This window comes from Delphinus delphis, chromosome 3, assembly GCF_949987515.2.
Source record: "Delphinus delphis chromosome 3, mDelDel1.2, whole genome shotgun sequence".
Lineage (NCBI taxonomy): Eukaryota > Metazoa > Chordata > Mammalia > Artiodactyla > Delphinidae > Delphinus > Delphinus delphis.
The window spans coordinates 141,370,291-141,492,186 of NC_082685.1; the positions used below are offsets into that span (position 1 = coordinate 141,370,291).

A 121,896-nucleotide genomic window follows, 5' to 3' on the forward strand; every position below is an offset into this window, starting at 1 on the left:
ATTAGCATGACATTTAAAGAAGGCAGTATTCCAAAGAACGTAATTGTAAAACATGACAACAGTATCATAGATCTCCTCAATGCAAAAGCACAATTAATATTAAGAAATATATGCATAATCTGATCCATTTAATTCTGATAGGTAGAGTATATAAAAACATTGCTAACCTGTAGTAAATGGTTGAGATGATGGGGTAGATGATCTGAAAAACAAAGTGAAAAGCTCAGAGCATTTTATAAAGCTTGCCAAGGCAAACCTAGTTCTAAAGAAAAACATTCAGGCAAATTCCCAAGTTCAGGTCTTAGTATACCTTTTATCCTATTAGAAGCCATTCCTTTGCTGAGCATTGAAAAGACAAGATCTGAGAGGTGCTTGATTAATCCACAGGGATCTAAGGCCTTTTTAAAAAGGTACTCAAAGACCTAAGCAAATATTACCTCTGAATTTTGTAAATATTTTATGCCTTACTTATTTGTCTGAGCAAAATCGTATGTCCTACTAACAACCCTAACTAGATACAACTTTTAACCTAAAGAAAAAAAAAATTGGAAAGTAAAAATGTGCTTTGGGATTTAGTTAGAATTGAAAATCCATTTCCTTTCCATGTAGTAATGACTTTTATGGGGCTTTATAACAATAGGGTTGGTTAAAAATATTTAAAGCCATGGAGAATAATTGGACAGTCTCATACCACACTTTATACAATATTCTTTGTGTTAAAATAATTTCCCTTAAGCCCCTTCCTCTTCCCATTGTCTCCCTACCTCCTTTGTCAGGAGTGAACTAATCAGAGAGAAACTGCTTGACTGTGTAGCCCTGAGAGTTTGATTCCGAGAGGACAGATGCTGGTCTCCCAGTTCTGGAACTTTCTACCTGTGTGACCTTGGGCTAGTGACTTAACCTTCTGAACCCCAGTCTACTCATCTGCAGCAGGGTACCCACTTCCCAAGGTTGTTGTCAGCATTCAATCAGATGGTGGGTATTTTGCTAGCAGGAGAATGCTTTCCTTCACTGCCCCCAGCTGCAGTTAACTTTCACTCTGACATAATGTTGCTATCGGTCAAAAATAAAATGGGCCTTGGTCGCAGCATGAGGACTTCTTAGTCGCAGCATGCGAAGACACGGCGCAGCCAAAATTTAAAAAAAAAAATTGGTGCATATTAGTGTACATAAATTTTTAAAAAATAAAATGAGGGACCTCCCTGGTGGCGCAGTGGTTAAGAATCCACCTGCCAATGTAGGGGACACGGGTTCGAGCCCTGGTCTGGGAAGATCCCACGTGTCACGGAGCAACTAAGCCTGTGCACCACAACTACTGAGCCCACGTGCCACAACTAATGCAGCCCACGCACCTAGAGCCCGTGCTCCGTAACAAAAGCCGCCACAATGGGAAGCCAGTGCACTGCAACAAAGAGTAGCCCCTGTTCGCCGCAACTAGAGAAAGCCCACGCACAGCAATGAAGACCCAACATAGCCAAAAATTAATTAATTTTAAAAAAATTTAAAAAATGAGCCTTGGGACATGGATAAATGGATGGGGTCAGAATACAGATTCCAAATTCCACTGTCACCACGGAGAAGGAACAGAAGGCAGGGCCTTTGAATCCCTACACCTTATATACATAGTAAGCACTAGATGCGGGTATTTTTGAATGGTCTTCTGGTAGATTCGATAGAAATAAGGTACCCTGACTAGCATGAAGCTGGTAAAGTTAAAAGATGGTAAAGAATGATGGGTTAAGAGCAAAGGATGGGAATCAAGCACGCTGGGATCAGATCCTAGCTTTGGAGTAACTTTGGACAAAGATGCTAATTTCTCTGAATCTGCATTTAAATCTATTTAAATCTGATCATTCTTCTCCCTCTCCATCCCCCGCCCCACTCACATTCCCAGTCACACAAAACAGTGACAGCTACCCCTCTAGATAGCTTCACCTTGCCGTTAGGATAAAGTGCCAAGCACGGCCCACGAGATCTGGTCCCTCTCACCCTTCTATCCCTGCTTCTCTTAGCTCCAGCAATAGTGCTCTTTTTCAGTCCCCTCGAAAGTGCTGTCTGGCCCTGTCTTGCCCCTGTGTGATCCAACAACATCTTGTCTCATCTGCCTGGAAGGATTTCATCCCCAGCACCAGTACCTCCTCCCCCATTAAGTGAATAACCCTGAATGTCTAGGCTTAAACATCATTTTCTGAGTGAGATTTAACCTCCCACCCCACCCTAGGTTAGGGCGCCTCCTGTGCTCTTTGTTTCCCTCTTTCTTCAGTCTTGCTGCACTGTGATATCTCTTCCCACCGCATTAGACTCCATGAGATATCCGTGTACAGGTAGAGGGTGGATCCAGCGTAGAGCAGGGAGCATTGGGTTTACCTTGTTCTCTACTGCAGTCCCAGAGTCCAGCCCAGTGGCTGCTTGTAACACACACTGACTGGATGCGTGAAGGACTGAGTATCAGGAGACTGAGATCTCCTCCCAGACTTGTGAGGGCTAAAGGAGATGATGTCTGTATCAAGTTCAGAACCACTCTTGGCACCTGGTAAATATCTCAGCCATTGTTGGCTATTATCATTAATAGAAATGTTTAAGTGATGAATTTGTTTCATTTCTGAATTCTTTGGTGGGCACTTCCCCAGATGGGAGAGTTAAAGGAAGATAAGCAAGCTGCCCATTGGTACCCATTCTTCTAAATACAGTTGGAGAGTTTTAGAGCAGAACAAGATGAAACAATGTGCCAAACCAAAACTGGAGCCAGGACAGAAAATGGCTTTGATGTGATGGATCGAGTGTAATTGTATGTTTGCCTGCACCTCGGGTCTGGCTATGCTCCAGGTGCAAACATCCATAACCCAGTCCATCAACCAGATGTTACCAGTTTGGAGAGTTTTTTTAAAAACAGAAATAGGATCTATGCCTATAGAAACCTACATGTTAGCACATGGAAAATGACTGTAGTCAATATCATATAAAAATACAATTTGCAAAAGATAATTATGGAATCCACATGAAAGTCTTATACCTGAGTCTTAAACTTGAGTAATAAAAGGTGAATACTGTACCTCTAGCTGGAATTTAAAGATAGGATTTTCATAATGGAGACCAGATTATATAAAATTTGATGTAATAAAGTTGTATCTTCTTTTATTAAAAATTATAAATAAGTGTAAGACTTCTTTTATTTTCAACTGACCAGGCCTCCTAAGTTACAAACTTTGCTGAAGTCTAACATGGGTAGGATAGATGCTGATGATTCTTAGTATTGGAAGAAACTTCATGATTCAAAAAAATGAAGTCATAATGTTGGTATGTCATGTATCAGGACTGATGTTTTAAAGGGGAACTTTTAATTCCATCTTCTATGACTGGTCCAAAATTTCATGAGTATGTTGCAGGGGAAATGAAGGAACATTTGGAAAGGGGGAGAAAAATCTATCTGCTACCTCTTCTAAACTATTAGCTCTCTACTACTAGTAGCCTGAGACTGGCTTTTCTCTGAGCATCCCTAATTGAGCTTCTGTTAATAGACTTGGAATATAAGTTAGGGATATGTTTGGCTGCAAGTAATAGAAAACCCAAACAATAGTAACGTCAACAAATAGGGGATTCTTTTTCACACATTACAAAAATCCAGAGTTAGGTGATTGCTGGCACTGTTTGCAGCTCACAATGCCATGAGGGACCCAAGTCATTCTATGTTTCTGCTCTGCTATCCTTATAGCCTCATGTTTCAAGACGTTCCAAGATGTTTGCCATAGTTCAGACGTCACATGTGCTTTGAAAGCAGGAAGAGAGTGTTATCTCTGTCTCCTTTTAACAGGAAATCAGAGGCTTTATCAGAACTCCCAGGCAAATATCTACTTGTGTTTTATGGGCTGGGAAAGAGAATATTTAGCTGGACAAGTGTTTAGTGAGGAAAAAGAGGGAAGTGGATATTGGATAAGAAACTGACAGTGGTGCTACACTTGGCTTGGTCTTCACACTATCCTGGTTGCCGATGGGAGGTGGGGAAGGGCACTGACACTCCTGTGTGATCTGTCATGCTCTCTTAGTAGGGCTGGGTGAATAAGTGAAGATTGGACAGGCCATTTGGAAGCAGGGAGCTTCCAAATCTGAGCTCAGCTAGCAAAGGAACTCACTAATAATATTTTGCTTGTCTAATATTTTAGACTTTCAAATTCATGATGTTGGGCTTCCCCGGTGGCACAGTCGTTAAGAATCCTGCCAATGCAGGGGACATGGCCCTGATCCGGGAAGATCCCACATGCCACAGAGCAACTAAGCCCGTGTGCCACAACTACTGAGCCTTTGCTCTAGAGCCCACGAGCCACAACTACTGAAGCCCCCGTGCCTAGAGCCCATGCTCCGCAACAAAGAGGAGCCACCACAAGGAGAAGCCCGCGCACCGCAAGGAAGAGTAGCCCCTGCTCGCCGCAACCAGAGAAAACATGTGCGCGGCAACAAAGACCCAGCGCAGCCAAAAATAAATAAAAATAAATAAATTTAAATAAAAATGATGATGTTATTTAGATTAAGGTAGATAGCCATTCTGAGCTGAGCTAGATGCTTTACTACACAGAAGACGAGTGACTAAGTAACCATTCACGATGGTTCCTAGGTGACTCTGTGTGACTGTGTGTCCCTGTACTCTAGAAAATAGCTGGATCTTCCTGATGTCCAGCGTGGCATCTCTTGCCAAGTCGGAAAGAGATCTGAAAATTCCCATTCCATTCCATTTGCGGAAGATACCACAGCATTTCTTCTTCCGACCCTAATGGGAAGCACATGGAGATCACTGAACATTGGGAGCTCTTTTTTGCTCAAATTATGTTTTTTAAGCAAGGGCTATGATAAAGTAACCTCTAAACATGACCCTGGCAAAAGTCAGTAGCCTTGCTTATTCTGGCCACGTTCCTGGTGCAATCCAGGGTTCTGGGAAGATTTACTTTAATTACAACCTCTTTCACCCTTTTTCTCTCCCTCTTACACTCATGATCTCTTACATAAAATGTGTTAGAGTTACCAAAACTGAAAATTTCATTCTTGAGCTAAATTAGGTAAATGTAATTTGCACTTGGCTTCCTTTCTCTCAGAAGATCTGGTCAAATTAGCATGTTGTACTGTTTTTCTAAGACACACATAGCTTAAATTCTCTTTCTGTAGTTTTTACGTCTCAGTAAAATTTTTGTTTTTGGTGGCAAGGATAATAAAGAGACATTGTACCTTCTAAATTTCTGTAGCCATACAGTGTCCTATGAAGAATATTTTTTAAAGACTTTTTTCTTAGGATACTAATAAATTCTCATAAGAATTCGTTCATTTCCAAAATGTTTTCCACAGAGCTTATATATAAAAGTTAAAATTCATATTAATTAAATCAAAACATAAGAAACACTACATTCTTCATGAATCATGAAAATATTATCACACATTAAAACACCAGATCGAAAAAGGGTTTTCAATTGTACTGTATTACTTAGCACAAAATGTGTAAGCCATAATTTTTGCCTTCAGTTCAACAGCAACTCAGTGTAACAAACATTAATTGAGCACCTTATGTATGTGCAAAGGCACTCTGCTCTGATTAAGAACTGGACACCACAATACCTGCTGTCAAAAGACTCATTCCATTAAGAGGAAACAGATGCATAAACAAATAATTACAATGCGATGTGATAAAACACAATGATAAAAAGATATACAGGGACAGGATTTAGCCCCGTTGGTGGATGCTAAAGAGAGGGCATTGGAGAGAGTTCAGAAGGAAGGTGATGCCTGATGCAAAGGCATCTTTCATCAATCAAGGCATTCTTGATTGCAGGAGAGTATTCTGGGCAGAGGGAAGCCAAGTAGGACTCTGTAGTAAAAGTGCAGGTAAGGAGAACCCAAACTGAGACAGTGCTGGAGGAGAGAGATGATGGGAGATGAGTTTGCAATACTTAGGAGGTTAAACTGAATATCTTAGCAATTTGATTTAGTATCTTCCCAGAAGGTTACCAAAGATGATACTTATTGATGGTTCATCAAGATGGTTTTTACTGGTATAGTCTTTTCAATAGATAACTGGATTTGAAACAAAGTTTTGACAAATACTATATAGGCATAATCTGTTTTCATTTGAATATTACATGTATATAAATTTCTAAGACTATATGCAGAAATAGTATCTTTCCAAGGCATTTTTTCTTGGTACATAGCAATGGACTAAGAGCAAAATAAGAAAATGACATAATATTTGGTGGGCATGGAGGAGAAAAAACACACTGGCTTCTCACTGGTCAAGTCTTGTTTCTGCCTGCATGAAGGAGTTCCTTAGTTACTTGGTCATTTACCACTGCATATTAGCAGAAAAGCTTAACCAACCTTGCCTATAAATGGCCAAGCAACAAACTGCCTCATTCATTCATTCTGTTGACATGTTCTGAGTCCTCGGAGGCTTAGAGCCAGGGATAGGGAAATCAAGAAGTTGTAGCCTTTGCCCATGAGAGAAAGGGGGATGTAAACAGATACTCTTAGTATGGTCTGACAAGCACTTTATTAAAAGTGGGAGTGGAGTCCTGTGAGGATGCTGGGAAATGAACTGACTTCCTGGTGCAGGGACATGTGATGGCATTTCAAATATAGGGAACGACGGGAGACTATATTATTGTTTCTAATTATTTGTTTCATGTCCCTAGTATAGGGAGAGATATACAGGGACAGGAGAGGTTTATACTTCCCCGCCCCAATTAAGGTCACACTTGGCCACGTGACTTACTTTGGCCAATAAAATTTGAGTAGAAGTGTTTTGTGCCACTTCTGAGCAAACCCTTAAAATCCATCATGACATTCCAAAGACACTCCTTTCTCTTTGCCACACGATAAAACCATTTCCAGAAAGGGACTGCTCATTTAGTGTGGATCTCAGAGTAAAGAAGACTCCTGGAGTAGAGCTGAAGCTACCCTGAAGACAATATGTAATGTAAGTAAGAAATAAACCTGTGTCGTTGAAAAACCTCTGAGACCTGGGGATGGTTGTTATAGCATCATAACTTAGGAGAGCTGACTAACACAGAAGCAGAACATGCAAAGGTGCAGAATTATCCCTGGGTATGGAGTGTTTGAGGAATGGTGAGAAGTTTAGTGTAGACTCAGCGTTTAAAGCCTAGGTGGCCAGAAATAAACCCAAAATGGTAGTTAGGAAGAGATTTTTGAAGGGTCTTAGAGGTCCTGCTAAGAAAGTTGAATGCTATTCTTTAAATGGTGGAAAGCCAGTAGAAGTTAAGGAGTGACGTGATAAGATTTGCTTCTTAGGAAGATGAGTCTAACGAGAGTGGAAAAATACTGTTACCAGTGAAATTAGCTAAAAAGTTATTATGATACTAGAAACTAACATTTATTGCGTATTTACTCTGTGCCAGGCATTTTGTATGTATTTACCAAAGCAATCTTCACAACAACCCCACTTGGTAGGTACTGCAATGATCCTTCCCTGTAGAAGAGGAAATTGAAGCACGGAGAGGTTAAATAACTTGGCTTGGTCAGTCTACAAGAAGCAGTTAGAGTCAGAGTTCCATCCCAAGCTGTCCGGGTGCCAGAATCCATACTCTTCACCGTGACACCACACACTCAGAATCCAGGCAGATGGGGGCCAGCATCTGAGCCAAGGCTGTACTTGGAGACAGAGAGGAAGTCTCAAGTCTCATACTTCTGAGATTGCACAGAATGTGGGCATGAGTTGGAGCTCTGGGTAGAAGAAATGGGGAGGTCAGAGATAACGTCCCATTTTATACTCAGGAGACTAAATAGGTAGTGAAACAATGAATGGAAACAGGGAATACAAGAACAAGTTTGGGAGGAAAATGAAGAGTTTTTTTGGGATACATTCATTGTGAGGCCAATATGCAGCAACAGGTGAAGATGATTCGTCAGCACTTAGAATATGGTACCAAAGCAGAGGAGCAAGGTGGAGACAGATCCAGGTGGGGCAGAAGGCCAAGAGAGTGGACTCATCCATCTTGGCAGGTGTAGAGTGAGTTGAGAGAAGGGCAAGGGAAGAATCAGAAGAACCCAATAATTTAAGGAGTAGATCAGGAGGAAGAGCCAGGGGAAGACTGAGAGGCAGTGATACAGGAGAGAAAAGCATCAGAGAACAGAGGATGCGTTTTCATAAAGGTGTTCACCAACAGTGAACACCATAAAAGTGTTAACACTGGAAAAATTGGGAGATGGCCACAACCACCTCTGCTTGTGGCATATGCTCCAGCCAGGCAATGACTGAGAAACAAGAACCTCCACTTACACAGCAGCAAAAACCTCATACATCACCAGCATCCCAGTGGAGGTGCAAGGATGCATTGGGTGGAGGTAGAGAGAAAGCAGGAAATGATCTCCCCCATCATGACACTCATAGAATTGAGTACTTTTATGCTTATTAATAACTGCAGAAATGCTTATGATCTTTTAAAATGACAGGTTCCCGCAAATGGAAAAAAAAGTGCATTGCTTCAATTTACAGGAATTGCCTAATTCCAAACATGGTAATGAGAAAGATTTAAAAGTAAAATCTTTTCTGGAACACTCTCATCATACCTGGAAGAACCGGCTTATTAGAGTCACTCCTTAAGTGCTCTCCAGTAACGCTACTAAATTTCAACAGCCTGTAACTAGTTGGAATAACATGAAGGATATTTGCATAGACTTAGTAAAATACTAAGGTTTTTTGATGACTTAGTAAAATACCAGAATTTTTTAAACGCATGAATAGCTTGAAGCTACACAGAAGTTATTACACAATATTTGGCTGGGAACATCCCACATGCATGCTTTGTAGTAGAGGACGAAGAAAATGTTATTTTTTCTACCACACAAATGACGTCTTTGTCCAGTGAACTTCAGATTGTTGAGGTGTGTTGAGATGGTGTTCAAAAAGGCATCCATGGAAACAAAGCTTGGAAACATGGGGTTAAATGATCTTAACTTTTTTTTCCATTGCAGGACTTCTGAGAGTCCTTAGCAGCTCCAGGGAGGGCTCGAGTAAGCAGCAGTCCCCAGACTTACCTGACCATAGATCCCCCCATTATTTTTTTCAAGAACACATGAAATTCTTTATCAAATGTCCTATGTGGTGGATTATATTTCTGTTCAAAATGTTTGCTGTTCCTCCCTTTAGTATCCTCTTCTATAGGATTATCCTTCCCTACTCCACTGAACACAGGAATGGTGATGTGACCTGCTTTGGTCAATGGAATATGGCTGCAAGTAACGTGTGTCACTTCCAAGCAGAGACTTTAAGAGCCAGTCTGCAGTCACCCTCTTCTCTTTACCTTCCGTTACAAGACCGACTCAACTATGTCCTAGAGAAAGGTTGTTCCCATAGCCCTGAGTTCTGGAATGTCCTGTGTTGGAAATGGAAATGCATAAGAAATAAACCCTTCAAGTTGTAAGCCATTAATATTTTAGGTTATTTGTTACCACAGTGATGTTAGCCTGAGCTGACTACATCTGGCCTCTAAGCATTTATAAATTACCTGAAACTTACTGCTTTTTATAGGTGCGCCCATTCAGTTTCAGTCTTATCAATGATGAGATGTTCTTTGAATTATTCTTTAGGTTCAGACAGTAACACTTGAAGTTTTATTAAATATTATATATATATATATATATATATATGCAATAAGACTTAAAGCAAATGGTGCTCAAACTCTTGTATGCCTAGAAAATTACCTGGAATTTCATCCAAAATGAACATTTTGAGACCTAATTCCCAGAGATTGTGATTCAGTGGCCCTGGAATGTGTCCAGGGAATCTGAATTTTAAACCAGTCTCCCAAGATATTACCAGTGCAGGTGGTCTGTCAGCCACAATTGAGTGTGTTGCTCTAAAGCCACTCATTTAATTACCAGTTGTATGATAACATGTATTTAAAGAAATGCCATTTCAATTTAAAGAGGCACCATAGAGACTCCTCTTTTGTATTACTAGTTGCAGGTATAATTAGTTTCATCACATTTTAGTTTATATGCATTATATTTCATTATATTTTACTGGAAAATATTTTGTGCACAAAATGCTACTCTGTGCTTGAATGCCTGTAATATTCAAAAAGCCTGACTCTAGGTAACCCTTGACTCTTCCAAAGAAATCAATCTGCTTGAAAAAATTAAGTTCTGTTACCTATGAAGATCAAGCACTTTCAAGTTGCAAGTGACAGAAACCGAATTCAAACCGCCTGAAGCAAACCAAATTTATTGGTTACAGAACTAAAATGTTCATGGTGTTGAGGGAATGAAGTTTAGTTGCTGGTTGAGCATGGTGGACATGTTGGAACTGGAGACCAGACCTGCCTTTGGGAAGGTGTTGGGAGTGGGAGATGTTGCAGGTAAGAGGGCAAAATGAGGGTAGTGTGTAGGTCCTCATGGGAGGAAGACCCACCAGGCAGGGCACTACCTGGAGGGTCTGGGGACGGGGGCAGGGGGGAGTCTAGGCAGGTGATTTGCACCAGAGAAGTTTGGCAGGATGTGATCAGGTAGAAGTCCTGGAAGTTGGACAGGGAATGACCAGCAGGTAGGGAATAGGGAGGTAGACAGAGTAAAGAATGTCAGCCAGAATCAGGGTTTCACTTATAGTTGGATCTAGATGCTCAAAAGATAGCTTCAAGTACCTGGGGGTTTTTTTATTTTTGTTTTTGTTTTTTTTCCATCTCTCAGCTCTGCTTTCCTCTGTGTTAGCTTCACTCTCAGGCAGATTCTCCCATGAGGAACAAGATGGTGGCCACCAATTTAGTAATCTCCAAACTGGGTCTCATTGGTCTGGCTTGGGTCAAGGCCAATCTTTGACCCAGTCATTGTGGCCAGAAGTGCCCTATTGGGCCATGTGTTCATCTCTGGAGACAGGAATGGGTTACAGCTATTGAATCACAAATGTTCCCCCAAAGAAAAAAGTTCCTGCTATTCCCAGCAGGAAGGGGATAATGAAAACCGGGCAGGGAAAATTCAATCTGTCTACCATAGACTTGATGATACTTCTCCTGCTCTGGATCAGCAGTCTGACAGGGAAGGGAACTCACACACTGGATTTTCCTTTCCCCCAAAGGGGATTTTTTTTTTCTAAAATGAATAAAGCAAGCAATTTTATTCCAAAGTGTTTGATTTAAGCAACCTGTGCCTATTCCTTCTTGGGAAAATATCAGAAAGGAACCCAATGTTACAGACTGCAGTTAGGTCTAAGTGCAGTCATAGGAACCTGTGTTTTCTACTTCAAGGTTGCGTGTTAATGAATTTTTTCCACTAGATATGTTGAGCCGACATACCTAATTAATTTTGCTTGAAATTCACAATTATTTAGTTTGATGGAGGCCAGATTTTCTGTAGATGCATAAAGTTTAAGGGGAAAAAATGCTGGCAACCTCTTCTCCCTTTAAGTCAATTACCAAAGGCTGAGATCAGAGCTGTTTGCTACAGAGTTCTCAAAATATCACAGAGAAAAGCAGTTCAGTCTTTATTATGACCTTTACTGACTCACTTATGAGTATTAACCAAGATGCTCTGCATCAAGTCTCTTGACAAAAACAGGTTTTGGATTTTGCTGTGTCTTTCTATTTATAGCTTGTATTTTCACTTATTCATTATCAGGGAACAACGTTAAGGTAAGGAAGTTTATAAGTAAAGTTGTTTCTCCATTACCCTTTTCCTTTTACCTAAAGAAAGCTTCCTCTGCTTGTCCCCCTGGTATAATTAGGCTCCCTTTCTCTTATTTTTGTTTGTATACTGTGTTAGTATGTTGCCTTGTATACAACGAGTGTTCAATAAATGTCACTAATTAATGACTCAACACAGGATCAACATGTTTTGCATTATGCCACCATTCACTGAAGCACTGTGGAGACGTTTCTGAGGCAATTTGGAACTCTGCCAAGATCTAGATATTTGGGCATTTTACCAGAGACTTGGGAAATTCCAAACATGAGATTTTTTAAAAAAAATATCGCTTCCTTTTTTTAAAAAATGAAAACATAACACTTTTATTTGTTAATGCTCAAAACATAAAGGGAGCACAATTAATAAAATGACATGTATTTAGGAAGACTATTAAACTCTATCTAGATGTTGACAACCTTAGCACTCAAGATTTCAACATCTGACTGCAGAGAAGTAGCTGCAACGTGTATAATCCATACATAACTTGTGTGATCACAGAGATTGAGCCGTTTCTGCCCTTCCTCACATCACATTTCCTCCTCTGCAGGCCTGATACAGTAACAAGGGTATTTATCATTTTCAGATCAGTGTAGAAAACAGAGAACCAGCCAGAAAAGCAGACTCTTGTCCTGCCCCTGCAGCCTCCTGGCCATTGTGAGGGGGATAGATGGCTGTCCTCCCGCATAGCGCTCAAGCACTGAAAAGTTCAAGGGCATGGAGGGCTTATGTCTGTCAGCTCCTTCCTTTGGTAGCTTGTAGGAAAACTGTTAGAAGTCATCATGGGAAGAGAGAGGAGGGAGGAGGGAGAGTGGGTTGGCGGGATCTCATGGCCAGATGTCCAGAAACCAAATCATAATCATCTTTTCAACTAGTGTCCTTGAATTCCTTGAGCTATTCATGATTCTTATAACCTCGAGTATCTGTTTATGTCATCAGTGTCAGTTCAAATCATGGATTCCATGGACAGGTTGATAAATGATCTTCAATTTTATCACAGGCAAACGCATTATGGTTCCAGCAATGGTTTTGTTTGTGTGAGCACTTAGGGAATGTGTCCACAGATCTATTTCTAGGTAAAAATTTAGTTTTAAGAGTGCTGCCTTGCCAAGTTTTACAGGTTTCTACTTTGGGTATATCTGGATTTTTGCCCCAAATGCCTCCCCCCAACAGGCATGCAAGCGAACCAGAGGTAGAAATATTATGTGTCTGGTTACTTGATTCTTGCTTATCACAGGCAACTAACTACTAACTACTAACACCAATGCCTAACTAGCACCCAGATCAAGAAACAGAACGTCATCGGTGTCATGAAAACCATCACCATTTCCTACAATCTCCAATCATTACTCTTCCAAGAGTAGCCACCATCCTGACTTGTAATACTATAAATTAGTTTGCCAGTTTTTGAACTTTTTATAAATAGAATCATATAATACGTACTTGACTTTTTTCCCTCAACATTATGTTTGTAAGATTCACCCATACTGTCATGTAAAGTTGAAGTCCACGCTAACGTTATTGTGATGTCTGCCAAGGAAACTGTCTGTTGTCATGTTAACGCAACAAAAAACGATGACCAACCTTGACTCCAAGTTCTCCTTCACTTGAGGCATCTTGACTCTTGGCATTTACAGTTGTTCGATTACTGAACGGTATCAGATTTCTATGGCTCTGAGTGCTGGCTCGCATTACAGTTAAGTGGAAGCAAGAAAACTCCGGCAGCCTTTCATGGAAAGAAAGGCCTGCCACAATTTCAGGTTTTGTGGTAAACAAACAGAGAAACGAGAGATGTCATCTCTTGAGTTTTCCAAGATTTTGACAGAAGGAAGTTGTGGAGTTGGGGACATCGGTAGGTCATGTCAGAACGGGGGATCAGACCCATCTCTACCTCTGGGAAGGTGGTAGGTGAGGGTGTTGCTGGGAGAAGAGAAGGGATGAGGACAGTGTGCAGGTTCAGGGCAGGGAAGGAGAGGCAACAGAGGGTCCCAACACCCAGAGAATCTAGGGACAGGAAGGTGGTGATCCAGACAAGTAGCCTGCACTAGGAAGGTGGATGTGAGGGATGAGGAGGTGAATATCCTGGCAGGTGGGCTAAGCATGACCAGAGGTGGTGGGAAGGAAGGAAGTAGTCACAATCAAGAGTGCTAGTCAACCAAAGTCATGGTGCCATCTGGAGTTAAGGGGTAGACCCTAATCTTGGGGGATGGGGGTTACAAGAAGAACAGTAAGACAGAGGAAGCACAGTGATTAAATCCTAAAGCATTCTGGATGTCATTTGAATGTCAGACACTGAACTGGGCTCTAGATTGTATTCATTTATTCATTCATTTATTCAACAAGTTTTAATTGAGCATCTACTATGTGTCAGGCACTGTTCGAGGCATGGGATAGAGCAGTGAAGAAAACAAAATTCTTGCCCCTTTGGATCTTATATTTTCATAAGGGAGACAGGCATCAAGCAAAATAAATAAACTTTTTGCCAGGTTATCAGGCAATAAGTGCTCTGGAGAAAGATAAACCCAGGTGGAGAGACAGGGAGTATGGAGGATTCAAATTTTAAATAAAGAGGCCACGGAAAGCCTCACTGAGAAGGTGACCTTTGGGCATATCCTTGAAGGAGGTGAGGGGGTGAGCCCACAGATACCTGGAGGGGACCATTACAGGCAGAGGAAACAGCTGGTGCAGAAGTGAGAGCGTGTCTGGTGTATTCAGAGGACAGCAAGGAGGCCAGATGACTGGATTTGTACAAGTGAGGGACAGAAAGGAAGTTGAGAGAGAAAGCCGGTGAGGGATGTAGGTGAGGAAATCATCTAAGCCAATTTAAGCCGGTCGTTCTCAACTGGGGTCAATTTGTTTCCCAGGGGACATTTGGGACTGTCTGGAGACATTTTCGGTTGACACCACTGGGGGCTTTTTTTTTTTTTTCCAAGTGAGACTTTAAACAATTCAAAGTGAGCTCTTTATATGCACAGGAAGCTCCCATCTGGGCAAATAGTGGCCAGCAGGTTGGACACTAGCATTAGATTTCAAAATAGTCTCTGTAAATTGAAGTAGTCAGAAACAAACAAATATGAAGTTGTTTCATAAAACCTGTTATTGAAGTCTATTATACATAAAGAACAGTGCACACATTATAAATGCACATACTGATGCATTTCCACAAGCAAAACACCAATACCTAACTAGCACCCAGATCAAGAAACAGAATGTCATTGGTGTCATGAAAACCTTCACCATTTCCTCCAATCTCCAATCATTACTCTTCCAAGAGTAGCCACCATCCTGACTTGTAATACTACAAATTAGTTTGCCAGTTTTTGAACGTTTTATAAATAGAATCATATAATACGTACTTGACTTTTTCCCCTCAACATTATGTTTGTAAGATTCACCCATACTGTCACGTAAAGTTGTAGATTGTTCATTCTCATTGTCATATAATATGCCATTGTGTGAAGATAAAATAGTTAGTCTATTCTACTTGGATGGGCATTTGGATAATTTCCAGTTTCAGGTTATTACGAGTAGCGCTCTATGAAAATTCCAGTACATGCCTTTTAGTGAACACATGTACACATCTCTGGTGGGTATACATCTAGGAGTGGAATTGCAGGGTTGTAGGAGAGAAAAGATGTCTTAATAAGATGAAATGTAGCATATTATAGCTAGACCAGTAAACAAGTTGTATAAATATGATAGGGAAGATTTGGATTAGTTCAAGAATGAAAGAAAAAGCCCAGAGCCCAGGATAGAAAACACTGCGACAGCAAGGATGCAAAGTAGAGTGTAGTTGAAGTTACAGAGAACAATGTGTGTAGATAGGCATGTAACTTGCAGAAATCAAGTGGCAGCCATGTGGGGTAGTAAGGGGCTTGGGTAGGAGTCAGAAAGACTTGAGTGTGAACCTCGCTCTACCAAATATGACTGTGTGACTTGGGTGCATCACTTGACAGCTCGAAGCTTTGACTTTTCCATTGCAGGAAATACAGGCTGTTGAGAAGATTAAATTCATTCATTCAATACCTATTGAGTGAATACCTACCTATGTGCAGGGTACTGGGGACTCAGCGGTGAACAAAAAAGAAGGGTCCTTGTCCTCATTGATTTTACTGGGAATAATACACTGAACGATGATCAGTTAATTACAATTATGGTAAGTTCAATGAAGGGATCCAACCTAGTCTGGGGGTCAGGGAGGCTTCTCTGAGGCCAAGCAGACATGAGCCAGGACAAGGGTTGGGGTGAGAATTGCAGGCAGATGAAACAGCACAAGGGAAATCTAAGGAGGGAAGAAGCTTGGCAGGTGTGAGGAAAAGAGCCAGTGAGTGTGCAGACAGAAGGCACACGGAGGAGCAGGGAGAGATGAGATGGGGGGCAGGCAGACTTTTTAAGTGATGAAATTTATAACAATTGATTTTTTTTTTTTTTTGCGGTACACGGGCCTCTCACTGCTGTGGCCTCTCCCGTTGCGGAGCACAGGCTCCGGACGCGCAGGCTCAGCGGCCATGGCTCACGGGCCCAGCCGCTCCGCGGCATGTGGGGTCTTCCCAGACCGGGGCACGAACCCGTGTTCCCTGCATCGGCAGGCGGACTCTCAACCGCTGCGCCACCAGGGAAGCCCAACAATTGATTTTTAAAGGTTTTAAACTGAAAGTAAGGAGAGAGCTGGGAAATTGACAAAATCGGATAAGTGCAAAGATACAGATTGATTTGTGCATTTCCATATTTATCCATGAATTCATTTACATTTATGGGATGTGGGACTATAAAGTGAATCTCATAGTGTATGAAATTATTTCAGTATCCATAACTATTAAATGGATGAATACATAAATAGTAATTTATGAAGTTTACACAACTTGAAAAAAATCTGTTTAATATTGTTTAATTCTTTTTGCGCTGATATTAACTTACTTTGAGTAGATCTCCACTCTAGTAACAGTAGCTAATATTTATTGCGTTACTGTGTACCAACTTCCATTCTAAGCAGGAAGTAACAAGTATATATTCTCATTTAATCCTCATCCCAACAGTCCAGGGAGGTATGTTTAATTACTATCCGCGTTTTACTGATGGGGAAGTAGACACTGAAAGGAACACTGACCCACTTGCCTGAAATCACCCAGTTAGTAAGCACAGAGGCAGGATTCACACTCAGGCAGTCTGATTCCAGCCCACAAGCTCTCAATGACTACTCTTTATAGCTTCCAGAAAGAGGTCACAAACATGCCAACACGAACATCTGGTCGGTTGGATTGCTCCACTTCTCATTGTAAATTAACAAATTAACATTGTGCAGTACACATTCATCTCTGGCGAGTTGATTAGCATGACTCGATTCCCTAGGGCTTCACTCCCTCATAGTGGACTAAGAAGGCTGAGCTTTCAGACTTGCCAATCCAGCTGTGGATCCATGACTGCACCTCAGGAGAATGATAGGTGTAGAGATTGGGGAGGGTCCAAATCCTGCTGGCCTTGGAGACCATGGAAGTGTTTCACATTGTTCTCTTAGTGCAGAAGGAAGCAATATGATTGGTTAGGAGGTGACTGAAATAGTCTGGGTGAGAGATGCTGGCCAGTGTGATGGCAGTCAAAATGGAGATGAAGTGAGGGATTCTAAATGAAAGGACTCACAAAATGCTTGGCACGTAGCAGGCACAGTGTAAGGGGTGGATATTGTTAACAATGAAGGCAAGATCATTTCAATCTAGCAGGCCAAATTTCACGGATTGGAAATTGTTGTCTAAAGCCTGGCATTGAGAAAGATTTCGTACCTCTTTCAGATCTGCATGGAAAGAGTTCTTTGATGGATTGGAGATGTCTGCCGTGAGAGCTGGATCAGCAGCTGGTAGCACATATGCAGAGGAGTGCTTTAATAATGATCTTCAAGTACAGATAAGATTCTTACACTGATGATTTTGAGTCATTTTTCTCTATAAAAATAATATTAAAATATAACATGAAATATTATATGATATGAAAGATAGGCTTAAACTATAAAAGGATTTCTTTTTAATTAAAAAAAAGCAGTACCTAATGGATGGTGGATTATAGAGGCTTACAGAATTGACCTTGGGTTCAGAAATATTCACGGACAATGCACTGCAAACAGAGGGTTCCAGAGGCAAATTAATTTGACTTAGGTCAAATACTTTATCCCCTCGTGGAGATCCATGATGCATGTCAGCAAGTTAAAGGTTCAGGAAATGAAGCACACTGCAAGAAACCTCTTTAATGCTCTTGCACCAGAATTTTCCAAATTGATGTGACCATGGAAATTTTTTTTCATCTAACACTTAGTAACATATCAGAGAAACATGATAACATCTGCACTGATATTGTGTTATAATAACATGATGCTGTGCTACAAAAAATTTGGAATGCCATCTCTTTTGGTCCTGGATTTTGTGGAGCTCAATCAGTGGGAGAAAGAGAGAGAGGGAGGAAGAGACCAGTCTGCAGCATTTGCTTGTTTTTAGAGAACCATGCTCACTTAATAAGAATTGGTTGTATATATGGTCGTATGTTGATTGTATATTGGTTGTATATGTATGACTTTGCGACTGACAATATTTAACCTTTGACTGATAAAGGTCAATTCCTAGCCTGAACCCATGTTCTGAAGTCCCTTGAATTTGAATGACCCAGCAGACACACAGATTCCACAGATGTGGGCCAGTCTCAGAACACTAGGGCTGATTCATTTTAAAAGTTTCCAACTTTCAGTTCACTGCTTGGTACATAAAAGGCACTCCACAAATATCTTTTGAGTAAATGAATGAATACGTAACTGAATAATAATGGACACTATTTGTTCTCACAAGAAAAGCTAAGTATGAAACTACTAGGTATTGTACCAAATCAAGGAGAAATTTTCAATTAAACAATAAGTCTGAGAAATAAACAACGTTTCTTTTTTTGTTCTATGGAGAATTAGCAAGTTAGATCTACTTTTGTTTGAGTTATACATACTGAAGAAAGTAGTGTCTTTGGGCAAAAACTGGTTAATGTTATTGAGTAACTTTGTCCTTTAATAACTGGGATATGTTTATATTATCAATTAGACAAGTCACATAATCTCCTTGTTTTCTTGTCTCCTGGACTAGGTGATCTCTAAAGATCTTTTCAGTTCAAAAGTGTCTGTGAATCTGTTCACTTAAAAATGTTATGCTTTGCGCTTGCAACATTGGAAAAGTGCATAATATTCATTATAAAACCAGGTCTGAGTCCAGATTGAAAGAGCCCCAGGAAAGCAGAGAATTCCAGAATATTTTGCAAGAATATCCTCACTCATTAAAGGAATGTTCATAAGAGGAAAACAAGAGCTCTGTTAACAGATTTCCCTGCAGAAGAGCTGTGTGAAGGCCCCTTCACTAAATATATCATGCTTAGAGAGGCCAACGGTCTCCTCTGTGGCTGTCTTGATGAGCACAGGTAAGCATGGGTCAACAAGGGCACTGGTGTGACACGGACCCTATTATGAGCCAACACTTATATGTGCTTATTAGGTAGCAGCCACTGTTCTAAATGCTCTAGTTATACTAATTCGTTTAATCCTGACAACAACCCTATGGAGTAGGTGTAATGATTATGAAAATGAGGATTTTACAGATGGGTAAACTGGGGCATAAAAGGTTAAATTTGCCCGGGATTATGGACCTAGTAAGTGACAGAGCCATATTTGAACCCAGGTAGTAGAGATCTAGAAGTCCTGCTTGACCACTCTGCTCTCCTGCCATCTCAGGATATTTTCTAGCCTTTGATGAAAGCTGAAATAGTCCAAGTGACCCCACATTTATGGAGAGCCCACTCTGCTAAATGCTGCTGGGGACTGAGGGGGGTGAAATGATGAGGACTTCATTACTGTGCTTACCCAGCTAAGAAATAAGCAACTCTGTCCCGGCAGAATGGAATGAATTACTAGAATAGAAATTCTGGGGAAAGAAGAAGGTAGAATTTGAGCGAGCCCTGAAGGATGTAATTTTGATAAAGTGGGAGGAGAACATTTCAGGTTCAAGCAACAGCATGGATTATATGGTGTGCCAAATGGGCTTGTCTGCATAGATTGTGAGATGGGCAGTAGGGAGATGATGGGTGGCTTTTAGAAGGTTCTGAACACTGTGCTAAGGAGACTAAATGTAATTCTATAGGCAACAAGGAGCAATTTGGCTTTTTTTTTTTTTTGGAGTATAATTCTGGAGATAACATGGTGGCTATAGCCTAAGCAGGAGGAATGAGAAATTAAATCAGGACAGTTTCAGTAACAAATGTAAAAAGGGATGGTGTAGTGGATATTGTGATATAGTGCCCAGACCCCTCTTCAGGAACAAAGGTCTTACTCTCTAAGTCACCGGGAATGCTGCCATCAGAGAGCCCTCAGCTGTCAAGACCCTTTATCCAAGATCATGCCCTCTTGCCGGGATGACCGACATCCAGTGACTGATTGCTGCAGGGGTATAAAGGCCCCTACCCCTCACTCCAGCTGGGGACAGCTCTGAAGGATCATCCCAGCTTCAGAACTCCTTGCATTGCAGTTGAACTTTTTTCTCTGCCCAATCCTGCCTCCTTCTTTTTCTCTTCGAAAGGCTGTTATCCCAAGAGCACTCCCTAATCAACCTCCTCCTTCCTGCCTTAAGTCTTCATCCTGGGAAACTCAACCTGCTTCCAATGGCTGCATGGTGCTTTGCAGGAACAAAACCCACAGTTGGGCATCTCTGCGGGTATGAAGCAAGTGAAAGAGAAGGCAAGTCAAAGATGCCCAAACAAGGTAGCTAGAAGAATCACGGTCTAAGCTATCATGGTGTCTCCACTGGACAACTGTAAAAGGCCCATTAATGACCTCCCTGTTTCTCTTCTTGACCATCACAGGGATGATTCACTCTTCACACATATGCCAGAGGGATCACATACAGAAGAAAACAAAAAGTCCTTATCCTCCCTACAGTGCACCCCCTAACCTGGCCCCCGATGCCTCTCCAACCTCTCCATGCTTCCCACGCTACCCACCACCTTCCAGCCACCCTGGCCTCTTTGCATTTCTGGAACATTCAGCCATGCACATATTGGTCCCCAGATATTCCCTAGGTTCCATCTCTCATTTAATTTATACCTCTTTGTTCAAAAACTCCTTCTCTGGGAAGCCTCCCCAGTTACCCCATTTAGAATAGCAACCTCTGTCATTTTCTATCCCTCAGACCCACTTTATTTTTTTTCCAAAGTACTTATTTCAAGTTGACATTGACATTGCATTATTTACCTATTTGATGGTGTGTTTTTCGCTCTAGAATGAGAGCTCCATGAGGACAAGAATTGTGTCCTTCTCTGTTATATCTCTGGCCAGGAACATAATTTGTGTATAAGTTAATGAAAACCAGGGACATAGGAGGAGTGTACTTTCAGTAGAAAGAAAAATGAGTTTCATTTTGAATATGTTGAATCTGAACAGTCTTTAGAATAGTCCCATCAGAAGTTTAGAAGACAGTTACCAATTCAGGTTTCTAGGTAAAGACAGAGAAGTGGAAGTTGCTCAGAGTGTCCAGTACCCCGTAAAGTGAATGGGGGAGAATAAGCTAGAACAGCAGTTCCCAAGTTGCTCTGGGGAATATTAGTCTCATGAGAGGCTCTTTGAAAAAAAGAATAGCATGGCCATATTCTTTCAATGGAACAGAACCCAATCCAAACAGAGGTAATAAAAGAAAAATAAATAAATAAGCAAAGAAAGAGACAGAGACAGAGAGAGAGACAGAGAAAGGAAGGAAGGGGAAGGGGACTTAATGGCTCACGGAACTGCAAAGTCCGGAGGCTCAGGCAGGTCCAGATCCAGGGACTCAAAGAGCGATACCAGAACTTGGTCTCTCTTCACCTCTCAGCTCTGTCCTTGTCTTCTCTGAGTTACTGCACTCTCAGCCAGCCTCCTTTGAAATGGACCAAATGGCAAGTAGATCACGAGAATTGGTTCCAATTCCTTCAATCAGCAAACCCAGCTAAACACACTGCCTCTTCCACAACAGTTTCCCCCCACCAAAAAAAAAATTCAAGGAATCAGACCTAAGGAGCTGGTCTGGCTTGAGTCACGCACCCAGAGGGATGTGTTCTGATTCTGAGTCTGGTATGTATCTGATATGGTGTGCTAGAGGCCCCTACAACTCAGCTCTGCACATCTCTTCCCAACTCCACATTCAGTAATTTCACTTGGTAGCTTGAAACTGGCCACGGTGGTATTTACACCATGGAAATTGGCAAATGCTATAAATCAAGGCTTTTTTTTCTGTGGAGAATTGGTTGTTAAATACTTACCAGCACATCACTCATCTTATGACCATTTCTAAAGCAAGGCAATGGGAAATGAACCCCCAGAACTGAAGGACTAAGAATGGGGTAGGGGTGGCTCTCTAATGGGAAATCAGGATATTGTTACAGAAAGATGGGAGAATGAATGTTGGGCAGTGTCCTCTACACCGTATATTATGTTATATTGTATTATCACATTGCTTCACATCACATTATATTATAATTGGAGATCTGTAATGAACTAATGGCTCTACAACGACCTATAATCTAAAAAGCTGTTTGACTTTATTTAACCCATTGTCACCCAAACTTCTCTGATTAGGGAGCCCCTTTTTTCATAAAACTCGGATTAACTTCTTAACATCTTTGGAAACTAGTGAGCCAGAGTATAGAGACAGCAGATAAGGGAACTAAGAATAAAAATAATATTAACATGTAGATCTATTGCTGTGTTAGTGGCTGGGAAAAAAAAACAATTCTTTTGTTTCCCTCTCCCTTGAATAGCAATTAGAAAATACCTAAAGTAAAGAAAGCGTTGATTTAAAGCCAGCTAAGATGTATGCATATTTTATTTTGACTTTTAGCCAATAAAAAAGGTTTAAAATCAAAGGAACAACAAATTTCCTATATATTTTAGGCTGGATAGTACATGTTAATTTCTAATACTTTTGTGAGCTGTAATTAACCTTGGGTCTTTGAGAAATCAGATGTTAAGGTTTTAAGCATTTAAGTATGAAACTTAATCTAGTGATATGATAGGAACAAAAAATGAAAAACAGAGAGCAATAGAAAACTATTTATATTTAACTAATAGGAAATTGATTACCCTCTGACTATGTTTTGAAAGGGTCTTACAACGCAAACTTCATGAGGCTAAGGGCTCTGTTTGTTTTGCTCACTGCTGTATCCTTAGTACTTGTATGTAGTAAGCGGCTCAATGAATATGTATTGAATATTGAATTTAAAAATCTAAAATTGATGACAGAGGAATGTCTTTATCCCATCTTATGTTTCCTCATAAACCTGCCCGTCACGCATCCCTTCATTTAGGATTGATCTTCCTTCCACAGATCTCCACAGCCATCTAAAAGATTTTATGTTTTTTCATGCTCTCTCCCCAACCCCTTTTTTGCCCTGCATTGCAAACTTAGTAAGGGTTGCATTTCTACCATTTGCAGGAAAGGAATCGTCATTGATAAATCTTCACTCATATTTATTATACTGAAAACTGTATTTGTGAATTATTGATATTCTTTGTTCTTTAACTGAAATTTCTTATTTCCTAAAGATGGACAAATGTACTGAAAATCCAGGGTTCAATAAATAAAATTCTTGTGTAATTCTAAGAAACTCCTAGCAAAACTGCTGTGTGTGAAGATGTTGTCGTACGGCAGAAGCAAAACCTACACGCTCTTTAAATCCGTTGGAAGTATCTGGGGATGCTCCTGGCTGTTGGGGTTTTGAATACAGAGACACTTTCATTTGGAGGGAAGCAGTAACCCCACAGAGGTAAACGGTAGTGTGAAAATCTGATCGTGTGGTCTCAGTGCAGAGGGGAGAAGCTTGGGGACAGTGGGGTGGGCCAGGCCCTGCAGACACAGTCCTGTACGAGATGGCAGAATGCAAATAATACCCAGAAGAAATAGCACATCATCTATCTCACTGAGTAATAAAATCCGAAACAGAGATGTAATGAAAGAAAGAGTTAGATTCATGCCGACAGAGGCGGAGGAGAGGAGCAAATTGCGCTAAGGAGAGACTGGAGAACATTCAGACCAGGCCTTCAGGTTGAGAAGGGCTCTGTATAGCACTCGGTCAAAGCTCAACTTTGTCAGAACCTCACCTACAGCAGCAACAAATTGTAGGTGAGATCCTAGTGAAGCTCCTGAAACTGGAAGCGGCAAAAGGGTTAGCAGTCAGACTGGCACTGATAGTGGAACACAGCGCCAAGTAATTAGGAGTGTAGGTTTTGGAGGCAGACTGCGGGGGCTTGAATGACACGGTTGTCAACGTCCCTGTGGCCTCCTTTGTAAATGGGGTGACAACCCTCCCTGCAACTCACAGGGTTGCAGAGAGGTTGGAGTGAGTTGGTACACGGTACCTGGCGCTCTGTAAGTGCTCAATAGATGTTCATTGCTGGTATCTAGCAAGTAAGTGTTCTGAACCCTACTTTTAGCCAGTGTCTTCTAAATCACTATAATGACTTTCGAATTAGACTGGAATTCAAGTCTTTGTTATTTTACTTCTTTGAGCTTCGGTCTCTTCACCTGGAAGTGGGACTAATACCTAGAACACAAAGGAAGTGCCCAGAGCTGAGACTATTCATGTTAATCACCAATCAATACTCATCTCTCAACTTGAGGGTCACAGGTACACCTGTTTCTCTTTCCTAGAGTTAAGAAAAAAATCTAGCGAGCCTAGATTAATCGATGTAGTCCAGGTTAGGCCTATCTAGGCGGGTAGAATGAGATTCTATGAGCACTCGGGTTTGAATTGGATGGTATCTTAATTTAGGTAGCGTTAAGGTTTCTGTCAGCTCTTTGAGTGTAAGATTCTGTGATTAAACAACCAGAAAACCCAGATTTCTTGGGCATGTCACAGAAAAGAATCTCAGAGCTGCAGACTTCTTTGAGAGTGGTGTCCTCAGTTACCTTAAGTTCCAGCAGGGAAATCATCAACAGCAATGTCGCTGTTGGCCGGAGCTGCCACAGGGATGGCCACTTCTGTTTTCCAATATGAGACCCAGTCGGTGTACCAGATTAGGTGCCCAAAGGAAACTCCAGGGACATTGCAGTTATTAAAATTAATTATTTAACTGACTTGTTATTTTTCAGCTACCCGATGTTAGAGACCTTCAGTTAATTCTGCTGGCAAATGTGTAACCATTGAAAATTCTCCACAGTCAGAAATCGGAAGCAAAAACGCACTCTCTTTCGGTTTTAGATTTTTTGGTCTTGTACAGTACATTGAAGGCTGTGGATTAAGTGCACTAGTTAGAATAATACATTCAAGGATTTAAGGAATCTGGGTCTGATTTCGAACCACTCCACTACCTCTGGCTTGACCGCAGCTCAATTCCTTAATCTTTTGGCTTCTTTTTCCATCTGTGCAAGATGCCTCTGGCAACACACTGAGTGCAGTAGCTGCAGGAACAAATTAAATAATGGGCCTAATATCGCCACCGAGATTGGAGTAAAAAGCTCTTTTGTGGGATCCATTAGCTCAACTGAGAATATGAGCACAGGATTCTGGGTCTATGATGGACTATAAGGAATAATAGCATCAATTTGAATGTCTTGTGTTGCCCCTCAGTGATTCTAGACAACACATAAAGAATATAGGGAAAGAAAGAGAAAAGCAAGGACAGAGGAGAGAGCTTGGTAAGTCAAAAGGAAGAGATAAAAGTTGAAGGGATGGAGGACCGAGAGATAAGACGTGTGATGTGAGTGGACACATATGCAGAAAAGAGAAGATGGGAGACGCAGGAAGAGAAACAGGAAAGTGACTGAGTGAGTGGACGGCAAGGATTTGAAATGAAGTTTCGATCAGACAGCAGTTCATTGGGACCTAAAGGGAGGGATGGAGAAGGGGGCAGAGCAGAGGGGGCAGGCAGGGTTTATTCCAGAAAGGGAGGATTTGCTAGTGGCGTCCTCTCCTGCCTTCAGTGGCTCTCTCCACACTCCTGGTACTCCCTCCCCAACCCTAGGCTCTGGCTCTGGGAGTTAGCCTTAATAGCTTAAGACTTTTAACCTCTCAGAAGTATGAGAATTTTAACAGGATTCTTGAGGTGACAGGTCTTAGGACCCAGGGAGTTAACTAAATGTTAGTCTCTCGGGGGAAAGGACTCCCCTTACTCAGTGCTTCTCAAATCCAACAATTTCTAATTCCTAACCTTTACCCATTGAGGATAACAGGATTTATAACCACCTCCCTACTACATGTAGCCCCAAACAGGCTCATCTACCTGCTTTGATAGATTTAGAAGTGGTAATAACGATACTACCTGTAGCTAATATTTACTGCTGACTTTTTGTCAGGCACATACACCATGCATTCTTCCAAGAGGGATTTGAGGTGGTATACCATGAAAGACATTATAAGAGGGGACGAAAAACTATTATGTACACCCCTTGCCTGAGGAAAACTATAGAATATTCAACGCAGCACGGTAAGAGGTTTTATAGAAATTAACTCATTTGTCCTCTCTGCCACCCTCTGATAGGTACTTTTAATTAGTCCTTTTTATGAAGAAAGAAACTGGGAAAACCAAGATTTGATATTATGTCCTTGGCTTGCCTTCATAGGGCAGAACAAAAAAAAATAATAACTCTATAGGAGTCTCACTACTTACTTTCAACAATAGCAATTTCAAAGTTATTCACCAGAAAAAATATATCAGCTCTGCCTGTCATCAAAAGATGGCCAAAACCAGTGATGCGTTGTCCAGTGTCCCTGTTAACTTAGACGTTTGAATATCCATCATATAAGGACCCTTATGACAAATTCCTCTCCAAGCTTGAGCTAGAAAAGACTTTCTTCTAAATAAATTCTGCTTTATGATTCCTTGCACTTGACAATGAGAGTTACAAAAACCTTCATTTCCCCTATTTCATTTGGCTATGGGGAAACCTGGAGCTAAGTTTTGTGCTAAGTTTTAAGGTTGGTTTGTTTTTGTTTTTTTGTTTAATATTTGTCTTTCATTGTAAACCACCTTAAGTCTCTTTGAAAGAAGGCACAGTATAAATAAGCAAAAGACAAAATGCAATCCTGTTGTGGCCATGATGGGGATATAATAATTTACCAAAATAGTTTACATAACACCCTTGAAATCTATTTGCAAGAGAATATTTTAAACAGAATCCAGGGAAGATAATATCTTTCATGGTGTCTATTGCCTTTTTCATGTCCCTCAAATAACATTCCAAACCACTTTGGGTAAAGAACATAACATCTAGAGAAAATTAGATGATTATTCTCATGTATCTTCCTGTCATATATCTAATTAAAGTTTCGTATCTTGTCCAAAACTGCGCTCTAAAATAAACCAATTTAAATCTACATTTAGTAGGCTTAAAATGAAGCACGGCTTCACTCATTTCAACTACTCGCTGGCTAATAACTATGCTTAATTTGTAGATTTTTATTTGTTTCCAAAATTTCTTCCAGGAACAAAGCCATATCTTGTCCCACTGATCGGTAAACAGTATGCATGTTAGATCACACATCCCAAGAAGCCTGCGTATGGGCCAAGATATGAGTAATTTAATAACAAAATCCCATCATCTTACATTTGCTGCTTTTGTGAGTGATTGATCCTTTCAAAGGATAAAGCCTTTCATTTCCAAAATTTTCATTACAGGTGTGATTATGATTTTTCTTTCACTTAAAGATTTTTTTTTATATTTAAGCATTTCAAATGAAATCTTATTTACAAAAAAATTTTTTTTAATGAATAAAACAGAAATGCAGGGAGAAAAGAAAAGCCAATAGCTAGAAAGAAGAGCACAAATCTTGGGCATAAAATAATTAACAAAGAAATCAGCTCTGCTTATCCAGCAAGTAGTTTAAGTTCAACATTTTTGCTGCTTCATTCCCATTCAATTTTAGCTTATTATATAATCTACCTTCTTACTTCTAATTATGTAATCATTTCCATTTCATTCTTCATTTGTTCAACAAACATTGAATGAGAACTGTCAGACTCTTCATATTATACAACATAAACTTCAAATGAAACAACTTTACGTTCTGATACTTAGTTTGCAACATCTTAGGTTTTTTTGTAAAAAAAAGTAATTATTATATAAAATAGTATTTACAACATAGACTGGTCTATGACAAGGGAAATAAAAATGGTGTCAATCCGTGGCAGGCAAAACTGAGTTGAAATTCCTTTAAGAATCCACAGTGATTAATTCACCTTTTAAACAATAGTTAAGGAAATTTTACTACTATCAACTCAGATAGCAGGACCATATCAAGTACTGCACACTGAGTTTCTGGTCATAATCCGAAAATCACTAACATATTTTTAAAGCCCCGGTTTTGTTATGGAAATATAAAATCCATTATTTCTCATGAAAAGTGTGTCTAACATCGCTTTTCAAACCAGACCTCAGACCTCAGCATGGTGCGAGAACCGAGATGCTCCTTAGAAGCTGTGGCAAGTTCCTGAGTTTCCTAACCTATGAAATGAGGGTATATGTTGGAGGCAATTAGCTAATCAAAGCATAAGCTTTAAGGCATCTTTCCAGCCCCACATCCAAGACCCTGGCAGGAGACCTAGCAATACATTCAGGTGGTCATGTTTTCGTACAGCTGGCCAAAGTAAGATATTTTAAGCACCATCAGCTGAGATTGAGGTCTCTTTCTATTTGGATGTTCCCTTTGTTACTTTCCCTTGGGTTGGGTAGTGCTGGAGCAGCTTGAGTGTGCTATATTGTTTTGTTTTTCGTTTTCCTTTGGGAGGATCACCCAAATTGTGTAAATTTCTCATAAAACCTGCATCAACCCCTAGGTGTGATAACAGTACCTATTTTACAGGTGTGTTGTGCAGATCAAATGAGGTGACAGATGGTGCCAGACCACAGTGTGTATCCAATAGATGCTAGGCATTATTATTCCCCCAAATGTTTCTATGTCTCTCTCTCTTTTTTTTTCTTTGTATCTTTTTCTCTTTATATATATATATATATATAAAACAAAGTCACAGAAGTTAGCGTTCTATGTAATATGCTTAAAATTAACTACAATTTTTTCCTATGAAAGGAATTTCTCAACTCCATGTAGGGGCTGCATCACGATTTTCTTAGACCCTAGGCACTTGTGCCTTTGTTGAACCCCTTCATCCATTAAAAAATTTAAAAATAAGATAAGTTTCCCAAACCACCAAGGACTCAAGAACCAGGGTAACGGAAAAAGCAACGTTGTACATCTTAAACAGGGGTTCCAGTACACATAGTAGAAGACTGTTTTTCAAACTAGGTCTTAGGGATAATAGGAAGCATTCAGTTTTGGCGTTCAGAATATGAACACAGATGAAGCTGGCCCTTAGAAGACTAGTGGGGACCATGTCTTACTGTGAAACACATATTTTCATTTAGGGAGCCTACTTTTCAATCAATGTACTTGCTGGTGTTTTGCGCCCATTTTAGTTACATTATCAACAGGGAAATGTTATCTCAGAAAATAAGCTTCGTTTTGCTAATTTAGAAATTGCTCTGGAATTTCATCCAAAGGTCTCTAAAAAACACGTTGGCCTTGGTGCTGGTGCATCAAATAAATCACAAATGAAACAAACAAGCTGGCTTCCTATTGAAGGTGTGTCTGCAGAGCCCTGTGACTCTGCGTGCCAGGGGCTCCATCTGGCACATTTCTGAACGTTGCAAAATTAATTGTGTCAAAGAGAACATCATCAAACGCGTCCGGCATAGAGAGTAAACATCTTCAAACCACGATTCTGCGCCATCAAACGCTCCCCAGCTAATTACATTTGGTGCATTACTCTGGAAGAAAATCGAGGCCAAGTGAAACTGCGGAAATGTTAACAATGCAAGGAGGAAAAATCTCACCCCATTAAGGGATCCGTTTTTTCTCCGCACAAATAAGCCCACCACGCCTTGGAAGCAAGACTAGATGGCTCCAGGATACTCTCAGAATGCTCCCGCGGGCCCCCTCGGGCTGAGGGAGCCCTGCATCGGGGAGGAGGAAAGTGGCCTGAGTGGCAGCGCCCCAGCCATGGGGGCATTTTAGGTAACTCATAAAATCTAAGCCATCGCTACCCCTACCCCCGCCCAGGCGTAGAGGCTGGTTTTCGTGTGCCCTTACAAAGGAAGCTAAAACACGGCCCCGCGTCGTCCTGTCCTCTATGCAATGTCTGCAAAGCGCACTGACAGCGTTTTGGGAGCTGCTCTCCGCACAGGGCCGCCGCGCGCTAGGCAGGCCTTCCCTGAGCATTTGCACCAGCTGGGCCGCTCCTCTCCCCGACTCTTCCATGACCTCCCGAGATTGGCCTCGCGACTGGACTCTCCGCGGAAGCACCTCCCTCGGTGCTCGGCCCCCGCGCGCGGCCGCTCCCCTCCTGCTCCCAGGGGCGGCCCCGCGGCGAGCGCCGGACGCGCGCGGCCCCGCCGCGGGGGGCGGTGGCGGGGGCGCGCGGAAGGCTTCCGGCGGGGGCGCGCGGGCGGCGGGGCGGGGCCGGGGCCGGGGGCGGGGCCGGGGCAGCAGTGCCCCCCGCCGAGCGGCGTGCAGGCACCGCCCCCGCGCGCCGCAGTCCCCGCTGGAGCGTCTCGCCACTGGCCGTGGCCGTTACTGTTGCCTCCGCGCGGCTCTGGCGGCGGCGGCGGCTCCCGGGGCTCGCGGAGGGCAGCGGGCCGACCCTCGCCCGTGGCCGCCTGGTGCAGCCCAGCGCTGGGACCGGGGAGGCAAGACGGCGGCGGCGGAGGCGGCGGGTTGTGCCCGGCGCCCCTCCTCTACGCCTCCAGACCCCGCGCGACTGCGGACTCCTGGCAGCCCCCGGGCGGCGGCCGAGGCGGCCAAGCTGACGGCCGGGGATGGCGAGATAGCGGCGCGGGAGCGGCTTGTGAGTACGGGGAGCGGGTGGGCGCGGCGCAAGGCGCGGGGAGTGGGAGCCGCGGAGCCTGGAGCCCAGTCCCGTGGGCGCGTCGCCGCGAGTGCCCGGCGGCCCGCGGGGGGCGGGGGGCAGCGCTCCGGCCGGCTTCGGCCCGGGTGTCGGGGAGCGTCCGAGAGGAGTGACCGGGAGCGGGGGGTGGGGCGCGCCAGGTCGCGCCGCTCTCCAAGCACCCTTGGGCCACCCTCGGCTCCCAGAGGACGCCGACTCCCCGGCTGCGAACTTCTACCCCACGTAGGGCAGCGAGTTCTGAGGCCACAGGCTACCTGGGGGATGGGAAGGAGCTTGAATTTTTATTTTTGTTAAGGGATGTAATCAACCAAGTGATTTCGTGACCCCGTGCCTCAACTTTTCATTAAACTAGTCTCTGTCCCTTCCGTATTCATGGTGTATTTGATTCACCTGTATTTTATGTGCTTGTATCCGAAGGCGCTATACTGATGAAAACCAGTTAAAGAGTTGGCGATCAAAGTTAGGCTTCGTAAAGGATGACACTTTTAATGCGTCATTTCAAAAGACAGAGCTGGAATCCTGAGTTGTGTCTGACAGAAAACTCTGTGCTTCAAATGCTGTGAATTTACGCCTTGAATAACATGATTCTGGCCTCCACCGTCCGCGTCCCCACCTTTGGCTACCAGAAATATATGAGGTGTTTTATTTGCGGTTGGGTACCTGTGTGCTCCTTTTTGTATGGGTGTGTTATTGCAGTCAAATATTGATACAGCGTATATACTGATACCGAATGGTGTTTGTATGGAAATGAATTTTTTTGCATTTTTTTAATGTGTTCTTTTAAGATACATTTTTCAACAGAAAGGTTTCAGTTTAAAGTTTGCCTTCTGATTTGTTCGTTTTCAGTTTCAGATTTGTCTTTAAAAAAAAATTTGCTTGGAGTAAAATTAAGTGACTTAAAAGTATCATTTAGTCAGGGGTCCCAAAATGATTCTTAAGTTAAATTTAAAGCAAATTCCCCTCCCCAGAAGAGAAAAATTAAAGCGTTCGTTTAGTGCAAATGATGCTTGCCCCTTCCCTTAAATGCTGATTTTGCCACAGCTCTGAACTCACATTTCACTAGTATCGGAGGGTTCCTCGTCTAAGCCTGGCAGGGGAAAGGAAACCTAAGTATAGCGTGTGTTTTTAAAAACACTGTGCTCTTATTTGTTTTTTACGTTGACTTTCTGTTTTAGAGCCAAGGGGAAACTGTTGATTTGGAGGCTTCATTAGGTAGGTACAAGCTCGATTTAGATTTCCCTTCCAAGGGTTGAACAGAGGCTTATTTGCTTTGTAATAGGTGAGATCACAAGTGCTCCTCTCTAGTTAGTGGAGACTGGGATTCTTTCCTGGGAAATAAGGATCAGGAACTTCGCTGTTGAAGAGAACAAACTTTTGTGATTTTTGAAAGCTTTTGCTTATTGATGGTCCTCACTGAACAATATGTTGGCAATAGTATAAATTATTATGACATCAAGATTTATCATATTAATTTGTGGGACAGGCAACCTGTGCACACTGTAGAAGATTCAGTATGTATAAAAAGCTATAGAGTGGAAAGTATACCTCTCTCCCCACCTCCAGGCCTCATTGCACCCTGTTCTCCCCAGGACCCAGGGTTACTAACTCCTGTGTATATCTTTCCAGATAAAGCCTATGCTAGTATAAACATTTTGTATGTGTTCTTTTTATTTGTGTTTCCACAAATGAGGATGCATTGTATACTCTGTTCTGCACCAGCTCCCTGCCCTCCGCTCCCTGCGGAGTACTAAATCTTGGCAGTCTCTACATCAGTACCTAAGAGATGTCTCATTCTCTAACAGCTGCTGAGTACTCCATTAAGGATGAAACGTAATTTATTTAACCTCTTCTTCATTGCGGTAGGTTGTTTCTACTATTTTGCTGTAGAATTATTGTAAAACGTTAGTTTTTGAGGTTTTTAAGTGGATTTCAATTATTCCCAAAGGCCCAAAGGCAGTAGTAACTTACTTCTTTGCATCATGTCCAGGAAATATATGCCCCTTCTCTCCAGTGTACACCCTTTCCTTTTATATAATTTCAAAGCAGTCCATAAGGATCTTTGGTGTCTTTGTGGTGAAGCATGAGACATCAAGGCCAGTTACTAAGGTCATACTCCTTGATTAACACCTTAGCTCTTTGTTTCAACAAAAGAAATAAAAGAATAGATGTAAGTTGTTAAGAATAATCTGTAAGAGGGCTTCCTGGTGGCGCAGTGGTTGAGAGTCCGCCTGCCGATGCAGGGGACACGGGTTCGTGCCCCGGTCCGGGAAGATCCCACGTGCCGCGGAGTGGCTGGGCCCATGCGCCACGGCTGCTGAGCCTGCGCGTCCGGAGCCTGTGCTCCGCAATGGGAGAGTCCACAACAGTGAGGGGCCCGCGTACCGCAAAAAAAAAAAAAAAAAGAATAATCTGTAAGAAAAATTCTTAAGAGTTTGAATATTTTGAACATGGAGAAAAGGCTTGTAACTTTGATTAAGTTGAAGATAAAGGCAGTTTATCAGTTGTAAAACTTGTTTGCCATTAGGCACTAACATCCCTGCCTTCTGTAGATTATCACCAGTATCTCATATTTTAATGTTGCTATAGTATGGTTATAAATTGTACACTTTGGGAGAAGGTTATTCATAACTTTTAAGAGGGACTATGCTTTTAGAAAATATTTGGCCCTTTTAAATTAAAATTTGAGGTCTCTTAAGAGTGCTTTTAAAACAGAGTAAATTGTAGAAGACTAATGCTAGCTAGCACTTGAGCCAAATACAGTATATAATTTGAATATTAGCCAATGTTAAGCTTTATATTTCCATTATGCTTATTTCTGAGAATGATTTTAGGACTAATGTAAGAAACTGTAATAATCCTTTTTTTTTTAACTGACCAAACAAACCTTTTCACATTTAAGGTGTTTTCTTTTTCCTTTGTTATTCAGTACCTGTCGTTGTGCTACAAAACTGCTAATATTGCATCTGTTATATTCCAGGCAACTTTCTAGCAACTAAGAATATAGCAGTGCACAGGACAGACAGATCCCCTTCTAATGAGTTCACATCTTAGTGAGGGAGGTGGATAAAAAGCAGAGAAGCAATAAAGGCAATAACATTAGAGAGTGATAAGTGCTGGAAAAGTGGTAAAATAGGTTTGCTGTGGCAAACAGGGGCAGGGTAGGGGCTGCTGTTTTAGACTGAGTGGCCCTGGAAGCCTCTCTGAGGTGGAGAGATTTGAACTGAGAGTTGAGTGTGTTTTTGGAGAATGGTGACTTCAGGCAGAGGGAACAGCACATGCAAAGGCCCTGCAGTGGGGCTGAGCCTTGCACGCCAGAGGAACAGAGGGCTGCCTGTGTGGCTGGAATTTATGATGAAAAAGTGGCTGGCAGGAGAGAGAAGTCACTGGGATTAGTGTCCTGGGTATTTGCATATGTCAAGGAACATTTATAGAAGTGGGAAGGAGACCTTGGGTGGTGGAGTTCCTCCACCTGCTGGAAGCTCCAGGAGGGCAGGCACTGATCTGCTTGTTCCTCATTGCTTCCCCCGTGCCAGGAACAGCCTTGGTCAGAATGGGCTGTGAATATTTATAGAATTAATGAATAATTAGAGAGTTTAAGAAATAATCTTGCCTGGTTTTGGTCAAAATACCTAGATTTGGGAGTCTTCTAGTTGAGTTTTCCATCTTGGCTCTGGCCCTTGACGTTACCAAATCTGGTCTACTGTTAACACATCCTCTCAAATTGTTGCTTTAAGTCAGTTGCATTTGATTTCTATTCCCTGAAATTAGAGTATGAAGCCTTAAAAGCATGCCTAATTTTCCAGGACATTATAGTGATTTCTGAGTAATTTAGTTAAAAGTTCCATCTTTGATTTTAGTAGATTAGCCATTTGCCTAAGGGTAAAAATTTCAGAGATACCTTTTTTGGCATAGTGAATGTTTGAATCCTTTTGGGCAGATGACAGACTAATGAGCACATAAAATGTATGTATTTTATGCAGGTACTTTTATTCTCACAGGAAGAATGTGTGTGTGTTCTATTTTAGGGAGTATCAGGAACTGTGGTATTTCCTCTTCCCAACTTCTAATCTGTTTGTCATTCTGAATATATGTTCCTTTATATTAACTGAAAGCTTGGGAAATGAGTTTTGTGCCAAGCAATTGTTGTAGATGCCTAATTAGAATCTGTTGTTTTTTTCTGAACTGTGACTTTTGAGGTCCTGTTCCATATCAGGAGTTGTGATCTTGCAGAATGAGGGGGGTTGATTTTTTATTTCCTATCCTAATTGGTTGATACCTGAACCCAATAAGTTGTTCCCATATAAGATAATTTTATCTTCCAGCATTCTCTCTTAAGCTCTGTGCACATGCTATGTAAAGGATGGATTCTGTGACTTCAAAATCTTAAATCAAGTTACCTTTGTTCTTCGTCACTCTCCTTGCAGTGAAAGGTCTTCAGGCAAATTGCGGAAGCCCACAAGCATCTGTTTTATAGGTCACTGGTACATTGAGGCTTAGATGCTTGAGTTAAAGTACTTTTACTACTACCTGTACCTTTCCTTTGTGAACCATAGAGATGCAGCAGGTCCAGATTTGTCTTACATTGCCTAAAGTTTACGACACATACACATTCCTCACCAGTCCTTGCTGCTGCTGCTGCTGCTCGTGTGAGCAAAGGTTGTGCTTATCAAATACTGTTTTATGCGTTTATGTTGGAAGTTGAAGAAAACCTTCTGGTGGGTGAATTTTTCACGTACTTTTGCAGAGAGGTGAGAAAATCTTGCCTCTACCCATTCTTCTGGTTTGTAGGGCAGGTACAGAGGAAGACTTGGAATCAGTACGTGCCGGTAGCTGAGAATCTGTATCTGTATTATTAAGTGGCAGTATCCTGGAAGACCACAAGAAGGCGCTAATACTCCCATAAAGTGTGTGGCTCTTCCCTAAGGGTGACTTGGGATACTGAGGCCCCTTGCCTTCTTCTCACTGCTTGCAGGAGCAGCCTTCTCCAAGGAAACGCTGGATCGGAGGACAGTTGAAACAGCGGTGGTGGGAGCATGGGGTGGAAAATAACAAGGGGTGGCAGAAGTAATGCTTCCCATTTCTCATATTGAAAATGCTGGTGGGGCAGTGAATTGTAGACATTCTGTAGACAGAATGTGCCTTTGACTTGGGGATGAGGGTAAGCTGGAGAGAGGTGAGACTCCACCATCACGACTTAGTGCTGCAGCTGCCAGCGTGCCACCTTAAAGCTGGGTGCCAGCCTTCCCAGTCCCAGGCTTGGAGACCTGCCGCCACACCAGTGGGTCCTGTTTCATGTTTCATGCTGTAGTATTTATAGTGCAGTTCAAAAGCGAAGGAGGCAAGAACATCTTAGGATCCTTTTCAAACACGCAGTTAAAATTGGGAGCATAAGTCTTCATCTAACACGAACCTTATCCTGTATCATTCCTTGAAGTTACCGGGATCACCAGAGTTTTACTGTAGATGTAAAATTTGGGAGGAGGGGGCTGAGAGCTTCATTCTGATTTCTAAGGAAGGACTATATATAGTCCTGTATATAACTTAAAATGCAAAGCATTTACGAGTAATAGGAGCTTAAGCATTCAGACAAAACCAGAGAAGGTATAGAATTTAAGGGGCAGAAGGGGCCTTGGATCATCTGGTCAACTTTAAGTTTGCTGATAAACCAAGCCCCACAGGTGTTCTAATTTGCCTAAGAATCCAGTAGTTCCAGACTGGTGTTTGTAACCACGATTTGCTGATTCCTAACTGCAGGGTTCTGAGCTCCCCTCTGGAACAGCAGGAAATTTGTGGGGTTCACTGCTGTGTCTCCATAGAACAGTGCCCAGCCCAGATATTTGTTGAATAAATGAATACATAAGAGAATTTTGAGTACTTAAGATTGCACATTAGCTGTAAGATAATACTTATAAAATTTGAAAGAATACATGATTTCACGAGTTTCTTTTCTTGTTAAACAATAGAGCATGTTGCTATTAAAGCCCAAACTATCAAGCCTAATATTAGCCAGATGGGCAAATGAAGATGTGTTTTACTTACCAGCTTGGCAATTTTCAGAGCCTGGTGTCACTAGATCTTGTAATATTCATTCTGTTCAGTCTGCTGGGATCCGTGTCATTTAAGTTTTATATTTTGTATTTGAAAACATATGTACTTTAAAATTTAGCATTTGTTGTCTGAATTGTTTGCTATTTTTCTAGATATGTTTTATCAATAGTTTCACTATTTTTAAAACTTAGAGCCATATAGGGATTTGGTTGGTTACAAACAAATCTAGCTAACCATTAGGTTTTTGGGGATTGTCACTTTCCAATGCTGCTGGTGGGTGTTTCAATTGTTATAACTTTCCAGGAGGGCAATTTTGTTTATTACTCACCGAAAGCCTCAAAAATGTGCCATGTCCCTTAGTCAGGCATTTCCACCACTAGGAATTTAAACTAAGGAAAAAAAAATAAAGTGTGTGCACAGAGACCAGTCTATAGCAGTGGTTCTCGCCTACGCGGTGCCTGTGGGCACCGTATTCCTGTCAGTAGCTTTCTCCCCGCACAGTGATTCTTCACTTGGCGGGAAGTCCACATAGTGGGGTGTCTCAAATTGCGAGGGGTGGGGTGCTCCCCCAAGCTTGGAAACTCATCTCCAGATTCTGGTGACCTCCACAAAAAGTACACCAAAAACCCAACCCTTAGTTTGCAAAAATGATTTTTGTAGCTTTCTTTATGATAGTTATAAGCTAGAAACAACTTAAATGCTCAATAATAGGGAGATGGATTACATAAATTGTGGTATATATCAATACTTGTAATGAAAAACCCTTTCTTCATTGACAGTGAGGTAAGAAGTATTTATTGATTTGGAAAGATACTCAAAATTTGTAAAGTGAAAAAGCAGATTGCGAAACAGCACGTGTAAGTGGATCTAAGGTTTTTTTGTTTGTTTTTGGAGAAGGAGGTAGAGAGAGCGAGCGAGTGAGCAGGAGTGTGCAGTTTTCTACCTGTTACGTAGGAAAATGCCGGGAAGACTATACACCAGATGTTAGGTGAGAATATCTCCTTGTGCTGAAATTACAGGTGACTACTATTTTTATTTTCCTGAATTTCCAACATAAGGAGCATATTATGTAGTAAAGAGAATGAGAGCAGCTTCCTTTTTTCACTTACTGGTTAGGCAACCCACAGAACTTGGACAAGTTCTGTGTCTGATTTCTTACCTGTAAAAGGGAATAATAATATCCACCTCATCGTGCCTGCGAGTAGTATGTGTTAGATAAATGTTACCTTTCCCTCACTATTCTGTTATGATTAAGGCCAATATTCCTACTAATATAGGATTTCTAAGCAGAATAACATATCAACTGTTGTAAGAAGCACTTTATGACATTCTGACAAAATATTTCATTGCTTCTGGTCACTGAGAAGTATTTTGTTGAGTTATTATTTACTTTAAAACTGAAATGCTTTCCAGTGCCAAGAAATTTTATTTTGAATCAAAAGCTTTTTTTTTTCCTTGTTTCCTTCTGTTATCGGTTTCCGTAGTTCTGTATGATAAGTTCTCAAAAGTCAGGGTCCGATCTCTTTTCCTTTTATAGAGTTGTTAAAATGAAATGTGATTCATTCATTCAGCAACTATTAAGGGCCTTTTTTTCCCCAGGCAGCAGGTAGGCATCAGATATGCAGCAGTGGGCAGGGCAGACACGCCCCCACTACTTGCATGACAAGGAAAGTGACCAGAGCACTTCAGGGCCAGGAGGCACACCCACTCAGTAAAAGGTGTGTTACAGCAGCTGACAATCAAGTGGGCCTCATTTCCTCTCCTGCGATTTTAAAAGAAACTATGTTGTGATGTTACTTTTCAGTGAACACAAATATTGCCTCTTGCTTGTTCTACCAAGTACAGGAGGAGCAGACTAGGTTATTTCACCTTGACATTTACTGATGATTTAGTGATGACTTGCATTATATATCTGTGAGAATATCCTGGGCTAATAGTATTAAAATTGCTACTCTATATCCTCTGTGAAGAATATGCCTTTTTGAGATTATCTAGTGTAAAATTACTGCTGTGGGTTCCTACTAATAAATTTAGGGTGGATAGAATTTATCGATACCCCATTTGAGAAATTCCAGCACGTGGTCTCACTGAAGATGAGGGCAGAAAGCCTGCTGTTTAAGATTTCCATTTGACGGTATATAAGAATACATTAATTTTGTAATGTGTTCCTTGTGTAGGGACAGTTTTGGCAGCAGCTGTAAATGTTTTGATATAAAGTACACCCTCAGTGTTCATGAGAAGTGTCTCGGGACCCTTATGACAAATACTGACCTTGCATTTTATTTCCCTGATACAGCCTAATAAAAGAAGACAGTTTCATAAATCATTTTTTCTTGTTCCTGTGTAGAAAGAATGTAGAAGTCATGTCACAGGTTGGAGCCACTAGCAAAGCCAACATTTTATTCTTTCTTTATCTCACATTTTTTCCATCTACACCATTGCTTTCCATGGCCTATTCCACTCCATTGGCCTCCGCTGGAACCAGCAATTAGCTTTCTTTTTTTTAGTGGTGGTGGGGGGATCTCTTTTCACAAAGAAGTACCCTTTATCTCTCTTGAGATGTACTAAGTATGTAATAGTAAAGGGAGAGCAACCAAACTGTGTTGACCTGCAGACCTTAGGCTGTTGTCTAGACGTAGAGTTTTGCCAACTTACTCTTTCTCAAATGCAAGCTTCAATAAAAGTACAGGTGACGCTGTTTTGGAACTTTTCAGCTCACTTACAAATAGTCAAAGTTGTGATTGCTGTACTCACGCATTCCATGGGCTGTATTGCTGGGATCAAAAACTCAAATGCTTACAGGGACAGAAGAGGTCACAGACATTGCTGAGTGGGTCTGATCTGCCTTTTGTCTTTATGCTTCTGATAAAAACATAAGGAATATTTTACCTCTTAATTCTGCTACAAGATAGACAACACTGATAGTCTAGATGAATGGCAACTGAAATTTGTCTCAGTTTGGGGGACCAATAAGGAAAGACACAGAGGAAGGTTGGATCTGGAGCAACCTTGAGCTGATGTGAGCTGAGTTTTGAAGGGCGAGTTGGTGTTTGCTAAATGGACAGGGAGGAATGGGGTGGGAAGGACATTCTGGGTAGAGGGTAAGGTGTGCAGTGACACAGAGGACAGCAGAGCCTGCCGTGTTTGTTGGGACTCGAGCACAGGGCCAGTGTGGGTCAGAGGGCAAAGGTAGGTGGGACTGACGTTAGGTGGCTTGGAACAGCAGAGAGCCTCATGCCATGCTGACAGCTGGCACCTTCTCCGTAGGCCAGGGAGAGCCATGGAAAATTTCAGGCATGTGAGACCGACGATTCAGAAGCGGGCCTCCAGCTTGTGTCATGGAGGCTTGGGAATCCGGAGACCAGGGAGCAACCTGGCAGCAGTGCAGACCAAGGGGAAGAAGCCCCAACAAGGCCCTAGCCAGGCCCGGCCCTGGAAGTTTGTCTTTACTTTCCTAATAATGTTGAGGCATTATTTCCCAATAGTGACACGTGCAGCAGTAATGACTCTGCTCTTTCCATGCTCAATCCATCATGCCCTTTTCTTAAAGCTTTTGATTAAACTCAAATGGTGAGAAAGCATTCAATGTGTTTAAAGCTATCAAACACAGATCTACTGATGCCTTACCCTTATGTTGCTAAAAGTTTGAGAGATCCTAAGTGTGGGTGGTTATAAAACAGCGAGCAGGTGAAGTGGGAGTGATGAAGTAGCCGCTTGAGCTAAAGATGTTGGTCAGAGGGCACAAACTTTCAGCCTCCAGACATTTGGCCTGGAGTTTGGATGAATGATGAGACTTAGATGGAGATGCTGCTCAGAGCCAGGTGAGTCATGTGAGAGATGGACTGTGGGAGGCCCCTGCCAGAGGCCATGGCATTAATTAAGTACTGATGTGAACGACCTATGCCAGAGATGCTGATGAGGGCCTGCCAGAGCAGTGGGAATGGAAGTAGGGGTAGGTTCTAGGGCAGAGTCAAGGTGTGTTTTGGAGGTAGAACTGGTGAGTAGGTGGGAAGGGTGAGAAGGAGGAGTAGTTGAGTGTGACCCAGGAGAGACTGGTGCCATGAATGGAGATGGGCTTGTCAAGGGGCAGGTTTGGAAGAGAAGGTGAGTTTATTTTGCACATGTGGAGTTTTTTGAGAAATCTGTGAAATATCTCAGTGGATATGTAGCATCAAAATATTTTGTCAGAGCAGAAGCAAGAAGAACTATAGTCCTGCAGCCCTGTGAAACTAAAACCACATTCACAGAAAGATAGACGAGATGAAAAGACAGAGGGCTATGTACCAGATGAAGGAACAAGATAAAACCCCAGAAAAACAACTAAATGAAGTGGATATAGGCAACCTTCCAGAAAAAGAATTCAGAACAACGATAGTGAAGATGATCCAGGACCTCGGAAAAAGAATGGCGGCAAAGATCGAGAAGGTGCAAGAAATGTTTAACAAAGACCTAGAAGAATTAAAGAAAAAACAAACAGATGAACAATACAATAACTGAAATGAAAAATACACTAGAAGAAATCAGTGGCAGAATAAATGAGGCAGAAGAACAGATAAGTGACCTGGAAGACAGAATGGTGGACTTCACTGCTGCAGAACAGAATAAAGGAACAAGAATGAAAAGAAATGAAGACAGCCTAACAGACCTCTGCGACAACATTAAGCACAACAACATTCGAATTATAGAGGTCCCAGAGGGAGAAGAGAAAGAGAAAAGACCGGAGAAAATATTGGAAGAGATTATAGTTGAAAACTTCCCTAACATAGGAAAGGAAACAGCCACACAAATCCAGGAAGGGCAGAGAGTCCCATATAGGATAAACCCAAGGAGCAACATGCCGAGACACATAGTAATCAAATTGGCAAAAATTAAAGACAAAGAAAAATTATTGAAAGCAGCAAGGGAAAAACAACAAATAACATACTAGGGAACTCGCATAAGGTTAACAGCTGATTTCTCAGCAGAAACTCTACAGGACAGAAGGAAGTGGCATGACATATTTAAAGTGATGAAAGGGAAGAACTTACAACCAAGGTTATTCTACCTGGCACGTTTCTCATTCAGATTTGATGGAGAAATCAAAAGCGTTACAGACAAGGAAAAGCTAAGAGAATTCACCACCAAACCAGCTCTACAGCAAATGCTAAAGGAACTTCTCTAAGTGGGAAACACAAGAGAAAAAAAGGACCTACAAAAACAAACCCAGGGCTTCCCTGGTGGTGCAGTGGTTGAGAGTCTGCCTGCTGATGCAGGGGACATGGCTTAGTGCCCCGGTCCGGGAAGATCCCACATGCCGCCGAGGGGCTGGGCCCGTCAGCCATGGCCACTGAGCCTGCGTGTCCAGAGCCTGTGCTCCACAATGGGAGAGGCCACAACAGTGAGAGGCCCACGTACCGCAAAAAAAAAAACAAAAAAACCCGAAAACAATTGAGAAAATGGCAATAGGAACATACATATGGATAATTACCTTGAACGTGAATGGATTAAATGCTCCAACCAAAAGACAGAGGCTCGCTGAATGGATACAAAAACAGGACCCGTATATATGCTGTCTACAAGGCACCCACTTCAGACCTAGGGACACATACAGACGGAAAGTGAGGGGATGGAAAAGGGTATTCCATGCAAATAGAAATCAAAAGGAAGCTGGAGTAGCAATACTCATATCAGATAAAATAAACTTTAAAATAAAGAATGTTGCAAGAAACAAAGAAGGATACTGTATAATGATCAGGGGATCAACCCAAGAAAAACATATAACAATTATAAATATATATGCACCCAACATATGAGCACCTCAATAAATAAGGCAACAGCTAATAGCTACAAAAGAGGAAATTGACAGTAACACAATAATAGTGGGGGACCTCAACACCTCACTAACACCAATGGACAGATCATCCAAACAGAAAATTAATAAGGAAACAGAAGCTGTAAATGAAACGATAGACCAGATAGATTTAATTGATATTTATAGAATATTCCATCCAAAAACAGCATATTACACTTTCTTCTCAAGTGCACACGGAACATTCTCCAGGATAGATCACATCTTTGGTCACAAATCAAGCCTTAGTAAATTTAAGAAAATTGAAATCATATCAAGCATCTTTTCTGACCACAATGCTATGAGATTAGAAATCAATTACATGGAAAAAAACGTAAAAAACACAAACACATGGAGGCTACAGAATACATTACTGAATAACCAAGAGATCACTGAAGAAATCAAAGAGGAAATCAAAAAGTACCTAGAGACAAATGACAATGAAAACACGATGATCCAAAACCTATGGGATGCAGCAAAAGCAGTTCTAAGAGGGAAGTTTATAGCAATATAATCCTACCTCAAGACACAACAAACATCTCAAATAAACAATCTAACCTTATACCTAAAGGAACTAGAGAAAGAAGAACAAACAAAACCCAAAGTTAGCAGAAGGAAAGAACTCATAAAGATCAGAGCAGAAATAAATGAAATAGAAACAAAGAAAACAGTAGCAAAGATCAATAAAACTAAAAACTGGTTCTTTGAGAAGATAAACAAAATTGATAAACCATTAGCCAGATTCATCAAGAAAAAGAGGGAGAGGACTCAAATCAATAAAATTAGAAATGAAAAAGGAGAAGTTACAACAGACATCACAGAAATACAAAACATCCTAAGAGACTACTACAGGCAACTCTATGCCAATAACATGGACAACCTGGAAGAAATGGACAAATTCTTAGAAATGTATAACCTTCCAAGACTGAAGCAGGAAGAAATAGAAAATATGAACAGACCAATCACAAGTAATGAAATTGAAACTGTGATTAAAAATCTTCCAACAAACAAAAGTCCAGGACCAGATGGCTTCACAGGTGAATTCTCTCAAACATTTAGAGAAGAGCTAACACCCATCCTTCTCAAACTCTTCCAAAAAATTGCAGAGGAAGGAACACTCCTAAACTCATTCTATGAGGCCACCATCACCCTGATAGCAAAACCAGAGAAAGATACTACAAAAAAAGAAAATTACAGACCAATATCACTGATGAATATAGATGCAAAAATCCTCAACAAAATACAAGCAAACAGAATCCAACAACACATTAAAAGGATCATATACCATGATCAAGTGGGATTTCTCCCAGGGATGCAAGGATTCTTCAATATACGCAAATCAATCAATGTGATACACCATATTAACAAATTGAAGAATAAAAACCATATGATCATCTCAATAGATGCAGAAAAAGCTTTTTGACAAAATTCAACACCCGTTTATGATAAATACTCTCCAGAAAGTGGGCATAGAGGGAACCTACCTCAATATAATGAAGGCCATATATGACAAACACACAGCAGACATCATTCTCAATGGTGAAACACTGAATGCATTTCTTCTACGATCAGGAACAAGACAAGGATGTCCACTCTCACCACTATTATTCAACATAGTTTTGGAAGTCCTAGCCATGGCAGTCAGAGAAAAAAAAGAAATAAAAGGAATACATATTGGAAAAGAAGAAGTAGAACTATCACTGTTTGCAGATGACATGATACTATACATCGAAAATCCTAAAGATGTCACCAGAACACTACTAGGGCTAATCAATGAATTTGGTAAACTTGCAGGATACAAAATTAATGCACAGAAATCTCTTGCAATCATATACAATAATGATGAAAAATCTGAACGAGAAATTAAGGAAACACCCCATTTACCACTGTAACAGAAAGAATAAAATACCTAGGAATAAACCTACCTAGGGAGACAAAAGACCTGTATGCGGAAAACTATAAGACACTGATGAAAGAAATTAAAGATGAAACCAACAGATGGAGAGATATACCATGTTCTTGGATTGGAAGAATCAGTATTTTGAAAATGACTATATTACCCAAAGCAATCTACAGATTCAGTGCAATCCCTATCAAATTACCAATGGCAGTTTTCTACAGAACTAGAACAAAAAATCTTCAAATTTGTATGGAGACACAAAAGACACCGAATAGCTAAAGCAGTCTGGAGGGAAAAAAACAGAGCTGGAGGAATCAGACTCCCTGACTTCAGACTATACTACAAAGCTACAATAATCAAGACAATATGGTACTGGCACAAAAACAGAAACATAGATCAATGGAACAGGATAGAAAGCCCAGAGATAAACCCATGAACCTATGGTCAACTAATCTATAACAAAGGAGGCAAGGAGATACAATGGAGAAAAGACAGTCTCTTCAATAAGTGGTGCTGGGAAAACTGGAGAGCTACATGTAAAAGAATGAAATTAGAACACTCACTAACACCATACACAAAAATAAACTCAAAATGGATTACAGACTTAAATGTAAGACCGGACACTATAAAACTCTTAGAGGAAAACATAGGAAGAACAAACACTCTGACATAAATCACAGCAAGATCTTTTTTTGATCCACCTTCTAGAGTAATGGAACTAAAAACAAAAGTAAACAAATGGGACCTAATGACACTTCAAAGCTTTTCCATAGCAAAGGAAAGCATAAACAAGACAAAAAGACAACCCTCAGAATGGGAGAAAATATTTGCAAACGAATCAATGGACAAAGAATTAATCTCCAAAATATATAAACAGCTCATGCAACTCAATAGTAGAAAAACAAACAACCCAATCCAAAAATGGTCAGAAGACCTAAATAGACATTTCTCCAAAGAGGACATACAGATGGCCAAGAAGCACATGGAAAGCTGCTCAACATCACTAATTAGTAGAGAAATGCAAATCAAAACTACAATGAGATATCACCTCACAGCAGTCAGAATGGGTATCATCAGAAATTCTACAAACAACAAATGCTGGAGAGGGTGTGGAGAACAGGGAACCCTCTTGCACTGTTGGTGGGAATGTAAATTGATACAGATACTATGGAGAACAGTATGCAGGTTCCTTAAAAAACTAAAAATAGAATTACCATATGATCCAGCAATCCCACTACTGGGCACGTACCCAGAGAAAACCATAATTCAAGAGGACACATGCACTGCAGCACTATTTATGATAGCCAGGACATGGAAGCAACCTAAATGCCCATCGAAGGACGAATGGATAAAGAAGAGGTGCTACATATATACAATGGACTATCACTCAGCCATAAAAAGGAATGAAGTTGGGTCATTTGTAGAGACGTGGCTGGATCTAGAGACTGTCATACTGAGTGAAGTAAGTCAGAAAGAGGAAAATAAATATCGTATATTAACACATATATGTGGAACCTAGAAAAATGGCACAGATGAACCGGTTTGCAGGGCAGAAATTGAGACACAGATGTAGAGAACAAACATATGGACACCAAGGGGGAAAGTGGCAGGGGTTCAGGATGGTGGTGTGATGAATTGGGGGATTGGGATTGACATGTATACACTGATGTGTATCAAATGGATAACTAATGAGAACCTGCTGTATTATTAAAAAACCAAAAACAACAATAACAACAAAAAAAACAGTAATGAAACACTAAGGACACTATGAACCAAGAAAGTTTGGGATATAAATTAGAGGACAGATCAAGTGCTTAGGGATTCCAGTATCATATTTTAGTCTGCCTTGTGCATGCAGGAGAATAATACTGAAATTCAACCTTTGCTATGTTATAAGAATCTAGCTTATGTTTTTCTGAATGTCCTAGGAATTTTTTGTACACTGTCATCCAGATTTTTTGTTTTCGGGATCCTGACATTCCTCTCTGTCAGTTTTGGTCATCATTCCGGCGAGGACTTCCCTGTTCATTCAAGAGCCTGTTCCTTATCAACTTCAGCATGTCATAACAAATTGGAGCACATCACTCAGGTGCTTAAAACCCTTTGAAGGCCCCTGCTGCTCCAGCATCAAGTCCCTGCTCTGCCTGGTAGACCAGGCCCTTCCAGTGGCCACCAGTGGGCTGCCTCCATGCCCTCCACAGTACAGCTGAAGACCGGTGGCTCCCCAAACTTCCTCACTCCCACAGGCCTCAGGCCTCTCCTCAAACCACAGCTCCAGGGAATGGCTCTTTCCACCCACCAACACTCTCCACTTGCCAACGCTTCCCATCTTTCAGAGGCCCCTGGAAGCCCCACCCCACCGAAGAGGGACATCTATCCACTCATGTCTCACCTCAGCTCTGCTATAATAGGAGTGACTTCAACAGCCTTCAAGAAATGTCAACAAGTGTCTATCAGACAAATGAACTTGTTTCTTCCTTCTATCACAAGGGTGAAATTACAGTAAAGAAACGACCTGAAGAACATTCCTTCTTGTTCAGAAACATGTCAAGAGATTTTTAACATGAAAAAAAGCATGATTAAAGGTCACCTTCAAAAAGAACCAGGAACAGCTCCATTCCCCAGTCCACACTTCCCCACACTCTCTACTATCAAGGGTTATCTTTTTTTTTTTAATTTTAATCTCTTCCAACTGCTAGCCATAAATCTCATTTCCTTGCTTATGTAATCAAAATACATTTTCATGTTTATTGGTGATTTACAGTGCTTTACACTGCTCATTCTGTCTTTTGTCTACCTTTTAAATTAGGCATTAATCTGTTCCTTACTGCTCAATTAGAAAGAAATATCACAATGTGCATATTAACTGTGTTATATACATTGCAAATATATTTCCCAGTTTGTTCTCTTACTTTCTAGCGAAGTCTCTGTTTGACTTTCATTAAGTCATATTTCTCAATTTTGTCCTTTATGGTTTCCGACCATAAACTTTTCTCATGTGAATATTTTATAAATTGTCACCTATATTGTCTTCAAGTACAATTAAGCCTTTTAACATTTTAAGGTTTAATCCATATAAAATTAATTCTGGTGAACAATATGAGTCAGGGGCCCAGCTTTCCCCTCTTCCCACCAAATGCTACCACTTGTCCCAACACTTTTTATTAAATAACATAATCCTTCCTCCACTGACTTGAGATGCCATTGGGACCCCATTACTTCTCAACATCCTTGGTGGAACTCCTTTAACCCACTGCTCCTTCACCCCACATTCCTTCACTGAACAGCATCCTCTACTTTTGTGGCTTTAACCATCACTTATAACTGATGACTTCTAAATACGTATTTCCAGGTATCTTCCCAGTTACTGTTTAACCATCTACTGGACAATTCCTTACTTACCTGCACAAATCCACTCAAATGAGGTCCTTCAGGAATGACAAAATATACAATTTTTTAATTTGTTTATTATTTTATTTTATCCAGCAGGTTCTCATTAGTTACCCATTTTATACATATTCATGTATACATGTCAATCCCAATCTCCCAATTCATCACACCACCAAACCCCCACCCCTGCCATTTCCCCCCGCTGGTATCCATATGTTTGTTCTCTACATCTGTGTCTCAATTTCTGCCCTGCAAACCGGTTCATCTGTGCCATTTTTCTAGGTTCCACATATATGTGTTAATATACGATATTTATTTTCCTCTTTCTGACTTACTTCACTCAGTATGACAGTCTCTAGATCCAGCCACGTCTCTACGAATGACCCAACTTCGTTCCTTTTTATGGCTGAGTGATATTCCATTGTATATATGTAGCACATCTTCTTTATCCATTCGTCCTTCGATGGGCATTTAGGTTGCTTCCATGTCCTGGCTATTGTAAATAGTGCTGCAATGAACATTGGGTGCATGTGTCTTTTTGAATTATGGTTTTCTCTGGGTATTTGTCCAGTAGTGGGATTGCAGGATCATATGGTAATTCTATTTTTAGTTTTTTAAGGAACCTCCATACTGTTCTCCATAGTATCTGTATCAATTTACATTCCCACCAAGTGCAAGAGGGTTCCCTCTTCGTCACACCCTCTCCAGCATTTGTTGTTTGTAGATTTTCTGATGATGCCCATTCTTCCTGGTGTGAAGTGATATCTCATGTAGTTTTGATTTGCATTTCTCTACTAATTAGTGATGTTGAGCAGCTTTCCATGTGCTTCTTGGCCATCTGTATGTCCTCTTTGGAGAAATGTCTATTTAGGTCTTCTGACCATTTTTGGATTGGGTTGTTTGTTTTTCTAGTATTGAACTGCATGAGCTGTTTATATACTTTGGAGATTAATCCTTTGTCCATTGATTTGTTTGCAAGTATTTTTCCCATTCTGAGGGTTCTCTTTTTGTCTTGTTTATGCTTTCCTTTGCTGTGGAAAAACTTTGAAATGCCATTAGGGCCCATTTGTTTACTTTTGTTTTTATTTCCATTACTCTAGGAGGTGGATCAAAAAAGATCTCGCTGTGATTTATGTCAAAGAGTGTTCTTCCTATGTTTTCCTCTAAGAGTTTTATAGTGTCCGGTCTTACATTTAGGTCTGTAATCCATTTTGAGTATATTTTTGTGTATGGTGTTAGTGAGTGTTCTAATTTCATTCTTTTACATATAGCGCTCCAGTTTTCCCGGCACCACTTATTGAAGAGACTGTCTTTTCTCCATTGTATATCCTTGCCTCCTTTGTCATAGATTAGTTGACCATAGGTGCGTAGGTTTAATCTCTGGGCTTTCTATCCTGTTCCATTGATCTATATTTCTGTTTTTGTGCCAGTACCATATTGTCTTGATTATTGTAGCTTTGTAGGATAGTCTGAAGTCAGGGAGTCTGATTCCTCCAGCTCTGTTTTTTTCCCTCCAGACTGCTTTAGCTATTCGGTGTCTTTTATGTCTCCATACAAATTTGAAGATTTTTTGTTCTAGTTCTGTAAAAACTGCCATTGGTAATTTGATAGGGATTGCACTGAATCTGTAGATTGCTTTGGGTAATATAGTCATTTTCACAATATTGATTCTTCCAATCCAAGAACATGGTATATCTCTCCATCTGTTGGTTTCATCTTTAATTTCTTTCATCAGTGTCTTATAGTTTTCCGCATACAGGTCTTTTGTCTCCCTAGGTAGGTTTATTCCTAGGTATTTATTCTTTTTATTGCAGTGGTAAATGGGAGTGTTTCCTTAATATCTCTTTCAGATTTTTCATCATTAATGTATACGAATGCAAGAGATTTCTGTGCATTAATTTTGTATCCTGCAAGTTTACCAAATTCATTGATTAGCCCTAGTAGTGTTCTGGTGACATCTTTAGGATTTTTGATGTATAGTATCATGTCATCTGCAAACAGAGATAGTTTTACTTCTTCTTTTCCAATATGTATTCCTTTTATTTCTTTTTCTTCTCTGATTGCTGTGGCTAGGACTTCCAAAACTATGTTGAATAATAGTGGTGAGAGTGGACATCCTTGTCTTGTTCCTGATCGTAGAAGAAATGCATTCAGTGTTTCACCATTGAGAATGATGTCTGCTGTGTGTTTGTCATATATGGCCTTCATTATATTGAGGTAGTTTCCCTCTATGCCCACTTTCTGGAGAGTATTTATCATAAACGGGTGTTGAATTTTGTCAAAAGCTTTTTCTGCATCTATTGAGATGATCATATGGTTTTTATTCTTCAATTTGTTAATATGGTGTATCACATTGATTGATTTGCGTATATTGAAGAATCCTTGCATCCCTGGGAGAAATCCCACTTGATCATGGTATATGATCCTTTTAATGTGTTGTTGGATTCTGTTTGCTTGTATTTTGTTGAGGATTTTTGCATCTATATTCATCAATGATATTGGTCTGTAATTTTCTTTTTTTGTAGTATCTTTCTCTGGTTTTGCTATCAGGGTGATGGTGGCCTCATAGAATGAGTTTAGGAGTGTTCCTTTCTCTGCAATTTTTTGGAAGAGTTTGAGAAGGATGGGTGTTAGCTCTTCTCTAAATGTTTGAGAGAATTCACCTGTGAAGCCATCTGGTCCTGGACTTTTGTTTGTTGGAAGATTTTAATCACAGTTTCAATTTCATTACTTGTGATTGGTCTGTTCATATTTTCTATTTCTTCCTGCTTCAGTCTTGGAAGGTTATACCTTTCTAAGAATTTGTCCATTTCTTCCAGGTTGTCCATGTTATTGGCATAGAGTTGCCTGTAGTAGTCTCTTAGGATGTTTTGTATTTCTGTGGTGTCTGTTGTAACTGCTCCTTTTTCATTTCTAATTTTATTGATTTGAGTCCTCTCCCCCTTTTTCTTGATGAATCTGGCTAATGGTTTATCAATTTTGTTTATCTTCTCAAAGAACCAGTTTTTAGTTTTATTGATCTTTGCTACTGTTTTCTTTGTTTCTATTTCATTTATTTCTGCTCTGATCTTTATGAGTTCTTTCCTTCTGCTAACTTTGGGTTTTGCTTGTTCTTTTTTCTGTAGTTTCTTTAGGTGTAAGATTAGATTGTTTATTTGAGATGTTTGTTGTGTCTTGAGGTAGGCTTGTATTGTTATAAACTTCCCTCTTAGAACTGCTTTTGCTGCATCCCATAGGTTTTGGATCATCGTGTTTTCATTGTCATTTGTCTCTAGGTACTTTTTGATTTCCTCTTTGATTTCTTCAGTGATCTCTTGGTTATTTAGTAATGTATCGTTTAGCCTCCATGTGTTTGTTTTTTTTATGTCTTTTTCCCTATAATTGATTTCTAATGTCATAGTGTTGTGGTCAGAAAAGATGCTCAATATGATTTCAGTTTTTTTAAGTTTACTGAGGCTTGATATGTGACCCAAGATATGATCTCTCCTGGAGAATGTTTCGTGTGCACTTGAGAAGAAAGTGTAATCTGCTGTTTCTAGATGGAATGTCCTATAAATATCAATTAAATCTATCTGGTCTATTGTTTCATTTAAAGCTTCTGTTTCCTTATTTATTTTCGTTTGGGGTGATCTGTCCATTGTTGTAAGTGAGGTGTTGAAGTCCCCCACTATTATTGTGTTACTGTCAATTTCCGCTTTTATAGCTCTTAGCAGTTGCTTTATGTATTGAGGTGCTCCTATGTTGGGGGCATATATATTTATAATTGTTACATCTTCTTCTTGGATTGATCCCTTGGTCATTATGTAGTGTCCTTCCTTGTCTCTTGCAACATTTTTTATTTTAAAGTCTGTTTTATCTGAGTATTACTTCTGCAGCTTTCCTTTGATTTCCATTTGCATGGAATACCTTTTTCCACCCTCTCACTTTCACTCTGTATGTTTCCCTAGGTCTGAAGTGGGTGTCTTGTAGACAGCATATATATGGGTCTTGTTTTTGTATCCATTCAGCAAGCCTGTGTCTTTTGGTTGGAGCATTTAATCCATTCATGTTTAAGGTAATTATCGATATATATGTTCCTATTACCCTTTTCTTAATTGTTTTGGGTTTGTTTTTGTAGGTCCTTTTCTTCTCTTGTGTTTCCTACTTAGAGAAGTTCCTTTAGCATTTGCTGTAGAGCTGGTTTCGTGGTGCTGAATTCTCTTAGCTTTTGCTTGTCTGTAAAGCTTTTGATTTCTCCTTCGAATCTGAATGAGATCCTTGCTGGGTAGAGTTATCTTGGTTGTAGGTTCTTCCCTTTCATCACTTTAAGTATATCATGCCACTCCCTTCTGGGTTGTAGCGTTTCTGCTGAGAAATCAGGTGTTAACCTTATGGGAATTCCCTTGTTTGTTATTTGTCATTTTTCCCTTCCTGCCTTCAATAATTTTTCTTTGTCTTTAATTTTTACCAATTTGATTACTATGTGTCTCGGAGTGTGTTTCTCCTTGGGTTTATCCTGTATGGGACTCTCTGGCCTTCCTGAACTTGGGTGGCTGTTTCCTTTCCCATGTTAGGGAAGTTTTTGACTATAATCTCTTCAAATATTTTCTCTGGTCCCTTCTCTCTTTCTTCTTCTGGGACCCCTATAATGAGAATGTTGTTGCATTTATGTTGTCCCAGAGGTCTCTTAGGCTGTCTTCATTTCTTTTCGTTCTTTTTTCTTTATTCTGTTCCGCATCAGTGAATTCCACCACTCTGTCTTCCAGGTCACTTATCCATTCTTCTGCCTCAGTTATTCTGCTGTTGTTTCCTTTTAGTGTAATTTTCATTTCAGTTATTGTATTGTTCATCTCTCTTTGCTTGTTCTTTAATTTTTCTAGGTGTTTGTTAAACATTTCTTGCATCTTCTCAATCTTTCTCTGCATTTTTTTCCAAGGTCCTGGATCATCTTCACTATCATTATTCTGAATTTGTTTTCTGGAAGTTTGCCTATCTCCACTTCATTTAGTTGTTTTTCTGGGGTTTTGTCTTGTTCCGTCATCTGGTACATAGCCTTCTGCCTTTTCATCTCGTCTATCTTTCTGTGAATGTGGTTTTAGTTCCACAGGCTGCAGGATTGTAGTTCTTCTTGTTTCTGCTGTCTGCCCTTTCTCATTAATGTTCTTATAGTACCCCCAGGTCAAAAGAAGTAACCTAACAGTTCTTTTTATGAAGTAGTAGGTCCAGTCAAATTAATGAGTATTTATGACCTGACACTTTAGTAGCAGTGTGAGAAAATAATGCATATCAACGTAAAGGAAATAATATCTTTATTTTATTCTTAAGAAGCCACGTATATGTTCCTGTTTGGGTACTGCACAGCTTCTCACACCTTGGAAACAGATTGGGCACTGCCACTCTTGTTTCCACCTCTACATTGATTTTTGGTTGGTACTTGTGTTTTATCACAGCATCCAGCAAGCCTTCCCTGCCACTTCACAAAGATATGACGTCATTGAGAGGAATGTGGCATGACCTAGTGTTGAAACCAAACTACCTTTAGCTATGGGTTCGCATAGTGTTGGATAGATGTCACTGTGTTTCCTCTGAAATTTTAAAATACGCTATGGTACCCCAGTTCATTTGCTTCTGTGCCTTGTGGCACCTTAGTGCATGGTTTGGGAATTACAGCTCGAACTTAGCTTCCCAGTGTTGGCAGTACTTGGGTTAGTGGTGAAGCCTGGCAATCACAGCATAGTGTGCAGACATATACATATTCATTTACATCTTGGTGTTCACTCACCTGTCAGCCAGCTTGAGCTTCGAGTGCTGAGGACCAGGATCTGTACTTGGACACTGATGGGGTGCGGGGAAGGGGGAAGTGCCTTACAGTGAACAGGGAGACAGCATTTCCTCTTAAGGAGCTTATAGTCTGTTGGAGGAATTACAGAATTGGAAAGAGATCAGCAAACTTTCTAGTAGGGGCCAGGTCGTCAGTATTTTAGGTTTGCTGACCTTGCAGTCTCTGGGGAATCTGTTCAGTCCCAACATGAGGATGTGAAAGCAGCCTTGGGCAGTATGTAAACAAATGGGTGTGGCTCTGTTCTAGTAAAACTTTATTTACAAAAGCAGAGGTGGGTCGAATCTGGCCCACAGGTCACAGTTTGTGCAACCTCTGTAATAGAGATGTAATTAAAGTGCCCTGGAAGCAGAAGAAGGAGCATCAGAGCTTTGGGGAACGGGAGGGTATCACAAAGGTGATAATGAGCTCTTCCTGACTCCCACCAGCAGTCTCCCAGGTGAATTGAGGAGAGGGTGGCAGAAAGGAGTACAGAGGGAACTCCAGGCAGAAGGGAAAACGTGCAAATGTAAAGAGTCATGAAGGGGTCCAGCAGCTTGGAGAATGGAATCAATTTTAGTGTAACCTGGAATGAGATTGGAGGGGAGGCACAGGGCTTCTTTCCTGGGTTAAAAGTTTCATGGATCATTTTTCTCATTTTTGGTTTTCTGCCTCATTTTTTTGGTGAATCATGTCCTCTAGTAGTCTCCAGAGAATGGCTGCAAGGAAGAAATATCTTTGGAGATCTGGCATGTCTTTATAAAATGTATTTTATTCTCTCACTTAATTAATAGTTTGAGTATAGAAGTCAAGCTTGAAAGTGATTTTCACTTGGCTTTTGGAAGACGTTCTCTTTAGCTTTCAGTGCTAAGAAGTCTGTGTTTTCCTCTCCTCCCTGCCTCCCCTCTCCTCCCCCAGAGTGTTTACTGACCACACACCCAGTATCTCCTGTACACCCGTGGCCCGCTCTGGAGATAGTGCCGTCACCTTCCCCGTGTGACAGTAGAGGGTTCGTGGGGCTCACAGGGCAGTCGCAGAGTCCTGGCTCAGGGAGCTGCTCCCACGTTGCGCTCATTCCTGGGCCCTGGGTGGGACCTCCCCCTCCCCCTCCCTGGAAGCTTTTCAGAGCTTCTTTTACACAGTTATTATGGGTGCTGTACTGTGGAAGGAGTCTTTTTAAATTCATTGTGCTGGGTACTTGGTGGCATCTTTGAGGACTAGATTTTTTCAGTTGAATATGGATTCTGTCTATGTTCTTGTTATTGCAGTTGTCTCTTAATCGGTCTCCTTTAAACACCACTTCCTTCAAGCTTCCCTCTTCCTTCAAACCTTTACGTCTCCCTACACAGTCTGGTCTCCATCTGCCTTCCCAAACTGAGCTTTCCAGTCCGGCCAGGTTGGGGTTTTCCATAGGTACATCTCTCATTTTACTTAAATCCCCACACTTCACTTTAATAATACAATAGAGTCTACCTACCTGCAACGTTTCTGTTCCTGGAGAGCATTCCTCAGAGGGCAGTGCTTGAGGAACTTAAGCTCTTGTGAGTAGGAGGATAGGAGTGGGGAGTGGAATTAGGAGAGTGGTTGCTGGTCAGAGTTTTTTTAATGATTTTTATGTTCCCTAACAGGAAACAGTGAGGAAAAAAAAAAAGGGACACTATGGAGGTGGGACTCGGCAGTAGGACACTGTCTGCTTTCCCACCTGGTTGCTCGGGGTGACCACCCAGGCACCTCCTCTCCTATAGGCTCAGCGAACTACTTGCACATTTATTTTGCTGTGCTGTGATTAAGCAGCTTTTCTCCTTCCAGTGTTTCATTCCTTTGTGTGTTAATGGCAAGGGAGTTACCTCACTGTGGCGACAAGAATAGAGGCTCGGAATGAAGATGCTTTGGGTCGTCTTTGCTCACCCCTCTGTGCCTGAGCAGGTGTTTCTCAAGCCCCCTTCCAGGCCGGAGTAGATTCTCACCAGCAGAACGCGCTCACTCACTCTCTGTCATGTTCCTGCTCCCTCTCTGCCTACCTGTCTCCCCTCCACCCCCCGAAAAGAGAAAACAAGCGTAACAACTAAACAAAATACAGCAGGACTGCAGCTTCTGGCGCTCCTCTGCCTTCAGCTTCACTTTTCTCCACTCTTTTTTCTAACTACTGTATCCTCAGCAGAAAAGTCCAGAACCTCACGTAGCCTAGAGGCAGAACTGTCAAAGCCGATGAGAAAGCAAACAGAGCACCTGTGTGCCCACTTTCAAGGGAGGGACCACGCTTATGTGGTTGGTGGCTGAGCCCCAGCCGCTCAGACGCCTAAGACAGAGGGCAGGATACACGCAAAGACACAAGAACTAACAAGCAGAAGACAGATTTTTTTCTTTGTGTTCAACAATTTTATACGTTGGTTCTGCATGATCAGTTTTCCTAAACTGAAGGATTTATTGACATTTTTGAATCCTTTAAAATAATTACATTGAGCAGGATACGAACCTGGTAGCCCTTGGGCAGGATGCAGCCTGAAGGCGTATTTTGTTTGGCCTTTAGAATGTATAAAAATATGAGTTAGTTGCTTATGTTTACAGATTTGAGTATTTCATGTAAAATCCCAGATTTCTACCTAGTCTTGAAAAAGGAAAATCTGGCAAAGCAAGGCCCATTGCTGCCACCTTTAGAGCAGGTGGCTGTCCCCACCAAGGACACAGGGCTCTGGTTGGCACCTGCCTGAGTAGTTTCTTCCCTGTCTCACCCCTTTAGAAATTTACATTTGCATTCTTCTGATGTCAAAAGACAGCTACTCTAATTTTGAAAATTAGCTCCTGAAATTTGATAAAAATGTGCTTTCCTCTAAAGAATAAGCCATTGGTGGGAAAAAAGTAAGTTCTGACAATGCATCTATCAGGAGGGAGCAGGGACAAGTTTTATGGGTCCCTGCTTTCCTGGAGGTGCACGGGAGGGCTCTGTTCATGTATTGTTCCGGCCTCAAATAAGTCCATTTGATAGAGGAGTCAGATCTATTACAAGCATAATATAATATGGCCTAATGACTTGCTCAAAGTTTTCTGTGTAAATGTTATAACAAGAAAGTCCTCTTTATCATCTTGCCTGTTTTTAGGTAAGCTGGCCTTGGCGACAGTGCCACTGATTGTTCTGTTCCCAAGCACCCCACCCTGACCCTCGCAGACCTGCTCAGTCATGTCCCTCATGGGTGGGGCTGGCACTGTTGGCACAGTGCTGCTGGCACTGCTGACCTTGTGCTTGTGCCTGCCAACAGGAACAGAATATCCCAACGTAACTTGGGGAGGTCTCTCCTAGGTACTCTGGGCAGAGCTTGCCTCCGTGCCACTCCGGTTGAGGCTGAAGCTGGGGAGGTTGGCGGGGGGTGGATTAAGTGATCCGCACTCAGTCACACCGCTAATTAGTAACGGAGCCAGGATGAGAGCCTTAGTCCACAGTACCCAGTCCCGAGCTCATCCTCAGCTGCCCTCATCCCCCGCCTGCCACTTCATGGGACACACTCCTCTTTTCTAGACAACTGTAAACTTGTAGTGAGGGATTGTCTCATTTCAAGATAATGTTTAGACAGTCAGTGAATATGGTTTCTGATTATTTTGGTCACGGTTTGGTCTCCTTTATTAAGTTATTCCTGTACACGCCACGTAATTCTATAACTTTAGCAATTGGCATTTTAGACTTTCCATGAATACATTTTCATTTTAATAAGTAAGCTCTGTGAAACTGTGATTGACTAGGAAATTATTCATCCAGAAAATAATTGTGAACACTTTTGAAATGTATGCTTGTGCCTCGTGTATGTTTGGTCATGATCATTTGTGCTATTGGGATTCACTTCCCAGGTTTGTGACAGTGCTCAGCAGTAGCCAGGCAGCCATCTTGCTGTTTGCTTTCACTAAGAAGCATGTTTCTTGAATCCTCTTGTGGGGTTCCAGTTATCTAGATGTTCGATCACCTTTCCTTTTTCAAGTTCCTGTTTCTCATATCTCTTCTCACATTTTCTATTTCTGTCTTTTGTGTATTCTGAAAGATTACTCAATGTTTTATCTGTCATTAGAAATCTTTTACTATCAGTCAGTGTATGTAATGTGTAAGAGTTATTTTTATTTCTGATTATTCCTTTTTCATTGCATCCTCTTCTTGTTTTTATGACTGTGCCATGCCCGCTCAGAGAGTACTATTTAGAGGTGATTTTCTTTTTGCTTTTCTTTTTTACTTTTCCTATTTCTCACATTATCCCTATTTCCTCTGGGAGTAATCTTTATTTTCCTTTTGGTGATCCTGTTTATCCTGAATTTCCCTTCAATGATTTAGGCTTTCTTATATGTTTTATGATCCTTAGTTGTCTATTCCAATATAAAAATGAGGCAATATTAGGTCTGACAAGGAGTTTTCAGCACATTCGGAGGACTTGTTGTCTGGCAAGCTTCATTCAACAACAGTGGATGCGAACATCATTACTCGGAGGAATCCCTCAGGGTCAGGTGTGGAAGGCTTTCCTCTTTGACACCCATGTCTTTGTTAGCTGCTCTGTGTCCTCAACAATTCTTTTATGTTCTGTAGGAGAACATTTCTGTTGGGAGTGGGGTGTAGGAGCGTGTCAGAGTTGACTTCTATAAACAAATCTTGGAATCCTTGAGCTTCAGCCCATGAATGACTGCATCTTCCTTCACGCGCGCACAGAGGATTTAAGTGGCACCATATCCATCCAGTATTGTTTTTCCACCAAATCTAGTAGTCATGTTTGCCTTCTCTCTTCTCCCTATACCTCATGTAATACACAAAGTACACTTATAGCACGTATATGTTGTTGGCACTATTCCAAGTGCTTTGCATATATTTACTCATTTAATCTTCACAACAAACTTATGAGAAAAATACAGTTATCATCCCTGCTTTACAGATGGGGAAACCAAGGCACAGAGCGGTTAAGGTTACACAGTAGGTGCAAAAGCTGCAATTCAGAGCCTGTGTTTTTAACCACCACTCTGTCCTGCCTATAATGGATTGATAAGACCCTCCATCTCTTGTACAGATCCTGAATCTGACCACCTATCACCACCTCCACTCTTGAAAACCTTAGCAGAGGGTCCTCACCACTGATTATTTCATTTGGACTCCGGTTCCTCTGCCTCTCTTCTCCCCTAGAGTCCGTTCTCCATGTAGCAGCTAGAGAAATCTTCCCAAAGTACAGATCGGTTCATGGATCTCCCCTGATTAAAACACTCCAGCGGCTGCTGCTCATCTCGACCTGTTAAAGCCCTTATCCTTTTGATGACCAAAGGCCCTCTGTGGCCTGGCCAGCCCACCTCCTGTCAGCCCCTCTTCCTGACCTTTGAACCTGGTAAGCTGTCCTTGTCTTAGGTCCTTGTATTTGCTCTTGCTACTCTTTCCCTGATCTTACCATGTCAGTCTTCTCATCAGTCAGATCCCAGCTCAGATGCTAGACCGTCACTCACACACTGTCATGCACATTGACTTACTCGAGTTTTTAAAGTTCGTATCAGGACCTTACTTGTTTATGTATGTGTCTCTAGAACTAACGTCTAAGCTCCTTGAGGGCAGGGACTTCGTCTAGCTCGGTGTTGCACCTTTGGTGCCTGGAGCAGGGCCTGGCACTCGCCAGGCTGATGGGTATGTTGGGCTGACCAATGCCTCGCTCCGCTGAAGCCCCTCCCTACCACCCGCCAGATGCAGTCACCGCTCGTCTGCGCGCTCTCAGTTTTCAACAGAAATGTGTTGAAATCTCTCGTCTACTGATAGTCCCTTCCCCGTTATAGTTGTTGAAGTGTTTGTTACACTTTAGTCATTTGTATGTCATTGTCAATATTTTTGTCACATCTGCAATCCCCCATATGTGATTAATGACCCTAATTTTTTCTTTAAACTATTTAAATTTATGTAAAATAGAAACAATATCACAGTGTACATGGAAAAGAAAACCAACATTACTTGTCATGAAGAAGTGACTATAAAAGTTAATATATACTAATTAAAATTAAAAATGCCATCTCACATATCACTTAAAATTGTCAAAACCTCAGTTTTATGCACTGCTTTTCTATACTCTAGCAGTACTGGAGTGTTGATAAAATGTGCTCAGTTACAATCTTGAATTTGAAGCCTATCCTGACCCTATAATGGATCCCGGAGCAACAGCTGTGTCCGATTGTCACATCTCCTAAAGCCAGGGTAGCTGAGTCTGGTGTCTCCATGGCTTTAATGTGCAGCATGTTTTGGTATTTGTCAGTATCCATTTTCAGTGTTGATGTGCACAGGATAAGGAGTGTCCTTGGACCAGTTTGAACACCATTTGAAATTCTTCTCCTCATGCAGAACTGACTACATTGCACAGATGATGGACATTTCCTTATGTTTGAAACGACCATCCCGGATGGGGGACAGTAAAAGAATGAGGATGACTTCAAATTTCCAGTGGCTCTTATTAACAGTTCTTCTTCTATATTTAATGAATCAAGTAAACAGCCAGAAAAGAAGTAAGTGCATCAGAGTCAGAGAAAATGAACTGATTGCAATGTCATTACTGTTTTGCTTAAGAAACGATCTTGAGACTTTATTGAACGCTTCAGGTTGTGGTTAAAATCCATTTCTATGTCATTTTTTTTTCATGTACTTCTAGTTTCTTTTAAAAAGGCCCATAAAGATAGATCTAAGTATTCTTTCCCCATTAAAAAATTAAGGTATAACTTATATACAGTAAAATTCACCCTTTTAGGATAAAGTTCTGTGAGTTTTGACAGATGCATACAGACATGTATCCACCTGCACAGTCAAGATACAGACCAGTCCGTCATTCCAGAAAATGCCCCTGCTCCTCTGCTGACAGCCCGCCATCCCCACATCCAGCCAGCACTCGTCTATTTTCTGTCTGTAATTTTGCCTTTCAGAATGTCACATAAATTAAATCCAGATATCTGCTTTAAGAAATATATGATTTGTTTTCATTTTATTTAAAAACGTTAAGAATGTTTGTAGGTGTTATCTAGCTTACTCTATAAAGAGCATTTTCATCCTTCTGCCTCTGAGTTTAGTTTTTATATTATTTCCATAATTAAAGAGATCTTCTCTTTTCCCCCCAAATTACTACTAAATAACTTTATTATGATTACTAATGATTTCTAATGTGTTTCTAATGTTTTTGTTTTCTGTCTTACATAAATAACTTTATAATTCATTGCTGTAGTGAGTATGATACCAATCACATGTAAAAATTAAAGAAAAAACCTTTTTAATAGACATTTATATAGAGAATTTGAGATAGAATACCTTTTTCACACTCTTAATTGCTTTTCCCCTCCCTCCCTCTTTTCCTTCCTTCCTTTTGTTCTCTCTCTTTCCCTCCCTCAAGTCCTCTCCTTTCTTTCTTTTCACTGTCTTTTTAGAATGACAGTTTTTCATTGTACAGTGCTTATGTATTCCATGATCTAATGTTATTTTATAGATGTGAGTAAATACTATTAGGACTGTAATCTTCTGAATTATTTGTTACTTTTCAGTTGTTTAGGCCTGCACAAAATATATATTTTTCAGAGACTCATGTGAGTTTATTACTGTTTATGTGATGTGCTTCATAAAAATCTAAAGATTGGCTATGAGATTTCTGTGTAGGTGGCAGTCTGGTAACAAGCTGTGAAGCACTAGTAGTTAGGAGTGCTTAGAAGCTGTGTTTGTGGCATAGGAGGTACATAGTTTTTACTTAAAGTCTTAGAGTTTTGTTTTGTTTTTTAAATTTTACTTTTTTGCAAATGCGGTCACTGGAGACTAAAATTCTCCCAGGCGCTCTCTTGGTCCCTTCATTGAATCCATATAGCCACTCCCTCTATTTATCTTAGTTGTCTGGAAGTGGAATTTTTGAGAGAGGCCTAACCCCTAAGTGGTCTAGTGGTTGACCCACTTTCATCAGTTTACTCACTAGCTTTTTTAAACCAAAGCTACAAAAAGAAATATAAAACCAGTCACCTCCTGTGACTGCAGGTTCATCTCTGCATAAAGAACATGGGCCTTCTGCAGACACATATGCTTGTACTTATGGCTGGGGACGGTTTCACTTGTTGACTTTTACAGTGCAGTTAAATTAATAAGCATTTTGTGTGCGTGTGCGTGTGCGTGTGCCTATGTGTGTGTTTTGTTTCTCCTTCTCCAGGGACTCCTCGTGATTTGAAGTGTATAACTAACAATTTACAAGTGTGGGACTGCTCTTGGAGAGCACCCTCTGGAGCAGGCCATGGTGCTGCTTATGAAGTTTGCTTTGAAAACGGGTAATGGAAATACTTTGGTTAATTTATAGTTATAATCTGAAGGTTCTTTGTCTTTAATTTTAGAATATAAAGATTTTATTCTGGAAATTTTTAAAAGAAATTTTAAATCTTAGCTCTCTATTTTCTAAAAATCTGAATCTTACTTCAGTCAGGATGGAAACAAACCCTTCTCCTGGCCACAACTTTGATTCTTTTATCATGTGAATGTTGAGTATGGGAAACACTTCTCATGGGCTGTGGGTTCTGATCGTCTGTGGGGAAGTTTTACTGGTCTATCCTAAACCAGTGCCTACCTGTATCAATGAAGTTCAAGTTTGACTCTGCCTAACAGAAAATGTCAGTAATAGACAGGCACTTACTGTCATGTGAAAGGTCTGGAGTAGGCAGTTCAAGGCCAACGTGGGTGCACATGGCCATGAGAGGCCCAGGTTCCTCTTTTTCATGCTACTCAGCCATTTTGAGGGTGTGATCTCTTGCTTCAAGATGATGCTTCAGGAGTGGCTGTCATGTCTGCCTTCCAGAAAGCAGGAAGGAAATGGTTTGCTTTAGGAAGACTTCTAAGAAGTCCTGTACAACACCTCTGCTTACATCTCATTGGCAGAACTTAGTGCAGTGGCTAAACTTATTTGCATAAGAGGCTAGGTGATGTGTTCTCATAGCTGATGGCAATGTACTCGGATAAACCTGGGGCAGTGTTACTAAGGAAAGGGGGGAAGTGGACATTAGGAGGCAAGTGGTAGGTTCCGTCACACTGCCTTACCCTCTCAGGTAATCTTGGAGTGGCTGCAAGTCCCGGAGCTTGGAGTGGAAGCCTTCGGGCTGTCTGGAAGTCAGAGCACTCTCCTTGCTCCTCCCTAATCCCGGCAAGGCTCTGAGTTGTTTAGCAACGCCAGAGAAGTTCAGTGCAGAGCTCCAAGCACCAGTGTGCTGATAAGTGGTCCTAATGTAAATTGACATAAATGTGGATTTAAATACACTCAGATTTTTTTCCCAGTCAGTGTACATTTGTTGAACATTAGTCTAAGTGTGATGGTAATTTATCAGCCAGGACGAGCTTGGTTTTATTGCAGAAACAACCCTTGAATCTTATGTCCTTATTTTCTGCAGTGAAAATAAAGGATTACTCCTGCTTGTGTTTTGTGTCTATCTTGAGGTCAGCTGGCATCTCTGCCCCTTTTCCCTCCCTCAGGGCCACAGGCCAGGGGGCCCTCATCTCCCAGTGCACCAGGACGGGAGGGGAGCAGAGCCTGCCTGGCTTTTAGAGCCTTCCTGGCTTTTAGAAACTGACTTTCACTCACTTTCTCTACAACTAATATCACATGGCCGTGCCTTGTGTCAGAGGAGCAGGGAAATGCAATCCTCCTGTGAATCCAGAAAGGGAGAATCCGAAAAATCTGGTAAATAGCACTACTGACCACTGCAGAATCCACAGAGAAGAAGTTATCCGGGCTCCAGGAGTTCACGAGAAGCAGAGCATAATGAGACTGTGGATTAAGCGCTGATGCTAATTGTCTGTGATGGTCTGAGGGAGCATTGACTAAGGAGTGTGAGGTCCAGAGAGGCTGTCAGAAGCGTGGTGGTGGAGTAGGAATACTCAGTTTTCTCAGCAGAAACAGGACAGAAAGCCATTCCAACCTGAGAGAATATTGGGTACAATGGTATCAATGTATGAAAAAGGATGATTTAGAGAATTCGGGTGGTTTTCTGTTGCTGGCACGTAAAGAAACCACACACGTGAGGTTAGCCGACCCTTTCAAGTCCTCAGTCCTAAATTCACTTAGGAATGTGAAGAGGCCTGTGCGGGGCAGGGCGGTGATGCAGGAGACACCCAAAGTCCTTTTGCTTGAATTAAAATTTTACGGGAAATTAGAAATGTATGTGAATAACAAAGCGTGTAAACATGCCCTATAAAGATACAGAGGGCCGTGGAACCACAGAAGAAAAACTCACTTTTGTCTGAGAGGTAATGGGTGGGAACTAGAAGCACTTTGAAAGCGGAGCTGATGAGAACATGAGAACATTTTGTACGAGTGAACCGTGAGGCAAAACAGAGGAGCAGACAAGCTGGTTGAAGTCTCAGTGATGGGGACCCTGTAGTGGTCGGTCCAGAAGGGGACTGTGGGGGGGCAGGGTGTGTGCAAAGGCAGGGTTGGGTGGGGTTTGAAGGCCATGCTAAAGCCCTAAGTTTCTTGATAGAATCGTCTCTGCTTACTCTCTTGACTTTCTGATACAGTCTGGTTATTTTTCCTACCACCACATTGATGGACTTACCATTTACCTCGCTTTTTTGCAGTCTTAAAATGCGATGTAACCTGTCATATCTTTGTATACAAAAGAACAAAGTATTTTCCACTGAATTTTGTGTTAATCAAGTTTTTATGAAAATTGCGCTCCATTTTATCTGCTAATTAAAATTTGATTTCTTATATTGCAGGTCCCATTCTTGTTATCGATTGGAGAAAAATATTAAAATCCCAGCTCTTTTACCTGGTGATCATGAAATAACAATAAACCCTTTACATGATTTTGGAAGTTTTATAAGTAAATTCACACTAAATGAAAAAAATGTTTGTAAGTATTTGAAAAGAAAATTGATTTGAAAATAACTCAGAATGGTGCCTTTGTTAGTATTGTGCTGCTTTATAATTGACAGGAATTTACCATTCTTTTATATATTTTGTTAAACTAATATTCTCATTTACCCTGCGACCATACTTCCAATTGTGGAGCATAGCCAAGATCAAGATGGAAGCAAACTCTTCCTCTGGTCAGTCAAATAGACGTCACACAAGTTAAGGTCCTTCCCACGGTTGGTTTCTCTTCTCCTACCCCTCTACTTCGTTGATTCCTGCATGCCTTTCAGAATTCCTCAGCCATCCTTAGGAAATAGTCTTTGACCATCCCCTCCCAGAGGAGACCCCATTCTTTTCTTAACATTCCTTTAGGCAGTCTGTATTTCTCTTTTGTGGTATTTCTCACAATTGCATAAATAATTTATTATATAATTAGGTGCTTCCTGTGTATTTCCTCTACAAGAAAACAGGTTCCCTGAGGGCAGAGACTTTGTCTTCTACACCTGGTGTCTAGTCCAGTGCCTTGCACATAGCAGGCATTTTTTATAGATGTGTTGACCGAATGCCTAGGACATATGCTACAAGCTGGGTGGAAGCATGAAATAAATCCAGGCTCTTGGAGATGGAAATTTTGCCATGCAATGAGACCTTAAAAACTCCAGTGGTCTTGACTCTCTTAATGGTGGGGTAGGCAGGTTTGTTGCCTTCTGACAACTATTATGGGATGGCATCATAATGATATTACAGTGAGTCTTATAAGGATGACTTATTTTGAAGCAAGGGAAAGAAAATATAAGCAACTTGGTGATCTCTCCAATTTTACAGGCAAGGTGCATGTTTGGAGTGGTCTGTGTCTGACATAGCACAGATTTTGAAAGGATAATAGCAAAGCATGCTGTCCAGGAACTTAGAACCGGTCTCATTTTCTGGCTGAAGTATTGTCTGGGTAAAGTGCTACATAGGGCTGTTTTCAAGATAGAGAAGAGCCATGTTTGTTATTTTCTTTCTGTAGTTGTATGTGAGATACATGTGAGATGGTTTTGTGCAGATCAGCCATGATCCCAATACCCGGGAAGAAATATTGTTAATACTTACATGTGTTCTCTATGTGTGTGTGTGTGTGTGTGTGTGTGTGTGTGTGTATAAACAGTAAAGTTTATATTACTTTATTATAGGCTTATCAGAAGATATAGATTTTCAAGTTATTATGTAAATAAATCTACATTATAGCTGCCTAGTATTCCATTGAATGGAGGTACCATAATTACTTTGTCATTGATTTTTTTTAGCAAATTGTATTTTATTTTATTTTTAGCAAATTATATATTTTATTAAAATTTTTTTTACTTATACTATTTTATTATAATCAATTACCACATCATTTTAAATAGAAGCCTTGTTAAAATTGAACTAGATTGATGTCTTTTTTTTTTCAGTTATACATATACATGTATCTATTCTTTTAAAAATTCTTTTCCCATTTAGGTTGTTGCATAATATTGAGCAGAGTTCCCTGTGCTATACAGTAGGTCATCCTACTGTTGGTTATCCATTTAAAATACAGCAGTGTGTACCTGTCAATTTCAAACCGGGGCGGGGCGGGGGGCGGGAAGTGTGGGGGGAGGGATAGCTAGGGAGTTTGGGATTGTCATTGATTATTAACATTGAGATTTTTATTTCTAGTCTTTCAGCATTATTACCAATGCTTTAATGAACATTTTTTGCACATATATGTTGCTGAATTTGTGTGATGATTTTCTTAGGCTAAATTTCCTAGAATTGGGAACGCTACATTAAAGACATCCGCTTTTTATGACTCTTGATGTCCGCTACCAGTTGCTCCCCCCACATTTTGAATCTTTTTGCATTCCCACAGACATCATATTAGAGCATGCCTGCTTGTCTGCATCCTTGCCAGGACTGGGTATTGTCTGTCTGTCTTAGATTTGCGATTTCAATCTGATGGCCCCCAAATTATAGCGCTGTTGTTTTTATATTTCTGTGATTACTTTTTAAAATTATCATTTTTATTCTTTTCTGAACTATTTATATCCTTTGTAAATTTTCTCTCATGTTGAAATTCATCTTTTTCCTCGTTAGTTCACAAGAGCTTTCTGTATAGTATGGTTATTACTTCTGTCCTATTTGCTACAAATACTTTTGCAAGTTTAAAATTTAAACTTTGTGGTGTTTTTTTCATACCACCGATTTTCATTTTTATATAATAGAATCTCTTGATATTTTTCTTCATGAGTTTTTGGTTTTGTTATCATGCTTAAATCTTTCATCCATCTGGAATTATTTTGTACTAAGGTATGAGGGAATCTAACTTAATTTTATTCCAGATTTTCAAAAATTTCCCCAGGACTCTGTCAGAGAGCCAGTTTGTGCTGTCTGCTTTTTCAGTAGGGATTGCGAAGGTTCTGTCTGGGAAGCTACTTGAAGATAAGTGTCAGAATTCGAAAGGCAAATCAGGACAGACTCTAGGTGACTTACTGGATTAATAGTTCACTGTTTTTGCATAGCATGTAATTTGTTGACAGCATTTTTAATAATAATGGGCCTCATTGTGATTTGAATATTAGATTAACAGTATCCCAACACTAAGATATTACTACTGCTACTCAAATAAGAAAAATACTGATAAGAAAATGAAAAGCAAATTAGATGAATATAAGAGAGGGAGGTGGGTCCATCAGCAAACCTTTGAACACCTGTCATATGCAAGAGATGCTGTGAAATGATAGTGGAGCTGTGCATTAGAAGATTTGGGTTCTTTGGCAGTTTGCTACTAAATAAAAGTATGAGAAAGTAAGTTTTCTTCAAATCTTAAGATGCTTTCAAAAGTATACGTATAAAGCAAAGAAGATGTTTAACACATATACATATATCTAATAAGCTTCTTTTTTTTAATTTTATTTATTTTTGGCTGTGTTGGGTCTTTGTTGCTGCACGTGGGCTTTCTCTAGTTGTGGCAAGCGGGGGCTACTCTTTGTTGCGGTGCACAGGCTTCTCTTGTTGTGGAGCACGGGCTCTAGGTGCGCAGGCTTCAGTAGTTGCAGCATGCGGGCTCAGTAGTTGTGGCATGCAGGCTTCTAGAGCACGCAGACTTCAGTAGTTGTGACACACGGTCTCAGTAGTTGTGGCTCACGGGCTCTAGAGTGCAGGCTCAGTAGTTGTGGTGCATGGGCTTAGTTGCTCCGCAGCATGTGGGATCTTCCCGGACCAGGGATTGAAGCTATGTCCCCTGCATTGGCAGGCGGATTCTTAACCACCGTGCCACTGGGAAAGTCCCCTCTAATAAGCTTCTAATTGACAAGGGAAAGCACAAAAATAAGTCTTTGTAAGATTTTTAATCTCTAAGTTTCTTAAAATAACCTAAAAATTTGCATCTGTATGAGGCAGAATAAATAACGTGGATCCTATAAAAGAGCTGGGAAAGCTCCCATCTTCTGATGTTCTAAGGCAGAAGGGGCATGGAGGTTATGGGTAAAGATAAACCAGCTTTATTTAAAAAATAAACAAGACTGATGAAATTTTTTCTAGCTGCAAAGTTTGTAGTTTCTAGAAAGCAAGCTAACATTGTCCTCAAGTGTATTTTAGCTGGAGAAAAATGCAGATGACAGTCCGTGGGAGCTTAGGGGAACTTCCCTGGCATACAGTGAAGAAGTATACTATGAAGTCGTGAAAAAACTGTGTTTAATCTTTTCATTTGTAATTATGGCTGTTACTGTCTTTAGCTGGAAATATCAGGTATGACTTGGGTTTTGAAGAATAGCCCACTACTATTTAGATAAAATGTTAATTATGTGTACTTTTCAGGGAGGGAAGCATTTTAATAGATGAGTGTTGCCTTAATAAAGTACTCTCATGTTTAATAATTTTAAGTTACTACGTTGTGACATCTTGGAACATTTGAAGGATCCGTGTTCTTGGCAGCCTCTGCTCTGTGTGGTTGCCCTGCCACCTTGAACTTGTCCCTCCTGGCACTGAATCAGCTTGTTACTCCTCATTTGCTCCTTCTTTTTTAAAAGCAGTTTCCCACTTAAACTTCTCGTGTAAAGCATCCTCCACTGTCCTTATGTAGCTGAGTAACTGTTGACTGCTGCATATTTTAGGCTTTAATCCACATGTTCTGTTTCCTGTGTGACCCTAAACATTTTACGTAAATCCAGTGTAGAGCACTGTGATCAGTACATTTTAAGTAAGTTTAGTAAAAACTTATTTTTAAGTTCCAAGACTAAGTTATATTACACATAATTTATATTATATTGGTCTGCTTTGCCATTTTTGTTCTTCAGAACATTCAGCCACCCTCTCTCTGTCAGCTCCCGCAGTTGTGCTGGAAGTGACTTTACTTAATGGTCCTTGAACTTCGTGGGGCAGCACTAGGATAGATATGGGCCCTGAGAGCCTGTGACTCTGGATTTCTTTCAACTTACCTTCACCTTACTGTCATTTGAGGAGAGCACAGGCAAGAAAGAGCCCTTCATACCAGAAAGCCTGAATTTCATAGAACAGAACAGGCTCATACCTTGTGTGTTTTCCACTGATCCCCACATTTTTCATTAATATACTCATTCCCTACAGGTAGGAAGACTTGAAGATTTTGAAGAATACCTTACTCTTTCGGCTACCTTTTTGTTTTGTTTTTTTTAAGTTTACCAGTTTCTCCCTGTGAGAGGCTCTATCCTTGAGCATGGTTTTTCTCTTTACCTTTTGTACTACAGCTTCAGAGCCTACTGCCCTGCCAGCCTTCTTTCTCAGGAATTGACGGTACCCTCACCAGCATCAAAAGACCACCAGTGGTCTTTTCTCAGCCTTCCTCTCTGAACTCTGTTTTCCTGGGCCTGGACGACAACCCATTTCTTTTGATTTCAGTGATGCCAGATTTTCTCTGGTTTCCTTCTGCTTCTATGTCATTCCCTCTCGGGATTCTTGCTGGGGTCTCTGGCTCCTTGAAGGTGTGACTGTCACTAGCTCTCAAACAAGCTTTGGCTGTTTTGTGTCGGTGTGTTATGTTCATTTCTGAGCTGCACTCAGCGAGTTCCTCTTGAGTCTGTGTGCACTCTCTGATTGGTCCCCATTCTCACTTACTGTCTGCACGTCCCCCCTCCATTAATGGTCTTTTTTTCCCCAACACTTAGTCATCCATGGCCAGACTCCCACATCTCTTCACAATTGTCCCTGGTTCCTTTTGCCTTTCTTCCTGCTTTCTGGGCTAGTGACTTGAAGAAATCTTAGATGTTTTCATGTCTTGGTTATTACTAATCCTTCATTTCTTTGACCCAGTCATTTCTTTGAAATGCCCATTAGATTTTGTCCTTTCTTTTCCATATATGGCATCCTGAGCCACATCCTTATTACTATAGCCAGGCTTTCTCCAGCTGTCTTCTGCTTTATCACCTTATCTCTTTCTCAATCACCTGCAGACCTGTTGCACACCACTGCAAACTAGCCTTTCTGAAGGACTTCCCAGATCCTGCCAAGTACTTCTTAGAACCTTGTTGGCTTCCTCAACTCAATGCTTTGGTCCCTACCACGGTCTTGCTGCTGTTTACTGCTGCCTATGCCAGTAGTAGCTCATTGCATCCTCAAGTGGGTAACTTTCCCTAGCATGCAGGCTGTGACTGGAGATGAGTGGGGAAGGGTGCAGAGAAAACAGATGGAAAGGTTTACCAAGGCCAGCTCTCCATAATCTATACAAAGGGAGCTTTTTCACTTCTCTCCAATGTTGTCTGCTTGGAGATTTCAGACCCAGTGACACTGGAGTGTTGTGGGAACTCAGTTGCTGTTTGTATTAGAAGATGTATTATGGATTTGAAACAGCGGGCTGGTAAATAATTTTCTCAGATTTGGCTGATGAACAGCTAGGAGCTGCTTATACAAATAAATACATATATTTATTCTCTTTTTTCAGTAGGAGGTGCAAGAATTTAATCCTTAATTGTTTTTTGATCAAGAAGTAGAGTTTAACATTAGTTGATTAATGGGATTATAATATGAAAAATAGTTACTTATTTGACTAAGTTTTATCTTTTGTTTCCTTTTTTTAAGCCTTCATTCCAGATGTTCCAGAGATCGTGGATTTGTCTGCTGATTTCTCAACTTCTACATTACACCTAAAGTGGAATGACAAGGGTTCTGTTTTTCCACATCACTCAAATGTCATCTGGGAAATCAAAGTTCTACGTAAAAAGAATATGGAAATCGTAAAATCAGTAAGTTTGAACAAAAATAGCTTTTTTCCTGTGACATTAAAGAACTGAATACTTTTTTATAATTTTAAAGTGGCAACAGTGAACCTTTAGATTATTAAAGAAGTAAATCAGATATCCTTTGGGGGTTCAGTAAAAACTGTATGCTATGCCTGAAAAACTCACTAAATTAATGAAATAATGTGTAACCATTATAGGAAGTTTAGGAAATTAAGGGAGTATTAATCCATGATTCTGCCACTTGAACATAGTAAACAATATCTTTGTGTATTCCTGTCAAACCTTTTTTATATGCATGTTTTTACATAAATGAAATTAAAAATATACATATAATTTAATTTACGTATTACTATAAATTATCTAACACCACAGACATAAAAATAAATGTTTTGCAACATATTTAGCCATAGTAATTGTTGAGAAATCTATAAGTATAAATCTATAAGTTTGTATAAATCTGTAAGTTTGAATAAATCTATAAGTTTGAATTTATCTGAATCCAAAATAACATTCTTATATTTAATAGTACATGGTTTTTTTCCTCTAATTTTAAAATCTTGTTTATGAATAGTTTCCTAATGATCCATCTTTAGTTTATTATTAATCTAAGGAATAGTGAGATATAGCAGTGAAAAGTATTGACAGCTAGTACATGGGAATTCCCTCTTTCATCCTTTTACTCTTTTCCTCTTTAATGCACTTGAAATATGCCTAGTTATAGACTTAAGAATTAGAAGACCATGATTTTACAGTTTATTTGCCTAAGTACATAGATAAAATAGTAAAGAGAATAAATAGTATTATTCTGTATTTCATAGTCACTGTATTATTTTTCCTTTTTGACAACCTGTGTATTACATCCTGAAAGAGTAGCAGCCATAATTGTAGTTACCTTGTTTCCAATGCTTCTGGCATTCCCCTTTCCGGCACTATTGTGAAAGCTCTCTATATGTTAATAGTTTGCATCTTCACAATAGGCCCCTGGGGGAGGCTCTGTTAGCATCACCCCCATTTTACAGATGAAGATACAGAGTCACAGGAATACATTAAGTGGAGGAGCCAGGAATCAAACCCAGACAGTTGATTCCAGAGTCTGTGCTCTTCCTTAACCAATACCATCTGTATTGTATTACATAATCAGTATACTTATTTTCATCTAAGATGCCCTCCCTTTCCTTTTCACCTATACAAATTGAATACACATTTCAAGACCCAGGTCAAATCCTATCCCTTATTTTAAAGCCCATTCTAATTACCTCAGTGTAAAAATGCTCTCTCTTTTCTTGAGTTTTAATGGCAATTCTTGTGTGTCAGTCTGATTTGCAGCTAACTTTGATATAGCTCTACCATTATTGTCTTAAAACTATTACTTATTTAAAATTGTATTGTGTAGCATTTTTTATGGCCTAACATTTTATATTCTGCGTTACTACTTACTGGCTTAGGATGACTTCTCAAAACCTCCTTTTTCTTATTTGTAAAATGGTGCTAATATTTGCTGTAGTAAATGATATGATATTTATAAAGCTACTAAACAGCTATTAGTTGTTATTATTTCCTTTGGGAGCTAGATGGTTTGTTTGTTTTTTTTAACTGACTTAGGGATGCTGGAGTAAGAGGGATACTCTTTGACATGTAAGTGAAATCAAACATAAATGAATAGAAATATTCTTCTAAGATCATGTAACTCATTGCCACGAGATGTGTAACAAGACAGCAATGGCAAGATAGTAATTCCCTACTTTTTGGAATATGATCTTTGGAGAAAAATGTTTCTATGGGGAAAAATAGCAAGAGGCAAGAAAAATAGAGCTAGAACAAATTAATTTTAAAAAGTTACTCCTGTCCATAGTAAAATATGACATTTTTATTTATAATTATATTATTAGTATTAGTATTTAAGGTAGAATTGCTTATAATCAGTCATTTTATGACAGGTTATAATGCTATTATTTTGTAATAGCTTAAAGATCATTAAAGATCATGAAACACTATAAATGTGAGTTTCATTTATAAGTTTAATTTATAGTGTTTCATTTATAACTTGACATTTTCTGCCCGCAGCCTCACAAACAGCTGTGGAAGCTTTGCACTGCGCAAGCCAGGATGTGAATGATGCCTGGGAGTTATGCAGCCCTCTCTCCTCCTCTCATTTTTCTCTCTTGTAAACAAGGAATTCTTTTAGCTGATTCTTTTATTATTTGTCTCCATTTTTCCAGATAGCCTGCTTATGTTGCTGTTATTATTTGTTTAGTTTTTTGAGCAATGTTTTATTAATTTCCCACAATGGAAAATGAGAATTTAGTCCTGTCTCACTTCCCAGCCCAGGGACACGCACTCGCATGTATGTGCACTCACATGCGTGTGCACGCACACGCACACTCTCTCTCTTTCTCTCTCTCTCTCCACTTCTTATTTTTTTCCAATATCATTATGTTATAATTTTTGGTAGACCAGTATTCATTATTTGGATTACAGTAATGTAAACACTATTTATAACTGAACCAAATAGTGTCTACTATTCTTTTCCTTTTTCTTGTACATCTTCTCGTATTGTCTTGTACTTACAGTTTTTATTTGTCTGCTTCATTAATTCAATCCTAAATTCTTTCTAGGTTGTGTAAATCTGTCGAAATGTTCAAACAAACATCAGTTTTGTCTTTCTGAATACATCTCTCTGAGGGCCTTCTGACTTACTTCCTGACCCTTTTCATGTAAGAGCTCATGTGGATGCTGCCAAATATTTGTATAGCACAAAGTGTGGCAAATAGCTGAGTATTCTGAGGTTTCTCAGGAGCTCCAGCAGCCTCCACTCCCAGTAGCCAACCCTTGGTTTGAAGAGATTAATACCTGGGTATACCTATAACCCATTCAAGACAAACCTCTGTGTTCTTCAACACATTTGTTAGGAAGCTACGGTTCATCCTCATTCAGAGGATTCCTTTTATAGTTGTCTTATGATGGATCCTCTTTTTCCTGAATTCCTTGTTTCCTCATTTTGGTGGAAGCATAAATTCTAGTAGTTATTTGCTATTTTTTGTAGATACTCTCTGCTAACTGCAGTGGTAGCTTACAGATATATTTTATTTTAAAAAAATTAAATTAGTTGCCAGGAAAATTTAAAAGACTGTCAATTCCAAATATTGATAAGATGCAGAAGGATTGAAACTTTCATACCCTTCTGGTGGGAATGTAAAATGCTACTTGATGAATACATTGAGATACTACATTTCTGAAGATGTCTATTCTGCATTCACTCATGATTGCTAGTTTAGCTGGGTAAAAAGATCCTAGGTTGGAAAATTTTCTCAAGATTTTGAAGGCATTGTTCCATTTGCTTCTCATTGTAGATCTATCTTCATCTGTTGTGCTGTACACTCATTAGGCCCCTTTCAGTCTGAAAACACATGCCTGTCAGCTTGGGAAATTCTTATTTTATGTCTTTGATTTCCTCATCTCTTTTTTCTCCTTTTTTTCTTAGAACTTCTGTTCTTTAGAAATTGTACCTTTCTGACCTTTCCTCTAATTATCTTATCATTCTTACATTCCATCAGTATTTTGCTCTATTTTCTGAGCAATTTTTCCTAAAGTTTATCTTGCACTTTTGAATTTCTATTAATATACTTTTTAATATACAAGAGATCCCTTTTCTTAGTCCTTTTTTTAAAAAAATTTATCATGTTCTTGTTTCATGGATGCAATATCTCTTCTTATCTTTGAGGTTATCGGTGATTTAAAATTTTTTTTCTTTCTGTGCATTCTGTTTTTTCACATTGCTTTTTCGTTGTTGTTGTTTTGATCTTTGACTTTCACATTAGAACCTTTTCTCCCCTTTCTGGTCATCTGGTTGCTGCTCATATTTAAGTGAGTGGTTCTTGAAAAATAAAACAAGTCTAATTGGAACTTTTGTTTGCCTGGGTGGGACTTGTTGGCTAGGGCACCACTGTATGTGATTAGGATGGGCTGTCAAGCTGGAAAAATCTTAATATTATTTTAGGTTTTTATCTTGACCTGTTCATATGCTCCTTAGAAAAGTTTGCTTAGACTCTTACCTGGTGAGTATGTACCTGGCCATCAGTATCCTGGGGGCTGAGTAGGGAAGAAGGCAGGAGTGCCCCAGCCTTTAGAATGCGTAGTTAGTTACCATTGCCCATCTGCTTTCCAGTGTCCAGAATCTTACCAGTACTGTTTCTTCAATTTTTTGCCCTTGTGCATCTGTGCCTTAAAAAAAAAAAAAAACTTGTACTTTTGTTCTAGAGGAATTTCATGAAGTAAAGAGAAGGAAGTACATTTATTTATTTAATCTGTTGTCTTTAACCAGAAGTCCCAAGGTCTCTTTTAGTATATCCTCATATATTTGGTTGAAATCTTGCCCATTTTCCACAATTGAAATTAAGCTTTCTATATTATTATAAGTTGCATATTTAAAAATAAAATTTGAAATATATGACATTTATATAAAAAAAAAATCCAGTCTAAAATAATAGTTTATTTTGTTAAAATGCTCTCCTCTCTTTGACTTTAACCCTTGGAGATAAAAAAAGCATTAACGGTTTTTTGTCCATGGAAAATGGGACCATTTTAGGCAATGGTGTATTTTCTCATGAATTGTATTGAACGTTTTGGACTATTAACATCTTGTGTAATAATGAAGTAGGCCCTAAAGTTGAAGAAGTAAACATAAATGAATCATAATTATTATTACTACAACTCTCCTTTTATGCCTTATAGAAAACAGATAGTTTTACAAAAGAGCAAAGCTTTGATTTACTTAGCTGGTAATTGTATACAGTCTGTTGTGTTTTTTTTAACCCTAAGAGAGAGCAGGACATAGTACTTGGAAATAGAATTTTGTGTTTGTGTTCATTTTGTAGGTGACCCACAATACAACCCTGAATGGCAGAGATACAATTCATCACTGGAGCTGGACCTCAGACATGCCCTTGGAGTGCACCACTCACTATGTGGGAATTAGATGCTACATTGATGATCCTCAGTTCTCTGGTCGCAAAGAGTGGAGCGACTGGAGCCCACTGAAGAACATCTCTTGTAAGTGCATATTTAAAGGATTTTCATTTCAGATGAATTAGATTAGTCTTGCTTAAGGGTAGGGTTTAGCTCACGGTTTTAGTTCTCTGAACCCCATTTGGATGCATGAGGGTCACCGGGGGATCTTCGAAGTCTTCTGACCCAGAACATTTTGATTCAAAAACTCTGAGATAGGCTTCAGAAATCTGTATTTTTAAAGAACATACTGAGTGATTAGATAAACATCCAGGTTTAAAAATCACTTCGAATAGACATTGGGAGAACATTTAAAAATTTTATGTAGGCGGTAATGAGATCAAGTCCATATTTTTAAAATAGAGCTCCCAATTTCTTGCCCATAGAGCAGACTGCTGTGAGCTGCAGTTACTGCAGAGAACATGGGAATCCGCAAGTATAGGACTTGCCTGGCAGTCCAGTGGTTAAGACTCCGAGCTTGCAATGAAGGGGGCGCAAGTTTGACCCCTGGTCGGGGAGCTAAGATCCCGCATGCCAAAAAAATAAAATAAAATTAACAGTGTGAATCTGCAGGTATATCAAAAATCATCTGTACATTGAATAAAACTCAGGCAGGTATAATGTTGGCAGTGTGAGAGAGGGCCTAGAAAATTGTTGACAATAAAATAAAGTGCTTTAAAAGGCTGGTAATTATTGTAGATTATTTACTCTAGTGACAATATGGAGAAATGGATCAGAGGGAGGAAGGACTGGAAGCAGGCAGATTAATAAGGAGAATCTTGTAGTTCAGCAAAAGACAGTGAAGGTATAAAATAGGACACCTGGGTTTAGAAATGAAAAGAGGGAAGAAGTATGAAAACACTGAAGAGACCGAATTAGAATTAGCGACTATGCTTTTAGTAGGGGAGAAATAGAGCCGAAGATGACTATTAGTTTGGGCAGCTGGGTAGCTGGTGATGCTGTCCAATGAGACAGAAACTATATGAACAAACTAGGTGGGAAAGATAAATTTCAATTTTAATGTGTTGAGCTTGAGGTAGCTGTGAAGTGCCTGGGAGCAATTTCTCATTGTCAGTTGGGAATACAAATTCGGCATCCAGGTGATTAGTTCGAATTGGAGATATACAGTTGACCCTTGAACAACTGGGTAACCCTCAGGGGCTCCAACCCTCCCTGTAGTGGAAAATCCACACATAATTTATAGTTAGCCCTCCATACCCGTGGAACCTCCGTATGTGTGGTTCCACATCCGAGGATTCAACCAACCGCAAATCCTGTAGTACTGTAGTATTTACTATTGAAAAAAATCCACACGTAAGTGAATCCATGCAGTTCAAACCCGTGTTGTTCAAGGGTCAACTGTGTACTTGAGAATCGTTAACATACGTGATGTGAAAATTTTTAAATCTTGGAGGTTAACATAACTCAAGGAAAGGGGCATGAAGACCAAGGACACATCTCTTAGAAGCTTGTATGAGGAGGGGAGGATGGAAGAAAATGAGGCCAGCAAAACAAACAGCAGCCAGAGGGTTAAGAGTAGCAAAAGTAAGTAGTCTACACCCCAAGAGAGAAGGGAGTTTTGAGAAGGAAGACTTTAGGCAACATACCAGATGCTGTGGAAGTTGAAGGAAAGATTACTAAGACGTGGCCACTGGATTGAGCAGTTAGGCCGTGGAGCCATTTAGTAAAGTGGCCAGAGTAGAAGCCAGATTGCAGTAGATTAAAGAGTGAGTAGGTAGAAAGGAGACTAAAGATAATATTTTTAAATTGGCTATTTAGGAAAATAAAAACAAAAGGGTGGCTTTAACCTACAGAGTTGGGATTTTTTTTAGAAAGTGCTTTTTAGGATGTGGAGTATTTAACCATGCATGTAAGCTGATGGAAATTAGGACATCTGATCTAAATACATAGAATAATTTCAAAGGAATGGAATTATTTAATGTGTACCTTTTTCTTGGTGTGGATTTTTCACATGTGGATAAACCCACTTAATTTGAACGTTTAGACTTCTTAGATATTAACCTGTGACCTTACACGGCAACCTGCAGTCCCCTCTACTCACCCCGTCATAAGTAAATAAAACCACACACATTTTTATTTCTTGTGTATGTCTTGCTCCTTTGAAACCTGGGGGGGGGGGGGGCGTACCTTATCTTTGGGCCACCATAATTACAAAGTACCTGTGTTTTATGTACACTGGGCTAATTTATGTAAAAGACTTCTAAAGTATTTATAATTCCTTTTGCTCTTTCTAGGGTCTCCTGATTCTCAGACTAAGGTTTTTCCTCAAGACAGAGTGCTACTTGTAGGCTCAGATATAACAGTATGTTGTGTGACTCAAGAAAAAGTGTTATCAGCACAGATTGGCAGCACATATTGTCCCCTTATCCATCTCGATGGGGAAAATGTTGCAATCAAGATCCGTAATATTTCTGCTTCCGAAAGTAGTGGAACAAATGTGGTTTTCTCCGTAGAAGATAACATGTTTGGAACAGTTATTTTTGCAGGATGTAAGTATATAATTTTTTTTTTAAGAAAAGAGTTCCTATTAATCTGTTTTGGTCCTCTTTGAAAGCCTTAATGCTTTTTCGGGGGGATGATTTTATTTCTTTCTTATTTTTTTATTCTTTGATGCAAATGACATATGAGGGTACCAGCATTTTTGCTTGTTTTAAGGTGAGTTCTAAGCTTGTTTTCTACATACCTGTATCTATATAATTTGTAGCTTTTGTAATAAAGATTTGAAACATTCATCTACTAATTTTTAGTTTAAATTCTTAGTTAACAGCTTTGTTGAGTCAAGGGCAGGTAGTATATAATATTTCTTACTCCTACATCATTTAGGAATTTTTTCATATAAATTAATTTCCCACCTAATTAAAGCATACCTTTTTTTAAAGTACCTGAATTAAAGAAATTGTAATGATTTTACACAAAATCTTTCAAAAGCATAACCTACACTTCTCTGATGAGAGGAGGGTGGCTGCAGGACATGGGGGGAGGAAGAGTCCCCCTCTCCCTGTGTTCTGTGTCTCATGTACTCTCCGTAATGCAGGGGCATCTTTTAACATGGTCACTTCTACATTCCATGATGTTTCCAAAAGTTGTTGTGGGTGGACTGCCCTACCTATATGGCTTGTGTTGTGCACCCACAGATACTTTTTTTTTTTTTTTTTTTTTTGCGGTACGCGGGCCTCTCACCGTTGTGAGCGGCCGTGGCTCACGGGCCCAGCCGCTCCGCGGCATGTGGGACCTTCCCGGACCAGGGCACGAACCCATGTCCCCTGCATTGGCAGGCGGACTCTCAACCACTGCACCACCAGGGAAGCCCCACAGATACTTTTGTATTTAGAGTTTTTCTGTCCCCTCCCCTGTGGTAACTGTAATGTTATAATGCACTGATGGCTTTGCCTCCAGCAGTGCTTCCCTTCCTGCTCACATTCGGAACTTAAAGTTTCTAGTGGTCCAAGGGTCTCATGAATAAAATGTGTGAAATGTAGTGAATGGATTTTGTCATTTTCTTTTGCTCACTCAGTGATTTTTCTTATGCTTTTTTTTTCCTTACGATTGTCAGTTATGCTGTGGGTCAGCCGCTTTCAGTCACTTTTCTACTTCCATAGAAATTTATGATAAATTACATTCAGTTGCTGATAGATTCCCAAGGGAAGGGGATTAGGTGCCCTTCTCAGCTTGATGGCTGTAACCTTACTCTCTTTTTGCCTTCCAGTAAGGCATTTTGGAATTCAAGTGAGAGTGAGGATATATTCAAATTTAAATTTTAGAAATTTAAAAAATTAAATTTTCTTTCCTAAATGGAATTTTAGGAAGTGATGTGCAACATTCCTCACAAATGATCATGGAGTCTAAGTAAAGAACCAGTGTAGCGAAACTGCTTGATAAGTGATACCAAAAAGTGAGATACTCACTTAAAAGAATGAAATAAAAAATTAAAACTTAGAAGATGAGAATATTCACTGTTTTTATTGTTTCTAACAATGTTCTAATCTTTTATCATAGTGCTGTTTAGTTCATAATTTAGCTTTCATTTATAACATTTGGAGGTTGAAATATTGATCAATATTTGTCATTTCAGGAGCAACAGTAACATTTCACTTCAGAGGGAGCTCTTTAGAAACTTGCAGCAAGGGCAGACTGTGGTGTGAGTTAGGGATCAAGATTTACTTTCCTTTCCCTTATGGGTAGCCTGTTACCCCATTCTTTACTGAAAAGGCTGAAAATGTTAGAATCAGCTTGTCAGTTTTCCCCTACATACACACATACACATTCAAACGTGCCAGGATTTTGATTGATATTACATTAAATCTATCAATTTAGGAGGATTTTTATTCTTACAATTTGAGTCTTCCAAACCATGAACATGGTATAGCCTTCCATTTATTTAGATTTTCTTTGATTTATTTTAGTGATATGAGGTCTTTTATATCTTTTGGTAAATTTATTCCTAGGTGTTTGATGTTTTCTGGTGCTATTAAAAATTGATGTTTTTAAATTGCGTTTTCTATAGACTGCTATATAGAAAGACAATTGATTTATACTGAGCTTTTACCTAGCTTCAATTGATTCTTTTGTAAGTGAATTTCTTTAAAAAGAAAGTCAGTATATTTCAAGTACTGCCCTCTCATATTTTTTTCTCCTTCAATTTTTCCTTCTACTTCTGTCTAGTTTGCTCCTGTTATTTGGATTTTAAGTATTTCAACTTAATATATCTGCCAGATCCTAAAATAATCAGCATTTTAAATATCCTCAAAATTTGGGGTATGTGAATTTAATAAAACGACCAAAAGTTTGTCCTTAAGTTTAAAACAGTTTTCAAAATAAATATGTCAGTGTTAGTTTTATTATCCAGTTGGTAAACTTTCTTATAAATACTCATTACTTCTCTTAATGTTACCTAAGATACTTGAAGGATGTAATGCTTATCTCTGGGGAAAGTGTGAAATTTTCTAAGTCTTATTTGATAAACTAAGGACTATTTTAAAAATTCAGGTTTTTAAAAATAAAGTTATCTTTTAGACTTTTTCAATGAGTAGATAGTCGTTTAACAAAACTTACCTCCATGGAAGATAGTTTGGATAAATATGACAGTAGGAAATATCAGTTTCTGTATATGCTTGGTTAAGTAAGATTACAGAAATATCACTTTCTATAATCAGTGTCAGACTGTAGAATTTTTATTTATCACTCTGTCTCACAAAACAAAAACAAAACTTTTTTTCTTATTCTAGTCTTGCCCCTACAAAAACAGAACAGTCTCATTAAAGAAGAAAAACAACAAAAGATCAGTAGTCACTTGGAATATAGGGATATGTAGAATTTTACCAAGAGTGACTTTGTAAATAATAGTCCTTATAACTTATTTAAGAACTCTGAAACTTGTACCATGGCTTATACTGACTTATGATTTGGTACTTGTTTTCAAATCACAGTATAAAGAGGATAGGTAATAATACTATTAACCTCTAGATTTTTCTGATTTAACTAGTTGGACAAAGGTTCCTTTGAGAGATTTGATGGACTCTGAAATGGGATTTAAGGGGAAAACATGATAGTTGATCTCTTCAGGTTGCTATTGGGGAGTTTCCAAATGAGCTAATGGTCACTCTTAAGTATATGTTAATCCCTCACTCCTAATGTAATATGAACTCTGAAACAACATGCTGTACAAAGAATGGTAATTCCTGCACCATTCAAAATGTAAGCAAATGATTTTTTAAGGAAATTGTCCAAAATGTAATTAACATTTATGAAACATAACGTTTTCAGAGAAAATATACATAATCAAAGTAACTACTTTTTTTTTTTTACTTAGATCCACCTGATATTCCTCAAAAACTGAACTGTGAGACGTATGACTTAAAAGAGATTATATGCACTTGGAATCCAGGAAGACCGACGTTCTTGGTGGGCCCACGCAATACAAGTTACACTTTATTTGAAAGGTAAAGGTCTCTGGGAAAGGTTGTCAGAACAGTGAGGAGTACCTTGGAAGGATATTAAATGACATAAGAAGATGCTCTGTTTCATTTATGGGAACAAATACAAAACAAAATATGCTGTAGAAAATTGGGTATACTATAAATACTGCATTTTAAACACATGCAGACTCGATATCTTGTCTTTTTAAAAAAGTCTCTAGAAGGAAGAATCCTCAAATATGAACAGAGACTGTCTCTGGGTAGTGGGCTTAATGGCTGATTTTTTTCTTCTGTTTTCTGCCTTGTATATATTTTCTTCCCTGAGTTTGTAGTATATCTATAATTAGAAATACAGACTTTTTAAAAAAAACATTTATTAGAAATTTACCCGTTCATCTTTTCCTGCAATAAATCTCTTGCCATTTTGAAATTATTTTAATATTCTTTAATGTTCTCTTAATTCAGTTTTTCAGGAAAATATGTTAGATTTAAAAGAGTTGAGTTGCCCACAAATGAAAGCTATCAGTTATTCTTTCAAATGCTTCCAAATCAAGAAATATACAATTTTACGTTGAATGCTCGAAATCCTCTGGGTCAATCAGAATCAACACTTTTAGTTAACATAACTGAAAAAGGTAAGCTGCTGCATAAACCAGTGTCTTAAAAATAACTTTAGAAGTGGTAAAGTGTCTTGAGATTAATGAAAAGTGCTTCTAGGGATTTCTTTTTACTGATTATTTCCTTTATATTTACTTAATACTAATTTTGTAAATTTCATTTAAAAATCGTTATAATTTCAAGTTTCACTGTTTTATTAAATTCAAATAAAAATTTGAATTAATTGTTTCATAGAAATTGTAAGTGGCTTTATCTGATAGTTTTTGATTTCTGAAAATAGTTTTTTGCCCAATTTTTTTTTTCTTTTTTTTTTTTTGTGGTACGCGGGCCTCTCACTGTTGTGGCCTCTCCCGCGGCGGAGCGCAGGCTCAGCGGCCATGGCTCACGGGCCTAGCTGCACGGCGCCATGTGGGATCTTCCCGGACCGGGGCACGAACCTGTGTCCCTTGCGTTGGCAGGTGGACTCTAAACCACTACACCACCAGGGAAGCCCTGCCCAATTTTTAAAACCTTTTTATTTTGAGATAGTTGTAGACTGACAGGTGGTTGTAAAAATAATTACAGTCCTTCATCTGACTTACTCAGTGGTAGCATGTTATGTAACTGTAGTACCATGTCCAAATTAGGCAGTTGACCCTTGTTCAACACTGAACCAGACTACTGACCTTGCTCAGTTTTCACCAGTTTTTATATGCATTTAATTGTGTGTGTGTGTGTGTGTGTGTGTGTGTGTGTGTGTGTGTGTGTGTGTACTTCTGTGCAGTCAGATCCACGTACAGATTCATGCAACCCACCAATACAGTTCAGATACAGAATTCCTCTGTCGCCCACAGGAACCGCCTCCCATTGTCACTATAGCAATACCAACCACACCCCCATCAACACACACGGGCGCGTGCTAGAATCTCTGTTCCTGGAAAACAGCTAGTCTCTTCCTCATCGCTATTGTTTTGTTATTTTGGGAATGGTGTGTAAATGGAGTTGTACACTATTTAACCTTTAGAGGTTGGCATTTTTTACTAAGGATGATGTCCTTGAGATCCATCCAAGTATGTATCAGTAAATAGTTTGTTCCTTTTTACTGCCGATGATTTCTGGATTTTTACCAACCCTATTAATGTACAGCTCAAAATAGAAATAAAAGAGGCCTGTCTTTTTGGCACTCATTCCTGTGGTCATTCCATGTGTATCAACTCTGTGCCAGGCTCTGCAACACACAGAGCAGTGGCGTAGAGGCCTTCTCTTAGAGACAGTCAGGGGCATAAGGTTGCCTTACTTGTGAATATGTCACTTTTATCGATTATTCCTTCTCATCTTTTTTTGTTATGTCTTGATTTTTTCCATAAGGTCACAAAAGCTACATCTTATACTTGCATGGCAGTTTTATATGTTTTTTTCTGCCCTCTGCCATTTCAGCCATATCTTCCACGTGATTCTTTCCCATCACTCAATTTGGTATATGCACTATCACCAGTGTAATGTGCAGTTTGCTTCACTGTACCTTTGTTCTTGCCAAGACCCCAGCCTGAAATGATTTTCTGCAACTGTTTTGCCAGTTTCATTCTGATTCATCCTTCAAAGCTCATCTTAAGTCCTATCTTCACTGTACATGTGCACTTACATCTAAATTCCTGTAGCAGTGAATATCTGTACCATGCATTTAGGACTTAATGTATATACTCTTGTTGATTTTCCTTCTTTCTGTTTGTCAGTCCCCAAGTAAATGAGGGGTTCCTTAAAGGTAGAGACTGACTTACTACCTTTTAGTATTTCTGATGCCAGCTGAGAAACCTTGAGTGTGAATGGTTCTTAAACAATGCTGGCCTGGTGTCAGCAGTGAAGGTGAGATTTGTATTCCACACAACAATGGGTGGAACATTGTTGGTCAGCACTGATGACATCTCTTCTGTTTTTTGTTTTCTTTGACTCTCACTTGTCATATTAGAAAAGAGCTTTCAAAGTAATCTTTGAAAATTGTATTTACAGTTCATCCCCATATTCCTACTTCAATCAAAGTGAAGGATATCAGTTCAACAGCTGTTACACTTTCCTGGCATTTACCGGGCAGCTTTGCAAAGATTAAACTGTTATGTCAAATTGAAATTAATAAAACTAACTCAGTACATGAAATGGTGAGTAAGAGTCTTCTGTAAACTTCCTTTGAGATTATTTTGGATAAAATACTTAGTTTTCAAAAAGAATTAAGTAAATTGGTATGCACAAGCGCTCAGATTACTTATTATAGAGATTTACTAAGTGTGAAGACATTATCTATCAATATCATAACAGCATTATATTTAGCACTTAAAAACAGTTATAATACCGGATATTATAGAACGTAAGTTTGACTTTTACTACTCAGAATATTTCCAGGTCTAGTATAGTACCTGGCATGTAACTGGTGCTCAATAAATTTGTGAATGAATTAGTAGTTTTTGCTGTAACCATTGGTGTTAGTTAATGGACTAATCGGCACCAAAGAGAAGGTGTGATTTTTAAAATTGCTAAGTGCAGCAATAGGAGCAAGTTATAATTGGGCGTTATAAGTCAAAACACGGCTTTTTAGTACATTTTACATACTTAGGTTGACTTTTATGCCGCACCATCTTGTAATTTGGGGTAGGTCCAAAATAAATGATGTACTTAAATAGTCACTTGGAAACTTAATGATAATTTCTAGAAAATCAGTCAAACTGCAAAACGTAACCCAGAAAGCGTCTGGGTTTCTGGGTTGCAATAAGTAATTGGGAACTCAGAGACTTTCCTGAGACATGCAAATCCTCAAATTTGTTTAGAATTGCTTCATCTTAATTTATTTAGTTTAAATATTGAATAGTCTACATGTTTAGCACCACACTAGAGGTTCTAAGTGCCATATAAAAAAAGATGCATAAGATGATGCCTGCCTCCAGTCAGTTTCCAAATATCATCTGAATAATGTATTTAATCCTCAAGGTCATCTTAGACTACTAAGTTATATTAAGGTATATTGCATTACCATTAACCATTGACTGAATAGCATCTTCTCTGCATAATTAATTGACCATTATTACTTAGATCCAACATTTGGACTAAAAAGATACCTCAATTTTATTTTTTGCTGTTGCAGAACATAATTTCACTGATTTGGCATTTACATAAGAATTAAAATATAGTGGATGAACTGTCTTTGGTTTTATAGAGGTAAACTCTTACGACATTCAGTCAATTTATGTTACAAATTTGGGAGGCTTTCTTCTAAAAAAAGTATATGAGTGTATGTATGTATTCATATACATGTGATATTATATATATAATATATATATTTGTTTCTAATAGCGGAATGTCACAATGAAAGGAATAGAAAATTCAAGTTATCTTGCTGCTGTGGATAAGTTAAATCCATATACTATATATACTTTTCGGATTCGTTGTTGTACTGACCCCTTCTGGAAATGGAGCAAGTGGAGCAATGAGAAACAATATTTAACCACAGAAGCCAGTAAGTTAACTGAATGACATACGGCTAATTATTACTATGGATGCTGAAATTTTGTTTTTAAAAGAAAATGTCACCAAAGTGACTAAAAGCAGGAGAATGTTTAGATAAATTGTGTAACTATATAATGCCTGCTAGTAAAATATCATACAGACATTTTAAATGATGGTTTTTCGAGTTTTGTGATAATATGGAAAAATGCTTGGCATGTGTTATGTGAAAGGACTAGGCTACCCTATCCACAATGTGATTGCAACTGTATTAAAATGATACATAGGAAACCAAACTTGAAACCATAGTAAGATTATGGAGTGATTTTTCTCACACTCTTTCCTCCTATTCCTGGAGTTTTCATAACCTATTTAGAGTATCTCTTTATTGAAAACAAGTTTTAATAAAGCTAATTTGGTGGAATTTGTATTTGTGACCTAGGCCTGAGAAATGGATGGGACTACAGGTTCTTGAACTTTAGTTTCTGTGGTACGCCCAGGTCAATATATCTATAAAATCAGGTAACTGGTTATCTAAGTATGATAATTTCTAAAGACAGAATGAGATACTATTCTTGATTAAGCAGATGTCAGCTTTAAAACAAAGCAAAAAACTTAGAAATAGGTGTAATTTTCAGAAATCATTAAACAAAAGATAGCAAAAGCTTTATTTGAACTATATAATATAGGGAATATAAACTTCTTCCAAAAAATTTAACAAACAGTAAGACAAAAAAGGACAGGTATTAACCCAGATTTTGTCTCTCTACATGAAGACTAGAAAGATGAGAGAGGATCCTTACAGTACATGTAAGAATTGTTTGGATCATGCTTGAGTCCAGGGAGAGAGTGTATTAGTTATCTATTGCTATGACACATTACCTCAGAACTCAGTGGCTTAGAACAGCAAACGTTTGTTATCTCACAGTGTCTGTGGATCAGAAATTTAGACAGCTTAGCTGAGGCTACAGTCAGGATGTGGGTAGGGGCTGCAGGCTTGATTGGGGCTAGAGGATTGCCTTTCAGGATGGTTCAGTCACATGCCTGTTGGCAGGAGGCCTCGGTTCCTCACCACGTGGGCCTCTCCGTAGGGCTGCTGGAGTGTCCTCAACATGGCAGCCAGCAAGTCCCAGACTTATTGATCAAAGAGAGAACAAGGCAGCCTCCACAATGTCTTTTCTGTCCTAGCCTCAGAAGGGACATACATCACATCTGCCGTACCCTACTTGTCACACAGGCCAACGCTGATACAGTGTGGGAGGGACCACACGAGGGCATGAATGTCAGGAAGCGAGACCAATATCATTGGTCATTTTGGAGACTGGCTGCTTTTGCTTTCAGTTGATGAGCTGTTGTTGCCAAGAGGAAACATTTTATTTATGCCTCATTAAGATGAAGGCATTAATTCATTTAACAAATACTTGTTGAGTATCCACCATGTGTCAGGAATTGTTCTAGTTACTAGGAATATAGCAGGGAATAAAACAGCAATCTCTGTCCATGGAGTTTATAGGATAAAGGATTAGAAATGAGTTTTAAAAATATGTATACAATAGCATATTGGGTGGCAGTGAGTGCCACAGAAAAAAATAAAACCTAGAGAGAGGGCTAGGGAATGAAGGCCAGGCGGTTGAGGAGGGAGGTTGCAATTTTAAATAGAGTAGCTGGAAGAGACTTCACTAATAGGTAACACTTGATCTGAGATATAAAGGAGGTGGTGAAGGAAGCTACGTGGTTAATTCAGAGAAGAAAAGTTCTAGGCAGAGGAAGAGAGGGCATAGGAAGTGCAGAAAGCCTGGGGCAGGTGTCCTTGGCATGTTTGAGGAGCAGCCAGGAAACCAGTGTGTAGCCAGAGCCAGCTTGAGTAAGGGGGGAGAGATGGATGTGAGATGGAGAGGCAGCCTTGGACCCATTTCTGAGGGACTTGGGGGTGATTTTAGCCCATTGTAAGGGGCCTTGTGTTTTGTAGACATTTGGAGCTCAGCTTTTCCATTGCTCCATTTTCTAAGTGGAAGCCACTGACTTCTTCACATTTTTATTGAGAATTTCAAAAACCTAGACAAAAATTTCAAATACCACCATCCCACTTATTGATCTTATCAACTTACATAGTATGCATCTTCAAATACCAACTTTTAAATCTCTTTTCTAGTTCCTTCAAAGGGACCAGATACTTGGAGAGAGTGGAGTTCTGACGGAAAAAATTTAATAATATATTGGAAGGTAAATATCTAATTCTTCCTTGAATATTTAAATAACTTTATTATGCTGAACTACTTAACTTACATATGGTACCTGGGTTATCAGGCAGCCAGGATTTCCCAGACTGGCTTAGCGTACAGTATTGCTGAGAATGTAACCTGGCTTCTAAAAGCCCCAGATTCCACATCACTGCAGATGCACCACAGTCACTGTAGTGAGGATGTCTGTGTCAAGAGCTGAGCATTCTTCAGTTTGATTTTATGAGGCCTGTAAAGATTTCATGCATTCCATCTCTCTCACTTTAGTCAGAAATGCAGCCAGAAACCACAAGTTAGGATCTCAAGTGTTTATGTTACATTTTCAATTCAATGACTGGGAAACCAACTTTATATATATATCATGTGTAATTTGTTGTCCCCTAAGTAAATTGCATTATCATATGACAATTATAAAGTTTTACATAGTTTTCTAAAATTCTAGATAAAATATGAATTGCATTATATTTTACTAGCTTTTCCTTACCAGAGCAGATGTTTTTGTTGCTATATTTTTTTATCTGATTTATGAACATCAAAACCATGAACAATTGTCTTCTACACCAGATTTCATAGGAACAGTTATAACCAGATTCTTTTAAAACAGTGAATTTTGTTATTTAAATTTAAACTATTATTTTTATAAAAATTTGACATCTTTACAGCTTTAAGTAAAGTAAATCTTTGAAGTCTGTGAGCAAGTTGTGTACAAATTCCATTGCTTCGAGGTTGTCTGTATATGACTGTGCATCCCCTCTTACTCTTGATTAGCAAATCCCCTGGCTACTCTCAGTTGTCTGTCAGATTTCACAATAATATGGTAACAATTATATAAATTACTTCAATGTGAGAAAGTTTAGAATATTGTTCAAACGAGATAAATGTTTAACCAAGGATTAAAAATACTGAAGCAATTTGGATTCTAACTTCAGTGACTAGTTGATGGTTCTGCCATATTTGGTTGGAAAATTAAGTTGTTTTGGACATGTTGAGTTTTTTAAACATGTGCCACAAGGATATCTGAGTACAGTTCAGTAGAAGGTGGTTTGATGTAAGGCTCTGGAGCTCGGGAGAGGTCTGAGCTAAAGACATAGCTGTGAGTAAGCAGATAACTGGGATCACTCAGGGGGAGCATGCAGGGTAGAAAGAGGCCAAGAGTGGAACTGTAGGTGATGGCAAGATATAAAGGACCAGCAAAGGAGGAGGATCCAGCAGGGGAGATTGGGAAGGCCAGAGAGGCAGGAAGACCAGAAGAAAATAGCTTTTGCAGAAACCAGGGGAGGGGGATGTGTGAAGGAATGAATAGTATCAAATGAAACCCACAAGTCTTAGGATGGTAACATGTCCACTTTACCAGGCCATTGGAGAGCCATCGGGGAACTCTGTTGGAGCAGTGTCTTCAGCAGAGTATTAATGTCAGTGTCAGTCTGGATCAGAGGGTCCCATGCACTGTTATATGAATTGGAGCAATTATTTTAAAAAGCAGTTTAGCTATATAAATAAAGAAGTTTGAATGTGAGGGAGACCTTCAAGATGGCGGAGGAGTAAGATGTGGAGATCACCTTCCTCCCCACAAATACATCAGAAATACATCTACACGTGGAACAACTCCTACAGGACACCTACTGAACGCTGGCAGAAGACCTCAGACTTCCCAAAAGGCAAGAAACTCCCCACATACCTGGGAAGGGCAAAAGAAAAAAAGAAAAAACAGAGACAAAAGAATAGGGACGGGACCTACACCTCTAGGAGGGAGCTGTGAAGGAGGGAAAGTTTCCACACACTAGGAAGCCCCTTCAGTGGCGGAGACAGGGGGTGGTGGGGGGGAAGCTTCGGAGTCACAGAGGAGAGTGCAGCAACGGGGGTGCAGAGGACAAAGAGGTGAGATTCCCACACCGAGGATCGGTGCCGAACAGCCTGAGAGGCTTGTCTGCTCACCCGCCGGGGTGGGTGGGGCTGGGAGCTGAAGCTCAGGCTTCGGAGGTCAGACCCCAGGGATAGGACTGGGGTTGGCTGCGTGAACACAGCCTGAAGGGGGCTAGTACACCACAGCTAGCCAGGAGGAAGTATGGGATAAAGTCTGGAAATGACTAAGAGACAAGAGACCATTGTTTTGGGGTGGACAAGGAGAGGGGATTCAGAGCACCGCCTAAACGAGCTCCAGAGACGGGCATGAGCCACGGCTATCAGCGTGGACAACAGAGACAGGCATGAGACACTAAGGCTGCTGCTGCAGCCACCAAGAAGCATGTGAGCGGCGAGCACAGGTCACTCTCCACACCTCCCTTCTGGGGAGCCTGTGCAGCCCGTCACTGCCAGGGTCCCGTGATCCAGGGACAACTTCCCCGGGAGAATACACAGTGCGCCTCAGGCTGGTGCAACATCAGGAATGCCTCTGCCGCTGCAGGCCCGCCCCGCATTCCGTGCCCCTCCCTCTCCCAAGCCTGAGTGAGCCAGAGCCCCCTAATCAGCTGCTACTTTAACCTCGACCTGTCTGAGCGAAGAACAGATGCCCTCAGGTGACCTACATGCAGAGGCGGGGCCAAGTCTAAAGCTGAACCCCAGGAGCTGTGTGAAAAAAGAAGACGAAGGGAAATCTCTCCCAGTAGTCTCAGGAGCAGCGGATTAAATCTCCACAATCAACTTGATGTACCATGCGTCTGTGGAATACCTGAGTAGTCAACGAATCATCGTGAAGTTGAGGTGGTGGACTTCGGGAACAATTGTAGACTTCGGGTTTGCTTTCTGCATCTAATTTGTTTCTGGTTTTATGTTTATCTTAGTTTAGTATTTAGAGTTTATTATCATTGGTAGATTTGTTTATTGATTTGGTTGCTCTCTTCCTTTTTTTATATAGATACATATATTTTTTCCTTTTTCTCTTTTTGTGAGTGTGTATGTGTATGCTTCTTTGTGTGAATTTGTCTGTATAGCTTTGCTTTTACCATTTGTCCTAGGGGTGTGTCTGTCCGGTTTTTTTTGTGTCCTTTGTTTTTGTATAGTTTCTAGCACTTATTATCATTGGTGGATTTGTTTTTGGTTGCTCCCTTCTTCCTTTCTTTCTTTTCTTTATTACTTTTAATTATTTGATTAATTTATTTATTTATACATTTATTTATTTATTTTTGGCTGCATTGGGTCTTTCTTTCTGTGCATGGGCTTATCCCTAGTTGTGGCGAGCAGGGGCTACTCTTTGTTGCTGTGCGCAGGCTTCTCATTGCAGTGGCTTCTCTTCTTGCGGAGCATGGGCTCTAGGCACGCAGGCTTCAGTAACTGTGGCTCTCAGGCTCTGGAGTGCAGGTTCAGAAGTTGTGGCGCACGGGCTTAGGTGCTCCACGGCATGTGGGATCTTCCTGGACCAGGGCTCGAACCTGTGTCCCCTGCATTGGCACGTGGATTATCAACCACTGCGCCACCAGGGAAGCCCAATTTTGGTTATTTTTAATAATTTTTTTATTTTGTATTTTAATAACTTTATTTTATTTAATTTTATTTTTTTCTGTCTTTTTCTTCCCCCTTTTCTTCTGAGCTATGTGGCTGACAGGGTCTTGGTGCTCAGGCCAGGTGTCAGGCCTGAGCCTCTGAGGTGGGAGAGCCGAGTTCAGGACATTGGTCCACCAAGACCTCCCAGCTCCACGTAATACCAAATGGTGAAAGCTCTCCCAGAGATCTCCATCTCAACACTAAGACCCAGCTCCACTCAACGACCAGCAAGCTACAGTGCTGGACACCCTGTGCCAAGCAACTAGCAAGACAGGAACACAACCCCACCCATTAGCAGAGAGGCTGCCTAAAATCATAATAAGGTCACAGACACCCCAGAACACACCACTGGACGCGGTCCTGCACACCAGAAAGACAAGATCCAGCCTCATCCCCCAGAACACAGGCACCAGTCCCCTCCACCAGGAAGCCTACACAACCTACTGAACCAACCTTATCCAATGGGGGCAGACACCAAAAACAACGGGAACTACAAACCTGCAGCCTGTGAAAAGGAGACCCCAAACACAGTAAGATAAGCAAAATGAGAAGACAGAAAAACACACAGCAGGTGAAGGAGCAAGGTAAATACCCACCAGACCAAACAAATGAAGAGAAGTAGGCAGTCTACCTGAAAAAGATTTCAGAGTAATGATAGTAAAGGTGATCCAAAATCGTGGAAATAGAATGGAGAAAACACAAGAAACGTTTCACGAGGACCTAGAAGAAGTAAAGAGCAAACAAACAATGATGAACAACACAATAAGCGAAGTTAAAAATTCTCTAGAAGGAATGAATAGCAGAATAACTGAGGCAGAACAAGGGATAAGTGACCTGGAAGATAAAATAGTGGAAATAACTACTGCAGAGCAGAATAAAGAAAACAGAACGAAAAGAATTGAGGACAGTCTCTGAGACCTCTGGGACAACATTAAATGCACCAACATTCGAACTATAGGGGTCCCAGAAGAAGAGAAAAAGGGACTGAGAAAATATTTGAAGAGATTATAGCTGAAAACTTCCCTAATATGGGAAGGGAAATAGTCATCAAGTCCAGGAGGTGCAGAGAGTCCCATACAGGATAAATCCAAGAAGAAACATGCCAAGACACGTATTAATCAAACTATCAAAAGTTAAATACAAAGAAAAAATATTAAAAGCATCAAGGGAAAAGCAACAAATAACATACAAGGGAATCTGCATAAGGTTAACAGCTGATCTTTCAGCAGAAACTCTCCAAACCAGAAGGCATTGGCAGGACATATTTAAAGTGATGAAAGGGAAAAACCTACAACCAAGATTACTCTACCCAGCAAGGATCTCATTCAGATTTGACGGAGAAATTAAGAGCTTTAGAGATAAGCAAAAGCTAAGAGAATTCAGCACCACCAGACCAGGTTTACAACAAATTCTAAAGGAACTTCTCTAGGCAGGAAACACAAGGGAAGGAAATAACTTAAAATTACAAACCTAAAACAATTAAGAAAATGGTAATAGGAACATACATATCGATAACTACCTTAAATGCAAATGGATTAAATGCTGCAACCAAAAGACATAGCCTGGCTGAATGGATACAAAAACTAGATCCGTATATGTGCTGTCTACAAGAGACCCACTTCAGACCTAGGGACACGTACAGACTGAAAGTGAGGGGATGGAAAAAGATATTCCATGCAAATGGAAATCAAAAGAAAGCTGGGGTAGCAATTCTCATATCAGACAAAATAGACTTTAAAATAAAGACTATTACAAGAGACAAAGAAGAACACTGCATAATGATCAAGGGATCAATCCAAGAAGAAGATATAACAATTGTAAATATTTATGCACCCATCCTAGGAGCACCTCAATACAAAAGGCAAATCCTAACAGCCATAAAAGGGGAAATCGACAGTAACACAATCATAGTAGGGGACTTTAACACCCCACTTTCACCCATGGACAGATCATCCAAAATGACAATAAATAAGGAAACAGAAGCTTTAAATGATACATTAAAAAGATGGACTTAATTGATATTTATAGGACATTCCATCCAAAAACAACAGAATACACTTTCTTCTCAAGTGCTCATGGAACATTCTCCAGGATCATATCTTGGGTCACAAATGAAGCCTTGGTAAATTTCAGAAAATTGAAATCTTATCAAGTATCTTTTCCGACCACAATGCTATAAGACTAGATATCAATTACAGGAAAAAATCTGTAAAAAATACAAACACATGGAGGCTAAACAATACACTACTAAATAACCAAGGATCACTGAAGAACCAGAGGAAATCAAAAAATACCTAGAAACAAATGACAATGAAAACATGACAATGCAAAACCTATGGGATGCAGCGAAAGCAGTTCTGAGAGGGAAGTTTATAGCAATACAATCCTGCCTCAAGAAACAAGAAACATCTCAAATAAACAACCTAACCTTACACCTAAAGCAATTCGAGACAGAAGAACAAAGAAACCCCAAAGTTAGCAGAAGGAAAGAAATCATTAAGATCATATCAGAAATAAATGAAAAAGAAATGAAGAAAACAGTAGCAAAGCTCAATGAAATTAAAAGCTGGCTCTTTGAGAAGATAAACAAAATTGATAAACCGTTAGCCAGACTCATCAAGCAAAAAAGGGAGAAGACGCAAATCAACAGAATTAGAAATGAAAAAGGAGAAGTAACAACTGACACTGCAGAAATACAAAGGATCATGAGAGATTACTACAAGCAACTATATGCCAGTAAAATGGACAACCTGGAAGAAATGGACAAATTCTTTGGAAAGCACAACCTTCTGAGACTAAACCAGGAAGAAATAGAAAATATGGGGGCTTCCCTGGTGGCGCAGTGGTTGAGAATCTGCCTGCCAATGCAGGGGACACGGGTTCGAGCCCTGGTCTGGGAAGATCCCACATGCCGCAGAGCAACTAGGCCTTTGAGCCACAACTACTGAGCCTGTGCATCTGGAGCCTGTGCCCCACAACAAGAGAGGCCACGACAGTGAAAGGCCTGCGCACCACGATGAAGAGTGGCCCCCGTTTGCCGCAACTAGAGAAAGCCCTTGCACAGAAACGAAGACCCAACACAGCCAAAAATAAATAAATAAATAAAAGCAGTTTCTTTAAAAAAAGAAAATATGAACACGACAAACACAAGCACTGAAATTGAAAATGTGATTAAAAATCTTCCAGCAGACAAAAGCCCAGGACCAGATGGCTTCAGGGGCGAATTCTATCACACATTTAGAGAAGAGCTAACACCTGTCCTTCTCAAACTCTTCCAAAATATTGCAGAGGGAGGAACGCTCCCAAACTCATTCTACAAGGCCACCATCACCCTGATACCAAAACCAGACAAAGATGTCACAAAGAAAGAAAACGACAGACCAATATCACTGATGAACATCGGTGCAAAAATCCTCAACAAAATACTAGCAAACAGAATCCAACAGCACATTAAAAGGATCATACACCATGATCAAGTGAGTTTCATCCCAGGAGTGCAAGGATTCTTCAATAACGCAAATCAGTCAATGTGATAAAACATATTAACAAATTGAAGGAGAAAAACCGTATGATCATCTCAATAGATGCAGAGAAAGCTTTTGACAAAATTCAACACCCATTTATGATAAAAAAAAAAACCCTCCAGAAAGTAGGCATAGAGGGAACTTTCCTCAACATAATAAAGGCCATATATGACAAACCCACAGCCAACATCATTCTCAATGGTGAAAAACTGAAACCGTTTCCTCTAAGATCAGGAACAAGACAAGGTTGTCCACTCTCACCACTATTATTCAACATAGGTTTGGAAGTTTTAGCCACAGAAATCAGAGAAGAAAGAGAAATAAAAGGAATACAAATCAGAAAAGAAGTAAAGCTGTCACTGTTTGCAGATGACATGATACTATACATAGAAAATCCTAAAGATGCTACCAGAAAACTACTAGAGCTAATCAATGAATTTGGTAAAGTAGCAAGATACAAAATTAATGGACAGAAATCTCTTGTATTCCTATACACCAATGATGAAAAGTCTGAAAGAGAAATTAAGGAAACACTCCCATTTACCATTGCAACAAAAAGAATAAAATACCTAGGAATAAACTTCCCTAAGGAGACAAAATTACCTGTATGCAGAAAGCTATAAGACACTGATGAAAGAAGTTAAAGATGATACAAACAGATGGAGAGATATACCATGTTCTTGGACTGGAAGAATCAACATTGTGAAAATGACTCTACTACCCAAAGCAATCTACAGATTCATTGCAATCCCTATCAAACTACCTAGGGCATTTTTCACAGAACCAGAACAAAAAACTTCACAATTTGTGTGGAAACACAAAAGACCCCGAATAGCCAAAGCAATGCTGAGACAGAAAAAATGGAGCTGGAGGAATCAGGCTCCCTGACTTCAGGCTATACTACAAAGGTACAGTAATCAAGAGAGTGTGGCATTGGCACAAAAACAGAAATATAGATCAATGGAACAGGATAGAAAGCCCAGAGATAAACCCAAACACATATGGTCACCTTATTTTTGATAAAGGAGGCAAGAACATACAATGGAGAAAAGACAGTCTCTTCAATAAGTGGTGCTGGGAAAACTTGACCAGCTACATGTAAAAGAATGAAATTAGAACCCTCCCTAACACCATATACAAAAATAAACTTAAAATGGATTAAAGACCTAAATGTAAGTCCAGAGACTATAAAATTCTTAGAAGAAAACATAGGCAGAACACTCTATGACATAATCACAGCAAGATCCTTTTTGACCCACCTCCTAGAGAAATGGAAATTAAAACAAAAATGAACAAATGGGACCTAATGAAACTTAAAAGCTTTTGCACAGAAAAGGAAACCATAAACAAGATGTAAAGACAACCCTCAGAATGGGAGAAAATATTTGCAAATGAAGCAACTGACAAAAGATTAATCTCCAAAATTTATAGGCAGCTCATGCAGCTCAATATCAAAAAAACAGACAACCCAATCCAAAACTGGGCAGAAGACCTAAACAGACATTTCTCCAAGGAAGATATACAGATTGCCAACAAACACATGAAAGGATGCTCCACATCAATAATTATTAGAGAAATGCAAATCAAAACTACAATGAGGTATCACCTCACACCAGTCAGAATGGCCATCATCAGAAAATCTACAAACAATAAAGGCTGGAGAGGGTGTGGCGAAAAGGGAACCCTCTTGCACTGTTGGTAGGAATGTAAATTGATACAGCCACTATGGAGAACAGTATGGAGGTTCCTTAAAAAACTAAAAATAGAACTACCGTATTACCCAGCTATTCCATTGCTGGGCATATACCCTGAGAAAACCATAATTGAAAGAGTCATGTACCGCAATGTTCATTGCAGCTCTATTTACCATAGCCAGGACATGGAAGCAACCTAAGTGTCCATTGACAGATGAATAGATAAAGAAGTTGTGGCACATATATACAATGGAGTATTACTAAGCCATAAAAAGAAATGAAATTGAGTTATTTGTAGTGAGGTGGATGGACCTAGAGTCTGTTATCCAGAGTGAAGTAAGTCAGAAAGAGAAAAACAAATACCGTATGCAAACACATCTGTATGGAATCTTAAAAAAAAAAATAATGTTTCTGAACAACCTAGGGGCAGGAGAGGAATAAAGACACAGACGTTGAGAATGGACTTGAGGACATGGGGAAGGGTAAGCTGGGACGAAGTGAGAGAGTGGCATGGACATATATACACTACCAATTGTAAAATAGCTAGCTAGTGGGAAGCAGCCGCATAACACAGGGAGACCAGCTGGGTGCTTTGTGACCACCTGGAGGGGTGGGATTGGGAGGGTGGGAGGGAGAAGCAAGAGGGAGGAGATATGGGGATATATGTATATGTATAGGTGATTCATTTTGTTATAAAGCAGAAACTAACACCATTGTAATTATACTCCAATAAAGATGTTAAACATTCAAACTTCTTTTTTTTTTTTTTTCCTTTTATCGAGTAAGTCCAATTTTGGGAACTCACATTAAAATATCAATCCTAGCCATGAAAAAAATATGTTGCACCAAAAGATTCATTTTAGTATTGTGAAAAATTGGGAACAACTTAAATTTCACTTATTTAAGGAATTATTCAAGTAAAGGGATAAAAATGCTACATGAAATATAAAGCTATTAAAATGTATATAACTGTATTATGGACAAGTTTTTATTATAGAAGAGTGAAAAAATGTAAATTGTATAGTGTGATTGAAACAATTTTAATGAAAATCTCCATCTAGGAAGACAACTTGAAGGAAATATCACAAGGTAAGTGTGTTTAAGAGATGGGAATATGGGAGATTTTTCTCGCTTTCTTCCAACTTTTTAGTATTTTCCACGTTTTCTATAATGAGCAAGTACTCCTTTAAAATGAGAAAGCAAAAACTGTTTAAAAAAACATGATGCCATACTTCTTAATATTTTATTTTTTAAGTAGAAGAATGTTTCTCATCACCCCTTTTGGTTTACTTCTGAAAAATATGAGGCTAAATATTTTGTTACTTAATTTTTATATTTCTGTGTGCTCTTAACTGCTTACAGCAAGTGTAGTGTTTCTTCAGAATCACTTTCCTGATTTATCTCAGTGGATTTTAAATCTGTGTTGTGCACTGTTAACGACTTCATCTTTTCTAACATTACTTTGTTAAGATTAGCAGAGTGTCCAGTTTAGACTCGATGGCCTTGCCTTGTCACATAATCACTCCTCGCAGGTTTTTATAACAGAATTTATTTTTGTTTTTGTAGCCTTTACCCATTAATGAAGCTAATGGAAAAATACTCTCCTATAATGTATCATGTTCATCCGACGAGGAAACACAATCCCTTTCTGAAATTCCTGATCCTCAACATAAGGCAGAAATACAACTGGATAAAAGTGACTACATCATCAGTGTGGTGGCAAAAAATTCTGTGGGCTCATCGCCACCTTCTAAAATAGCTAGTATGGAAATTCCAAATGGTGAGTACTTAAGATAAAAGTAGTATATAAGAACAAGAAATTAAGGTGCAACATTTGGAAGGTGTTGCTTGCTCTCATAAATGTCAGCTTTCTTCTCATATACCCTGCTGCTGCTGATGTGTAAGGAGGAACAGGCAGATTAATGTCACGTATTGACGTAGAGAGGCAGCAGTCATTAATATTGACTTGAAGCATCTACACGGATGGATAAAATATTACTAAACCCAGTTACTTTAACACGTAATGTTGTAGAGTTATGGTAGTGGACATTACTCTTAGAAATATCTTAATAGTTGATTCAGATACCATTTTCACATATCTCCCCAAGACCATGACAGTTGATACTTAGCCAGCTGGGCTATTTTCAAACTGTCAGGCAGGAACAAATACTCATTTTAAATGGCACCTCTGTTGATAAGGCATTCTTTATTAATAGGAATCCTTTATTGATAAGAAATTCTTCTTAAAGTCTAAATTAGATCTTCAGTGTAAGCTTTAAGAAAACAACTGCAGTGTGATTTTAAAATTCCTTAGTGCCCCCCTGTAAATGTGATGGGTTACCAGTGACTAGTCCACTCCTCCTTAGCTGCCTTGACAGCTTTTTGAGTCACAAGTTTTCAGTGGCCACTCCTGCCTCTTCTAGTTAACTCCTCTTCTGAGTCATTCCCTGGTCCCCCTTGCTATCCCACACTAATATGGGAGCACCTTTCTATGACTACCCACTCGGAGAGGCAGAAAAATTGGTCCAGTTTGGGTCCTAAGTATCTTTCCAGTTCTTGCTTGAGGCAGTGTCTTACTGCTTGTTATGTAACTGGTTCTTCATTTCAGTCAGAAGGAAGGAATTGGGGACACACTGTACATTCTGAGACACACAATATCGTCCAGAGCCCAGATAGCAGTGCATACCGGAGAAGAGAGGTCTGCAGGTAGTGGTATGGAGTCAAAAGAAAGAAAAGGGAGAGAGATGTGAACGCCCATAGCAAGATAACCTGCTGATTTAAATTAGGTATTTAATGGCTCTCGCTATGTTATCTTTTAATTCAAGAACTATATTCCTACCTTTTCTGTGTGTCCATCAGGACACAGTAATTTACAGAACTAACAATGGTCTGGCTATCAGCTTTCAGACAGTTGCTGCAGCTCGGAACAAATCATTGCTCCTTGAGGATTTCCCGAGCCAGAGGCCTTGCAGCCGCAGCGCAGGTTACCTTGTGGATTTTTAGTCACATTGAGTCAAGAAGCTGTCACATCCGAAGTCTTCTGTATTCCCAGCCAAGTTGTGGTCTTGTGTCTAGTAGTAGCTGCTTATGAATGCAAATTTTGTTCAAAAACCCTTTCCATGGCTTTTTACTGAACCCTTAAATATACATCAGTTAGAGAAATTACTTCTTCCCCTATTTCTTGGAAAATTTCCCTCTCCCATTGGCCACGCTGTCCTAACCCATGCTAATTCCTCACCCCCAACCTTGGGCCTCCCTTATCGCCTAGGCTGAGATCTGGCAGGATGAGGAAACCAAACCTCAGCATGGCCCCTTCTGCCAGCCTCTGCACCTCACCCATCCGTGCTCGCGGATGCTTTCCCCTCTCTGCCCACACCGACCATCCCATCCCATCCCACTTCACCCCACAGCATTTCATCACTGTCCTGTCTCCACAATGCCTTCAGCCCACCCATGGGGGTAGCAGTCTCCCTTGAAAGGAAGAGAGGGGCTGGCCCACCCACTCATTCACTGCATGGGCTGTGCTCAGGGCTGGAGTTGCAGGCACTAGCCCCCGTCTGCTCTCGTGGAGCTCACACCCACAGTGGACGAGGAGACGGGGATTCTGACACCCACACGTGTTCTTCACCAGCCTCCCGCCTGCCTCTGCCCCCGCCCCCGAGCTGCCATGCCACCCTCTAGTGCCTGTATTCCCTCTGCCCCATCCTTCATGGCTCTTGATCCTCGTGTCGCGGCCCAGTTATGTCAACTGCCTGATCCTAGGTGCTTTTTCATTGTTTTTTTTCCAGCTGCTGGGTTAATATATATGCACAGGTAATTGCCCTAGTTAAAACGAAAACAACAGAGCAGCACTTCTAAACTTTGCTAAAGGTTTATCTAGTTTAGCACTATTTTGCAATGTCTGCACGGTAAAGTGATTTTTATAACTCTTGTCCATTTTCATGAGATTTACCTTAAAACATGATTTTTAACACTGGTAAAATATCCTTCTTTCTTGAAGATGATCTCAAAATAGAGCAGGCTGTTGGAATGGGAAATGGGATTCTGCTCACTTGGAATTATGACCCCAACGTGACTTGTGACTATGTAATTAAATGGTGTAACTCATCTCGGTCTGAACCCTGCCTCATGGACTGGAAAAAAGTCCCTTCAAACAGCACTGAAACTGTAATAGAATCTGGTGAGTGTCTCGCAATTAAAGTTCTTTAAAGATATTTTTAAAATTTACTTTTTATTGGGGTAGCGTTGGTTTATAACATTATGTAAGTTTTATGTGGACACCATTATGTTTCTACTTCCGTATACACTACAGCATGCTCCCTACCAAAAGAAATATTTTTAAAAAGAGCAACATATGGAGTGACTGGTTGCAATGCAGTGACTGTTACCCTCACCACTGGGCTGGGAGTGGATTGGTTTAACTTTTCTGGAAGGCAGTTTGTGGCAGTATGTGTGTGAAACGACTCATAGGCTTTGATCTAGTCATTACTTGTCTCGGGGTTTATTCTAAGAAATAATCCGAGAGCAGCACAGATTTACACCTGAGTGTTCAACACAGCATTATTTATAATTGTAATGATGTCACTCACCATCCTTTTGCCCTTGTTTGCCCAGGGCCCAGGTTACTGAGCACAAAGGACTTGAGAATAATCAGAATGGACTGGGGCAGGGTGGAGTGATGTGAAGAGGCGTCCCTTTAGATGGAATATCTGGGTTGTGAGTTTAAGCTGAGACCTGTAGGATGAAAAGGAGGACTTTTGATGCTGAGGCAGGTGAACAAAGGCCCTGTAGTGGCTCAGAAGACAAAGGCTCCGAGAAGTTGGGTAACTTGCCCAAGGTCACAAAACTAGTATGTGATCACACCAGGATTTAACTTGAAAGCAATTCAGAGCTTTAAGTGGCTGGGGATTTTGTCTTTTATTTGTTGCTGCTAGGACAGGGTGTGGACAAAACCTGCACGTTTCCTGTTCCTTTCTTATTCAGTCACCCACTCTTTCAACTATCCTCTCTCTTTTATGATCTCAAAACACATTCCTGATGCTCTAACCCCTCAGGCTCTTTTTCTTTTTCAGGCGGAAGAACCCTGTAGAATTTTGGTATGCATAATCATAAGATAAAACTAGGTACAGGTTTACTAACATACATGTGGTATAAAATCAGAACCTCAAGTATACTTGTCCCCCCCAGCAAAAGTTGCAGAGTGATTTTAGAGGTAACTTTTGAGCCTGAAGACCACTGGTGTTCTGAATCCGAGAGCAAGTGCTTTAACCACACTAGAATAATTGTATTCCACAAATTAAATGCAATCGCATAGGCTGCCATTTTCCCCCCAGGCAGTGTCTTTTTCCTTGATCACTGCAGGTGAGCTACTAAGTACCCTTCAAGGCTCTGTTCAAACATCACTTCCTGGTGGCTTTTTCTGATCTTCTTAGGCTCACTTGGTCCCTCATTGAAGGGGCCACAGGCTCTGTGATAGATCCCTCTAGTCTAACACAGGGTCTTACGGTTACCCCTCCTCATCTGTCCTGCCACCTCTCTGCCAACTGCTCCAGGCCAGGGGCCTTGTTATACATCCACCTCTGTGGTCCTAACACTTTACACGTTGCATTGTATCGAGGAGGCATTTAAAAGTGATTAACTTGGATCGAAGTTAAGGTGCTTCTCTTGTATGTCTTGTGGAGTTAAGTCAAGGGCACTAAATGCTGATGCTGTAAAGAGGAATAGACTCTATGGCCCATTTCCTTTAACACTGAAGTGTCCAACTAGAGTGGACATTTTAGTATCTGCTTCTTGGAACAAGCGAAGAGCAGTGGGTTCTTTCCAACCCACAAATAACACTAGTTAGGGAAGGGCTTTTTCAGAGGCATGACATGGGCCTGGGATTGGTTAGAAAACTGACCCTAGACCAAATCTGGGAAGAAGTTGTCATTGCTTAATTTGAAGGAACAAAATGAAAGCCTTGATTACCATTTTTTCCCTTCGAGGTGATGTCATGTTATAATACTAAACTTTTCATTACAACAGAAGTGAGTTTAATTTTTATTGAGTCAGTTTTCACTCTGAATATTTACCAATTTTGAAAATGTGGATTTTCTGTAACTTTTTTAAAATTAGTTTTGGAAATTTCAAAGTGAGTTATTATAAATTTGATATTTCTAAAATAGATATTCATAGTAATATGTACTTAGGAACGTTTACTGGTTGTGTTCATCTTACAGATCAGTTTCGACCCGGTGTAAGATATAATTTTTTCGTGTACGTGTGCAGAAATCAAGGATATCAATTACTACGTTCTATAATTGGATATGTAGAGGAACTGGGTAAGTTAAATGGGTACGTTTTCTTAGAGTTCAAGGTAATATGAGAAATTATAAAACAACATCAGTTTTCAGATTGAATTCTAAAAACAGGTTGAATTGAGATGTTTATTAGTACAAGGAAGAAAAATAATTTGTATGATAACTGTAAAATTATTTATAATTACTTATTTTTCATTTGTTTAATGTTTATGTTTCATAATTTTACTGTTGTCATTAAGAAAATTAAATCTTAATTTGGACGTCAAAAATACTTAATTTACACTTTTACAAAGTTTTAAGACTATTAACGTATTCAAGACTATCAGTAAAGAGGGGAAATGTGAGTAAAGCCTATTCCAGTAGCCATTTAAAGATTTTGCGTAGGTTACCTCCCTAGATATGTTTATGTGTGAAAGTTCTGCCTTTGTATCTTCACAGCAAAAGTGCTTGTGATAATATCTGTGAAAGTTTATGATTAAATAAAGTTCTGATTACAAGTTTGGCTATTTTGAGGCTAGAAATCTCATTAAACCTTAATGTCTTGCTCTGTATTAGTAAACCCTCCTTTAGCTGTTGACTTTTTTCCTTTTACAGCTCCAGTTGTTGCACCAAATTTTACTGTTGAGGATACGTCTGCAGATTCGATATTAGTGAAATGGGAAGAAATTCCTGTGGAAGAGCTTAGAGGCTTTTTAAGAGGGTATTTATTTTACTTTGAAAAAGGAGAGAGAGACACATCTAAGATGAGGGTTTTGGAATCGGGTAAGTAAATTACTAGAATAAGTATACTGTTTCTTAGAAGTTCTTTATTAACTACAAAAAAAAAAAAAGAGGAAAGAAAAAAAAGAAGTAAAGAAGCTACTGAGTAGTTTATTCAGACTTCCAGAATGCTCTGAAAAATAAGGAAGGGAAAATGCAGTCATTTGATGAATATGAGATTTTTAAGATTTTATTATGTGATCAATGGCATGTAGTCTTTCAGATATCATTTATTCTGAGGCCTTTGATTGTGAGCCCCACAGGACAGAGAGCATCTCTCTAATCTTGCATGATCCATAACATAGCATCTTATGAAGGTTACTTTAAAAAAAAAAAGGTCTGGGCTTCCCTGGTGGCGCAGTGGTTGAGAGTCCGCCTGCCGATGCGGGGGACACGGGTTCGTACCCCGGTCCGGGAAGATCCCACATGCCGCGGAGCGGCTGGGCCCGTGAACCATGGCCACTGAGCCTGCGCGTTCAGAGCCTGTGCTCCGCAACGGGAGAGGCCACAACAGTGAGAAGCCCGCGTACCGCCAAAAAAAAAAAAAAAAAAGAGGTCTTCCTGTACTTATACTAATGGAGGAGAGAACTCAGGAACCTGAAGAATGGCTTCAGAGTCTCCTTTTATCTGACAAAGAGCCATCCACACAGTTAGCCACGACCTTAATGAGCTGCGAAACTTAATTGATTTGATTGGGGATGTGTGTATCTATTAAATCTTAAAAAGTACAGTTAGTCCTTGACAAGTGGTAAGCGTATGTCCACAGACCTTTGAGAAGCCTCAGATTTACAAATACAGAAATGTTTGTGCAGACTTTGCGCTTTAAACCCTAAATTACATTTCTGTTGGAAGCCAGATGATTTTTATTCATGGCTGAACAACACAAGCGTATCATCTCTTCAATTTGAAAGCTTTTATTTTCCTTAATGACCTTTCCTTGGAAAGAAACCATTTTAATTATAATATTTAATGCCTGACAAGTAGAGAACAACAACGCCACAAGGAGATGCTGACCAACTGGGCATTAGCTTAGTCACGTCCCGAGAGCAGCTGCGTAAACATGAGCCTCCCACAGACCACTAACCTTCAAAGTTGAGGGAAACCCTAAATATCAGATTCTGCAAACATCCAGACTCTAGTGTTATTTCCCTCAGGTGCTCAGAAATTTTACACTCGAACCAGTTCAAATTCTAACATGTAGACTTCTACTTAGGGTGGATTGGTCACTAAAAGTTAGAGCAAAATAGAGAAAAAAGAACAACAATGCATAAAGCCACAAAGACACAGAGAACTGGAGAGGCACAAAAGAGGGTATGGAAACGCTGGGTGTGGAAGTGGGCCGAGTGCCCTAGAGGAGTGGAGGGCGGGGCAGTCTAGGTGGACCGTTGGGCATCAGTGAGAAGTAATTTGGTTCATCCTGCAGTGCCAGAAGTGGAGGCCAATGGTTAGGATGAATCTGGGCTGAACAGCGGGAGTTGATTGTAAGTCTGTAAGGAGCAGTTAGAACCCCCAAGTCCTACACCAGCTTCATGTAGCTCATGTGAGTGCTCTCTTCCCTGCATGAGAACAAGAGGTTTATTCTGGACCAGAGAGCTTCCAGACAAGGGACACTGTAGCAAACCCTGTGACTGTCCCTCTTCCTCCTTCCCACCTGCTTCATAGGACATCTTCAGCTAGGCGTTTTCTGGGCAGGAGATGAGAGGATTAGAGTAAGTGGTTCCTGAGGAAAGACATAAAAGGTGCTGATATTTGGGGGATTATCCCAATGAAAAGCCAGGAACCCACCTGGTCATCCTCATCCATGATATAAGTGAAGCCCACCCCCCAGTAAACCCCACCTGTGTACACCAGGCTTCCATGAGCCTTTTAGTGCCTCACTCGCGAACATGACGAGCAGCCAGGGATAACAAGATGATTGAGAAAGCTCCTAACCTGAAAGACAGACACCAGGAGAAACCAGAGGAAATGGGTGCAATGTGGGAAAACAGAGAAATTTAAAACAAAACTATCCTTGGATAGTTGACGTATACTGTATTCATTGAAAAGACATGATGTTATAAAAAGGAACAAACAGAAGACAGTTAAGAATTCCTCAGAATTAAAAATATGATCAAAGAAATTTTTAAGGAATTAAATACAAGTGGAGAAATTAAATGAAAAATGGGGAAATTCTTCTGAAAATGAGACAAAGGCAAAGGAGAAGACTTGGAGGTAAAAGATTAGAAAGTTGGAGTTTGAGTCAAAGACCTGCACTGTCCTCCTTTATAAGAGTTCTGTTAAGAGAGAAGAGTGGAATGGAGAGAGGGAAATTATCAAAGTAATAGCACAAGAAAAAAATGTCCCCAAACTGAAAGACCACAGTGTATACAGTAAAAGGTGCCATTTAACACACAGTAAAATAAATAGAGAAAAAGATCTATGCTGAAGTACGTCACCATGAATTTTCAGAGCACCTGATATATAGAGAAAAAATCCTAGAAACAATCAGAAAAGCATCTCTTGTGCAAGGATCAAGAATAAGAATGGTAGCAGGCCTCTCAACAATGTACCAGATACTAGAAGATATCACAGCTACATCTTCAAAGTACTGAGTGAAAATTATTTTCAGCCTAAAATTCTGTACTCAGCCAATCTATCTACAGATATAGTAGTATCTGTACTACTATCTATGAGCGTAGAATGAAGACATCTTTAGACATGGAAGGCTGCACATATTACTTCCCCCATGTATCCCTTCTCCAGAAGCTCCTAGAAGAGTGTGTGTCAATACGAGGAAATAGTGGGGCAGGGAGTTCTAGGATGAGAGCACCTAGAAGACTTCTAGTCCAGAGCAGATGCCCCAGGAAGCAGCCTGGGGGGAGTGGGCAGCAGCTGGGGGAAGCAGCGGCCCTGGGATGATGTTGTTTTGGACCACATGGAAACTTGTATGGAATATTCATTGGAGGGTGTTGGACGAATCAGTAATTGGCACATTAAGCAAATAAGGAAGAAAAGCAGTTATAACAACAGAAAAATAAGAAAGGAAACATGATCATACCAAGCATTTTGTCTTAGTAGTAATTTGTATTTATATGATCATTACAATGTGAACACTGAAGTTACCAAATTTTTTGATGTTTCTCTATGAATGATGTGGGCTCGAGGAGAGAATGGGTAGTGGTTGTGTGTTAGAGCTAATGTCTAATATTTAAAAATCAAGCACTGCCAATTTAAGTTTATTTCAAAATATGGAAGTCAGTACCCAAAGAGACGGGCAACTTGATTTTGAAGTGATTGTTCGTGGTGGGGAAAGATGCTGGCAGGGAACTGCTACTTTTGTTTTTAGCCATATAGTATGATATAGTTTTAAGCTATTAAACTGCATTTTTTTGGTTAAAATTTTAAAAATAATTTAACAATTTAAACAATTCTCCACATTTCCTTTCAAAATGGTTCAAGGGCGTCCTCTCTAATCTCTCATTTGAGAACTCAGATGCACTGCCTCGTTTCCTGCATGGTTTGGAGCGATGTCTGTTGATTTATGATCTTGCTTCCTTGAGTTTCTCACTTTACTCACAGGCATGATCAGCCCGAGTGGCAGTGTCCCTGCCCCAGTGGGTTTTGGTTGTGGTGGGTTTTCATGCTCTTAGTAAAAGAAAAAAAGAGACTTTTATTGATTGCCTGCTATAGGCCAGGTATTATTCTAGAGAATATGCACGAAAACTTCACAGAGCCCTGAGAGCTAAGTCATGATATTCTATTTCATAGTTAGAGAAACTCAGGTTCAGAGGCGTTTAAATAATAGGTACAGATAACATAGCTACTACCTGGCAGAGGTAGAACTTGAACATGGCTCTGGCTGGCTCCACGGGCCTTGGCCCTGGAGGCGACCAGCATTCAGACTCATTTAAAAAGGATGTGAATGTGACAGGTTTGAGTAACCGTGTGATTAAAATGGTATAGAGATCAGTAATAATCTTCTTCACTTTAAAAATAGGTCGTTCTGACATAAAGGTTAAGAATATTACCGACATATCCCAGAAGACACTGAGAATTGCTGATCTTCAAGGTAAAACAAGTTACCATCTGGTCTTGCGAGCCTATACCGATGGAGGAATGGGGCCAGAGAAGAGCATGTTTGTGGTGACAAAGGAAAATTGTGAGTTAAATGTTGTCATCGAGTTGCTTTCCAAACTTAAGTGCATTGTGTTTCCAGTGATTTTTGTTTATATAGGAATGCCCCTTTTTAAAATTTCATATTTTGTTATACTTTTATAGTGGGTGGAGGGCAGTACTGAAAGGCCATGAGATGACTTCATATTTATTCTTACCAGTTATTGCCTAATGCATACTTAAGAAATTAATGAATTAAGGGTACCTCTGAAGTCTAGAGTTCTAAATTCATGTTGAACTTATATAACGGTCAACTGATTTAAAATTTTTTTACCCGAGATATTCTGTGATTTTTGGCATATCCAGGGAAGAGTGTAAGAAATAGCCTTAAAAAAAAGCGTAAAGCACAACACTCATAAATTTGAGATGGAAAGTAGAGAAGAGTGATGGACTTGACTAGCTTGTCAACAGCGAAGAACTTTCATTTGATCACGGGCTTATTCTCTAGCCCTGGGCTGGAGTTCATACATGCCCTTAAATAAAGGACCATGTGGAGATGGTTCTCAGCTGGGGGTGATTGTGCCTCCTAGGGGACAGTTGGCAGTGTCTGGTGACATGTTTGGTTGGTGCTACTGGTATCTGGTCACTAGAAGCCCAAGGATGCTGTTAAAACTTCCTACAATGCATGTGACAGCCTCCTCCCTGCAAAGCACACAAGAAAGAAGTATCTGCCCTAAAATGTCAGTAGTGCCAAGGTAGAGAAACACTGCTCTGAAGAATTTAAGTGTTAGTATAAAAATTATTACAATACTTTTTAAGGTTATATTTTAATAGTTTTCCTGGAGCAGTTTGGATTTTTTCTTCAAATAATCTACTGACTTAAATATCTTATAATGCGAATTTATTCTCTAGTTCATACTAAAAATGTTGATTTTAATATCTACAATATTCTCTTCTCAGCTGTGGCATTGATTATCGCCATTCTCATCCCAGTGGCAGTGGCTGTCATTGTCGGAGTGGTAACGAGTATCCTTTGCTATCGGAAACGAGAATGGTAATGATTTACCCTTGCTGTTTTGTTCTTAAGGGCATGATTATTTAGTTTATGTGTTAAAAAATAAGTACAACTTTTTGGTGGAAACAAGGTAGTAAAAAATATTTGTATTGGTCAGAATTAATATTGGAATTAACATTAGGCAAGAACATGGCACATTATTTAAAGGTTTTAAAATTAACAAAGTAAAAGTATAAATTTTTCCCTACTATATTTACTAATTAAAGTAATAGCAGTTGTGCTAAAAAAATATTTCTAGGCATAAATAGGTCAATAGCTATACGCAAGATTAAATGTAGTTTAATGATTGAGGTATCACTTGTCCTGGTGACCTATTTAGAAAATCTGGTCATTTATTCAACAAATAAGAATGACCCCTCCCATGTGAAAGGGGGACATAGTGGTGAACTAAAATAAGAATGGTCATTAGAATTATAGGATAGTGGGGAGGGTGGACGTGAAACCCATAAACATTTAATAAATATATGGGTACAGATTGTGAGTGGGTGCTAGGAAGGACACGGGCGGCATGAGGAGAATAGTGGGGAATCACGTCGCAGGAGGTGGTCAGGCTTCCCTGTGGACGTTCCACTGCAGCAGGGTCCCAAAGGGGAAGGAGAGGGAGAGAATGTGCCAGGCAGAGAGAATAGATTCTGTGAGGGCCCAGAAACTGGAAAGAGCTTGATCTCCTGGAGAAAGTGAGAAGTGTGTGTCTGGGTGCAGCAGCGGAGGGAGTGGTGTGAGCTGAGTGAAGTGAGGTAGGGTAAGCGCGGGGCTCGGGAGAGAGTGCCTCGTGGTCAGCCAGCAGGAGCTGTCCTGGGCTGGGCTTGTGGCACCTGGCTATGTTCATGCATAGACTGTCCTCACTGGCCTTAAAAAGGCCATCCTTCATGATAAAGAAGAGAATGTACTCTAGCAGTCCTGGCTTATAAATCAAAATAGTAACAGTTTAGAACCGTAGAATACCCTGTTTGGTAGCCATATTCTCGTTACCCAAAATCACATTTTAAAAATGATTTCAATACAAAAAAAAAGATAAAGTTAGGAGATAGTTTAGAAGTTAGAGCATTTCGGACTTACATTAACAACATTTCTTTTTCCTGCAGGAATTTCAAATAATAATGGTTTTTTAACAGCTATAAATATGATAGGGCACTAAGCAAATTTCGTTTTTGTTTGTGTTTAGTTTTTGCTCAAGATTAATAGCCTTCCTTTTTCTGATAATCCAGAGCCTGTTTTGAGCAGTAGAGAACTACCTAATGCAAACATGTTCCCAAGTAGTTGACTGTGCTGAATCCAGTCTGCAGTATGAATATTTCGGCCATGAGTAATGCTCGTATTTGACTTTTGACTTGATAGCACAATCACCATTTTAATTCTTTGCTTTCCATTTCCATGAGATACATAAGGTACTGTAGTTCTAGGAATAGAAGTACTGTTTCTGCTTCTCAGATAGGAACCTCTCAGTGCATTATATTGAAAGCTCTAGTGACTGATCACGCTGAAAATGATCTTCCATTTTGATCTCAGATATTCATCAGAGTATTCATATGAAACGTCAAAATAAGCCTGATAACTTATTAACTTATTTATTGTCTACTTGATAATCTTATTATTAAATGTACTTAATCATCTTTATTTAAAGGATTAAAGAAACCTTCTACCCTGATATTCCAAATCCAGAAAATTGTAAAGCTTTACAGTTTCAAAAGAGTGTCTGTGAGGTAATCCTTTATTTTCTTACGTTTACCTTTGAAGTACTGACTTCCCTTTTTTAGTTTTTTGTGAAGAGTTTTTAACATGTCAGTGTCATCCAGAGTAAAATGTATTGAGAAAATAGCAGTGCTTGAACATCTGCTGAACTTCTAAAATTATTAGTTTTAAATTGTTTGTACATGGTCTTTTTTTCACTACTATTAAGACCAAGGAAAATACTGATATGTAGAAAAGAAAGTAGCTTTGCTCTAGTATGCACTACAGAATAGTAGAGACACATTTTTATGAGCAGCTGTGAAAAACAATATAAAATAATGCTGCTTTTTGTAGGAGAGGCATTGCAGCAGCGTTTCGTGGCATTCTAATCCCTGTTTTAAAACTTACTTCTAGGGAAACAGCGCTCTTAAAACATTGGAAATGAATCCTTGTACCCCAAATAATGTCGAGGTTCTGGAAACTCGATCAACAGTTCCTAAAATAGAAGATACAGAAATAATTTCTCCAGTAGCTGAGCGTCCAGAAGATAACACTGATGTGCAACCGGAAAACCATGTGGTTGTATCCTATTGTCCACCGGTCATTGAGGAAGAGATAGTGAACCCAGGAGCGGATGAAGCCGGAGGGGCCTCACAAGTCATTTACATTGACATTCAGTCCATGTACCAGCCTCAGGCAAAACCAGAGGAAGAACCCAAAAACGACCCTGTAGGGGGGACAGGCTATAAGCCACAAATGCACCTCCTCGTTACTTCTACTGTAGAAGATCTGGCTGCAGATGATGATTTAGACAAAACTGCAGGTTACAGACCTCAGGCAAGTGTAAATACTTGGAACTTAGTATCTCCAGACTCACCTAGGTCCACAGACAGCAACAGTGAAATTGTCTCTTTTGGAAGTCCATGCTCCATTAACTCCCGACAATTTTTGATTCCTCCTAAAGATGAAGATTCTCCTAAATCTAGTGGAGGAGGCTGGTCCTTCACAAACTTTTTTCAGAACAAACCGAACGATTAACAGTGTCTCCCTGTCACTTCAGTCTACCATCTCAATGAGCTCCTGTTGCCAGGTCAGCACTGGGCGCCTTGGAGGGATCCTGTGAAGTGTTGCTAAGCGAGGTGGACTTCACTCATGCAAGTTACACTGAAAGTGTTAATGTGCTTCTGATGTGGTCTCAAAGCCAAAACACAGTAACTCAGAAATTCAGTCCACACAACTCACAGTTTGGAGCTATTTGTGATTCGAGCCAAAGAATTCTCACGTTGCTTTACCTTTAGGAAGCATTTCAATAACGGATACTGCCTGGTCCATAGGTGCAAAACAAATCCCACAGCAACTGTATTCTGTTCTGTTGTTCATCAGGTTTTCTCATGCATATACCTTATGGAAATATAAGCAGATTTGCAGGCAAGGGAGAAAAATGTCAGAGTAACAGATGAAGTTTATTTGCCTGACATTTGCTCCATTCTAGATGAAAAACAAGCACAGATTTTAAAACTTTTAACATTATTCTCTATCCACAGCATTTAAGAAAACTAATATAATTTTTAATGTATCAACAGCAACACCTGTTTAGTGTTTTGTTTGATAAAGTATGTTGATTTCTGTGCCTACTGTATAATGGTTACCAAACAGTTTTCTCAGGGGTACAAACTTGGAAAACAAGCGTGACACTGACCAGCTCAAATCAGAATCATGTTTTCTTGCTTTAGAAGATTTTTCACACCGTTCCATTAAGTTTTAGCTTTTATGCTAGCTTCCCTTATTAGGTTGCCCTAATATTTAAAACTAAATTTCTAGGGCTATAGATCTTAAGTTTTTTAAAAAAATTCATTGTTTTGTTTTTTGGTGACAGTGTCAGCTTTATAAATATAAGAGCAAATTCAATATTCCTCATAAGCATGTAATTCCAGTGACTTACTATTTGAGACGACTACTAAGCAATATCTGGCGGCATTAGCCGTCTGTATAGTTCGGATTGGCCTCAGTCCCTCCTGAGAAGACCACGCTTTGAGCCCCGGTTGCCCAAGCAGTGACGACCTCTGACACCTTCTAGCAGGTGTTCCTCCTCACTGTGCATCTTAGCAGTTCCTCCCTCTTAAAGGGTCATCAGTCCAGACTATGTGATTCAGTCCTCAGATTTTTACATGTAAAACTAAAAAGATAATGCTTCTTATAGGGACAGTTACTCAAGGGCTATTTTATGTGGAATATCATAAGATGGCTTTGAATTCGTGGGCATACCCGTATTAAAGGTGCAGCAGTTGCTCTGGGAGTCGTCCAGAGTTGTGTCCTCACAGCATCCTCTGCCCACCACTGGTTTTCGTAAGTGATGTCTAGAATGAATGTGGTTCTTGGAAAAGCAAACTGAAAACCTAAAAAGTGTATATTTTCCCTGCCCTCAGGCTGTCTATGTATTTTGAGTTAAGGCCAAAGTTCTTGAGAATTTGGAAGATCTAAAGAAGTCAAGATATGCCTTTTTTTTTTTTTTTTAATCATCTGAGGCTCTGTAATGTGTTTGCACATAGTGGATCAGTTATTTTTTTCTAGCCCATAATGTATCGCTGTAAAAACCATGTTGTGGAAAAAAGCCACAATAAGGGTGACAAGGGAGAAAGTCTGTTTAGGTACTCTGTTTATGAATCCTGATTTTAATTGCTAAGATTCAATTAAATTCCTGAGCTTCTTGATATGTGAACATGTGGAGTGAAATACAATTAATTATGTATACAAATAGTGTAGTAAAACTACATAATAGCTCACAGAAATTTTCAACAATGAAAACTATATCAAACCAGAGCCACCTGTAAACAGTTCGCTCTGTCTTCTCATTTCTCCTGTTGGGCTCCTTCCCTTTGCTTCCAACCCAGACACTCAGACCTGGGCCTGCCTTCTCTTCCTGCAGAAGCTTGTCATTACCACACCCCTCTTGCCCCCAGCTCATGCCTTTTTCCCCATCAAAACTCACCAATCGTGTACCTCCTCTCTTTAGGATAAGTGTTGGCCAAGGTAGAAGTTTACCGATCTAAACTCCACTAACCTGAGGTAACGGGAAAAGACCAGAAGAGATTGTTTGATCTCTGCCATTAATGCATATGCGTTTCAGCTGTGACCATCTGTATCCGGAGCCCTATCTAACCTACTTTATGACTCATTTGTTTGGCTAATGGTGAATATCACCGGGGCTCTTGAGTCCTATCACTCCATCCAAGACTTCACAGCTTCTTCTGCAGGAAAAAGATTCAGAGTGCAGCTTACCTCTCCCCTGCCGCTGGAGATCCATACGCCAGATCACTGGGTTAATGAGAAGCAGAGTATCACTCTGTTAGTCTGGGCAGGCTCCTTATAACCTGTGATATGCTTAGAAGAGTGTGGTTTAGGTCTGAGGTCAAAACAGTTTTCCTTATCTTTTCCTGGTGAATTGAGGATTGCTAGACCTGCTCTACAGATGGGAAGGGATTACTTCCCAACCCCTGCCCCACCTGGGCACATGGGGACAGGGCGAGAGGAGGGAGCTGGGGAGAGAGAAAACACCCTCTGTCACGTATCTCTGGTTGCTTGTGGCACTGGAGACCCTGGCAAACGTGCACTGTTTATCAGTGCCAGGACCACGCACACGGGTGACAGGTGGTCTAATAGGGCCTTTCTCTGTCCAGTCACATTAGCTCCTCTCTCTGGGGGAGGGCTAACTAAAGGCTGCTTAGAAGGGGAGGCTAGATGTGTTCCCTCCAGCGCTTCCTGACTGGGAGAATAATTGGGAAACCCCTCTTTCCTGCTAAAGTTTCCAACTAGAGCCCAGTCATTGGTTAGAAAATTCTAAATGTCTGAAGCAGAAGTATATCCCATTATGTCTTGATCAGTGCTGTGTAAAGGATACATTTTCATATCTCCTACAAGCCAGTTAACTTATCAGCCAGTTTCAGATCAAGCTTCCCTTGTGAGGAATGGAGATTCTGGTGGTCATTTTGACTGCATTTCTCTTGCGAGTGGCCATCTTAAATAAACACTATTTAACATAGAAGTATTCTTGGAAGACTTAGCTAGGCTTTGACATTAGACAGACCTTGTAAATTATGTATTGCACGGATTAGCATCCATATACGATTGAAGTCTTCAGTGTGCTGAACCTGGAGAAGCCTGGATTTGACATTATGGCCCGAGGATCTGGATAGTTGAATTGGGTGTTTATGTGCTTAGGTGATAGAGGTGCTTTGTTCCTGCAGCTTAGACACAGAGGCAGCCATTCACGGAAAAGTTTCAGCCTCATTTTCCATACCAGCATTGCTTTCATGGTTCATGGATCTGAAGGATTGCATTTAGAACACCTACTCCTCTTGCCCTCTCGGAAACTGTGGTAAAAGTCACATTCTTAAACCTTCATGCAACTTGTATTCTTGTTGGAAATTAGGCCTGTAATTTCTTAATTGTCTTCATACCGTCCATATTTAAAGAACATGACAGGCTTTTCTGTATTTGAATAATTAGATGTAGTTTAGTGAAGGAGACTAGGGAACATTTTCTTCCAAAAGGAATTTGGAATCAATTTTATGATAGCTTGAAATGAAAGTACTCCCTAACCTGTCAATATGCAGAAAATGTTATCTCAAAGTTTTCTACTGCTCGGGCACATAACCAGATAAAACTTTTTTTTTCTATTTAATTTTTACTGTTTTCTGTTTTGAACCGTGTTAAAATTTGTATATCTTTTATAAAATGCCTTTTTATCCTTATTTTGAAAGTATAAAATTGGGCATCTCAGAAGTCAAATGTAGAATCATTAGCTAATCAATGGAAGTTCAGTCAATTTTTTATTGACTGAGTTCCATCCCAGAATGTGCAGATTCAACAGAGTTTTCCTGAAAGGTGGTATGTGTCAAGATGTAGCTTGTGTAGATCTGAGACCATTGGCTTGAAGATTCAAATCTACTCTAGAAGTGACTCCACAGTTTGAGTGAAAACTGGAGAAAGACTCACGCAAAAGCATCACTAGGTATCTTTCTTATTCCAACCTAATTCTAAGTGTTCACAGTATCTTTTTACTTGATGGGTACACAACGTGGGACATGTTTGTACCAACCAGGTGTTTCTAGTAAATCACCAACACATTGGTGTGTGAGCTTAACTGACTAGGATAAGCACTCATTCTCCTGATAAACTCTTTCTTCAAAGCATTATTTTAAACTGGTATTTCCTGCTGAAACAACATTTCATGGTACCGTGCCCATCTTTATTTTTTATATCCAGAAGAAAATCTTTCACAAAAGAAAATGAGTTGTGACTAAACTTACTGGAAATGCAGCTTTTAGATATGACCTTAGAATATCATTGTTAATGGCTTGTTTTGAATTTGGTCTATTTATACCTCCGTGGAGTATGTACCAGGGCTATTAATATTTAAACCTCTTATTTCAATAGGGTGGTGAGATTTTTATTCCTTTTCAGTTAGTACTTTTGTCTTAACTATTACATGATCATATTCATGTTAATTATAATACAAAGGAGCTATTTTTAATGCTGATAATGGATTAAAGAACAACATTCTTTCCATTGAAATGTCAGGCTTTATTGTATATGGTAAAATTTCAGGGGATGTGATTTGAATATATCCAAACCCTTATAATTATGATACTGAGTTATGACAGGACTCTATTAATTTTAACCATGGGTAGCATTTGTTTCTTCCTCTATTAAGAATGTTAATATTTTGGATTATACATGTCCATGTTATCAAGAGAATTTACCTGTGCAAGACAAATTCTAACTGTGCAACATTTTTATGAAAATGAAAAGTGATGTTTTTGAGAGGGAAACCCTCCGAATTTTTTTTCCTATGTGCAAGTGCCTAGTTGAAGAAACGTAGAAACAATAAATTCAAAAGCTCTTAAATACTAACCAAATACAAAACAGTAATAACATATTACTTTTTGGTTGCTATAACTGAATACCCTAAAAACTGAGAGATGTGAATGGGGGAAAAAAATGACTGTTTAATTGATAAGGAATTGGTTTTTATTACACTTACATATATCTTCTAAGATTGCCTTTGCAGTAGCCAATCAGAACTTTAAAACAAACAAAAACACTAACAATATAGACCTTATGCTGCACTTAAGCCCAAAATACTTTGTATACCTGACTGAACGGCTCACCTAAATGTACTGAATTTCCTTACACATTTAAAATGTACTTCCCTTAAGAATTACTCCATTTTAAATGGGTAACTTTCAATTTCTGAACTATTTTTCCTCAGCATTCCGGTGGTATATTATAAAAGATCGGAAGATTTCTAGGTGGTAATGCAATTTTCATTTAAAAACATGGACAAGTTAACTGTTAGGTTTAACCTTAACATTAGTATTTTTGTAGTTGATCGTAGAAAACAGTACTGAATAATGATTTTCATAATTTTTTTTTCAAATACTCTGTCCCCAGTTTGATTTTCAATACTTTTTCCCATTATTTGTGATATATCCTTCAATTTTAATTTTTTCCTTCCAACATAATGTTTCAGAAAAATGTGAATACGTTATGAATACAGCACACAAAAAGAAACCCTGTTCCATTCACTGTTGTGGAAGGATAGGTATTACATGATACCCTGGGATTGGGATTTGTTTTATCCAATTATTTTCTCCAAAAGGAGCAAGGCATTTTCTTACATTTCAATTGAGAATTGCTTGAAGAAGATAGGCTTGGATAGAGAGACATCCTAAATTTGAGATGGTGCCACCTTAAGGTATGTCCAAAGGTAAAGTCATTTTAGAACACTCAGTTTTCCTAGTAGGAGTATGTTACCTTTCTTTCTTTTTCATTAGCTGGACACAAGTCAGAGGCCCTTATAATGCTAGGAAGTTACCATTTTTTACTTTCAAAATTGCATTATAGTGAATTACTGTTTACAAAATACACATACTGTGAACAGATATAAGTTTTTGTCTTTTATAAGGTTGTTTATAGAATGAGTGTTTTTTTTTTAAAGGGGATGTTATATGTTAAATATTTTCAGTTTTTTATAAATACTAGTAACTGTTTACTAATTTTTGTTTGGTCAGGTGTGTGCAAATGTAGCTGAAAGATAGGGAGAAACTGCAAAGCCAGAACTGTTTCATTTTTCATTTCTTGAAATGTTACCACTACAGACTTCTTTTTTTTAATCTGAATGATCAGTTGCGATGTTCTGTACCTAAAATCGTGCTTAATCATATCAGGAAACATTTAAATATGCATATGCAGGAAGCAAACTATAGATTGCAGTATATTTGTGTGATACTCAGTCTGATTCACAAAAGTCCGAGTTTAATATGGAATAAAACAACTCCGCTTACAGAGACGACAACTGAAGTGTTTTCTACCTTATGAAAATTTGGAGATTATGTTGCTGTTAGAAGGAAAAATTTGGACATTTTATATTGCTGTAGAATTTCAGAATTTAGTTTCCATATCTTTTGGGAGACATGGTTAATAGCAAGAACATAGAATATAAGTAACCTATTACTAAGACACCTTAAATGTTAAACTAGTATGCTTGGCTGTTAACTCTAAAGATGTTACCCATGTTTGTTTTTAAAACATGCATGTATTTAACAATTTTATCATAGTATTGTCATGGAAAAAATAAATATATTTTCTTACAACTTACACTGACAGATTTGGGCATTATTTTGGGTTTTTTTTTTTCCTCCTGTTTTAGGCACTTAGGAGAAGCGGCTCCTGCTTTGTTGTTGTTGATACTTTTGGTTCTATCGTAAGAATTATAGTGGTTATGAAGCAATCACATAGGGCTCTGACTAAATTTTTAGTATTTTAATATATTGCTATGCCATTGATATAATCTCCCATAAGTTTTCTTAAATCTATATTCTATTTACCAGACAGGTTACCATAAAATAATCAGAAAGTGGGGAGCCAACATTATGAAACACATACTAAATAAGTACTGGCCCTTAAAGTATGGTTTTTAATTGTTCTTCTCTGAGGATAACCTAAACATTTCTTGAAATTCTAGAAATATATCAAAATTTTATTATCAAGTTTTTGAATTTGGAAATATAGTCATTGATTCAGCAAAACCTCAGTAATTTTAAAGGATGAAGTGATCTTAAATAGAATTTCATAAGGGGAGAAATTAAGTCTTCAGTCTTACGTAGCCTACGCTCACCCAGGGTAACAACTGATGTATTATGAAGAAACTGTAGACCAATTTTAAATTAACTGTGAAACACATGTTACTATTTAAGAGCTCATACATGTGGTCTGCCCTTTATGGAGACCTCAGTGCATATCTAGTTTCCCAGATGGTGAGTTCTTGAGCCAAAATGTATAGCACCGTCAACCCCAGGAAGTTTGAAAGGATCGAAAGGAGAGGAGTGATGTAGTTATTAGGGGAAAGCAAAATAGAGGTGTATGAGTAATGTTTTTCATGTATGGTATTCAACATCACACTAAAATGTTAGCGTACAAACAAGTTCATTACAAAAGGCCTGTGTAAGAACTGGTTTTCAGTGGCCTATACATTTGATCCATTACCCTTCCCCTGGAGTGACTAATAACAGAATTGAATTAAAAGTACTTATTCAGTCTGCAAGAACCAATGAAGTTGAAGTAACAAGAGATGTCTTAAACTGATTTGGGATTAAACCTGAGATGATTTTTATCCCAGAGTAATTACTTTCAGATTAAAGAAACAAGAAAAGCTTTTAAGGATGATTTTGATAGAAACTGTTAAGTGGGAATCATGTTAAAATGAGTACAACTGCCGTGCAATGGAGCTCGTGATTATCCATCCCCACAAGTTTGCAAGATGAGAAAGAATTTCAAGTCTCAGCTGACATTGAAACCTTTTCCCCCTGCTGTCCCCAGCTAACTTGATCTCGGCCGCAGAGCTGGGTCTTCACTCTGGACTCAGCCTTCAGAAACAGGGCGGGTCTGGTTCTCTTCCTGGCGCTAGAGGCCTTGCACACACACCCCACCCACATTTTCCTCGAGTTGATGGAGAGGCGGGAAGCCTTGAAGGAGCAGAGCATTAACACGTGGCCCTTCCTGTCCCAAATTGCCCAAGGACCAGTGCAGACGACGCACCCTCTTCAGAGATGTACCTGGAGTCTGACTTTCTCAGTCACCTTTTGTGGCTCCTTTCCTTTTCTGTGGCTTCTGCAGGTGTCACGCCCCGGGCAGCGGCTGCCTCGTGTGAGCTGCGCAGCCCTGGCTCCCGGCCAGTTTCACCACCACTGACTACCTGGGCAACCCCAGAAAAATTCCTCCACCTCTCACCTCATTGACCTCAGCTCCGAGCTGTGGGCCTTGATCACCTACCTTTGCGCAGTTGCGGGGATGCCAGGTAGCGGACACAACACTCCCGACAGAACAGATGTCGGGTTGTTACATGCTCCTCTATCCCTTGAGAAACCTCAGGAGCACCTCGGACTTTCTGACCAGCACCTTAAAGATGTAAATGCCTTAAAACTGGCTCAGATGCGCCTTAGTTTAGTGACATCTCTCAGGTACCCAGAGGGGAGTTAGCCAGCAGGAGGCCTGCTAATTAAAGCACGGGATCTCTTCCCATGGGACCCGATGCTGTAGCCTTCACCTTTCTTCACTTGGGTAACTTCCGGTCCCCGTCTAAGCGGCGCTGCCAGTAAGTCTTTCCAGGCTCCTGGGAGCCCCGTCGTCTGCCTTCCCAGCGCGCCCACCTCTCCGCGGTCTGAGCACACGCCTAAGGCTTCGCTTGATAGCAGGAGTCGAACGGCTGCATCCACAGAGCTTAGCGTAGTGTCCGCCGCATCACAAGTGCTTGATGAATATTCTTTCAACAATTGCGCCTTGAAAGAAAAAGCAGTTTAATACGTTTCCCTAGATATTAGAAATGTTATCTTCCAGAGAGGTGACACGCCTGTGGAAGAGTCTCCAAGGATGGAAAGACAGGGCAGTCCTCGCGGAGCTGGCATGCCTCGGAAGAGGAAGGAGTCTTCCCAGGTCATCTGGGAGAAGATCCTGCTGTTCATGGTAGATGCTCCAGTATTTGTTGCATGCAGCTACCCTTTGTTCTCCTCAAAGGAGATTTGCCCTCATCCTGTTAGCTCTTTGACAGGAGCAGATGGGGATAAATGGGCTTTATTGGAAGTGACCACAGGTTAGGGCCCTTCTCCCACCCACTGCCCATTCCCCACCTCCTCCCGCTTTAAAATGTATTTCACCCTCTCTGTCGGGTTCTCTCCATCCTTCCAAGTGACAATTTGCATCATCAAGCGATTCGTTCCTGCCCCCATCTCTCTCTCCCCAATCGCATATCTGCTTCTCTAGGAGACGGTCCTTGCCCCATCTCCCAGGCATTTACTTGATGGGCAGGTGCCCTGGTACTTGCTGCAGGCTGCACTGGGCTATAGTCTCGTACTCCACCCAGAACTGACACATAGCTCTCCTCTACACCGAAGCTCTCAGGCCAGACGTCCCCAAAGAGCTGGACCCATGGTTCCAGGCTCCTCCAAGTCTACAGCCTTACATTCAGAGAGGAGAGGGTGCCCTTCCTCCCGGCTCCCAGGGAGGACTCTGGTTGGCCTGGCCTGTGTCACGTGTCCATCGCTGGTCCAGTCGTGTGGCCCAACAGAAGTTCTATTCAAGGGCCACTTCCACAAGTACCACATCGTTAGAGTTGGAAGAGGACCAGTCCCCCAAAAGAAGGAAGGTGATATTCTGAGTGGACAGAACAATAAATTGGCACTATAGACTCCCTGAAGAAAAGCTAGAGAATAGATAGAAGGAAAAAGAAAAAAAATCCCTCAACCTTCTCATGCAGCGTTAGCTATTTTTAGCGTTTTACTTTTTGTCCTTTCAGACATTTTTCTATGTGAATGTGTATGTATATATATATTTACACATATTTTCATATGTTTGTACCTGTATGCATACATATATAATTATATTGTATATTCTACTTTGGAACTTCTTTTTCTTTCTTTCTTTTTTTCTGCGGTACGCGGGCCTCCCACTGCTGTGGCCTCTCCCATTGCAGAGCACAGGCTCCAGACGCGCAGGCTCAGCGGCCATGGCTCACGGGCCCAGCCGCTCCGCGGCATGTGGGATCTTCCCGGACCGGGGCACGAACCCGTGTCCCCCGCATCGGCAGGCGGACTCTCAACCACTGCGCCACCAGGGAAGCCCAATCTTGATTCTTATATATAACATTTTGAAAATCTTTGAATATTGATAGGATATTTTATGGCATTATTCTTTCATGGATATATAAGATTCCAAAGCACAGATGAATTCTTTAAATTCAGCATTCTGGACGTTTCTACTGTTCACACTTTTCATTAAATAATGGATGACTTTAAAACTCAGGTGAAGCTGTTTGGCACTGATTTTTTTCAGCATTAAGAAGCCACGCT

The 121,896-nt window shown here is 39.9% G+C and overlaps 1 protein-coding gene across 3 annotated transcripts; it reads left to right on the plus strand.

Annotated features, from left to right (window-relative positions):
- Positions 1–30,232: 30,232 nt before the first annotated feature.
- Positions 30,233–118,152, plus strand: LIFR (LIF receptor subunit alpha). Of its 3 annotated transcripts, none has more exons than XM_060009566.1 (20): positions 30,233–30,541; positions 59,898–60,058; positions 61,726–61,840; positions 64,275–64,411; positions 70,471–70,634; positions 75,506–75,680; positions 77,891–78,145; positions 81,466–81,595; positions 82,037–82,206; positions 84,176–84,321; positions 85,508–85,670; positions 87,810–87,880; positions 98,162–98,375; positions 100,596–100,775; positions 102,814–102,915; positions 103,489–103,656; positions 107,630–107,791; positions 108,706–108,799; positions 110,445–110,523; positions 110,906–118,152. In XM_060009566.1, exons 2-20 carry the CDS (start codon positions 59,917–59,919, stop codon positions 111,527–111,529), a joined length of 3,291 nt encoding a protein of 1,096 aa, XP_059865549.1. In that variant the 5' UTR covers positions 30,233–30,541; positions 59,898–59,916; the 3' UTR covers positions 111,530–118,152. The 3 variants fall into 3 exon arrangements, with proteins under 3 accessions (XP_059865549.1, XP_059865552.1, XP_059865550.1); XM_060009567.1 differs by lacking the exon at positions 30,233–30,541 and adding an exon at positions 58,866–58,905; XM_060009569.1 differs by lacking the exon at positions 110,445–110,523 and having other exon boundaries at positions 110,906–111,056.
- The last annotated feature ends 3,744 nt before the right edge of the window (positions 118,153–121,896 follow it).

Bases quoted from the DNA above. Each gene is read 5' to 3' on its own strand.
- LIFR (XM_060009566.1), top strand. From the start codon at position 59,917: ATGATGGACATTTCCTTATGTTTGAAACGACCATCCCGGATGGGGGAC. The intron at 82,207-84,175 runs GTAAGCTGCTGC...TTGTATTTACAG, and splicing joins AGTTAACATAACTGAAAAAG to TTCATCCCCATATTCCTACT. The intron at 87,881-98,161 runs GTAAATATCTAA...TTGTTTTTGTAG, and splicing joins ATTTAATAATATATTGGAAG to CCTTTACCCATTAATGAAGC.